Below are 144179 nucleotides of genomic sequence, written 5' to 3'. Positions count from 1 at the left end.
CCAAGTGCCTGTCACTGAATGTGCATATTCTATGTATTATGGAGGAAAGCCTGAGGGTAACCCCCCTTTGACCCCCAATAGCAGGCTTACATTCAGTGACAGATACTTTTCTCACTGCTTAGAGCCTTTTTGTTTTATGAATCATTAACCCCAAAATGGCTAGAAGGCTGAAATACAGTCAATGTGTAGGAGGGACCCTCTTGCATAATGGTTACTTTGCATTAATTGTGTAAGTAATTCTGGTCTTTTGGTGGGAAAATTGTAATAGTCAGAGACCTGCAAGTGAGTATTACAGCTAATATCTCCACCTCCACCCCAATCATAAGACATAATAATCTAAATAGCCTTAAATTTAAAAAAAAAAATCTAAATAGCCTTTGTATTGTATTGGAGATCTGCTTGGAATTAGAGAGCTATGGGCTTAGGTCATTTCCTAAAAATGTCCCACAAAATGCATAACTAGATGCTTGAATGTATTTGGTGAGCCTCATATGATAAAGGCTCACAATCCCTAGTTATAACTTTATATAAGAATGCCTGGAGTCTTTCCAAAATATCCATACCAACCAAAATAAGATATGCCTTAGATTTAGGCCAAAGTAAGCACTCACATCTAACATGATATCATCAGCTACAACCATAAAAGATTTATTTGCCCTATTTGATAATTTTCTGATTGTTGAATTTGTGATATTTGAATACATGTATTTTCGTACTTGAAGCTCCTGTTCCTTCTCAAAGAAAAGTAAAAACTAAAACTATTTCTGAACCTCCACTGCTGTTATGGTGTCTTCAGATCTGTAAATAAATCCTCATTTGTACATTCTGTTGGTGGCTTCTCTCTCTCTTTTTCTCTCTTAATTATTGGAAACTTTGAAAATGAATCAGCAACAATGACTGCTGCACTTAAGGAAATGTATGATCTGCTTCATAATTTATGAATTAGCTCCTAAAGCAACTTAAGTGCTTAACTCCCAATTTGTGATGAAAATATGAGTAATGGCATGTCTCAATTTACATCTGACTCAACTTGCTCATTTTATCCAAATCTAATGTCTAGATTTAGTTCTCATTATATTTTCATTTCACCTGCAGTTTAATCCCTAAATGTGGAATTGCAATCAAATATTTGTGTTTACTCAAAATGCCTTTTTACTAGTTTCAAGATAAACCATAGGGAACACATAACTGCTCTACCTGCTGGAAAATAGCATTAGACATAGGAATTATTTTGCAAGATATTATGAGGGAGACAAGGAAAGGGAAAAGAGGACAGTCATGTAGACAGGTATTTGTTAACCTGATGTATTAATAATCAACTAAGTATTGTCAGGAAGCAACAGTTAGAACTGGACATGGAACAACAGACTGGTTCCAAATAGGAAAAGGAGTACGTCAAGGCTGTATATTGTCACCCTGCTTATTTAACTTATATGCAGAATACATCAAGAGAAACGTTGGGCTGGAAGAAGCACAAGCTGGAATCAAGATTGCCGGGAGAAATATCAATAACCTCAGATATGCAGATGACACCACCCTTATGGCAGAAAGTGAAGAGGAACTCAAAAGCCTCTTGATGAAAGTAAAAGTGGAGAGTGAAAAAGTTGGCTTAAAGCTCAACATTCAGAAAATGAAGATCATGGCATCTGGTCCCATCACTTCATGGGAAATAGATGTGGCAACAGTGGAAACAGTGTCAGACTTTATTTTGGGGGGCTCCAAAATCATGGCAGATGGTGATTGCAGCCATGAAATTAAAAAACGCTTAATCCTTGGAAGAAAAGTTATGACCAACCTAGATAGCATATTCAAAAGCAGAGACATTACTTTGCCAACTAAGGTCCATCTAGTCAAGGCTATGGTTTTTCCAGTAGTCATGTATGGATGTGAGAGTTGGACTGTAAAGAAGACTGAGCACCGAAGAATTGATGCTTTTGAACTGTGGTGTTGGAGAAGACTCTTGAGAGTCCCTTGGACTGCAAGGAGATCCAACCAGTCCATTCTGAAGGACATCAGCCCTGGGATTTCTTTGGAAGGAATGATACTAAAGCTGAAACTCCAGTACTTTGGCCACCTCATGCGAAGACTTGACTCATTGGAAAAGACTCTGATGCTGGGAGGGATTGGGGACAGGAGGATAAGGGGATGACAGAGGATGAGATGGCTGGATGGCATCATCGCCTCGATGGACATGAATTTGAGTGAACTCCGGGAGTTGGTGATGGACAGGGAGGCCTGGTGTGCTGTGATTCATGGGGTCGCAAAGAATCAGACACAACTGAGCAACTGAACTGAACTGAAAGCAACATCTCAAAATGCAAACAGTTACAACACTTAGAATACCCCAGGCATTCTTAGAAGAGCTTTACCCTTTCGACTCATTTAATCTTCAGAAAAACTCTCAAGAGGTAGGTGTTAATATTATCCCATTGTTTAGAAGAGAAACTCAGCACAGATACAGTAAGTCATTTGCCCATTGTTACTCAGCTAGTGAGTGGCAAGGCCAGGATTATGAATTCAGCATTTCATGTTTCACCATTATGTTATACCTAACACAAGAAACGAGAAAGGAAATTATAACAACCTTTTAACCTCCATTTTCTAAGCATTTCAGGTTAAATTATTTAGGTATCTGAGATAATTATTTGGACAACTGACCCAAGAGCTAAAGACAATACCATACAAATCGTCTAATCATTTTTATCATAATTCAGCTTACATTTTCACAATTTTACAAAATATAGTCAAACGTATGAGAACATTTCTATACTACTTAACCTTGATAAATCAAATATGTCACTAGCTGCCTACTATGTGCAAGCCTTTAGTGCAATAACCATGAATTAATCACACTTCTTTTCAAGATGCTTACTATCTTCTTGGGGGAGACAGTATTTGAACATAGAAAAATGCAACAACATGGGCAATACATGGTATCTGTCAAATTGGGAGGCTGATGGCAAGTGCAAAAAAAAAAAATCCCTCTAGAAATAATTTAAACATTCAGCATTTTAAACACTAAATAATATAAAAGCCTCCTTGATTAACTCAAAGTTAGAAAATTGTGAGGACTTCTCTGGTGGTCCAGTGGTTAAGAATCCACCTGCCAGTGCAGGGGACATGGGTTTGAGCCCTAGTCTGGGAGGATTCAACATGCCACAGAGCAACTGAGCCTGCATGCCACAACTGCTGAGACCACATGTTTTAGAGCCCATGCTCCACAACAAAGGAAACCACAGCGATGAGAAGTCCAAGCACTGCAACGAGAGAGGAGCCCCTGCTTACTGCAACTAGCGAAAGCCTGCTCACAGCAACAAAGTACAGCCAATTTTTTTAATTAATTAATTTTTAAAAAAGAAAATGGTGAAAAGCTTTTTATTTTCTATTATACCTTGTGGTGCTATCGCTTTTCAAATCTTGGTATAATCAAATAAGCATTTTACTAGATATGAAGTGTGAAAGTGTTAGTCACTCAGTCATGTCCAGCTCTTTGTGACCCCATGGACTGTAGCCCACCAGCTTCCTCTGACCATGGAATTCTCCAGGCAAGAATACCGGAGTGGGTTGCCATTTCCTTCTCCAGGGGATTTTCCTGACCCAGGGATTGAACCTGGGTCTCCCGCATTGCAGGCAGATTCTTTACCAACTGAGCCACCAGGGAAGACTAGTAAATATATATTCATTAATATAATTTAATAGGATTTTAAAGGATATTGAATCGATACCAGGTGAATATTTTCTTTATTATTGAATAACATCTTCTGTTAAAGCTTCAGTATGCTTAATGTTTATAGCTTCTTTCCATGTCTGCTTTTCTTTAAAAAATAATAAAGCAACATAAGTCCCTTGCCTATAATGCAAGCAAGTTTTCAAAACAGACCATAAAAAATATCAGAAATACCAGTAAGTTAATTTCCCTTCCCTGTGGATGAACAATTTCTTAATTGCTTTTCATTCTTTAAATGTGTAGACTAACTTTGTGTACATCTCAATGTGATTTTCAGTTTTAATTGTCTTTATTTTGCACTATGGGTTAGCGATTGTCCATTGTTCTTCAAAAAACTACAATTAGTTTGAATAGTTATAGTCATTTTATTCCCAACTCATTCTCACTGAAATCTGTAAGAATAACAAAAAGCTAGGAGAATCTGTTGATTGTTATGGACTGAATTGTGTTCTCCCCACTAAATTCATATGTTGAAGCCTAAACCTCAGAATGCAACTTTTTTTTGTTTTATTTTTTTAATTTTACTTATTATTATTTTTTTTACTTTACAACCACTGTATTGGTTTTGCCATAAATCAACATGAATCCACCACGGGTGTACATAAGTTCCCACTCCTGAACCCCCCTCCCACCTCCCTCCCCATACCATCCCTCTGGGTTATCCCAGTGCACCAACCCCAAGCATCCTGTATCCTGCATTAAACCTAGACTGGCGATTCATTTCTTATATGATATTATACATGTTTCAATGCCATTTTCCCAAATCATCCCACCCTCTCCCTCTCCCACAGAGTCAAAAAGTCTGTTCTGTACATCTGCGTCTCTTTTGCTGTCTCGCATACAGGGTTATCGTTACCATCTTTCTAAATTCCATATATATGTGTTAGTATACTGTATTGGTGTTTTTCTTTTTGGCTTACTTCACTCTGTATAATCGGCTCCAGTTTCATCCACCTCATTAGAACCGATTCAAATGTATTCCTTTTGATGGCTGAGTAATACTCCATTGTGTATATGTACCACAGCTTTCTTATCCATTCATCTGCTGATGGACATCTAGGTTGTTTCCATGTCCTGGCCATTGCAAACAGTGCTGCAATGAACATTGGGGTACATGTGTCTCTTTCAATTCTGGTTTCCTCAGTGTGTATGCTCAGCAGTGGGATTGCTGGGTCATATGGCAGTTCTATTTCCAGTTTTTTAAGGAATCTCCACACTGTTCTCCATAGTGGCTGTACTAGTGTGCATTGCCACCAACAGTGTAAGAGGGTTCCCTTTTCTCCACACCCTCTCCAGCATTTATTGCTTGTAGACTTTTGGATCGCAGCCATTCTGACTGGTGTGAAATGGTACCTCATTGTGGTCTACTTTAAAGAGGTAGATAAGACTCTTTAAAGAGGTAATTAGGTTAAAGTGAGGCTATTAAGGCATGCCTTAATCCAATGTGATTGGTAGCCTTATAGGAAGAGATTAGAACACACCAGGATATGCGCCAACAGAGAAAAGACCATGGGAGGACAGTGTGAGAGAGAAGGCAGCCGTCCACAAGCCAGGAAGGGGGCCCTCACGAGGACCTGAATTGGCTGGCGCCTAGAACTGTGAGAAAATAAATTTCCCTTGTTTAAGCCACCCAGTCTGTGGTATTTCATTATGGCCACCCTAGCAAATTAATTTACTCATTTTGAGAGGTTTACTTTCCTCTCCCACAAAGTCATTTTCTTAGAATCAGTGACTCAAGAACCCTGGTTTGCACGTATTACCTCATTTTCTGCCTTCCTCCCCATGTCATATGTCTTTTCTTTTTCTCTATTCAATGAAGCCTAATCCTAAAATACACACTCTAGCCCCAGTGAAAGGGTGATTTCTGAAATACATGCAAAAACTGACAACTTCTTGATTTTTAGCAAGGACAGTATATGGGGTCAGAGTACCTCCCCAAAATTAAAAGCACTGTTAATTTTGAGAGCCACAAGTTCTTGTCCTCATTTTTATTGTGAATATAATTTGCACCAATTTGATTTTTTTAAATCAAACAATGTGAGTTCAGTTCAGTTCAGTTCAGTCGCTCAGTCATGTCCGACTCTTTGCAACCCCATGAATCGCAGCACGCCAGGCCTCCCTGACCATCACCAACTCCCGGAGTTTACTCAGACTCACGTCCATCGAGTTAGTGATGCCATCCAGCCATCTCATCGTCTGTCATCCCCTTATATAAAGGTAAAAAAGCAAGCTGTTCCTAATCACTGACCATCCACCAAATCCTTCTCCAATGAAATATTCACTATTGATAATTTGGTGTGTAAACCCCCTGCTTTGAATGGAGGATTCTCCTTTAAACACATCCGTGGTACTTGTCCAAGCTACGCTCTTATTGTGTGAGCACCACTCCAGCAAATGTCTGACTCCCTAGAAGACAAGAGACCATCTTTGTTTCTGGGATGGAGAACCAGTCAGGGCCTCACCACCTGAATATCTGCCAACAGGAGCAGACCATGAACCTTTGCAGACAGGCTTCCATAAAGTCCTAATAAAAGGAGCCCAGAATTGCTTAAACATTAGATGAGTAATTGTTCAGATTTATTTGTTCTTAACACAGTATACCAACCCTTGCAGTTGAAAATTAAATGATAATATACTTCCCCCTCGGTTCCACAAAGCAATAACCTGTTTCCCTGGTGGATAATCAGGGGCCAAAGGGTGGGTAATTTATCACAAAAGAGAAACGGGAGGATTGCCAAAAGTAACAAAGGGGCAGTGATAGCCTCTCTCCTACTATATGGCACCAGTTTAATTAAGGCAAAGCTAATAAACTTTCCCAGCCATGTAAGGTCAAGTCCAGCCTTCTCATTAAAGCCAAGGCAGCCAGCCAGATCACAGAAAATAGGAAGTAATAGATATCATGTTAACCACCTTTTTTTTTTAATAGTCAAGAGTTATATTCCTGGGAATCAAGAGACTACTGCATTATAATCTGGTTGGGTTCTCTAAAGCTCTCTAACAATATTTCACATAATTATGCAAGTTGATGTAGGGCATACTCCCAGGAACTAAAAGAAAGACAGGTTTCAGGAAAAGATACAAAGTCATTAAGAAAATTAAGTTCTCTTTTCCTTAAAGTTAATTTAAGGGTTATTTTTCCTGAGAATTGCATATATATTGTGAGTGTGTATAATTAAGTGTTTAAATTTTCTGTGCTTATTCTCATAATCATGTGATAGCTGAGCCTGTTTAACAAGTTGTTAGAGATGACCCTGAGGAAATAGAAATTATTAATAAGTAGATGAGAAGTTAATGCAAATTTTGTAACTGCTAAATTTTGTTTGCTGATTCAAACTTATGTACATGGAAAGGGTGACTGTGGCCATAGACACAAAATGAAACAGAATTCAAAGTCGACGTTTATATAATCAATGGGAAAACATGGATAATGATATATATAAGGAAGAGATCACTTACATGCCTCATGTGGGGTGCGGAGGACACACCCTTAAAGACTATAGCAATAACAGCTAATATTTATTAAGTGATCGTTATACACCAGGCATTATTAACTTTAACCCCTACATCAGCCTTGCTCAGTTCAGTTCAGTCGCTCAGTCGTGTCCGACTCTTTGTGACCCCATGAATCGCAGCACGCCAGGCCTCCCTGTCCATCATCAACTCCCGGAGTTCATTCAGACTCACGTCCATCGAGTCAGTGACGCCATCCAGCCATCTCATCCTCGGTCGTCCCCTTCTCCTCCTGCCCCCAATCCCTCCCAGCATCAGAGTCTTTTCCAATGAGTCAACTCTTCGCATGAGGTGGCCAAAGTATTGGAGTTTCAGCTTAAGCCTTGTTAGGTAGATTCTATTATGGTCCCCATTTTACTGATGAGAATATGAAGGCCAGAAAGGCTGTGACTTGTCCCAAGACACACCATTAACAAGTGTGGATTCAGTTGGTGAGCTGGCCATTTGATACCAAGTTTCAATGTATCTTCAGGTCTTGAAATCCCCAAATTGAAAAACATCTTAAAAGTATTCTCTTTCAGTCCTCCACCAAAAACTTGAACAGGAAGTCCCCCAGCCTCCTGCGAGACAGCTCTTCAGAAAGAGGAAGCTCACTGAGGAAAGCCCTGTAAAAGCAGCTCTCTTAGAAATTTCTTCCTTCTAGTTGGAGTTGTACTTGTTTCCCCCTGCAACTTTCACTTATTCCTTCAGTGTCTGGTTTGGGCCCTACCCCTAATAGAGTGAATCCCTTCATTCACAAGACAGCTTTTTTTTTTTTTTAATTTTATATTGGAGTATAGTAAATTAATAATGATGTGTTAGTTATAGGTATATAGCAAAGGGATTCAGTACCCAATTATAATGAATACACATATCCATTCTTTTTCAAATTCTTTTCCTGTTTAGGTTATTACAGAACATTGAATTGAATTCCCTGTGCTGTACAGTAGGCCCTTGTTGGTTATCTATTTTAAATATTGTACTGGGAACATGCACAAGTCAGCTTTTGAATGTTTGTGGAAGACTCTCACATTACCCCTTGAGACGTCTCTTCATTATTTACTGGGCTTTGTCCATCTTCAACAAGTGGCTTCTAAGGTGGCCATGCATACCTGCTGCAAAATGGAGATTAGCACGTAGGAGTTGTAGACCTAGAAAGGTGCAGATAACTTCCACCCACATGGCAATTGTGAGGACTCTACCACACAGCTTCATTTAAGCGCAAAGGAAATGTGTTCACTCAGGAAGAGGAAGAAACAGCCTGGTGAGCAGCCAGCCACTCTCTGGAGACCTTGCCTTCTCTTTTCTGCCTCATGCACCACCACTTTCCCTCAAGCAACTATATTTAAATCCATCTCCACTTCCTATTATTCTAAAGCGTGATAGGTCCTCTCTTTGCTTTATGTATGCTTCTTTGCTGTATCTAAGCTCCCTTCTTTGTTTTGTAAAATCCTATTTCTACTTCAAATCCTAGTTCAAATGTCTCTCCTACACTTCCTCATCTTTCATTCCCCTGACAACTAGTGTTATTTTCCGACTCTGCTGTCTTCTCACAAAACTTGAAACACGCATTGTAAAATTTTACATATCTATGTGTGTATACATCACTTCATGGGAAATAGATGGGGAAACAATGGAAACACTGTCAGACTTTATTTTGGGAGGCTCCAAAATCACTGCAGATGGTGATTGCAGCCATGAAATTAAAAGACGCTTACTCCTTGGAAGGTAAGTTATGACCAACCTAGATAGTGTATTCAAAAGCAGAGACATTACTTTGCCAACTAAGGTCCATCTAGTCAAGGCTATGGTTTTTCCAGTAGTCATGTATGGATGTGAGAGTTGGACTGCGAAGAAGGCTGAGCGCCAAAAAATTGATGCTTTTGAATTGTGGTGTTGGAGAAGACTCTTGAGAGTCCCTTGGACTGCAAGGAGATCCAACCAGTCCATTCTGAAGGAGATCAGCCCTGGGATTTCTTTGGAAGGAATGATGCTGAAACTGAAACTCCAGTACTTTGGCCACCTCATGCAAAGAGTTGACTCATTAGAAAAGACTTTGATGCTGGGAGGGATTAGAGGCAGAAGAAGGGGACGACAGAGGATGAGATGGCTGGATGGCATCGCTGACTCGAGGGACGCGAGTTTGAGTGAACTCCGGGAGTTGGTGATGGACAGGGAGGCCTGGCATGCTGCGATTCATGGGGTCACAAAGAGTCGGACATGACTGAGCAACTGAACTGAACTGAACTGAACTGATACATAAAAAATCCATTGTATTATACTCATGTTCAGTGCTCGCTTTGGCAGCACATATATTATATTCATATTCATGTTCTTGTCATTATCTTCATTATTATTTTCTTATCTTTCAGTTGCGCCATGCAGCATGTGGAATCTTAATTCACCAATCATGGATCAAACCTGTGCCCCCTGAAATGGAAGAACAGAATCTTAACCATTATACCGCCAGAGTTCCTCTTCATTATATTTAAAAATCTCAGTGTTCCTTTTTTTCATCTCTACAGGCCTTTAATATGTCTTATTGGACCATCACAAAAGCCTCCATTCTGATCTCCCTTTCTGACCATCTTCCACCCTCCACATGGGGCCTGGAGTAATTTATCGTTAATTCATTGAAATGCAAATCAACCTGTGGATGCCACCTCCTACTGAAAACCTTGTAAGACCCATGGCCTGCAGCTGCTGCTGCTGCTGCTAAGTCACTGCAGTCGTGTCCGACTCTGTGCAACCCCATAGACGGCAGCCCACCAGGCTCCCCCATCCTTGGGATTCTCCAGGCAAGAACACTGGAGTGGGTTGCCATTTCCTTCTCCAATGCATGAAAGTGAAAAAAGTCGCTCAGTCGTGTCCGACTCTTCGCGGCCCCATGGACTGCAGCCTACCAGGCTCCCCCGTCCATGGGATTTTCCAGGCAAGAGTACTGGAGTGGGTTGCCATTGCCTTCCATGGCCTGCAGAGCAGATCTTAAAACACAGGGATTCACAAGTCCCTCCTCCAGAGGTTCTCTCTACTCCAGAGGGTTTCATGCTGCAAGCATCAAAAAGCTATGGTTTTAATAAGTGCCCAAATGAATGGAGTTCTGAGTGTTATGTGGCAGCCTGTCTGGCAGGGAGTCTGGGGGAAAATGGATACATGTATATGTATGGCTGAGTCCCTCTGCTGTCTGCCTGAAACTATCACAACTATCACTGTTAATCAGCTATACCCTAACATAAAAGAAAAAAGTTTAAAGTTTGCGGGGTGGGGGGAAAGTGCCCAAATGATTTAGATGTAGGAGATTGATAGACTATATTTTGAAAAATAATGAGTTATAGGATAAATCCAAGGTCTTGCTATATCATGTGTTCTATTAACAACAAGTTATGTTCACGTCCCTGTAGATATGCATTTTGAGTCCACTGTACTTCTGCACATATTCTTCCTTATACTTAGATTGTTCCTTTCTATGTGGTCTTCCTCATGGATTTCTAAATGCTGCTTAAACCTAATCCATCCTGGAGCCTTCCCAGTCCCTCCTTGCCCAAACAGAATTTATCTCTTCCTCCAGATAATTCCTGTACCTTATAAACACTTATGTTTCTACATGTAACACATTGGCAGAGATACAACCCACCTGGACTGAGAGGGACAAAGAGAGTGAAAAATGAAAAGAGATCATTAGACTCCCCCTAACTTCTATGAGCAGGAAGCAAGCTGCAAAAAACTACTCAGCTACAGACACATACTAAACTTTAACTAAACAAACAAAACCAACAGTCACAGGTTGGAAATAAGAGTAGAGGGTGGAGCCAAGAGTCATGAAAAACTATTTCCAGGCCTTGCTTCTTAATCAAGAACTTCAACCTGTGCTCAGCTGGGTTTCAGAACTGCCATGGACCAGGGACTTCTGTGCACACTGCATGTTCCCCTTTCTTAACGGGAAGCTCTACAGTGGTTATGCCAGGCCTATCATACCATTGCATGTTGGCTGCTGGAGGTGTAGACAACATGTCTCCTCAGTTTCTAGGTCTTCTGATAAATGGTATTAAAGAGGTATACTTAAAAGAGTCTCTTCACACTTGGATCTGATTTGGAAGCCAAAGTCATGGATTTTAAACTGATAAAATAAGTGACTGAGACTATTAGAGGGACTTTTAGGGAAAGTGGAAGAGTTTAGTATATTTTGCATGTGAAGACACTATAAGTACTTTTTGGTCAGAGAAAGAACTGTGATAGTTTCTAAATATGTCCACAAGTTCGATACTCTTCCCTTCCAAAGATGGAGCTGTCTTCTCTCCCTTTAAGTGTGACCTGTGCTTGCTCAATTGCTTTTAATAATACGATGCAGTAAAAGTAACAGTATGTGATAGCCAAAACTAAGATATAGCTGGCCTTCTCCTTAATCTCCTTCTCCTTTGGATCATCTATCTGGGAGCTTCACCGGTGGCTCAGTGATAAAGAATCCATCTGCAATGCAGGAGACGCCGAAGATGCAAGCTCCATCCCTGGGTCGGGAAGATTCCCCTGGAGGAGGAAATGGCTACCCACTCCAGTATTCTTGCCTGGAGAATCCCATAGACTGAGGAACCTGGTGGGCTACAGTCCATGGGGTTGCAAAGAGTTGGATGTGACTTAGTGACTAAGTATGTACACCTCCTTAAACTCCTTCTTTGGGTCATCTCTCTGGGAGAAGCCAGCTGCCACACGAGGATAACACTCAAACAGCCCTATGAAGCAGCTCATGTGACACAGAAATATTAGTTAGTAACTACCCCTCCCCCTAAAAGATCCTCCCACCCCACCTAGGCCCTCAGAAGCATATGATCCTGGCTGACACCTTGATTACAACTCAGGAGAGTCTGAACCACAGCCACCCGACAAACCACCCCAAATTCTTGGTTCATTGAACCTATGAACTGAGACATGTGTGTTATTATAAGTTGATGTCTAAGTTTTTGCATTAATTTGTCACACCACAGTAGATAACTAATACGCTGGGTCATAACAAATCTTTTCTTTTATTCATTGGGCCAGGTGTTCTGGTTGGCACTTGGATATGGTAATGAATAACATGAGTGAGGATGAGATGGCTGGATGGCATCACCAACTTGATGCACATGAGTTTGGGTGAACTCCAGGAGTTGGCAATGAACAGGGAGGCCTGGCATGCTGCGATTCATGGGGTCGCAAAGAATCAGACATGACTGAGCAACTGAATTGAACTGAACTGAACATGAGTGTAATTTTTCTCTTAAGATAGACTAGTGGGAAAGGCAGATATTAACAAACACGTGCATCTATTAACCGATTGCAATAAGTACTGAGAGAATAGAGTATGCCATGAGGAGAAAACTGAGAGATACAATTTAGTTTTAGAGGCTCTCCCTAAGCAAGTCTCTGGAGAAAGAGGCAGCAGCCCACTCCAGTATTCTTGCCTGGGAAATCCCATGGACAGAGAAGCCTGGCAGGCTATAGTCCATGGGGTCGCAAGAGTGGAACACGACTGAGTGACTAAACCACCACCGTCTAAGCAACTGGCATTAAAGAACAGATCTGAAAGAAAGGCAGGCTTTCACCAGCTGAAACTGTGGGAAGAAACTTCCAGGCAGAGCAAACAGTTTGCACTAAAGCTTGTTAGTGCCTTAGAGTTAGGGAAGGGCATGGGTGGGTCAAAGAACCATGAGGGTGTGAGGGAAGCAGGCAATGTGACTCCAGTGTCATGAGCAAGAGGGAGTTGGGATTGAGTTGAGGTTGTAGAGGGAGGCCAGAAGTAGATCATGCAGAAACCTGTGGCCATTCTGAGGACTTTTTAGCTGAGGCAAGCCACTGAGGTGGAAGAATAACATGACTCAATGTATTTTATTAAAATGACTACTCTGAAATCCATACGCAGAATTGATTGGAAAGGGACATGAATAGAATGGAGAACTGTTAGGAGACTCTGAATGTAGATGAGGAGGGGAAGAAAGTAAGTCAGCTTAAGCAGTGGAGATGGGAAGAAATAAAGGGATTCAAGCAAAGCCAATGGGGTCAGAATCAATATGACTTTCATCCATGAAGTCTAGCAGAAATTCAAATTAATAAATTTAAAGCAAAAGTCAAATCCCACATAAATTTTTCTATGACTCATTACCTAATATTTGACTGCTTAATATGGGCTTCCCAAGCAACCCAGTGGTAAAGAATCTGCCTGCCAATGCAGGAGATGCAAGAGACACAGTTTCGATCCCTGGGTCCAGAAGATCCCCTGGAAGAAGATATGGCAACCTGCTCCAGTATTCTTGCCTGGAAAATTCCATCAGAGGAGCCTGGTGGGGTACAGTCCATGGGGTTGCAGAGTTGGATATGACTGAGCACATACACTTACTGCTTAATAACAATTTCACTTTTTCTAAAATGACTCTCACAAACATATGAACTCTAGAGTTACTCAGTGTCCAGAGAAAGAAAACAGAGGAACAATTTTCTGAACTTTTGTTTTGACTAAATGCGTGAATTATCAAGCTTTTTATAAAACAATCCCTTACATAACTATGGAGGCTTCCCCGGTAGCTCAGATGGCAAAGAATCTGCATACAGTGTGGGAAACCTGGGTTCAATTTCTGGGTCAGGAAGATCCCCTGGAGAAGGGAATGGCAACCCACTCCAGTATTCTTGCCTGAAGAATGTCATGAATAGAGGAGCCTGGCGGGCTACAGTCCATGGGGTCACAAAGAATAGGACACGACTGAGCGACTAACACTTCTTCACTTCCCTTACATAACTATAGCATCAAAGAGGTGAACTGAGGTGTAATAGAATACTATATGGAAGGGAGTCATTGTTGGTTTGTTTCCATTTTATTGTTACTTGTATAGTTATGTAAAAATCCTAAGTTATAATGTTTTTACCTGGCTACCACAATTATACTGATAATATGCCCATAAGATTGCCAAGGTAAATAAACTAAGGGTGATTCTTTCAAACGCTAGGCCTATTCTATCAGGTCAGTTTCAAAGATGTTGCAATCAAGGGCTGTGTTTTGAGTGGGATGTTTCCTGTTGTGGTTACATAAACTGCACCACCCCTATGTTAAATACCACGTGTCGACATCTACACTAGGAGAGGCTAGAATGGAAAAAAGGACGAAACACACTTGACTGCATATTTTTAAAACTGAGGTCATGCAATGTAGAAGGATTTTCTTAGACGGTAACTACTCCAGAATGCCTTTCTTCAATTAGAGATGTTTATCCTCTGCTGCAGGGCTTCCCTGATGGCCCAGTGGTAAAGAATCCACCTGCAAAGCAGGAGATGCAGGAGACGTGGGTTCCATCCCGAGGTTGGGAAGACCCCCTGGAGAAGGAAATCGCAATTCACTTCAGTATTCACGCTTGAAAAATCCCGTGAACAGAGGAGACTGGAGGACTAAAGTCCAAGCGGTCGCAAAGAGTTGGACACGACTGAGTACAGCACAATCCTCCAAAACAACATTCCTCAAAATGTGGTCCAGGGCCCCTGTGCATGCATCAGCATCACCTAAAATGCTCATGAAAATGCAAATGCTAATTTAGTGAGTCTTACCTGAGTCCTTGAGAGGCTTCCCAAGTGGCTCAGCAGTAAGGAAACTGCCTGCCTATGCAGAAGCTATGTGGGTTCCATCCCTGGGTCTAGAAAATCCCCTGGAGGAGGAAATGGCAACCCGCTCCAGTGTTCTTGCCTAGGAAATCCCATGGATGAAGGAGCCTGGTGGGCTACAGCCCATGGGGTCACAAAGAGCTGAACACAACTGAGCATGAGCTAAGCCCTTGAACCTGTGTCTTAAACAAGCATTGAGGGAAACCTGATTTATATACACTAGAATTTATGTACCTGCACTACAGGATACACTATCATGGCTTGATAAAAACTCTAAGTATATGCAAAGATATCTGGTTTAATAGCCAAATGGCGTCAAACCATTTCAACAGAAAGAGAGAAATATAAATCGGTCAGAAATATAAATCCACTTTTTACTTTGAGGACAGTAACAGTGTTAAGCACATTTAAATCTTTCAAAATCCTCCATTCTTCATAATTTGAAAACTTACTGTTGACTGTCAAAACTAAATGGGTCAAGGCAACATCAATTTTCTTTCTTTAGAGGTTTTTGCATACAAAATGGTCTTCAAATTGAAAGTGAGCACAAGGACAGTTAATGTTCTTTTTTATCTGCAGACAACGTTTTGTATTTTGATCTAGGTGTTAGTTACAAAGCTGTGTTCTCTTTATAAAAGCTCTTCAAGCTAACCACTTGATATGTGGACACTTCTCTATACAAAGTTTTCTTCAAAAAATGTAGCCAGTCTTTTAAAAAAATTCATCCAAATTATATGAAAATACTTTAACATGATATTCTTCAAGCTAATAACCCTTAGCTGTAAAACTGAAATACAAATTGATGTAAGCCTCCTGGAAAGTATTTTGACAATCAATATTTGTCTAAAACTTTGAAACAAATCCATTGACCTAGTAATTCTACTTCTAGAATATATCCCAAGGAAGCAAGTCTTCAGCATAAGAAAAGCTCTGTTCCCAAATTCCAAAATATAAACCCAACAAAATAATCACAATAGAAGAACTTTTATTCAAATCTTAATATATCTATATGGGGGTAAGTATACACTGGTGAGGAAAGTAAAAAGAAAGGCAAGTAAATAATACAAAATTCTTTCTTATTTTATTGACGGATAGTTGATTTATAATATTGTGTTAATTTCTGCTATAAAGTGACTCATTTATATATATATTTCATATTCTTTTCCATTATGGTTTATCACAGGATATTGAATATAGTTACCTGTGCTATATAGTAGGATCTTGTTGTTTATCCATCCTATATATAACAGTTTGCATCTGATACAAAATTTTTGATGCAGCTGGAAAAAGGCACAAAGGACTCCTAAGTGCCTATTAATATCCACATTTGGTACATATATAGGTAGTCCAATTATCATCATTACTTAACTTTCACATAGAATTTATACACTAATATACACAAATATATGTTATACTTTACAATATACACATTTTTATAAATTTCATTACAAATCATATTTACCTAAAGTTTATCAATATGAAACATGTTCGGGTATAATGGTAAGTTGAAATTATCTCAAAACAAAAGAAGGGAAGAATGCACCTAAATTGATATTTTTTTCATGTGATATAATGACATACCTAGAACTTTCAAAACAGACAACTGACAATGTTATAGAACCAAACTGGGGTCTGCTTGCCTGACATCCAGAAAAGCCAGGTTGTGGTGAAGGAAACTACTGCATTTACTGCAGGGCGTCAAGCGAGGGAGTGGAGAAGGAAATGGCAATCCACTCCGGTATTCTTGCCTGGAGAATCCCATGGACAGAGGAGCCTGACAAGCTACAGTCCATGGGGTCGCAAGAATCGGACATGACTTAGCCACTAAACCACCACCACCACCATCAAGCAATGGAGAGGGAGGCAGGTCTCACATTCACTCCAACTTGCTCTGTGTTAGATGTATAAAAGGGGATGAAAAGAGAGACTGGGATTGGCGTCATTTTGTGACATTTCTTCACTGTAGTTTCAAGAGTCAGTATGTCTATAGTTCTTGGTAAAGAATCTGCCTGCAATGCAGGGGACCTGGATTCAATTCCTGGGTTGGGAAGATCCCCTGGAGAAGGAAATGGCAACCCATTCCAGCATCCAGCATTCTTGCCTGAAGAATCCCAAGGATAGGGGAGCCTGGCAGGCTACTGTCCATGGGGTCGCAAGAGTTGGGCATGACTTAGCAACTAAATCATCTCATCATGGTTTGGGGATGTGTTGGTTCATCTTGCCCTGGAGCAACTACATGAATATGTTCATTAATGATGATGACTATACTACCAATTTTAGTCACCTAATTGGTTGATTAGTGTTCAGTTAGCACAGAATTAGCAAGGAGACCAAACCAGTCAATCTAAAGGAAATCAATCCTGAATACTCATTGGAAGGACCAATGCTGAAGCTGAAGCTTCAGTACTTGGCCACCTGACGTGAAGAGCCAACTCACTGGAAAAAAAACGTGTTGCTGGGAAAGATTGAAAGCAAGAGGATAAGAGGGCAGCCGAGGATGAGATGTCAGATAGCATCACGAACTCAGTGGACATGAACTTGAGCAAACTCCAAGAGATAACGGAGGACCTAGAAATCTTGCATGCTTCAGCCCATGGGGTAGCAAAAAGTCAGACACAGCTTAGCGACTGACCAATAACAGTGCAGTTCAGTTCAATTCAGTCACTCAGTCGTGTCTGACTCTTTCCGACCCCATGAAACCACAGCATGCCAGGCCTCCCTGTCCATCACCAACTACCAGAGTTTACCCAAACCCATGTCCATCGAGTCAGTGATGCCATTCAACCGTCTCGTCCTCTGTCATCCCCTTCTCCTCCTGCCTTCAATCTTTCCCAGCATCAGGGTCTTTTCAAATGAGTCAGCTCTTCGCATCAGGCGGCCAAAGGATTGGAGTTTCAGCGTCAACATCAGTCCTTCCAATGAACACCCAGGACTGATCTCCTTTAGGATAACAACAAGCACAGAATTGATGTGAGAGGGGACAAGATTGTGCTAGACACCAATGGTAGTAACAACAACTAAAAATTTTTGAGGACTATGTACTGAGCACTATACTAAATACTCTTTAGTATATTGACTCCTTTAATCCTGAGTGAGATTAGCATTATTATCCTGATTTTAAAGAATAAAAAAATCCTAAGGAAAAGATAAGTAACTATGTGAGGTCACACAGCTAATAAGTGACAGAGCCTGGCAGAGTTTGTTCATAAAACCAATATATTATATTGCACTAACAATAAGCAGTTAGAAAATGTAATAGATCACAGGATCTCATTCGTAAAACAATAAAGGATCATTAAAAACACAAATAAAAATCAAAACAAAATCCTAAAAATAAATCTAACCAAAAAGTCACCTTTCAAAAAATTTAAAACAAGACCAGACTCAATAAATTAAATGGATGTCATTTTAAAATGTGATTCCAAAATAACAAAAAACTGGGAGGCGAAGGGCATTAAAAGAAAAAAAGTGTTAAGCCTTATCTTAGTTCTCTAGCCAGTCGCTTAGGGAACTCTCTGAAGCTTGAACTCCAAAGTTCTCTATTCATACAAAGGTAGCTCAAATCCAGCAATCTGGTTTGACTACTTTGAGAAAAAAGTACAAGGAAGTCTCAACAGCATGCCATAGAATGAAGCATTTGGCTCCACTGCCATCCAGGATCCGAGGCATCAGCACGACAGCCTGGTCAACATGCATTCACCAAGGTGTGGTTAGGGCAACATTTGGCCACCGTTTTCCTGGTAAAGACAGCAATGCAGGTTGTAATTTTCCAGCTAGACAGGGATAAAAGAACCCTCCCTGAGTCCCAGAGTGCATGAAAGGGGCTAGCAGATCAGACCACCACAATCTGTCACAACAACACTGTTAAGCTGAAGTCAACCATAGATCTTCTCCAATCCAGCTCTCCCCACTTATAGATAAAGAAACTGAGGTCTAGAACGGGCTTCTCCTCCCAGGTAACAAAATTATTTTAAACTAGAACCAGAATGTTAACTCCCCTCTTCCCCCAAGTTTCCTGACGACCAGTCTGAGTCTGCACATCCAATCTGTCTATGGATGAAAGCAACATTTCCCAGACTTCAGACATTCACCTACCAGCTTCATGATTTTGCTACACTATATATTATCTTTACTATTATTTATTTTATATATTCTTTGAATATGTTCCTTTTTCATACATTAATCTAGCTTCATTCTAAGCAACGATACCCATTCAGTCATGAACGAAATGTGCATTTTCCCGAACACATTGAAATAAATATGTATCTACTGGAATTACATTTGTCTCTGAACTATTCCCCAGAAGGGTAAATTACATTTGTCTCTGAACTATTCTTTTGCTGCATCTGGAGAGATCTCCTACATGTGTTCCAAAGAATTCTAATCTGTATCAGGTTATTAGGTATGCATGATCAAATAAACTTAAGGGATGCTAACTAAAATGAAGTTAGAGAGCTTTGAGTTTTATTAATGGTTAGACACCTCAGAGCTTTTCATAAAATATAGAATGAAACTTTCCAAGGAGGGAATGTGGTGCTATATTTCCAAAATTTATCTGATCATGAAATCTTTTTTCCTAAGCAGAATCAGTATTAAAAACATATTCTAAGCTGTATTAATTTTCAAAAGGCAACAGCATTTTTGAGCTCATGTTATAAAAAATAGATACTGCACATAATAATTTACCCTGTATCCCTATTAGAACATTTAGAACATTTTTATGGTCAGAAAAAGACTTGGTAGAAAATCTTGTTTCCTCTTGTCATGTTTGAAAGTTCAGTCTCTTGGATAAAGCTAACTTACCTTGTTGATAATGAAACCATGCAATAACATTGGGCATTCTAAAAATATATTTATCACTTCTAATAAGTCATTCAAATCTCCTACATTATTGATTATAGTCGATGACACATAGGCTTTTTATGGAGGTTTGTTTTAGTTGCGTTGGGGACTTCTAGGTGGAACTTTAAGAGTGACAGGTCCATAACATCACATCTCATGGGTGTGGCCATGAGAAAGTGTGCACCTGATTTACAACACAGGCATTTTCTTTCTCTCTCTGTCTCCTGGCCCTTCTTTCCTTTCCTCCTTCCTTTTTCTCTTCCCCAGTCTCCTCCCTTTCAAATGCTTTGATAAAACACTAAAAAGGATTTTTCATCTTTAGGCATTTTTAAGTATTTTTGTTATCATTGGCGAAAACATACCATAGTTACTAAACTAATGCTATAAAGCCAAAGTTTACAAATATTTCTTTTCCTGCACTTTCAAATAAAATTAAAACTAAGATTCAAGGCAGAGAAAATGCTGTAATGCCCCTTCTTCAGTATTCCTGTCAATGAAATTAAACATTAGTAAGGAAGAATGCTGATGTGTTATGATAAGATATTCCTTCATCCAACCATGCACCAAGTCACACACTATCTTGAATATATTATTCTTAAATACTTTTTTACCCCAACAACCAAAATCTCAATATATTCTTCCTCCATTCCCCATAGAGGTAATCAAGTTATCCAGTGAATTTTTATTCTATAGAATGCTTTCTATGCTCTCATTTGAAAATATGTATTAACTAGAAAATTATGTGTTGAGATTCCTCACTGAATGCTGGAGGCCAGGAAAACATTCAGAAAAATGACTCAGCTCTTGTGAGTGCCCACATTAAATACTAGTGCACTGTAACAAAATTGGCCTGAATGAAGTCAGTTCTCTGAAATATTTAAGGCAGATACAAACAGACTAAAAACTGAGTTTCCTCCTCTCTCTGGTTCTAGAGTCAGTTCTGCACTGCACTCATAATAAAGAAATGGTGTTTCACTTTTTCAGTAAAGGAGATTAAAAAAAGAGTTCAAAGTGTATAAATACAATTTAAAATGTTTCCTTTTTTAATATGAGTCAAAATTATTAAAATACACAAGCACCAAGAACAAAAGATAAAGTAGAGAAAATAAATAAATATTTGATCCTTTAGTATTCCCCAAAGGGCTCTGTTATTATAGCCATAGGTTTCAAATAACTCAATTCAAATACTGGTTTCTGTGTATGTTTAAACATCATAAAGTTCACTAAAGTTAGGTTTTAATGATTGAAATTAATCTTTTTTCTTCAATTACTCGCCCCCTACTTGGCTTCCAAAATTCCATTTAAGGTACTAGAAGATTTAAATGGTTCATAAGAGTTGAAAACTTAAATGTCATGGTTGGACCCAAATACAATCTGTTCCTACCTTTTAATTTCTGTCCTGCTGCTCTCTGAATAGGGCTTCCCTGATAGCTCAGTTTGTAAAGAATCTGCCTGTAATGCAGGAGACCCTGGTTAGATTCCTGGGTCAGAAGATCCCCTGGAGAAGGGATAGGCTAATAACTCCAGTATTATTGGGCTTCCCTTGTGGCTCAGCTGGTAAAGAATCTGCCTGCAATGTGGGAGAACTGGGTTTGATCCCTGGGTTGGGAAGACCCCCTGGAGAAGGGAAAGGCTACCCATTCCAGTGTTTGGACCTGGAGAATTCTATGGATTCTCCCTGAATTGCAAATGCAGGTGTTTTGCAGAGAGGCATGTATGATACTGTTAGATCCATTCTAGACATTCTTGAAGTACTTTTTTTAAAGTAGGTGAATATGCTTTAAAAGCAGGACCCTCTGTCCTAGGTGAAACTTTTTTTCTAGTCACATATTTAATGATCATGATCTCTTGTCTACTGTACCCGTTTCCTACTCTCTTGGCAAAAACTTTGCCCTCCAAAGCAAAAAAACCCTGAAGAAGGATCTTCAGAGCCCCTCCATAATCACCTGGACAAGGAGGACCTTACCAACATACTTTCCAAGTTTACAAAACCTCCTTGTATTAGAATCTCTTTGAATCAATTCTATACACAGCATATGCTAAATCAAGCATAGCAAATAACTTCTATCTCTCGTGTCAGCACTAGTAGATGGTGGTGAGCCCTTGAAGAGAGAACGATGTTGTGGATTAGCAACATCTGTGATGAGAACTGAGAGACAAAAAGAGTAGCTATGTGTCTCCCACTCCCCCCATTTTTATCTCAGTTTATGCTAATCATTCTTGTAAATGCCCACTCCTACCCTATCTCCCAGAAAAGAGAGGCACCAAATGACTGCGGATCTTTTACCTGACTTTACATCCTGAAAGAGCTGCAGAAGCAATAATGCTATCTCTTCTGTAGGTTTACTATAGGCTTATCTAAGATAAATACAAAGGGTTTAGCCTAATCCCTGGCACACGGTTTATACTCAGTCGATGCTTTTTTCATGTTATTGACTTCGCTCTCCATTTTATCTGTGCATAGGATCAACTTAAGCAGGAAATTTGATTTTGGTTGGGTGCTTATGAACAGAATAAGACAAATAAGGAAGTATATGATCATTTAAATGTCAGAGAAGCTATTATATATACCCTTGGTAGTTGCAGAAATGGAAAACTACTCTGCAGAAAATAGAAAATTAAAATTAGTGGCAATAAGTTCCAATCAGAAATACTGTGAAGAATTTTCTACTTTCTGCTTTTTGTATCTGCTTCCTGAGCACCCAAGGGTGGGTGGTAAGTGGCTAATCTAAATTTACTATTATTGCTCAGAGAAGTTTTACCTTTGTCCTTTTGAAGTGTGGTGACCTCTTTTTTTGTGTTTTAAGGGGTGGAGGGAAGTGTTAAGGAGTGCTGTGCTTAGTCACTCAGTCATTTCCGACTCATGTCAGACTGTTTCCTGCCAGGCTTCTCAGTCCATGGGGATTCTCCAGGCAAGAATACTGGAGCGGGTTGCCATTTCCTTCTCCAGGGTATCTTCCCAACCCAGGGATCAAACCCAGGTCTCCCACATTGCAGGCAGATTCTTTGCAGTCTGAGTCACCAGGGAAGCCCAAGAACACTGGAGCTTATCCCTTCTCCAGAGGAATCTTCCCAACTCAGGAATCAAACTGGGGTCTCCTGCACTGCAGGTAGATTTTTTACCAACCGAGCGACCAGGGAAGGCTGGTTTGCAGAACCGAGGGAGGTGTAAAAAGGAATCTCCTGGGCTTCCCTTGAGGCTCAGTGGTAAAGAATTCGCCTGCCAGTGTAGGAGACGTGGGTTCCACCCCACATGCCACAGAGCAACTAAACCCAGCATCACAACTACTGAGCCTGTGCTCTGGAGCCCAGAAGCCACAACTACTGAAGCCTGCATGCCCCAGAACCTGTGTTCTGCAACAAGAGAAGTCGCCACAGTGAGAAGCCCTCTCACAGCAACTAGAGAGTAGCCCCCACTCTCTGCAACTAGAGAAAAGGCCACACGGCAATGAAGACCCAGCATCAGTTCAGTTCAGTTCCGTCTCTCAGTTGTAACCCACTCTCTGAGACCCCATGAATTGCAGCATAGCCAAAAGTAAATAAATAAAAAAATATTTTTAAAGGAAGCTCCCAAGAGAGTCTTAATTTGAATTATAGGAAAGCTTTTATCATTATTATGGATGTAAATGAGAAAAGAGAAGTCAGCATTTGCCCAAGCTTAAAATGCCACAATTAACACGTTAGTACAGGGATCATAAGATCGATACCGGCTTTGCAAGAGAAATGATTTCCTCAAACTCCTAAAAAACAAACAAAAAAAACCCAACAAAAGTGTGCCACTAACCTCTACAGAGCAATGTAGGGATCACCTGGACAGAACTGACCACTTTCTAATAAGTAGAGCTTTTAAAAGCAACAAATATCTCAGGTGTCTTTCTCTAAAAGTGAATGCTTATGCAGATCTGTAAAACAACACATCCAATTCTCCAATCCTCCTGCACAAATTGAATCTCAGAAAAATACAGGAAAAAAGTCAAATGCAAGAGCACATTCTGTCAAAATCCAAAGAGAATAAACTAACCTTTTAAAAACAGGAAAGGGAAGTCTTCAAAAAAAAAAAAAAATAGAGGGTACTGAATTGCTTAAAAATGTATTTTTAAATCTTTCCTAAGACCAGTCCTTGGCAAAGGCTAAAAGATTCGATTTGGTGTTCAAAGCTGACTGGTCTGTCATTTGGGCCAAAAGGAGAGAACTTTGGACTTCCTTTAACAGTCTGAGACTTATGGACACTTCATAAAATGGGCATTTCTAGTGCCACACCTTCAAGCCCAGGTGACTGTGTGGTGTGTAAGAACCCAAAGAAGTCTGTAAACAGGATCTCCAAAATCTATATAAGTCCAGGCAAAACCTCATCTGGAGGATGGCCTCTTCCTCAAGAGGGAAATATATTTTATATTTGGTAGTATTTTTGTTAATCAATTTGGAAAACAAAATTTTAATGAGATGCAAGTCAGGAAAAGGAAAACAAAACTAAATAATACTTTTTCTTTTATGGTTTGTTTGGCTATTAAAAAGTGTTTTGGAACTTCCCTGGTGGTCCAGTGGTTAAGATTCTGCGCTTCCACTGCAGGGGGCTCAGCTTTCAGTCCTGGTCAGGGAACTAAAATCCTGCATACCTTACGATGCATCCAAAAAAAAAAGTTGTAATCCATAGGTAGAGTAGTAAAGTAAGAACTGACTGCTATCAAAGCTTAAATTGAACATACATAGTTTAGAATGAATTACCCTAAACTTTAGACTGTCAGCAGATCTTTTAAAGTCCCTTCAGCACTAATGGAGTAGGATCAGAGATGAACTCAAATCATTAACACAGCAAGACACTTTTGAGAAGTATATATTGTTTTTTCAGTCACAAAAAATTCACAATATTTTACTTCTCAGCAACTGACACTTTTATACTAATTCACAATTTGAGAGAAAAAGAATTTGTATTCAATTCACAGTCCTCGCATTCAATCTCTTAAAAATGTACTTGCTTCTTCAACTGTCCATTGATACATGAATAGATTTAAAAAAAAAAGGTGTGATATATATATATTCAACATTGTTTTGGAAGTCCTAGCCATAGCAATCAGAGAAGAAAAAGAAAAGGAATCCACATTGGCAAAAAAGAAGTAAAACTCTCACTGTTTGCAGACAACATGATACTATACATAGAAAACTCTAAAGATACTCTCAGAAAATTACTAAAGCTAATCAGTGAATTTAGTAAAGTCACAGAATATAAAGTCAACACACAGAAATCTTTTGCATTTCTTTACACACAATGAAAAATCAGAAAGTTAAGGAATTAATCTCATTCAGAATTACAACAAAAAGAATAAAATACCCAGAAATAAAACTACCTACAGAGACAAAAGAGTTGTATACATAAAACTATAAGACACTGATGATGTAAATCAAGGATGATATAAACAGATGGAGAGATATATTATGTTCCTGGATTGGAAGAATCAATTTTGTGAAAATGACTAGAGTACCCAAAGCAATCTACTGATTCAATGCAATCTCTGTCAAATTACCAATCGCATTTTCCTTAGAACAAAAACTTTTTCCAATTGTGTGGAAACACAAAAGACCCCAAATGGCCAAAGCAATCTTGAGAAAGAAGAATGGAGCCAGAGGAATAAACCTTTCTGACTTCAGACTATACTACAAAGCTACAGTCATCAAGACAGTATGGTAGTGGGACAAAAACAGAATATAGACCAGTGGAACAAGATAGAAAGCCCAGAGATAAACCGAAGCACCTATGGGCACCTTATCTTTGACAAAGGAGTCAAGAATATATAGTGGAGAAAAGACAGTCTCTTCAATAAGTGATGCTGGGAAACTAGACAGCTGTGTGTAAAAGAATGAAATCAGAATACTTCCTAACACCATACATAAAGATATATTCAAAATGGATTAAAGACCTAAATATAACGCCAGAAACTATAAAACTCTTAGAAGAACACATAGGAAGAACACTCTGACAGAAATGACAGCAAGATCCTCTATGACCCACCTCCTAAAGTAATGAAAATAAGAAAGAAAAAAAAAAAGAAAGAAATGGGATCTGATTAAACTTAAAAGCTTTTGCAAAGCAAAAGAAGCCATAAATAAGATGAAAAGACAACCCTCAAAAAGGAAGAAAATAACACCAAATGAAGCAACTGATAAAGGATTCATCTTCAAAATACACAAGCAGCTTAATACCAAAAACAAACAACCCAATCAAAAAGTTGGCAGAAGACCTAAACAGACATTTCTCCACCTCCATACAGGTGGGCTAATAAACACATGAAAAAATACTCAACATCGCTTATTATTAGAGAAACGCAAATCAAAACTACAATGAGGTATCACCTTACACCATTCAGAATGGCCATCATCAAAAAATCTACAAACAATAAATGCTGGCGAGGATGTGGAGAAATGGGAACCCTCTTGCACTGCTGGTGGAAATGTAAATTAGTAACAGCCACTATGGAGAACAATATGGAGACTCCTAAAAAGTTAGGAATAAAACTACCATATTACCCAGCAATCCCACTACTAAGCATATACCCTAAAGAAACCATAATTGAAAAATACACATGTTCCCCAATATTCATTGCAGTACTATTTAAAATAGCCAGGACATGGAAGCAATCTGGATGTCCATCAACAGATGAATGGATAAAGGAGCTGTGGTACATATATACAATGGGTTATTACTCAGCCACAAAAAAGAATGCATTTGAGTCAGTTCTAGTGCGTTGGATGAACCTAGAGCCTGTTATACAGAGTGAAGTAAGTCACAAAGAGAAAAACAAATATCATATATTAATGCATATATATGGAATTTAGAAAAATGGTACTGATACTGATGAACCTATTTGCAGAGCAGGAATAGAGACATAGACATACAGAACAGACTTGTGGTCATAGCAGGGGGAAGGAGAGATTGGGATGAATTGAGAGGTAGCACTGAAGCATATATATTACCACACAGCCAGTGGGAATTTGCTCTGTGATACAGACAACTCAACCCAGTACTTTCTGACAACCTAGAGGGGCGGGATGGGGTAGGAGGTGGGAAGGAGGTTCAAGAGAGAGGGAACATACATATACATGTATGTATGTATGTGTGTGTGTGTGTATGTATGTATACATTCATGTTGATGTATGTTGATATATGACAGAAACTGGTACAACATTGTAAAGTTCCAATTAAAAATAAATAAATTAAGACATGCTAAAAAAAAAACAAATCAGCCACAGGATATAATATACAGTAAAAGAAATATGGTCAGTAATATTGTAATAACTCTGATGGAGACAGATGGTTACTAGATCTGTCATCATTTTATAATGTACGCAAGTGTCAAATCATTGTTTTACACATGATGCTAACATAAAATTGTATGTCAACTACGTTTCAATTTAAAAAGATGTACTTGCTTTCCTTCTGCTAGATTAAATGAATGAATCTTGCTGCAGAAACACCTTAGGCAAATTATATAGCTCTTGTAATATATAATCTATTATTTTTTAGGTTATAAAAAATACAGTTTATAGAAAATACAAAACAATTTAGCATCAGAAAGTCATATTTTTAAAACTGCTATTTATACAATCAAATCTCATTTCTTGTTAAATTAAGTACTACAGCTTTTTTTTTTGAGAAATATCAGTAACCCCAGATATGCAGATGACACTACCCTTATGGCAGAAAGTGAAGAGGAACTGAAAAGCCTCTTGATGAAAGTGAAAGTGGAAAGTGAAAAAGTTGGCTTAAAGCTCAACATTCAGAAAACTAAGATCATGGCATCCGGTCCCATCACTTCATGGCAAATAGATGGAGAAACAGTGGAAACAGTGGCTGACTTTATCTTGGGGGGCTCCAAAATCACTGCCAATGGTGACTGCAGCCATGAAATAAAAAGACACTTACTCCTTGGAAGAAAAGTTATGACCAACCTAGATAGCATATTCAAAAGCAGAGACATTACTTTGCCGACTAAGGTCTGTCTAGTCAAGGCTATGGTTTTTCCTGTGGTCATGTATGGATGTGAGAGTTGGACTGTGAAGAACGCTGAGGGCCAAAGAATTGATGCTTTTGAACTGTGGTGTCGGAGAAGACTCTTGAGAGTCCCTTGGACTGCAAGGAGATCCAACCAGTCCATTCTGAAGGAGATCAGCCCTGGGATTTCTTTGGAAGGACTGATGCTAAAGCTGAAACTCCAGTACTTTGGCCACCTCGTGCGAAGAGTTGACTCATTGGAAAAGACTCTGATGCTGGGAGGGATTGGGGGCAGGAGAAGAAGGGGACGACAGAGGATGAGATGGCTGGATGGCATCACTGACTCGATGGACGTGAGTCTGAGTGAACTCCAGGGGTTGGTGATGGACAGGGAGGCCTGGTGCGCTGCGATTCAGGGGGTCACAAAGAGTCGGACACGACTGAGCGACTGAATTGAACTGAACTGATAAAACAAACAGCCTTATTCATTGACTTTATCTTTCATACACTTAGACCTTCTTAAACTACAGCAAAGTTTTGGTTATACTTTTAGTTTCCTTTGTGACCAATACTTTTTAACATGAAATGCAAGGAGTTGGCCAGGCCTGATACTAATTTTGACTTGAATTTTAATAGTCAGAGAAGTTGATATTATCCTCAGAAAGCAATCCCACTTCACTTCTCCTCTACCTCACCCTCCACAATGGAGAGCTTTGAACTTCTGTTGCAGAAGTTCATAGTAAAGGGGCAGATTTTCTCAGGTCATGAGTTCCTCTTTTCAAATCTCAATGCTTTCCTTTACTTCAATGCACCTCAGTCGGGTTTATTCAGCTCCTAGTTTCCTCAGTCCTAAAGTAAATTAAGCCTGAATATTCACTGGAAGGACTGATGTTGGATCTCCAACACTTTGGCCACCTGATGCAAAGAGCCAACTCATTGGAAAAGATGCTGATGATGCAAAAAGATTCAGGGCAGGAGGAGAAAGGGGCGACAGAGGATGAGCTGGTTGGATGGCATAATCGACACAATGGACATGAGTTTGAGCAAACTCTGGGACTTAGTGAAAGACAGTGAAGCCTGGTGTGTTGTAGTGCATGGGGTTGCAAAGAGTCAGACATGATTTAGCAACTGAACCACAACAGTTTCCTCAAGATCCATTCTCTGAATTCTCAGAAACCTTCTCTGCTCTAGCCATTGGCCTATAGAATGTGCAGCTATCTTTTCTGAAGCATCAAACAGAGTGCTTGAGAAGCTCTGAGCCAGAATATGCTTAAAGCTTCCTGTACTGTGAGTGGAAGATAACCTGTTTTTAACTAAAAAGCCATCTTGAAGGGAAACAAACTATACTCTGGTTAGAAGATACCACCTCTTCAGATGGCCATTCCCGGTCTCAAATCTAAATGAGGCATTGATGCCAGGTTGTAAATATCTATGTGTATGTGCTTACATGAATGTTTCCCTTTCTGGACAGTAAGCTTTTCCCCATTACACAAAGTTACATAAGGGCAAGAACTGTTTATTTTGTTCAAAGGATGCTTGCAGAGGTTATCCTAGTCCTTTACACAAATACTTTTGAATGGATGAATGAATGGCAGGCTGAAAGGAGGAAGAAATGTTTGTGACTGGGCAATTCAAGTGCAATGAATACACCAGGTAAAGCACCTCACTCACAGAAGAATGAAAGCATCATGTTTGTCCATGTCCTGGGTCAACTGAGAGATCTATGTCTGAGGATGCATGCAGGGATGTGTTATTGGCAGGTTGGGGACAGCGAATTATGTGTATGTCTCTTTAGGTTGGCTGTGTTTGCATATAAATATCAGAAATGAAGAGACAACTGCGAGACTAGATGTAAAGTGGAATTTGTATGGATGACAAAGGTCAAGAGGGTAAGTTCTGAACACTCATGTTACTCTGGATTTGCCATGCATTGTGCTAGCAGACTAGCAGTTTTTGCAGGACAGGGTTCCAGTGGTGCCCTGGATAAGCTGATGCAAATCAAGGGACCTCATAGCTATAGACAGCACCTGGCAGAACAGGCTGAGCCCTGTCCAAGAACAGCTACTTTCCCCATCATATCTTTGCTCACAAAGATGCTTGTTTTTCTTTCTATCCATTTTTGATTGAAAATGTTCCCTCCCAGTCTTCGTCCCATCTGCAAGTTCCACACATTGGCTCCCTGCTTCCAGGGAGAGTTGCATTCATTTCTTCCAAATAAAAGTGCTTTGGTTCTTCTTATAAATATCTCAAAATTGGGAAAAAAAAAAAAAGGAAACTTATTTTGGAAAAAAACCAGGTAAATTCTGTGTCTGGGTAAAATTAACTAATATCAGCTCAATAGCTAGACTGTGATTACAGTCAATATTAGGTGTTCTCTTGAGAAATTATCTAATAAAGTTAACATAAGTAGGCAATAGGAATCATCTCTTTGAAAGTAATTCTTTCATTCTCACGAAGGAAAGGAAAGGGGATTGACTAAACTATCTTATTTGTTATTGTTATTGTTTAGTTGCTAAGTCATGTCCAACTCTTTTGTGACCCCATGGACTATAGCCCTGCCAGGCTCCTCTGTCCATGGGATTTCCCAGGCAAGAATACTGGAGTGGGTTGCCATTTCCTCCTCCAGGGGAGCTTACTGACCCAGAGATCGAACTCGAATCTCCTCCATTGATTGACAGGTGGATTCTTTACCACTGAGCCACCAGGAAAGTCCAAAATTATCTGATAAATACCTTAATTCTCTTTCTGTGATTATATACAACCAGTCTTTGGATATTTTGGGCAAGGCAGAGGCAAAAATAAGTTCTATCAAAGTAATATATACTCAACTTATTATGATGCCCTCTAAAACATCAGGGAGGATAAACGCTATATGCATAAATTTGGGGAACATAACTGTATGTAGAAATAATAACTATTTTTAATAATGTGCCAGATATTTTCTTCATTTGGATTACTATATTACTTAAACTTCGAAAGAATCAACTTAGTAAAAACTCCTTTTCAGTAAGGTTTAGGCTACGTAACTTACTATGACCTTGAATCCAGACTTTCTTTATCCCAAAGCCAATGATACTGAGGAAGAAAAAAGACTAACAGTTATGTGGCTGTAGTTCCTGGGCTAAGAAATACAGAGGTTAGAGATAGAGGTTTGGGGATTGGACAGACCTAGATTTAAATCTTTGTTCTGCCATTTATCAATACTGTGATCTGTAATTTACTCAACCTCTCTGTACTAGGTGGGGTGATTATTTGCAAGCAATAGACACTGAGTATGATCAATTTAAGTAGGAAAATAATTTATTGGAAAGACAATCAGCACACAAGGGATCAACAGGAAGACAGGCAGAGCAAACTCAGCCAAGGTCACACCTAATCAAGATGGTCAGGAACCCTCAACCAGCAGCCAGTGGGACCCTTCACATTGCCATCCCCAAATGCTGTGTAGTCTTTTAAGAAATGACAATGTCCTCCTCCACATTCCTCAACCAAATATGTTAGCTCACCTGTAAACTGGGCCTACAACTAGGTAGTATCTTCTTCATAGGTTTCTTGTGTGGTCAGATGACATAGGCATAAATCACTCAGCACACTGTCTCACACAACCTAAGCACTGGCTAAATTTCAGCTGGTCTGACTAATTTTTGTGCCTTTGAGCAAGTCACATATCCTTTCTGGGCCCACAGTCTCATTACTGAAGACCGATGATTCCAATCATACTGTTTTGTCAGCATAGGGTAACTGCCCAAACAAGCAGCCCCTCAAATCTCAGGGGACTATTCCTCTTCATTTCATTGTCCAGTGAAGGTCACTGGGATTAGAATGAGGTCCTCCCTCCATGCAGGTATACAAGGAGCCAGTTACCTTCTACCTAGTTGTTCTGCCATACACCAGGGCCTTGTATCCTGTTGGCAGAAAAGGGAAGCTAGAGAGCACAGAGGATCAGGGTCCTTTAGGGACCAGGTCTGAAATTGATACACATCACTTCCTCCTATTTCCACTGGCCAGAGTACAGCCACATGAGCCTCAGCTAGCCACAAGAAGTCTGGGAAATGCCATCCAGCTACGTGTTCAGGAAAAAAAATGGAAACAGGATTTGGTAAAGCATGGGTCTCCATCACACCTACCTGACATCTTCAGGGGGTTACTAAGAAGACCACAGTTCAGTTCAGTTCAGTTGCTCATTCGTGTCTGACTCTTTGTGACCCCATAGACTGCAGCACGCCAGGCCTCCCTGTCCATCACCAACTCCTGGAGTTTACTCAAACTCATGTCCATTGAGCTGGTGATGCCATCCAACCATCTCATCCTCTGTCATCCCCTTCTCCTCCTGCCTTCAATCTTAACCAGCATCAGGGTCTTTTCCATTGAGTCAGCTCTTTGCATCAGGTGGCCAAAGTACTGGAGTTTCAGCTTCAGCATCAGTCCTTCCAATGAATATTCAGGACTGATTTTATGTTGGATCTCCTTGCAGTCCAAGAGAGTCTCAAGAGACTTCTCCAACACCTCAAAGCATCTCTACGGCGCTCAGCTTTCTTTATACTCCAACTCTCACATCCATACATGACTACTGGAAAAACCATAGCCTTGACTAGACGGATCTTTATTGGAAAGATAATGTCTCTGCTTTTTAATATGCTGTCTAGGTTGGTCAAAACTTTTCTTCCAAGGAGAAACCGTCTTTTTATTTAATGGCTGCAGTCACCATCTGCAGTGATTTTGGAGCTCCCCAAAATAAAGTCAGCCACTGTTTCCACTGTTTCTCCATCTATTTGCCATGAAGTGATGGGACCGGATGCCATGATCTTAGTTTTCTGAGTGTTGAGCTTTAAGCCAACTTTTTCACTTTCTTCTTTAACTTTGTGAATGCAATTGTGAAAGTTCCATGGAAAGCAGTCAACAAGCTATAGAAAATGAGGGTGTTGATGACTAAACCAGAGAGTCTCTGTGTATTTTCTGAAGTGCTAAAATATACAGCAATTTAGGGGATGTGAGGAGAAACTAAATTATAATCAGCATGTCCATCTTCCTGTAGAAGAGACACCTGCACTTATAAAACTTTATCTCTCCACCTGTACCTTCCAAAATGAGCAAGACAGTTAGGGAATTTGGGATTGACATGTACACACTGCTATATTTAAAATGGATAACCAACAAGGACCTACTGAATAGTACCTGGAACTCTGCTCAATGTTGTATGGCAGCCTGGATGGGACGGGAGTTTGGGGGGGAGAATGGACACTTATATATGTATGGCTGAGTCCCTTCACTGTTCATCTGAAACAATGACAACATTGTTTGTTAATTGGCTGTACTCCAATACAAAATAAAAAGTTTCTTCTTAAAAATGATCAACATTAATTAAATAATCTTCTTTCTTTGTCCATTAGCCCAGTTTACAATGGGAGTGCAGTGGAAATATCTGTCTGGAGAAAGAAGAGGGGAAGAATAAAAAGGTAGAACGCTGTCACTTTGATGAGTGAAACTGTCAGAGAAGAAGCAAGCCTGAAGCAATCACTTGGTGGTGACCAGCCTCCACAGTGGTAATTCAAGCCCACATGAAGACGCTGAGGAGTCAATCACAGTACTAACATGTATAACAGCCCTAAGCAGCAGAATTAGCACAAAACTTATGCTTGGAAAATGAAAATAATTAGGTGCACATTTAAAATGCACTGCTAAAAAGGGAGGGACCAAAGCCACAATCATGGACCTCTTTTCATGCCCAACATCAGGTTAATGTCATGCTTGTAATTTACTAAGCCAGTCGGATGAGCAGGTGGAAGGCAGATGTGGCCATGGGCACTGGGTTGCACCAGATAGACACCTTTTTCACCTTTTTGAGTATCTATATGGCCAGCCCTGAATGACAGAAAGCAGGTTTTGTGTGGGCTTTGCTACGTGAATGTTAGCTCTTTAGGAATGCTCTAAGATCTGGCCAGCTTTGCCTCAGTATGGGGTCCAGGCCAGATCTGATTCATCCTGCTACCTTCCTTCCAAGAACTAGCCCCTTGGTCACCCATTCTTTTGATCCAAGGAAGATTCAACCTAGTCAAAGGGAATGTAGTTGGTAGCCTCCAAGTGGACTCTGCTTTTAAGAGTTCCCGCTTTATGATGTTGACCTAAAAGAATAGTCCAGTAATTAGCTAGCAGAGAGCAATCAAAAGGATCAGTCAGGCCATTCTTGGACTAGTGCAAACCTTCAGGGAGGATTTGATGACAGAACTGAAACACGGACTTACAGTGTAGAGTAGGAATTGAGGCAGAAATGGCAAGATAGGATACAAATCAATGCTTAGAATAAAATCTTTTCTTAAAATACACAAGCAATGATAAGAATTGTCCGCCTAATCGTGGTGATTCTTTGTTTTCTTTTGCAACGTACATTCCCAGGAGACTGTGAGGGACACTGAACAACAGTGTCCCAGTTTTTCAAATAAAGAAAATAAAATATTTGTTTCCAAATTTTCAACTTCTACTTTTGAAAGCTAAACTTAAGTTTTAAGAATCATGTACCAAGAGAGGGTAGAGGTAAACCTCATAACATTTTTTCAGTCTTATGTTCTGGATTCTTATTTATTTTCATTTTCGTAAAGCTACTTTGGAAAGTAAATGTAAATGAGTAGTAAGAAAAACAGCTCTATTGGTAACAAGTCCAGTTTATCAGCAATGTGCTAAAATCTCTAATCCTAATTCTCTCAACAGAGTGCCTCAACTTTTATATTTAAAATACTCTTCATCATGAAAAGTTAATAAGGACCAATTCAAATTGTTCTCCATTTTAGGAACTTCAAATGCAAAGAGAATTGGAAAAAAATTTTTATTAGCAGAGGGTGATTATAAGTGGAACTTCCCACTTCGCCTTCAAACTCTTACTAACAACCACCTGACAGGGTGACAGTGATGCAATGTGGTCACAAAAGATTGGGGGTAGAACGTGCAGTTTCCTTTTTCAAAGCTGACACAATCCTAGAGCTTACTACTTAACAGGAAGCACAGACAACAGGAGTGGTTATAGTGGATTAGGGCTCCGAGAAACTGACAGATCTCCATCAGTTCTTTTTACATCTGCTACCAAATGTGTGTTTCTTTCCGAACCCCTGATATTCATGTGGAAACAATACAAACAACAGATTGATGTTATATCAATATATCCACATGGTGCCTTATACAATTATGTCCTGTAATTAGCTGAAAACTGGAGTGCTTTGTTTCTCCTATTACTCGTTTGTTACTGTGTCACTTGAGAATAACTAGAGCACCAGATAAATTCTTAGGTTTGTACATTCACGAAATAATAAAGGCATGAGTGCCTGCTTTAGCATATAAAAGGATCAAGTTATTTATCTATCCTGTGAGGAGATGCATTATGTTAAAATGCATGTATCCGACCTCTGGAAAGAGATCCTAGGAACTGAAATTATGAAGGCTCACACAATCTCACTTTACGGTTTAAAAAAAAAATGGTGAAGCAGTTATAATTATGCCATAAAGTTTTACAATCATTTTTTTTCATTTTTCAGTTCTGACTCTAGCAAGTAAAATATTAATAGAACAGTTCTGACTGTAGCAAGTAAAAGAGAAAGGAATAACGAGAAGAAGCCACATTGTAATTCAAAGATTAAAAGGTAGAGCAAATAGGCTTTTCCAAGAGTTGACTAGTGAGGTAGTGACTGGACAATTCCTTTACTTAACAATCCCAGTCTCTCTGTATCAGCCTTTCCAAGAATTCATGGTGAAGGTGTCTAAATCTGACTGTTAACCGAGCCCAGACACGAAACTCAGTCTAGCCGTTCTCACGGGCCGAAGAAGTTCCCCGAAGGAGGACAAAGGTCTCCGCGGTTCGACAGGCAGCCCTCCGCAGTCACTGTCGGTCCCCTGGAGGGCCGCGCGCCGGCTCTCCGCAGCCGCAGGTCTCTGCCACTTGCGACAGGAGAGGTTGCTGTCCCGGCTTCTCCCCTTTTTGTTGCCTCGGCACTGCCAACGAACTCCTTTCGTGGTGAGAGGATGGATTCCTCGTCGTTTCCCCGCCCAACCCTGGTGCCCACTCTCCCACCCAGCCACCACCACAGTCACGCGCATCCTTACTTCTGATCCGGGGCCACTCGCGCACGCACCCTATTTCTCCTCCCCGAGCCATGCGCGCGCGCACACACACACACCTCGACAGCTCCCAGGTAGAATCCTAAGCCGCTGACCTCCCTTCCCAGCACCCAGATGTTGCAACTCGGCTGAAGAAGGTGCGAGAAATAGCCCACTTGGAGAAGGAGGCAGCGAGGAAGATGCCGGTTTCAGAGCTGTCTGCCCTGGATACCGAGTTCAAAGTAGCTAAGAGGGTGCACAGGAGAATACCGGGACTCCCCGAGTCCCCGCGGACCGCGGCCTTTCCGCACCACCTGCCTGGAGCAGGGAGGCCAAGCCTCCACCATCCCAGCCCCGCGGTGGGCTGGAAAGCCGCAGGCAAGCAGCGGGCAGAGGCGCGGTGGGACCCGCGCCGCCCGGGGCCCCGCCCTCCGGCCCGCAGCGCTTCCTCTCTGCGCACAGGAGCGAGCGAGCGCCCCGCCCACTTCACATCTGGCCAATGGGCGCCCAGGCCGCGCGCTGTGTGGCCCCGCCCCCGCCAGGGAAACTTGAAGCTGCAGAAAAGTTTGTACAGAGGCTGGACTGGCAAGAGCGGAGCTGGAAACCCGGCAGCCTGAGAGGAAGATGAACCGCCCCAGGTCAGAGCCTCGGGCCGAGAGGACCTCAAGCCGCCCCCAGGGCGTCAGAAGCGCCCTCAGCTCTAGCCGCCAGCCCCGGTAGCCGCCCGCGCTGCCCTGGGCTGGGGAGGAGGGCGGCCCGAGCCGGGTATCCAGGCTCGGTGCCACCAGCGCGGTGCCGCCGCACACCTGAGAGCTGTCCGCCCACGGACGATTCCCGCGGGCTCCCCAAAACTTCGATCGTCTTTGAAGAAACGAAGAAAAAGACGAAGGAATAAAGCAATCCATGATCGGGCTTCACTGACCCATTTCGCTGCCCTTCTGTTTCTCCAAGTTTTTGAAAGCTGACCACTGACCCCAGTTCCGGAAAACTGGCAGCCACCGAGAGCAGGCTCTGAGAAGGCAGAGGCTTGGCAAGCTCCACACTGAGCAGGGCACGGCTGAGGGCAGGTTGAAGGCTTGTCCAGGACATCTGAGGCTTGACCCTGGGGGCTTACGTAACTGCAACCTCCGCGGCTGCCACAGGTGAGACAGGGTTGGGGGCACTGGGCAGAGAGCGGTGCGGGCGCCCCTTGAGCGTAGCCAGGAAATGAAGAATGCTCTCTTCAAATTATCTGCCATAACTTGTTTTCAGCGAGACTTTTATTGACTCAGAATCTGTCGGGAAAACGAGCAAGCCAGTTTTCCCTTGAGATAGGTCTTGTTCATCTTGGCAGTGGAGTGAGTTGGGTTGGGGAGAGGAGAGAAAGACAGTATCAACGTATAAATATTAATGCCCGTAGAGTGGTGCTGCCGGCAGGACTTATCCGGAGCGTGGAGATTTAGGTTGCTGCAGTTGGTAAGTGACTGCAGTCCACAATGTTGGATCGAGTTGCTCCCCCGATCTCTCATCTGCATATTGTTTCTCGGGAGCGGGTCTGACACCTTTTTGCAGGTGGTAATTTCTGCTCATCGCTACTTCGTCTCTCTCCTATTCTCCACAGACCCAGCCTCGCACTCCAAGGCAGTGTACCGTCAGCCACCACCATGACCGCCCCTGGGACCAATGCATCATCCTCCCAGGGCTCCAACCCACTGAACAGCCCAGTGACCATCCCGGCGGTGATGTTCATCTTCGGGGTGGTGGGCAACCTGGTGGCCATCGTGGTGCTCTGTAAGTCGCGCAAAGAGCAGAAGGAGACCACTTTCTACACACTGGTATGCGGGCTGGCGGTCACCGACCTGCTGGGCACGTTGTTGGTGAGCCCGGTGACCATCGCCACCTACTTGAAGGGCCAGTGGCCCGGGGGCCACGCGCTGTGCGAGTACAGCACCTTCATCCTGCTCTTCTTTGGCCTGTCGGGGCTCAGCATCATCTGTGCGATGAGTATCGAGCGCTACCTGGCCATCAACCACGCCTACTTCTACAGCCACTACGTGGACAAGCGGCTGGCGGGGCTCACGCTCTTCGCGGTCTACGCGTCCAACGTGCTCTTCTGCGCGCTGCCCAGCATGGGCCTGGGCAGTTCGCGGCTGCAGTACCCGGCCACCTGGTGCTTCATCGACTGGACCACCAACGTGACAGCGCACGCCGCCTTCTCCTACATGTATGCGGGCTTCAGTTCCTTCCTCATCCTCGCCACCGTGCTCTGCAACGTGCTCGTGTGCGGCGCGCTGCTCCGCATGCACCGACAGTTCATGCGCCGCACCTCGCTGGGCACCGAGCAGCAGCACCACGCGGCCGCCGCCGCCGTTGCCTTGGCCCCGACCGCCTGCCGGGCTCCCCCGGCCGCCTCCTCCCCCGCCCTGCCGCGCCTCAGCGACTTTCGCCGCCGCCGGAGCTTCCGCCGCATCGCGGGCGCGGAGATCCAGATGGTCATCTTACTCATCGCCACCTCCCTGGTGGTGCTCATCTGCTCCATTCCACTTGTGGTGAGTGGCAGGGGTCAGGGCCCTACTCGGCCCTTTTCCTGCGTTCACCTCCCTCCTCCATCTCCCGCTCCCTGCTCTCCGTCTCCTCGGCCACCGGCCACCGACGTGTCTCCTCCAGGTCGGGACTGGGGTCTCACGCCCAGGCTCTTTTTAGGCCCCATCGCTAGCGAGGTGCAGCAGGTGCTTTTCCCCTACATCGCCGAGTTTCTTTCCCCGAAAGCCTGGTTTCCTCTCCCTCCCGGGACAGCCCCTACCTCTGGCTGCCTGACAGTGGCCTTGAGCCTTCCGAGAACGCGCGCCGCTCTCGGTCAGATGTAGAGAGGAAACCGCTGTAGTAGTGTGACTGAGCCCCATCCTCAGGCGGAATCCGAACCGTCGGGGCCGGTGATTTCTTTGGTGTCCACTCCTTACAGTAGTAGCGTTTTTAGTGTTCTGATTTATGTCCTTTTAAAAAAAAATTCTTTTGGTATCTTATGTCGAATTTTAGAGCTTGAAGGAATATTGGATGCATTTTGGTCTAACTCCTTCACTTTACACTGGGAATTACTTGCTTAAAATAATCCCGCAGAACTAAACTGTCAAGCTAAATTCCTTGCTCTTTGCCATGCAGTGAGTCCCCCGGGAAAACATCTCGGTGCACAGGTGGTCCTCCACGGGCAAGGCCCAGAGCTTCAGTCTTTCTAGGGGCCAGGAAAGCAAGGTGTTTCAGGGGACCTGTTGAGGGTAGGCTGATGCATCTGGGGTATTGAATTCACATTCTCAACTGTGAGAGGTAGAGTGCCTTTCTAGAGAGATGGGGCTTTAGAGATGGTCACCTTATTTATTGCCAAGCCAAAGCTTTGCAACTTGAGATGAATCTCAGACCAATCTAACCCCAACGCTGCTTCTGTAATATGACGTCATGTCTCCCTCCTAGAACACTTCTAATTTTGGCCTTCGAAACAGTGTGTCTGAGTCTGGGTTTTGGTACCTTTAAGGACACCATCTTCTTTAAAATTGCCTGTGCATTAACTTTTAAAATGTTTTAAAATGTTACAAGCAGGAAGTTTGAAAGTCTGCCTAGCTCTCCTCTCTTTGCACTAGAAACCCATGGGGCAGATGCACATAATAAATACTTGAGTTTCTCATGAAAGCAACTAGTCCTGAGTTTTTCTATATCTCAAAACACCGCATTCCTGGAAATTCTAAACTATCAACTTGAAAAAGTTGGGGTTTTTTTTGAACGCTGATTGGGAGCGTGAGAAAATAAATGTTATAGGGTATTATTCCATCTTTTCCCTTACCTAATACTGTTCAGAGATTTTAAGATAAAAATATATCATAAAATTGATGTTATATCTAATAAAATATTTTAATATAAAATATTATATAAAATTACAGATGGATAAAATTCCTTCCATCTGTAAATGGAACTGCAAGGTGGCCAGTGATTGGCCAAAAGGGCCTTTACACCGTCCCAGGGCCCAGGATAATTTACAGAGTTATTGAGGCGCATAAACATATTTTACTGTCTGTAATGGCACCTTTAGAATAGAGGGAGATTTTAGAAGAAACAACTCTCTCGCTGGGGCCTCTTTCTGTGGCCTCTGCCTTATGTTTTACAGAACAGTAAATGCCAGAGTGAGTGGTTGTTATTTACAGAACATCCACTTTAAGGAACTGAGGAATCAGAGCTAGAGGCTTAGCAACACGCACAGAACTTTTAAACTGTGTTTTGGTTGGAGGCAAGCATGCGAAGCTGTTGATGACCACACAGTCAAAGATGAACTGTTCTCTTCAAAGCCTCTTATGGGCTGAAATGGTAGATCTGATGGCAAAGCCACTTATCACAAAGACTTTGACATTATTTGAGGAATAAGAGGCAAGAAATTATAGGAGTTATATTTGTGGTTTGCAGACTGACTACATTTAAACTAACAAGGACTGTCTACTCTTTGTAAAGTCAGTGTTGTGTAGTGATATTAAGTCTTTTTACCCTGCAAATTGAAAATGGCTCAGCTGAGAAATAATCGCATAGACATACCTTTGGAAGTAATAAGAAATCATACAAGTAATGGTAGCTTCAGAATAGATTTAATTGTAAATTAATGATAAGAATGATGTCATTATATTACTCACCCACACACAGTTTAGCAATGACTGAAAGAATTAAAAGGGAAGCATCCACAACTGTAGCCTTCCTTGGATCACTTTTACAACTTTCTTGGCTTTTTTTTTTCACATTTCTCACATTCATGTTGTAATTTGAGTTGAAAAATTCTGAACTCTGACTTTTAAAACAGTCAGATCTATCTTCAGTTTCAAGGAAACTAATGAAGAATCTCTTTTAACTTTATCAAATCAAGTTGGTTGGTAATCCTATTTGAGGCAAATCAAACCCTTCCAAACATTTAAAATGCTTTGGAAATAATAGAGCAAATACAGTTTATGTGCAGTTTCACAAATCTTGACTTACAGTACATAAGGAAAACAAGCATCACTGCAAAGCGGCCACATTTGTGTCTTTCGGATACCAGAGAAAGAAAAACGACAGTGGCTCTTAGAAGGCAGTTGATATTGAATTTAGTATAAAAGTCAATTTTAATTTGTTCTCCAAAATATAAATATCTCATAAAATAGATTTTGGAATGGAAATTTGAGAAAGGTTAGAAAAATTAATTGCAATTATATAAGGAACTGTGCTGAAGTTGCAAAATTTTCTAAAGTGAGTCACAAGCAATGAAGAGAAAAGATGTAAATACAGTCAACAGGGAACATTGCATGACAAGGTTTAGTGGGACAAGGTTAATGTCATTTTGTCTGTTCTGTTTATAAGCAGTCTCTGGTTTTTGAAATACAAGAGAAGCTAAAGAAGTGAAAGCGTTTATGCTCAAAATAAATAAAAGGGAATGAATTCTTTAGAAATATGCAAGTGAGACAGCCTAAGGTCCTGGTGTTAAATGCTGCAGCTGGATCAATGTCTGGTACCTAATTTTGTTACTAATGTTAGACATTATTGTAATCCAGTCTTTGGCCTAGGGCTAAATGGTTACACTACAGGATTTGAAAGGCATTTTCCCCCACGCACAGGCATGCTATGGCAGTATTTATTGCTTACTTGTTTTTTTTATTTTCTTTCTTCTTACTCTGAATTAGGAAGCCTTCACCTCTATTAAGAGTAGAATGGCCAGTTTGATTCATCTTCTGCCTGGGAGGAGTGAAACTTAGAAAATAGCTTCCTTTAAGTGTTTATTTGGTTCCTTAGTATAGTTGTCTATATAAGCCTTCATCAGCATTTGATCGCCAAAGGTTTATTAGAGCAGAGGAAAACTGTGTAAATAGATACACTTTTGTTCACTGCAGGCAGACTGGAAGTGGAAACTAAAAGAAACTGATGGGGTCCCAGATGAGTTAAAAAATCACATCTAGAGGTACATGAAGAATGCCATAAATCCAGGCACTGTTACAGCAGAACCTGAAGGATTTGATTATTTTTCAAATAAATTTGGCTAAATTTTTTTTAAAAAGTACCAATTCCCAAAAGCAGAATTTTAACCAGAACATAAAATTGCAGACCCAGGAGTAGTACCTTGAAGACTGTGGAGTAGCACATAAAAGTAAGGTTGTTTTCCCTGCTTTTCCTCTGGGTCTTTAAAAAAGCTCTTGGAAGACGAGGGCTGACCAACATTTTCACTGTCTCTGCACCTCAGATTCCTCAACTGCAGATAATGACTTTATTTCATGCTATTTCCTGGGTGAGTGAGTCCTAGTCTAAGGCTCTTTTCACCATGCTTTGCTGACCTGTCAAGGCTTGATTTTATGGAACATCTGCTAACAAGATCTCTTCCCCCCAGAGCTGAAGTAATTCTTGAAGGTTCTTGTTAGAATGTTGAAAATTAAGGGTTCAAAGAAACTAAACACTTCAGAAGTAAATTTTCAGTGTACACACTGACCTGTAGAGGTGAAGCAGTTGGTCTGCAGTTAAATGGCCGGTCAGTGATGCAGAGGGAAGGAGAACTGAGCTCTCATTCCACCACCCACCCAAGAACTCTCTCCACTCTCCTTTACTTAGAGATTTTTGTCACTAAATTAAAAAAAAAAAAAGGAGGTGGGAAGAATTTCTAGTAACAGCTGTGTCAATTTTAGACCCTTCACAGGGCACTTAGATAACTGATCACACATAGATCATTCCTTGCATGTTTTCGGAACAGAACAAGGAGCACATACAAATCCAATCACTGGTTATCGTCATTTATTGGAAAGCATTTCTGTTTCGACCGTCAACTACCAAATCAGTCTAATCAAAATTTCAACATTCCTCTTCAATTACACATTCCCTGCCAACAGGTTAATTCATTAAACAGGAAGCATGTGTTTTAGATACCATGCGCGTCATTAACTATACCCCAAAGCGACTCTAAGCTGTGGTTTTCATATTATTGATGTACTCCACAGTAGCCAAGCTTCCACATATTTGTACTAAGCCCTTTCATGTTTTTGCTCATAAATTATATGGAGCAGAGAGCCAGGATTTGAACAGAACTGGGCATTTATCTTTACAACATGCAGCCTTCCTTATAACTTTCCCATCATCACATTTAATTTTGGGTTTATCATGTTTTTTCCAAGTTGTGTGCCTGAATCCTAATCTCTAGCCGTCCTCAACAAGTTTGGAATATTGTCATGTATGCCAGTTCTAACAATAAGCCACATGTGCAAATCTGCAGCTAATATACTGCAGACTATAGCTGAAATGGACTAATTGCAAGAGACTACATACATTGTTTGTATTCAGTGAATTCTTTTAAGGTGTTCCCCCACCCGCCTCCCACTCAGAGGTTCGGTTTTCTCAGCAGCACACTCTTCCAACACTGAAAACTGCCTGAACACGTTTATTTGTGTAACATACAGAGCCTGTTGGACAAGAATTGCAGAAAAGTGCTCTCTCCTCCCTTCGTGACGCTGGAGTCCTGCTGTGGATGGTCCCATCTTAATCTGGGGTCTACCCCTTTGGGGAAGCAAATCAAGTAAAGCCTTTAAAGTGAGGCAGAGATGGCTGTGGTTTTTTTTGAAATCTAAGTGAAGTGCGTGGAGCTTTTGCTCACTTTTGTCTTCTTTCTCTCTATTCAAGTCAGTCTCCATTGAGATCACGCTGCAAAGGAAAGCTCCGTCTTCATTTTTTTCAAATCATTTTACCAGCTTTTGAGAGTGTTTGCATATAAATTTGGAATGTTGCTTTTCATACTCATCTTTGTTGCTACCCCATGTGCTCTGCTTTCCTGAGAAGACATGAAATGACCAGGTTCACTAGCTTATATTAATTGTAAGTCCCCTGCCCACCGCCCCCCCCCCCCCGACACACACCATGGAACACTGAAATAAGGCTCCTTTTCATGCCCTTATAGTTTCAATTAATTACTACTGAGCATGAAGTGAGCCACAAAATAATTCTTTGCTTGCCTCTTGTCACCTTGATTATGAAAGTTCACTATGATTTTTTTTTACAACACTGACTTTTCTGAAGAGTCATAGGAGTTTAAAAAAATACATAGTAACTCCTAGTTTATTCCCTTAAATAGCTACAAATTTCATTCCTTCTATAGCCATTTCAGGTGTTAAAAAAATTTCCTCCTTTCAGTAGTAAATGTATTTCCCTCAAGGAACTGGTGGGAGAAACAACTACCAATGAAGTATTTCAATGTTAAAATTTTAAGAATGCAAACTTTAGACCTAAAATTCTGTTCTGAAAGAGGGTCTTGAAGCAGCTGGGCAAACCTCTTAGGGAGGGCTGTGGGACCAACTCCCAAATAGAGCAACACTGCCACCTACTGGCTAAAAGTCTCAAATTCACCCAAATCCCGCCTTGGGTTTTTTCTGGAGGCTTCACTCAGAGGGGAGAAGGAAATGGCAACCCACTCCAGTATTCTTGCCTGGAGAGTCCCAGGGACGGAGGAGCCTGGTGGGCTGCCGTCTATGGGGTCGCACAGAGTCGGACACGACTGAAGCAAGTTAGCAGCAGCAGCAGCACACTCAGAGGAGGGCCTGATACTAAATCCAGATTTAAATCCATCATTTCTTTTACCCTTAACAACCTACTGTGTGATGTGAGTAAAATATATGCTTTGTATTTTACCAATAATTCCATTGTCAGGAGATAATTCTTAAGCAGAAAGCTAGCTAGCCTGGTAAAACAGAAAAAGCAACATCAAAGTAATTTGGAGACCTGAGGCCCAGGCCAGAATCAGCCACCAACAGAGTGGAGGATCTAAGTAAGGTTCTCAAAACTCCCTGGTTTCAGTAACACTTCATCTGAGAAAAGGCCCATAGACCTGAGGGAATCTCTGTGCCCAGGCAGAGCTGAGAACCTCAATGAAGAGTATGGTAAGAAGAAACCAAGATGCTTTGTTCCGTTGGTTTTTGAAAGGACAGAAAGTCAGTCATCCTTTGTCTTGGTTGAATCATTTATACAAACAGTTTCTAAAAATATTTTAAGAGTTGTCATCATAGGAACTTCATTGCAGGGGAGTATGAGTTCTTTCCCTAGTCAGGGAACTTAAGATCTCACATGCTGTGTGGTTTGGCCAAAAAAAAAAAGCGTAGTCATCATATACTGTTGTTCATTCTAGTACACTTTTTATTTGGCTGTCTTCCAGAGATCAAGGGAATAATTTCATCTTAGAGCCATTTTACCATTTTATTCTATGAGAATTACAGGGCTGTATGTAATTGCTTATCCAAAATATTTAGGACCAAGTGTGTTTTAAATTCAGAATTTCTTGGCTTTTAGAAAAGTAATTTAGTAATCTACATATATGTAATATCCCCATCAGAAACTGGAATGGGACCTCTGGAGCAAAACATGGGAATATTCACATCAAGTGGAATAAATAAAATTGTAAATAGCATCATGGTCTAGGCAGTTCAGGTTTTGCAACTGAAAACAAAACAAAACAATTGAATATCAAAACAACAGCAACTTCTTGATAAAGGATTATAGACCTGTAGTTGATTGAGGTCTAAATTCCAATATAGGAAGAAGTAGAAATATAGTTACACCCCACTGATCTAGTATCATTTAGAAATGTTTCATTTAAGTTGACTTTTGCAGATTAATGAGAATTATTTACATGTTTTAGGCTTCTTTTTATCCCGTTTGTTATAATTCTAAAATATCCCTATTCTTTCTTAGTGATTCATACACCATAAATATTATCATACTGTATGACAAAGTGGCAGTGTCATCAACTCTTCTTAATGGTAGACATATTTGCCCTTGGTTAAATGGCTCCAGCTATGCTTTTATAGTTCTTTCTTCTTTTTATGGTTTTTAATGCATCTTTCTTGGCTGTGAGACTCACCTCTTACTTCTCCCTGACCTAAAATAGTTACTAATGGCAAGTAATAATTATCAAATAATTATATTACCTTAAAAACCACTAATTTTATATGAATTAGTGTGAGATTTTTATATAATGATCCTGGTGGAATTAGAAGTAAGACTCAGATAGCATCATCATCCTTTAACAGTAAAATTTTGGGTTTTTTGGTGTGTGTCTTGTGTGTGTGTGTATTTATATACACATATTTAGATATAATTGACATAACATTATATTCATTTCAAGTGTATAGCATAATGATTCGATATTTGTATATATTGCAAAATAATCACTATGATAAGTCTAATTAACATCCATCCCCACACTTAGTTACAAGATGTTTTTCTCATGATGAGAGCTTTTAAGATCTACTCTTTAGGAGTAAACATGGAAGTGTATATAGACAACAAACTAGTGGTTCCCAGTGGGGAGAAAGAGGGGGATACAATATAGAGGTAGGGAATTAAGAGGTAAAATTATTAGGTATTAAATAAGATACAAGGATATATTGTACAACACAGAGAATATAGCCAGTACTGACTATATTTATATAATACCCAGTACTCCATTTATATAATAACTATAAATGGAGTATTACCTTTAATAATTGTGAATCACTATACTGTACACCTGTCATTTATATAATATTGTACTTTAATTTTTTAAAAGAGAGAGAAAATAAGAAGTGCCTTTTCCACTAAGGAATAAAATGATAGTTTTCCTCAAATTTACAAATTTATACTCTCTTCATTGAGTCTGGTCTCTCCAGAGTGCTCCCAGCTATTTATTCTAAAATGCTCCAGAGATACAAAGGAGGGGTGGATTCCAGTGGAGGCTTCAGGATGGATTCAAGAGTGACAGATGTTGAACAGAACTATAGTTCCCAAGCAGCAGGGAGCCTGTGAAGGTTTAGCAGCCGAGTAGCATAATCAAATCGGTATTTGAGAAATAATCTTCTGGTGGCAGTTTGGAGGATGGTTTGGAGAGAACAGGAAGTGGAGATGGGAAAGCCAGTTTGGTGGTTGATGCAATAATCTAGGTGAGGAATGCAGTTAGAGGAAGAAAAAGAAACCTAACTGGGAAAGATTTTCTTTTTTTCTTTTTTTATTATTTATTTATTGACACATAATTGGTTTATGGAAAAGGTTTTTGAAGTAAGAGTTGATAACACGAGATTATTATTATAACTAGGGAAAAGCTTCATATAGAGAAAATAAAAACTATTCTCTGGCCATTCTAGATGATAACAGATTCAAATATTGGTTTAAAATTTCCGAGTTTAAAAGTTTTTCACTATTCTGTGAGAAAGCACAGAAATGAAGTTAATAAAATTCTTCTCCAGGAACCTTTATGCCTATGTTACCTGTACACACATTGCATTATTTTATCCATCTTTGACCTAGAGAAGCTATTCATAAGGTAGTTACTGATATATTAAAGTTATACTAACTTGATAAATGGTAATCGGTGGTCTTCCTGGTTCTATATATGCTGCTCTTTTCTCGGCAATTTTTTTAAGTTTCAAAATTCTTTTTGACCATGCTCCAAGGCATGTGGGATCTTAGTTCCCCTATCCAAGGACTGAACCCAGGCCCACTCCATTGTAAGTACCAGTCTTAACCACTGAACCACCAGGGAAGTCCCTCTTGGCATTTATTAACAGAAAAGAGGGCAGCTAGTGTTACTAATGGTTCAGTCGCACCCGCAATGCAGGAGACCTGGGTTAGATCCCTGCGGCGGGAAGACCCCCTGGAGGAGGTCGTGCCAACCCCACTCCAGTATTCTTGTCGGGAAAATCCCATGGACAGAGGAGCCTGGTGGGCTACCGTCCATGGGGTCGCAAAGAGTCGGACAGACTGAGCGACTAAGCACTCTCAAGGCTACTAAGTTAGACGTTGCATGCAAATATTTTCCCAGTTGCTGAATGAATGCTAAACACTAAACGTGGGCATCTCCTTTCCGCAGGTGCGGGTGTTCGTCAACCAGTTATATCGGCCACACCTGGAGCCAGTCATCAGCAAAAACCCAGATTTGCAGGCCATCCGAATTGCTTCTGTGAACCCCATCCTGGACCCCTGGATATACATCCTCCTGCGGAAGACAGTGCTCAGTAAAGCCATAGAGAAGATCAAATGCCTCTTCTGCCGCATCGGCGGGTCGCGCAGGGAGCGTTCGGGGCCGCACTGCTCAGACAGCAGAAGGACGTCCTCCGCCGTGTCCGGCCACTCCCGCTCCTTCCTCTCCCGGGAGCTGAAGGAGATCAGCAGCACGTCGCAGACCCTCCTGTACACTCCAGAACTCAGTGAAAACGGCTTCGGGGGAGGCAGGAATCTGTTGCCAGGTGTGCCCGGCGTGGGCCTGACCCAAATAGACAGCACGTCGCTTAGGACTCTGCGGATATCGGAGACCTCGGACTCCTCACAGGGGCAGGACTCGGAGAGCTTCTTACTGGTGGACGAGGTTGGCGGGAGCTGCAGGGCTGGGCCTGCCCCCAAGGGGAGCTCCCTGCAAGTCACGTTTCCCAGTGAAACGCTGAACTTATCAGAAAAATGTATATAGTAGTGAAGGGAAGACATACAGCACTATTTCTGGAAGCTTCGAAGATCCCGTGCAATAGACACATCAGTGAGCTGTTTGGCCAGTGCTGAGAGGGCTCTTTTCATCCTATCACGCACATTAGAGAACACCCGGGCTTCTGAGCACTTTGCAGACAGACGAGTTGCTCCTTCTGGGTCCTGAGGTCCGAAGCTTTGGCTGCCACCTCGCTGTGATAATAGCGTTTCGGTGACAACTTGATGGCTGGGAAGATGTACCCTCGGTTTTTCTACTTGACAGGAGGACAGTATAAGTTTTGCTATTTTCATAAAATCAAGAGCTTTATATGTGGCACACAGCAGAAGTCCATGTACAGAAGGGCTCTATTCCAATAAACCATAAAGGACTGCTTGTGGATGATTTAAGAGTCTCACTAAAGCATGAAATGTGAATTTTATTGTTGTAAATATGATTTAAGGTATTTAAACTATTTTCTTCTCTGTGAGAAGGTTTATTGTTAATACGAGGTATAATAAAGTTGTGGTAATCCCTCTCCCCATAGTATAACCAGCTGAAGTTGCAGATGTTAAGATATTTTTCATAACCAAGGTGAGGCCATGGTGTTGAAATTTCAGTGAGTCAGATCTATAAAATAAGTACAATTTTTTTAAAGAGTTTAGCACTATTAAAGAAATAAAGCAAAATGCTATTTAAGACATGGACATTACAGGCCAAAATATTAAAATTCTTTCCAAGCTATGTGTAATACATAGTGAAAAACGTTTAGTGATGCTGCATGTATCCAGAAAACTGTGATTTCAGGAGAACCTAACATGCTGATAAATATTTTGTACTTTTGTCTTCATTAGCTGGTACTTTTTAAAATGTAACAAAGCTTTTAAAAAGTGTTAGTAACCCATAATTGAAGTGTATAATATAAAAAGTAAGCAGCTTGTTTTCCCCCTTGGAAATGTGTATAGTTTTACTTTCCTAAGGAATGACTTAGAATATTCTTTAAAATTTAAGAGAAAGGCAGATTGCACCATGAAGGGTTTTACGGGAGGTGTGGAAGGATTAGCCTTTCACAGATGTCACAACAGAAGAGGTACCAAACTTGGGCATGTAAGAATCATCTTCTAAAAGTTTTGTGTAATGCCCAATCATGCTGTGCACATATCTGAAGCACCTTTCTCAAAGAAATATTGAGCATGTTTTGTTGCTTACAATGTCTTTGTGAATTGCTTGGTTGTAATTAAATTGAGCCTGATAGTAATGTGGTTTTAAGAAGCAATTGTGCCAACTGAAATTATTTTGGAGATTATAATAAATAAATACACTCAATTGGAGTTCCATATCATCAGTTTTGGAAACTTGTGTGATTTTTGTGTGTTTGTTTCAGGTCATCTTCCATCTTTTTAAATTGAAATATTTTAACTTCTTTATTTTACAAATAATGTCCAGTGTAAAGTTGCAAGAATAGCACAAAGCTTGGAGCCACTTAATACAGAATGGAATTTAGAAACCAAGATCTGGGTGCAAAGTGTACTCAAAATTACCAGTTTGTATGGATGGTGGCGGAGACAGTATTATTCTTAACCTGCTACATGTAAAGAATCTAAATATTTATTATTAAAACATTAGCATAGACTTGTGGCCTTTCCTACTTGTAAATTCTCTAGATCTCTGCTTTTCAAACTTTAGCATGCATACATCAGTCATGCTAAACAAAGTCTTATTCAGAAGTTAGCAATACTAGTCAGGGTATACTCTCGTCCCTTACTTCAGGTTCACCACTCAGAACGCTGATTCTAGCTGATTCTTTTTTTTTCTAATTCAAATAAATCTCAAATATAATAAAATTTTCCTTGTATTGTAGCATTTGCACAGAGTGCAACCATCATTCCTAATTCCAGAATAAAAGAAACCACATACCCATTTGCAGTCACTCCCAATGCATCTTTCCCCCTAGACCAGGGCAACCTGGTCTACATCTCTATGGATTTGCCTATTCTGAACATACATGAAATCATACAATATGTGGCCTTTACTGTCTGCATAATATTTTCAAGTTTCACTCACATAGCATGAATCAGTACTTTCTGATTTATAGCTGTAAACTCTGGGAGTTGGTGACGGACCGGGAGGCCTGGCATGCTGTGGTTCATGGGGTCGCAAAGAGTCAGACATGACTGAGTGAGTGAACTGAATATTTCATTTGTGTGAATATACCACATTTTGTTTATCCATGCATCAGCTGATGGGCATTTGAATTAATTCCCTAATTTGGCTATTATTAATAATGCTAATAGCCACAGTTGCGTACAACTTTTTTTTTGCGGGGGGGAGATACTGCTTTATATCTGGGAGAGATGTTTCTCTATATATCTGGGAGTGAAAGTGCTGAGTCATAAACTAACTACACATTCAATTTTTTGAGGAACTGCCACATGTTTTCCCAACTGCAACATTTTATATTCCCACCAGCAATGTCAAGTTCTCCACATCCTCAATACTTGTTATTGCCTTCTAAATTATAGTCATCCTAATGGGTATGAGGAGCACAGAGGGTCCATCCTGATCAGGTCAGTACCCCAGAAGGGTTTCCTTTCCCCATGATCCTGATCCATTCACTTCCTCACTCTCTTGGATTAATGAAGTATGGCTCAGCTGGGCCCTCAAGAGTCACCCCGTGCTCACGCTCAGAGTTTGTGATCCGTATACTTCTGTCAGATGCATTTGATGCAAGCAAATCCACCCACCTGAATGTCACTGTCCTAGGTGGCGCAATGGTAAACAACCTGCTTGCCGAGATAGGAGACCGGCCTCTATCCCTGCATCAGGGAGAATCCCCTGGAGGAGGAAATGGCAACCCACTCCAGTATTCTTGCCTGGAAAATCCCACGGAGAGAGGAGCCTAACGAGCTACAGTCTATGGGATCGCAAGAGTCAAACATGACGATGACTGAGCACACAGTGGGTATGAAGTGGTGTCTCCCTGAGGTTTTGATTTGCGTTTACCTAGTGACAAATAATGTTGAGAATCTTTTCATACGCATACTGGCCATTTGTAGATTTTCTCTGGAGAAATGGCCATTCAAATCATCTATGCATTTTTAAATTGGTTTATACGTCTGTATTCGTTCGCTAGGGCTGCCATAACAAAATACCATGAACTGGCTGACTTCAACGACAGAAATTTATTTTCTCACAGTTGTGGAAGTTGAAGGTCCAAGATCAAGGCACTGGCAGATGTGGTTTCTCCCAGGCCTCTCCCCTTGGCTTGCCATGGCTGCCTTTCTCCTATCTTACCACATTGGGCTTCTCTGTACACACGCATCCCCGGTGTCTCTTAAGAGGACACTGGTCACACTGGATTAAGACCCACTCTTAGGACCTCATTCAACCTTAATTACCTCCTTAGAGGCCCACCTCTAAATACAGTCACATTGGGAGTTAGGGCTTTACCATGTGAATTTCAGAGGATACAATTCATTCCAAAACAATGTCTTTTTATTGTTGAGGCTGGCTTATTCTAAAAAGAACATTCAGCATTGTTCACCATCTAGTCCATTTTTATTTATAAGCTTTACCAACTATGCTATGCAAAGACAGTTGTTTGTGGTAGACTTGTTTCTGACCATTCAGAGCCCGTAACTTTCTCTGCAGGTCAGTTCTCATCTAAACGGTTAGTATTAAATCCTATCTGGTTCCAATAGGATATAACAGACAGGAAGATAACTGCAACACCACTGGCTTCCCTGGTGGCTCAAACAGTAAAGAATCCACCTGAAGTGCAGGAGACCCAGGTTCATTACCTGGGTCAGGAAGATCCCCTAGAGAAGGGAATGGCTACCTACTCTAGTATTCTTGCCTAGAGAATTCCATGAACTGAGAAACCTGGTAAGAGGTTTCTCAGAAGCCTGGAGAATTCCATGGATTGTATAGTCCATGGGGTCACAAAGAGTTGGACATGACTGAGCGACAACTAACACTCTCCCTTTTTTTTTTTAATTTCATAATCTTTAAGACAATCTCATAATCTAACCAACCAGGTCAAGTCAGAAAAAACTGTGCTACTGATACAGCAGTTCAAATGGTACTCTGACCAGAAAACCATGGAATGCAAGAATCATTTCCCAAATTACAGCCACTTCTCTCCACAAGTTCCTTATTGGAGCCACAGCCACAGAGGGCCATGGAAAACTCAAGGCACAGCAGTATTCCCTGTGAGCTATGCCTTTGGCCTTAGACTGAGTGCAGAATATCTGCACTACACAAAACAGTGATTTTTCCCTAAAGTGCTTGTCAGCTTCAAAATAAAACAAGCCATGAACTTTGATGCTTTCATAGTCCCCCCCTTCCCACCACCCTCATAACTTCCCCCACAGCTCAGTTGGTAAAGAATCTGCCTGCAATGCAGGAGACGAGGGTTTGATCCACTGGTTGGAAGATCTCCTGGAGAAGGAAAAGGTTATCCACTCCAGTATTCTGGCCTGGAGAATTCCATGGATTTTAGTCCATGGGATCACAAAGAGTCTAACATGACTGAGTGACTTGCACTTTCACTTTCCCACTACCACTGAACCTGAATCTAGGATGCAGCAAGTATTATCTCAAGATTGCTCTCCAGGTACACCAAAAATGAAATCAGGAAAAAAAGACTCAGAGCAAGAGAGAACATTTGACCCTACTGTCTAACCTGGAGCTGCCCTGGGTCACACATGAGGCTTTAACTCTAAGCTGGAAGGACTTTGGAAGAAAAGAGAGAAAGATAGTTGGGCTTCTTGTCCTTCTATCCATATCAGTATCTCTAACATTCATTCATAACCTTGTATTTACCCTTTTAGGTCATCTACCCCATTTCACCACAGAAGAGGACAGGGCACAGCAAACATACCTGCGTCATACCAATTGCATCCCAGCAAGTCCCTACACTGAAATCTGAACAACTGGGTAAATATTTCTCTTTCTTGAGTTCAATACAAGGAGGAAGCAAAGAGAATTCCAAGAACAATGATGAAAGAGAACTCAAGGCAACAGATCCACAGGGGTACAAGTAAAGCTGTGTAAAAGGCACTAGGGGGGCTCCAGATGGCTCTAGATTAAAACCACGAAAGAAAGAAAAGAAAATTAATGGATTGTTTTGTATTTGGAATATTGAGGCGAGTATTCTATTTCTATTCGTCAGAGTGGATGTTTGTAATATATACTACATAGAAAACTAAGAAACATAACAACAAGGCAATTATTGACTCCATGAAAGACAAAGAGAAGTATTTGAAAAGTAAAATGAAAATAATAGACCTGGTGAGATCAACTATGTGTAATAATTACATAGTCATATTAATAATGAATATAGATTGAGGCCAAAATTACAATCAACTGTATTGGAAATGGGTGCAGGAGTTGTAAGTAAATATATCAAGGAAATGAAAGACAGCCAAATCATATTCCTCCATAATAAAAAATCAATACTTACTGTTGCAAATTTTAAAAATGAATTAAGCACTGAAATCACAATTATTGTAATTTCACTGAATGTATATATATATATTATATCCTTATATACAAATCATATTCATAAAAATTTTACAGCCTGAAAATACCAAGTATGCTTTAGAAACTCTGATACAAAATTAGAACCATTGAAAAAAATGAACTTGGCACGATCTTCTGCAGTTCAGGATTATATTCATCAATATAAACAATAACTGCAACAACTGAAACACAGTATATATATACCTCAACGCATGACTTCATAATGATACAAAAATAAAACAGAATACTTACTAGTCACTTTTGGAGGATACTGGACACCCAACCTATTATTCTGAAAAGTGCTAAATAAAGGGGGAGAACAAAGCCTCCAATACATAAACTGCCTGTACTACATAAATCATTTCTATGGTATAAAATAATTGATGAGAAGTTTTCCTTTAAAGATGTTTTCTAGCACCAAAATTCTAACAATTATCACCATTTTGTGGCCTCTAATGAAACAATAAATCTAGGCAATGATAATCTGATATTACAAAGAGATAGCCAGAAGTATTTAACTTTCGGTCTAAGTATCCAAAACCACCTGTAATATATTCTTACCAGAAAACTGATGTTAAAGCTGAAGCTCCAATAGCTTGGCAACCTGATGCAAATAGCTAACTCACTGGAAAAGACCCTAATGCTGGGAAAGATTGAAGGCGGGAGGAAAAAGGGACTACAGTGGGCAAGATGGTTGGATGGCATCACCGACTCAATGGACATGCGTTAGAGCAAGCTCTGGGGGAGATGATGAAGGACAGGGAAGCCTGGTGTGCTGTAGTCCATGGGGTTGTTGGACATGACTGAGTGACTGAACAACAACAAATCATTTTATAAGAAATGTAGGTCAAACTACCGCACAACTGCACTCATCTCACGTTAGTAAAGCAATGCTCAAGATTCTCCAAGCCAGGCATCAGCAATACTTAAACCGTGAACTTCCAGATGTTCAAGCTGGTTTTAGAAAAGGCAGAGGAACCACAGATCAAATTGCCAACATCCACTGGATCATCGAAAAAGCAAGAGAGTTCCAGAAAAAAACATCTATTTCTGCTTTATTGACTATGCCAAAGCCTTTGACTGTGTGGATCATAATAAACTGTGGAAAATTCTGAAAGAGATGGGAATACCAGACCACCTGACCTGCCTCTTGAGAAACCTGTATGAAGGTCAGGAAGCAACAGTTAGAACTGGACACGGAACAACAGACTGGTTCCAAATAGGAAAAGGAGTACGTCAAGGCTGTATATTGTCACCCTGCTTATTTAACTTATATGCAGAGTACATCATGAGAAACGTTGGGCTGGAAGCACAAGCTGGAATCAAGATTGTGGGAAGAAATATCAATAACCTCAGATATGCAGATGACACCACCCTTATGGCAGAAAGTGAAGAGGAACTAAAAAGCCTCTTGATGAAATTGAAAGAGGAGAGTGAAAAAGCTGGCTTAAAACTCAGCATCCAGAAAACGAAGATCATGGCATCTGGTCCCATCACTTCATGGGAAATAGATGGGGAAACAGTGGAAACAGTGTCAGACTTTATTTTTGGGGCTCCAAAATCACTGCAGATGGTGACTGCAGCCATGAAATTAAAAGATGCTTACTCCTTGGAAGGAAAGTTATGACCAACCTAGATAGCATACTGAAAAGCAGAGATATTACTTTGCCAACAAAGGTCCATCTAGTCAAGGCTATGGTTTTTCCAGTGGTCATGTATGGATGTGAGAGTTGGACTGTGAAGAAAGCTGAGCGTTGAAGAATTGATGCTTTTGAAATGTGTTGGAGAAGACTCTTGAGAGTCCCTTGGACTGCAAGGACATCCAACCAGTCCATCCTAAAGGAGATCAGTCCTGGTTGTTCATTGGAAGGACTGATGCTAACCTGAAACTCCAACACTTTGGCCACCTCATGCGAAAAGCTGACTCACTGGAAAAGACCCTGATGCTGGGAGGGATTGGGGGCAGGAGGAGAAGGGGACGACAGAGGATGAAATGGCTGGATGGCATCACCAACTCGATGGACATGAGTTTGAGTGAACTCCAAGAGTTGGTGATGGACAGGGAGGCCTGGCATGCTGTGATTCATGGGGTCGCAAAAAGTCAGACACGACTGAGCAACGGAACTGAACTGAACTGTAGATCAAGAGGAACATTAATGACATTAGGTGGGATGCAAGAGACAGAACACAAAAAGTAGAAAATTCTAAAGGACAGGCAACTCAGTTAAAAAATAAATAAATTGCAAAGAAAAAAATGAAAGGGAACCTATAGATTATAAAAGTCTAAGACATATCAACAATGCAACAAATGGACTTTTTTTGGGGATTCTAATTTAATCAAATGATACTATCACTCAATGTGACACAATGGACAAAAGTCTATGTTCTACCTACTTTTGAAACTTAATTTGTCATTTTAAACCTTCCCAAAAAGGATACTGTTAGGTCTAAGTGACAACATTTGTTAGTTCTAATAAACACTATTGAACAAGATACCAGATCTATAAGAATTCTTTGAGAAAAGAATAGGTGGAACACACAAAAATAAACTCAAAATGGATTAAAGATCTAAACGTAAGATCAGAAAGTATAAAATCCCTAGAGGAGAACATAGGCAAAACCCTCTCCGACATAAATCACAGCAGGATCCTCTATGATCCACCTCCCAGAATACTGGAAATAAAAGCAAAAATGAACAAATGGGATCTAATTAAAATTCTGCACAACATAGGAAACTATAAGTAAGGTGAAAAGACTGCCTTCTGAATGGAAGAAAATAATAGCAAATGAAGCAACTGACAAACAACTAATCTCAAAAATATACAAGCAACTCCTGCAGCTCAACTCCAGAAAAATAAACGACCCAATCAAAAAATGGGCCAAAGAACTAAATAGACATTTCTCCAAAGAAGACATACGGATGGCTAACAAACACATGAAAAGATGCTCAACATCACTCATTATCAGAGAAATGCAAATCAAGACCACAATGAGGTACCATTTCACACCAGTCAGAATGGCTGTGATCCAAAAGTCTACAAGCAATAAATGCTGGAGAGGATGTGGAGAAAAGGGAACCCTCTTACACTATTGGTGGGAATGCAAACTAGTACAGCCACTATGGAGAACAGTGTGGAGATTCCTTAAAAAACTGGAAATAGAACTGCCTTATGACCCAGCAATCCCACTACTGGGCATACACACCGAGGAAACCAGAATTGAAAGAGACACATGTACCCCAATGTTCACTGCAGCACTGTTTATAATAGCCAGGACATGGAAACAACCTAGATGTCCATCAGCAGATGAATGGATAAGAAAGCTGTGGTACATATACACAAAGGAATATTACTCAGCTATTAAAAAGAACACATTTGAGTCAGTTATAATGAGGTGGATGAAACTGGAGCCGATTATACAGAGTGAAGCAAGCCAGAAAGAAAAACACCAATACAGTATACTGACACATATATATGGAATTTAGAAAGATGGTAATGATGACCCTGTATGGGAGACACCAAAAGAGACATGATGTATAGAACGGAGTTTTGGACTGTGAGGGAGAGGGAGAGGGTGGGATGATTTGGGAGAATGGCATTGAAACATGTATACTATCATGTAAGAAACGAATCACCAGTCTATGTTCGACACAAGATACAGGATGCTTGGGGCTGGTGCACGGGGATGATCCAGAAAGATAATATGGGGTGGGAGGTGGGAGGGGGATTCAGGATTGGGAGCTTGTATACACCCATGGCGGATTCATGTCAATGTATGACAAAACCAATACAGTACTCTAAAGTAAAATAAAGTAAAAATAAAATTAAAAAAAGAAAAAGAAAAAGAATAGGTGGAAATACTTTTCAGCCTCTATTTTTAAAGAGGTCAGCATTACTCTGACTCAAGAACTAAAAAAAATATATATTACAAGAAAACTACAGACCAATATTTTTCATGCACAGTCATAAAAATCCTTATTCCAAATTGAATAAAAAAAGATTGAAAAAGGATATTCCATCATAACCAAATAGGGTTTATCCCCAAAATGCAATGATTTGACATTTGAAAAATACCATGTAATTCATCATATTAAGAGAATAAAAAATAAAAATCATGTGATCTTCAGATAGATGCAGGAAACACATTTATCAAATAGTTAGTAGACTAGGGAGAGAACTTTCTCAATTTAATAAAAGATGTATACAAAAACTACAGATACCACCATACTTAACAGTGAAAGACCAAAAGATTATAAATAAGGCAAGAATGCCTTATTTTCCATTCTCACAGCTTCTATTTAACACTGTATTAGAGGTTCTAGCCAGTACCTAAGGTGAGAAATGGAAATAAAAAGCATTTAGTTTGAAAAGAAGGAAAACTGTCTTCATTCACAACTTGATAAGATATAAGAACAGCCTAAAGAATCTATAAAAAAGCTAATGCAACTAATAAATGAGTTATCAAGGTTGTAGGCTATGAGGTCAGTATACAAAAATACACATTTCTATGTATAGTATCAAACTGGAATATGAAACTTTAAACATACTTACAGCATTAGAAAAATATGAAATATCTAGGGATAAACAACAAAAATATAGGCAAGACTCATTCACAGAAAACTAAAAAACATACAAAGAAATTAAAGTTCTAAAACAATGACAATTATGCCGTGACCATGGATTCAAAGATGTGACATGGTTAAGATGGCTGCTGCTGCAGCTGCTAAGTCACTTCAGTTGTGTCCGACTCTGTGCGACCCCATAGACGGCAGCCCACCAGGCTTCCCCGTCCCTGCGATTCTCAAGGGAAGAACACTGGAGTGGGTGGTATGGCAGTTCTTCCCCAACTGATTTACAGACTCAATACAATTCCAATCAAAATTCCAGCAGATTTCCATGTAGATGAAGACAAATGATTCTAAAATGTATATGGAAGAAATCAGAACAGCTCAAGAATTCTTTGGGAAATAAAGAACAGAGTTGGAAAAATCATGTTGATTTTTAAGAACAGGGAAATTTCCTGGCAGTCCAGTGATTAGGACTTGAAACTTTTTCATTACTGAGGGCCCAGGATCAATCCTTGATTGGGGAACTTTTGTACTAGAGGTTCTAGCCAGTGTAATAAGGTGAGAAATGGAAATAAAGAGCATTCAGTTTGAAAAGAAGGAAAACTGTCTTAATTCACAACTTGATAGTATATGTAGAACAGCATAACACAAGCTACAAGACACAGCCAAAAAAAAAAAAGAATAGTAATAGACATATAGATCGGTGTAACAGAATACAGAACTCAGACCCTCATATACATGGTGAAGGTATTTTAATTGGAAAAGGCAGTTGTCTTTTTTAAATGAATAGTACCTGAATAACTGAAAATGAAAAAAGGAACCTAGCCCTTTACCACATACCTTTCATAAAAATTAACTTGAATCAGACCTAAGTATAAAAGCTAAAACTATAAAACTTCTATGAGAAAAGAGAAATTCTTTCTGATCTTGTAAGTACACAAAAAATACAACCGTAAGGGAAATATAATGGACTTCATCAAAATTAGAAACTTCCACTCTTCAAAAGATGTCACTGAGAAGACAAAAAAGCAGAGACTTCCTTGGTCCAGTGGTTAAGAATCCACCTTCCAATGTAGGGCACACAGGTTCGATCCCTGTTCAGGGAACTAAGATCCCACGTGTGGAGGGGCAACTAAGCCTATGCACCACAGCTACCCAGCACATGCTCTCTGTAGCCCACATGCCACAGCTAGAGAAAGCCCTGGCACTGCAACAGAGAGCCTGCATGCTGCAACTAAAACTCAACACAGTTAAAATAGATAATTTTTTTTAAAATGTAAAACAAAAAAGGAAGCCACACCATGGGAACAAAGTATTCACAACACATATATCTTAAGATTTTTATCCAGAATATAGAAAAACTTTCATTACTCAAAAATAAGATAACCCAAATAAAACACAAAATATTTTGAAAGGTATTTCCTGATATACAAATGTCAAATATGCATATAAAAGATGCTCAACATCATCAAGAAAATACATATTAAAACCGCAGTGAGATACCATTATACATCCACTAAAGTCACTAAAGTGAAAGTGGCTCAGTCATGTCCGACTCTTTGTGACTCCATGGACTATACAGTCCATGGAATTTTTCAGGCCAAGAAATTGGAGTGGGTAGCAGATCCCTTCTCCAGCGGATCTGGCTGACTCAGGAATCAAATGGGGTCTCCTGTATTGCAGGTGGAATCTTTACCAGCTGAGCTCCCAGAGAAGCCCTAAAGTCACTAAAATGAAAACCAACAGCAATGCCAAGCATTGACATGGATATGGGAAAACAGAAAATTAATACATTGCCGGTCAGAATGCAAAACAGTACAAATACTTTAGAAGATTCAGTTTCCTCTAAAGCTACACATATACTTACCATAAAACACAGCAATTCAATCCCCAGGTAAACATATATTCACACACAGACTTGTGACATATGCATACAGCAACTTTATTCACAGCAGATCAAAACTTAGATGTTCATCCACAACCTAGATGTCTGTCAACAGATATGAAGAGCAAATTGTGATATATCCATACAGCATAGTAGTGCTCAGCAACAAAAGGCAATACATTACACAATAGCATGGATGAATCTCAACATGGATGGATTTCAAAAGTATTATGCTAAGTGAAGAAGATCAGAAAGAGTATATATTGTATGCTCTATTTATTTGAAATTCTAGAAAAGTCAAATCAGTGTGTAGTCACAGAAAGCAAATCACTAGTTGAACAGTGTTTGTGGCGTGGAAGGGAACTGATTATAAATAAACTTTAGAGAACTTTCTGGGTGATAGAAATACTCTCCATCTTGATGGTAGTGTCAAAACTCTTCAAACTTAAACTTACCATAAGTGCATTTTATCATATGCAAAATTACACTCAAGAAAGTCGACAGGATGGGCAGAGATACTGTTTCATATCCTCTCCCTCAAATTAAATATAGAATCAATATTGTGGTCTAGCACAATGCTAAGACAGTAGACCTTTTAAATATGCCAAACAAATGTTTACATATTGCCTTGTAATTAAACATTGCCCATTTTCAATAGAATTTCCATGATTTAAATAAAATCTAAAATTAGAAAGAAATTTGGTTTCTGTCTCATGCTTATGTTGAAATAATCTACAGTAATCTCTGTTATGAAGGACTCATAAAGTAACATTCATTTTCCCTTCCTGACACTTGAGAGACAAAATGTCATGCAGAGATTTAAAAGTCAGATTTATTGCTGAAAAAGTATAGGTTAAAGGATATGATTGAGGTTTGTGCCAACAATGGCCACCTAGTGTCAAACCCAGAATCAGACAGACCTGCTCCAAGGCATGTGCAGTCCTGAACAACTACAGGTTTCCTCTCGCAGGACAGTCTTTGCTGCACAACATACATTTCCAGCAAGAGACCACAACATAGGCTGTCTGCAGGCACGACACATTCCAAAAAACAAAGGCAGAAAGAGGCTTGCATGCCCAGTTTTCTATCTTAAACTCCCTTTACTGGGGAGATGGCAGGGAGGAACAAAGGGAGAGACTGGAATTCCTTGGTTAATGGAGGTCAAAGCACTGTGGAAAAAAAGCCATCCCCCTTCCCCATCCTTCTGCCTTCTCAATCAAGTACAGGCTATCATTTCTCACCCTTTCTTCCACTCTGGCACACACAGCAAGTAAGGTTCACACATAACACTCATTAAGGCACAGTTCATGGTACACTGGCCACAGGGCCATCCCCTCTTCCACTCAGGTAGGCATATTTAATTACACGTAGGTAAAGTGACATATTTCATTTTACTTTAGTAATGAGTGAATCATTTACAAACTTGTGTATTTTTATTATTGGCTTAAAAAGCACATTATTTTCTCAATCCTAAAATGTCATCAATTACAAAACACAACATCAGTTTCATAATAATCTCTAAGGAAAAACACACTTAATATACCTATTGATTTGAAGATAATTATAGAACTATGGTTCTTGTGTCAATGTACAACTCATTAAGATATACGTATGTCATGAAATCAAAGTCCAAATCAATTTTAAAAGGCTTCTGACTCATGAAGTCTGAAATTAAAGACATTATTAACAATTTCCTGCTGCTGAGAAGCTGCTGAGAAAGGCAGGGTAACGAGCTTTTGACGTCATTACACAAAGCACAATTTTCAAACTGAAAAGGCTATATTGGTCAGTTATAATCATGAAAACAACAGCTTTCTGAGCCAAAGCTTTTTTAATTTAAACTCTTCTTTATAGTTTTGACATATAACATCAATTAAAAGCTAATTTCATACTGAAGTGTACCATAAAACATAGGCTCCAATTAAAGTAGATCTTGGTTCAAGAGAGAGGAAACGTGTATACCTGTGGCTGATTCATGTTGATGCATAGCAGAAACCATCACAATATTTGAAGCAATTATTATCCAATTTAAAAAATGTAAAAAAAAAAATTTTTTTAAGAAAAAAAGAATTACAGATTCAGGTTTTGTGGTCTAAACCTTGCATGTGTTTATGTAGTATTTGTTAGCACATTTAAGATAAATACTTTATAATCTAAGAACCTGTTGTCTAGAGAATAATGATTCTCAAATTATCAGACATGGTCTGGATTGTATAGTGTTCTGACTAATGAGTATCTATGCCACACACATTTTCAGATAAGAATACTACAAATTACGTTGAATATAGTATTAGTGTTTAATGTTGTTTCAGAAAGTATATTAAATATCTTTAATTATATCATTATCATGAACATCAATTATTTCCCTCAGATTGAAAGAATTTGCTATTACAGTTACCAAGCTTAGTATAAATCTATCAGTATTCATATCCTTATAAAATAATGTATGCATTTTTCCCTTCATACACAAAAGAGTGCTAACTAAGCATTTTTGGGGGCCTGAAGAAATGAGATCCCTTTCTCCTCCATAATCCACTATTTCGTTTATCTCCTCCACCTTGCATCTAAACCATCTTATGTCTTATCTCTGTGTAAGAAAGAGACTAACCTGGTACTGATATCAGTACAGAGGCAACAGCAGGTTCATAAACAGAATCTAGTAGCTACATGCACTCCCATCCTGGATCTTGTTTCTTTTGGGTTGAGGTATAAACCTATACCAAGAACATTCCCCAACTGAAAGCCAGCTGTCTGTAGTATCAGAAGGAGTGACTTCTCACTTCCAAGTATGGAAAAAATTACAAAGAAGTTTTCCTCTTTTCTTAAAATCAGAAGAAAGTGAGGTTAAATAAAACCAATTAAAGTGCTTCATAGAAACAGCTAGCATTTACTGAGTACTTCATACACAAGACACCATACAAGGTGCCTTACATATTTTATTTTCACATAAGAAATAAATTAATCAATCTAATTTTTTCAAAAGCTAACAACACAAAGTAATAGGCAAACCTTTAAAAGCAAAAAAACCTATTTATTCACAAACTATACAATCAACATCCATTACTCAAAACAACATATGAAACAGTAAGTGCACATTTCTCTACACACCCATCTACCTGCCCTTGAAGAATATGCATTATTAAACAAAATAAAATATAACTGATTTTTTTTTGATCTTTCTAAAACAAAATTCTCTAACCAGAGCTAACTATCTGATATAACTTTGGGGGGGAAAAATAATACTTTTCAAGGCAAATGCTGGCTTCTCCAACTCTGAAAAAAAGAAGCAAGCATTCTACTAAAAAAGAAGTTTTTCAGCCATCTCAGACTGTTACATGTACATGCTCCCAGTGGGCAAGATAAAATTCCTTAAAATAAAAAGTAACTTACTTCCTCTCTAACAAGGATAAAATACCAATACTAGCTTCCTGAGTTTCAGAAGTAACAGTACCCAGCAGTTTTATATAACTGTACTAAAATAATAATTAACATTAGCAATGTCAGTATTGATTTGTGGATGTGATGGTGACCTTTCAATGAAATATATCCTTTAATATATCCTTTCTACTCATGGGATTAAACTGTAAATCACACTTCAGTTTCTGTGTATGTTGCACCAAAAGTTATTTACTCCTTTACTTCAATAACATATCTATTTTTCCTCCTCAATTTTTAGAAAAGTATAATCGAGTCATTTAAAAGTGTGATTGTTTCTCATTTCACTGAGCAGTTCCATAAAAGTTAACTAGAAAAGGAGTTCTAAACCATCAGCTAGGAAATTACAGCAAGAAATAAGTTGTTTTTAATCATTTAAAAATAAGGAAAAGAAAATACTACTTTTGACGGGGAAAACAGTAGTGCAATTTGGTATGATGTATCTATAAGAGCCACTGATTTTTTTAAAATGCACATCTTTAAAATGACTCATTTGGTCCTAAGGACTACTCTATCTGCCTTAATAATTTAAAAAATAAACCATGATTCTGACATTTGTCAGCATCTCACACAGCTAAAAAATACTGAAAGTGGCAACTATCATTGTTATATTAATTATAAAGTTAAAAGCACAAATCAAAATTAAGAGAAACTTCAGAAAATGTTCAGCGTACACATTTGCATGCATTTTCAAACTTTCAAGATCCTACATAGGACCAAATGACAACTCTGAATCAAAATGAGTATCAAAAAGATTCAAGCTTTGTGACAGACTTACTCTAATGAAACAAGAGAAAAAGAAGAGTGAATAGGAAGAGCAGTGTATTTCCAGCAGGGAAAGAAGCCTACTTCCTTTAAACAAAAATCAACAAGTCAATATTTTAATAACACCGGCCATCAAGTTATTCACTATTTGAGAACTTACTTTTCAAGTTCTATCTTGAAAATGCATTCACTTATATATTTGGATTAAATTAAGCTTCTTAATCAAAAAACCATGTACTCAGAATTTTAATCTTGAGCTGAAAGCACGCATCAAAGCACAGTCCAAAAACTATACAATAATTCTTTCACTTAAGTTTTATATGCCTCATCTGAAAAACTATTTAACAAGCAGGAATTTTACCCTGTTTCTCCAGACTAAATGCCCCCACGCCTAAAAGTTAAGTGGTAATCAAAGATGGGTTCAAATGACTCTTACTAAGCTTCATCGGGCTTTGATAAAAACAGAGCCATCCGGTGGTACAGCACCATCTTCCTTCTCGGTCACAGTCTCTACAGTCCCAGAAGCTGACACAATAACCATTGTTTTATTTGCTGCAACTGTCTTCTGTTTTTCAGCAATAGCTGCACAAACAGCAACAATCTCATCACTTTCAAAGTCATAGTCAGGAATTGACTTCGGTGAGAAATGTGTTACTTCTGCTGGTACTTCACTCTTTTTAATCCTCTCTGCTACTTTCTGCTGTTCCTGGAGTGTTCTTGCCCAAGAAAGGTCTTCTTTCCATATCTCAGGGTTCATTGGATAGATGTGAAGGGCTACTTGAAAACTTCGAATTGCCTACAGGGGAGAAAAGGTCAGACTTCTTTGCTTAGTTTTAACAAGGAATGTATTTAATATAATCCACATTATGTCTCTCTCTCCCTTTTTCTCACTGTATTACAATGTAAAGATGGAAGTTAGAGCTGTGCTGGATATCATGGTTATGGTTTTAAAAAACAGTAAATGTACTGGAATGATGGTTATGGTTAAAAAAAAAAAGAGTCAAAAAGTATAAAAGAAAGTAGCTGACAAAACTGTTGATAACGACCAAAAAGTCCACTAAAATAGAGGTATTGATATGATGGGTCAAAACAAGTCAAATGCATTGTTCAGCTTCTGGAAATCAGCAAACATGTAAATCTGGGGATTTCTTGGGCCAGCTCATGATCAGAAAGGCATTAGGAATGCCTGTCTTTGAAGCCAAAAGTTTAGATCATAATAATGATAACATATCTTAAGTGTCCCAAGAGGGTAAAGAAGAACATTATATATAATGATAAAAGAATCAATTCACCAGAAAAATATAATAATTATAAATATATACATACCCAACATCAGAACATTTAAGAATATAAAGTAAACACTGACAGAACTGAAGGGAGAAACATATAGCAATAAAGTATTAGCAGGAGACTTCAATGTCCTACTTTCAATAATGGATAGAACATTCCAACATAAGATCAATAAGGAAACAGAAGACCTGAACAACACTACAGACCAAAGGGACGTAACAGGCAAATATAAAAAGACTCGTCCAACAGCAGCAGAATACACATTATTCTCAAGAACACACAGAACGTTTTCCAGGGAGATCACATCTCAGGTCACAAAACAAGTCTTAAATTTAAGAAGACATACCAAGTGTCTTTTCTGAACTACAAGAGAATGAAATAAAGCTAGAAATCAATAGAACTGGAAAAACTCACAAATACATGGAAATTAAGTAGCACACTCTTGAACAACCAGTGAGTCAAAGAAGAACTCAAAAGAGAAATTAAAATGTATCTTGAAATGAAAATGAAACTATAACATCCTGACACTATAGGATGGTATATCTGCAAAAGCAAAACTAAACTTTAAGTTTATAGTGATAAATGTTATGCTTAAAACAGAAAAGATCTCAAGCAACAACCTAACTTTACACCTCAAAGAATTAGAAAATGAAAAACAAAGTAAGCCTGTGACCATTTTCTAACATACACACTCAGCTCCACATAAAAATCTAAATATTACTCACAGATATATATCCAACTGTTGACTTTTAACTTACTGTCTGTTTAATTTACTTACGTATTTTCTTACGTTTTTGTCCATATGGATATATTAAGAACTGTTAGATGTTAAAATTTTTAGCTTGTTTTCAATATATTTTTTACAGTATTCCCTTCATTATGACAATGAATAAAGTTATTTTTTCTATTCCAGTGTTTCAATATAACAGCTTAAGTTTACCTAAAAATCAAAAATTTAGATTTTTTTCAAATAGAGACCTAAAATCATCCTAAATGGGGGGAAAAAAACAGTTTTGATTCCTCCAATAATTTCACAATATAAATAAGAAAGAAATTTACCAAGGGGAAAAAAGTAACAGTTAAACCACTGGTACTCTCATTTTGAAAACTTAAAATACTGAATAATTTTACTTTCATTAGCTGATTCAAAATGGCTCTGTTGTTTCATTTGCACTTTATTTTCTTTCTTTATAGGACAATCTTTGCTATACGTCCTAGAGATTTTCTCCACTACTCTAAACACTTATATGTAAAACAGATAATGATTTCTAAGATTTTATTAAAAGAGAAATGGGTAAAATGTATTATAAGCTAGACTTGTTTGTTTTGCAATTAACCTGTTAGAAAACTAAATTCCTTGAATTTCTTTTTCCAACTGTGATATGATTTACGTCTTCAGACAAGAGAGAGAAAAGATGACTATGTCAAATGGCAAGGAAAAAAACAATCTCTGGTTAAACTTGTTTCCATCGCTATGAATCTTCCTTCAGACTATAATTCTGAAATTATTTCAATCCTTTTCTCATCAAGAGTCTATATGATCTTTGAGAATTTGATAAATACCCTATTTGGTAATTAGAAATAATCATATATTTACAAGAGTACCAGAAAAATTTAAGTTATCCACAACTTACTAAAACCATTACTAGTAATGTTAAACTCAAGATTTACCAAGAATTTTAGAAGTAACTTCTCTGGGATTTTTTGCTTGTTTTGTTTTCAACTATAAAAGTCTAAAAAAAGTATGAAAAATTTTAATTTACTTGATGACACAGAGGAAATCTGGCACCACTATATTAGATTTGCAAACACCTGTTAGGGAATTAGCTGTTAGGTATATATAGTTCAGTCGAAACAAAAATGAAAAGAAGACAATGCTCACAGCCAACTCTGACCTACTGAGCCTTTGCTACATACAAGGTATAGTCCAGATAAGGTGAGAACATTAAGTACCAGTTTCTAGTAAACTTTACACAATGAATACTTCAATTTCAACCCTTTTCCATTTCTCTGCTCACCAAGCTGAGCAACTTTTCAGTGTGAAGTATTTATCATTATCACCATTATTCTTCTGTATTCTACCTTCTTCCTTCTTCAACACAATCTCTTAGTGGTTTTGTCTCCAAAGTGCTACTGATATCACTTTATAATGGGGGTAAACTGAGTGATGCAATGAACTAATCTAAAAGTTATTTTATATTTAAATAAGGTTTACCAAATGCCAACATTTATTATTTTTTTTAATTCCCATGATGCCAAATACCTGAAAAACATTCTGATCCTGATATATTGTAATTGACGTTTCTAATGGAAAAAAGATGTTCAGTAATAAGTGAGCAGTGTTTATGGGTTAATACCTTTAAAAGGTTATTTGCTATTTACCTTTTGTGTAGATTTGATAAATGACTATTTACTTTTTGGTTCAACTGATCAAAAGCATGTCAAAATAAAATGTCATCACTGTAATAATCTGACTTCCTTACCAAGACTATCTCTCCTAATCCAAGCTGAGCACGCCCCAAAGTCTGCCAAGATTCCCATGAATGTGGATTTCTCTGGACAGCCATTTCTGCGGCATGAACTGCTGGGAACATTTCATGAAGAGACATTAGGACCTATGGCCCAAAAAGAAGAAACCCATCAGTAACATTCATAAATCAGCAAACTAAAAACTAGCCAGAAAAAAAAAATGTAAACAATCATATGTAAACAACTCTCCATTTTTGAAAATATATTTTTAGTCTGGAAAATATAACATTTAAGTGGTTTTAACCCCCTCCTCTGCTACTCAGGGTTAAAAGTTATATTCTTCCTATTCCTGAAATAATTATGAAAAATATATTCTCTTTGCAACTGTTGAACCCTACTGCATGCATACATGTTAAACTGCTTCAGTTATGTCCAACTCTTTGCAACCCTATGGACTACAGCCCACCAGGCTTCTCTGTCCATGAAATTCTCCAGGCAAGAATACTGGAGAGGGTTGCCACTTCCTCCTTTCGGGGTTCTTTCCAACCCAGGGATCAAACCCATGTCTCTTATGTCTCCTGCATTCGCAGGCATGTTCTTTAACAATAGTGCCACCTGGAAAGCCCCAACTAAACCAGAGAGCCATATTCTGGCCATGATGGCTCACAGCTATTTGAACTCCAACTCCCCATCTATTTACTCAACCTACAATGTGTTTTTTAGGGAACCCCAGGTCCTTCTGTCAAACTAGGTAAATATAAATTTTGGTTCAACCACCCATCTTGTCCCACATGTACATCTTCCTGCTATAAAAATCATTTAAACACACCACCAGCCTGACCATAATTAGGTTCTCCAAATCATACACACCAGAAAAATCAAGGCGTTCCATAACCTCTACTTCAATTTATGGGGAAGTGCTCGCTTCTATCTATAAAATTTTGACCATTTGCATTTCACAAGATTTACGACACTACCATTATCAGGTTCCAAATAAAATGACTCATTTCATACAGCTTGCCACAAATCCTACCTTTAATATATACATATTTAAGATTAAAAACTAAAGGCTTATCCAAATGAAGGTCAGTAGAAAATAACTTATTTGGGTTTTTCCTGGATAAATTAAAATCAGATCTGGAAAAGGATGTGCCCTATGTTTTGGATCATCATCTGAAAGATATGCTAGGTGGGCAGATCAGGCTGAAGTGCAGCTATTCCGTGCCAGAAGTATGTTAGTGCTCGGTCTGAGATTTTAAAAGTCTCCTGAATAATCCAATAGAAGTACTCCAGAGGTTTTCTTTATGAACTTTCCCACAAAACATTAAAAATGTATTTATAAGTACAAATGTTATTTTTACACTATTAATAAACTGAGTCTCTTCTGACCTTTTGCTATGGACCAGGCTGTTCTAAGAGAAATAACTTCATCCAGAATCCAATTCATCCTCATTCTGAAGAGACTGAGTTACTGTCAAGTCCACTACAATTAATTTCCAAGGAAAGCTAACACATTTCATCTATTTAAGAGACCACCATAACTTTTTAAAAGATACCCATCACTCATATCTTAAGCATAGTTATGTTGAAATAAAAATTAGTTTCACTATTAAGGTAAACAAATTTCTACTTTGATGCATGAGGAAAGAGCCATAAATAATAAGGTGACATATGTTTTTCCCAAATAAACAAATTATATTTAACAAAAGCAAATGGGAGGAAATCTTCTTTTGGCTCATCACTGCTCACATCACAAACAGTGCAATTTCACAATGAAAGGGAAATTCTTCATAACCATTACCTGTGATTTCATCTCATACAGGGTAGCATCATTTGGGGTTAACTGTAGTGCTTCATCCCACTTCTGAATGGCCTCTCGGTATCTATAGTTGTCAAAGTTACATTAGTATTCTATTTTCAGTAAGTCTTTGAGAATACAAGACCAAATTTAAAAGTCAGAAAATAAGAAATAACTGTTTACCAAGAAATCTCTCCATTCAATAACTGATAATGATGATGTTACAAAAGCAGAAAAATTTAAGAGATGAAGGGAAAGGACAGCAAATGACAAAATATTTTTTTAAAAAAAAAGGGCAGCAAAAGCAAAATATAAATTAAAAAAGACTGGAAATTTTCCCTGAAAATATATTTTCTGGGCTAAGAAAGCACCACAGAATTTCTTTTTTTCTCCAATCTCAGTGTCTGCATATGCTGTCACTCATTTCAAATGGATTACAAAGGACTTCTCCCAATAATTTATAATCCAGTTGCAACCCCTGACCCTACTGCAGCAATCTAGCTGACAGAGATGACAATTTAAGATGCTGCCAGGTCATTTTGTAAACATTCTTCAGTATTTAGTTTCTCTGTCTATAAGCTCCATGAGTCCAGGGATCGTGTTTTATTTATCACTATCAGTATACAGTAAGTTTATAAGATACGGGTCATATGAATGAAAACCAGTACGGAGACAGTGATTTCCACCATCGTCTTTTCACTGATGTTCTCCCAGTCATGACTCTCTTCTGAGTCAACATCTCCACCTAGATTTCCTACAGACACCTCAGACTCAATATGCCCCAAACTGATCTTAGCATACTCCATACTAAATCTGCAGAAGCATATGTATATACATATATCCTTATGGCTGATTTACACTGTTGTACAGCAGAAACCAATACAATACTGTAAAACAATTATCTTCGAATTTTATAAATCTGCAGAAATACAGCAGCACTTTCTTTTTTAAATAAAATTAAGGAAAGATAAGCCCTACACATTATCCAAAGCAGTCATCCTCACATCATTGTTCCCAAGCAGTTAACTCATGTATACTTTAGTATTTCTAGGAGGACAAAGTTCAAATTACCAGAATATTCTTCATTATAACAAGCTGAAACTTTCTGTACCTTTCCATCAATGCTACTCATCCTTTCTTCTAGAGCTAAAGAGAAAATATATAATCCACCAGTTTTGGTGGTGGATGGTGGGTAATCTAGGGAGGTTGTGGAGGAGAAAAAAATGCACGCACGCGCACACACACACAAAAAAAAATGCACACACACACACAAAATGCGTGCGCACGCACACACACACACACACACACACACACATGTCCCTGCCTCAGATCAATGAGAAGTTTCTGGAGTAGGGCCCAGGCATTTGTATTTTTAAAAAGTTCCTTAGGTTATACTAATAAAAACGACGATTGTGAACCACTGATAATCTCTCTCTTGGTATATTAAGCCCTATCCCGTGCTGTCTTCTCCTGAATCACTTCCAGCTACCCTTCATTTCCTCTACGTATGCTTGCACATAATTTCCTACCTACTATGTGAAGATCCAGGCCAACCATAACAACCAAAAATGTGGGCTGACTTGCACTGATTTAAGCAGGGAGAAGAAAACTAAAGGCAGAATTAGGTAGAAAATACAAAGTTAAATAACATTAAAAAAGTACATTCTCTGTTTTCACCATGCTATAGCATCCCTTTACTAGTAAATAATACAAATGGCAATACCATTTCCAAGGTCTCATGCCAGTGTGGCAAATCCTAGACTATATCTGCCACATAGCCAGCTCCATGCTCAGCAGCAGGGGTGAGGGTGGACAGTGTGGCAGGGAACTTTAGAAAGTCTGCCTTAACTGCCATGTGGGTTGTTATCAATGGCTACTATTACTTTGTAGCAGCAGTCTACATACAAGCATAAGCTGAAGATTCACCCCACAATGGCTGGCAGTCTTTGTTTCCAGGCAAACCATATTTCTGAATATGCAGAAATGATGATCAGAACTACTATTAATATCTCCTATACTTATAGGGTCCCCTGCTGAGCTCTGAGAAGCTATCTGTTTGAAGACTGTGTTTAACTCTGGGAGAAAGACCACTCGATTTTAGGAACTACTACTGATCTGAGGACAGACCACTGTTCACGTCATTTTTTTGATGAGCCTCCACAATGCTCTGTGCCCCCTGCCTCCGCCTGCATATTTTCTCTGTAAGGCACATCACAGCCTTCTTGCACTTAACAACGAACACTACAAAGCACCTCTGCACTACACTTGGGGGCCTTTTAAAACAGCAAAATCACCAAGAAAAAAGCAAAAAATGTGGAAAACATAACACGAAAGAGACCACAGAGAGGATGCATATTTTCACTGTGAGAGCTAAAACACAAAGGCAGAAGGAGTCTTTTGACTCAGCTGAGAACTCAGCTGGGAAAGTACCTGGAAACTGATTTCGGGCTTACAAATATATTTAAAATGATTAAGTGAGCTCACAAATACCGAATCTATGAATGAAGACTGTATTTAAGAAGCAATGTTACAGCATTTTGTCAATGTCAAATAAAATGTCACTAAAAACAAATGGTAATTACTTTTCACTAAAATTATGGTAGATTTCTATCATACAATTTTATGTGCTCATGTGGAAATACCAAAACAAATATAAAAGCTATTCCTATACAGCTCTGTGCTTCATGTGTTTAGTCATGTCTGACTCTTTGCAGCCCCATGGACCTCGCCCTCCAAGCTCCTCTGCCCACAGAATTTTCCAGGCAAGAATACTGGAGTGGGGTGCCATTTCCTTCTCCAGGGGATCTTCCCAACCAGGGGTCAAACCCGCACCTTTTGTGACTCTTGCATTGGCAGGCGGATTCTTTACCACTAGCGCCACCTGGGAAGTCCCTCCTATACAGACACATTTTAGTAAATCAGTAGCTAATGCAGGATTCATCACTTTATTTCCTTATAAAAACTATATTATCGAGAACATTAAAGTTTTCACCTTATTTTATATTGTGTTCCTAATATTTATAATCATTGTTTTCCCCAAATGCTTAATGATAGAAGTAACTTTTCCAGCTTAGTTTATCAGAAGTGGCTTACCACTGTTAAGTATATAATTTTTGAAATTAGAGTTTGCTTCCTTGATTTGGGGAGAGCTTTTACAGAGAAATTATAAAGATGTTAAAAGCAGCTTTAGACAGATTTGACTGAAACTTGTGTGATTTCCAATGCAGGTAGATCAGGTTTCAAGTTTTAGGTAATGCTCAATACACTAAACCAAAACAAAAAAATTCCATAAATTATTTTGAGTTTTTCTGTTTAGAATTTAGAATAACATTCTGAAGACACCAAGGAAAAAATAATGTATAGTTCCATATAATGAGCACTCATAGTAAGGGAACCTAACTTCCCGAAACTTCAGAAAGGCTCAGAGAGAAAGAAAAAAAAAGGAGTAAAAACAATGGAAGAGAAAAAGTATACTTCCTAACTGCATATTCTCTCAAGACAGTCATACTGAAGGAGAGGGGATTTGGAACAGGAAGCAGTACTGAGATGATGCTCAGACTATAGTATATTTATACTGTATAGAGATACAATATAAATGTACTTTAAAAAGAAATACTGAGGGACTTTCCTGGTGGTCCAGTGGTTGAGAATCCACCTGCCAATGCAGGCGACACAGATTTGAGCCCTGGTCCAGGAAGAGCCACAGCCTCAGAGAACTAAGCCCTCGCACCACAGCTACTGGGCCTGCGCTCTAAGGCCTCATGCTCTGAACGAGCTGCAGCTCCTGAGCCCACACACCCTGAAGTCTACGCTCTGCAGGGAGAGAAGCCCCCCGCAATGCAAGGCACACCACTCAAGAACCGCCTCTACTCACTGCAACTAGAGAAGGCCCGCTTGCAGCAACAAAGACCTAGCGCGGCCAAAAATAAATAAACTAAAGTAAAATTAAATTAAGTTAAAAACAAATTTCAAAAATTAAAAAAATATTAGAAACGCTGGGTTGGCCAAAAAGTTCCTTCCTTTTTTTCCCATAAAATCTCATGGGAAAACCCAAATGGGTTGGCCAATCCAATACTAAACTGCTCTGAATTTTAGTCACCATTCTTTATTGAACCTATGTGGACAAGAATTAAGTCATAAAGTCTACTTTCAGTAATAATTTAAACTATCTACTTACACAAAAAAAGAAAAAGGTCTTTAAAAGTTTCTAATCTATTATAGACAAGAACTAACAATTTATAAAGGATCAATTCACTCTGGAAACAGGAAAGAGCTCTGAAATTACTTGGAGGTGCAAACACACTGAATAAAGATCATTTTCAAAAGCATGTAACTTCTAATTAGTAAAGGACATTTCTTAGTTATTGTATTGAACACAGTTGCTCTATTCTACCCCTTGTGACATTAGACAATGATAATTTTCTGAAAAACTTCTAAAAAGTCATAATTTTAATATAAGACTATTTCTTTAATATCAATTTTTTACTTCAGATACAAAAATCACTTAAAATATTTTACTATCTCTATTATTCCATTCATTTAGCTTATACATACATGTCACAAAGTAAGATTCACTGGCAATTAACTCCAGTATAATTTGGATCCAACAAAAACATTCACAAATAAATGGGCTGGACTATAGCAAGTTTCTATACTTAAATGATGGAGAAGGCAATGACAACCCACTCCAGTAATCTTGCCTGGAAAATTCCATGGGCAAAGGAGCCTGGTAGGCTGCAGTCTATGGGGTCGCTAAGAGTCAGACATGACTGAGCGACTTCTCTTTCACTTTTCACTTTCATGCATTGGAGAAGGAAATGGCAACCCACTCCAATGTTCTTGCCTGGAGAATCCCAGGGACGGGGTGTCTGGTGGGCTGCCATCTCTGGGGTCGCACAGAGTTGGTCATGACTGAAGCGACTTAGCAGCAGTAGCATACTTAAATGATAAATATGATAGAATCATAATAAAGGCAAAACAATAAACAGTAACTCTTCACCTGGATGAACTCAATCATTTGTCTTCTTGCTTTCTTAGAGAAGCCTTATGCTGAATACTGGCTCACCGTGTCTTTGTAAAACTATTTGAGGGGTGCTTCCCGGATGCCTCATTAGTAAAGAATCCGCCTACCAAAGCAGGAGACAAGAATTCGATCCCTGATCTGGAAGATCTCACATGCCTTGGAGCATTTAAGTCTGCGTGCCACAACTATCAAGGCTGTTCTCTAGAACCTGCCTGTGATCCGCAGTAACAGAAGCCACCTCAATGAGAAGTCCATGCACAGCAACTAGAGTAGCCTCTGCTTGATGCAACTAGAGAAAAGCTCATCCAGCCAAAAATAAATAAATAACTTTTTAAAAAACCTATTTGAAACTTTACATTTATTTCCGTATTTAAACTAAAAGCTTTATGTAGACAGTGTAATAGGTATTTTGCTCACCAAAGTATATGCAGCTGTAGCAGCTAACACAGGATGAACTGGAACTCTATGGAAGGGGCCTGACCAGAAAATATCAGCCACTGCCTAATTCAAAACTGTAAATGGCATAATTAGAAATGTAGTCTTAAGAATCCTAATGACCAAAAACAAAAAAACAGTGCTACTGAATTTCAGTGCCACGTCTGACTCTTTGCAACCTCGTGGACTGTGGCCTGCCAGGCTCCTCTTTCCATGGAATTCTTCAGGCAAGAATACTGGAGTGGGTAGACATTCCCTTCTCCAGGGGATGGATATTCCTGATCCAAGGACTGAATCCAGGTCTCCTGCATTGCAGGCAGATTCTTTATCATCTAAGCCCCCAGGGAAGCCTGTATTTGGAAAACCTAGCAATGAAAATAAACCAAACTTCTGGGCTAAGGAAAATACATTATTTGAAAAATTAATCCCAGTGATCAGTGAAGAATTTTCAGTTCATAAGATAAATGTAAAAATCCTAAATAAAGGATTAGCAATTAAATCTAGCAACTTAGTAGGGTATAAAATCCACATGACCATGTAGGATACACCTCAGAAAACCATTGCAAAAGGTTTCATGAGATGATGGAAGAAAAGATTGCATGACACTCAACAATGCTTACTATAATTTAACATCCATTTTTTATTATTTATAGCTATTATCTATATGATTTTTAGCAAAAAATATATACATCATTGAAGAAATTTAGTTCCTTGGTGCTGCTGCTGCTGCTGCTAAGTCGCTTCAGTCGTGTCCGACTCTGTGCAACCCCATAGACGGCAGCCCACCAGGCTCCTCTGTCCACGGGATTCTCTAGCCAAGAATACTGGAGTGGGTTGCCATTTCTTTCTCCTCCTTGGTGCTATTATACACTAACTATTAATCATATTAACATTATCTCTAAAAGCATTAACTACATCACCCGAAAACAGTGGCATATTATGAGTGATTATAAGCTTTTCTCTTAGATTTCCAAATGTTATTATAGACACAATATGAAAAACTTTGAAAGTAGGTTATGTTCTATCATTTTTCTCTTCAAAGTTAAATTATTCCTTCTTAATAATTCTTATACTCATAATTTTCTAATTTATAGTATAGTAGTAAATTCCATAGGATTTAACAGTAGCAAGTTGATCTCTCCCAGTCTTAGCCTATCTGTCCAATCTTTTTTCTCCTACTGGCCACCACACCTCTGCTTCCCTCAGTTGTGTCTTTTTTTTTTTTTTTTAACTTTGGCCATGCCATGTGGCATCTTCCCAGACCAGGGATCAAACCCACACCCCCTGCAGTGGAAGTGCAAAGTCTTAACCACTGGACCACCAGAGAGGTCCCTCAGCTACATCTCTGCCTCGTCTCTACCCACCCATCTACCCTTAGTGTACAAATGTGCGCGCTGAGGTTCCCGCTCCTCCCCCTCCTCACCTAGTCAAAGGCTCTCTGTCCTCAGAGACCAAGTAAAAATCCTCTTTTCTCATGAAGACCATGAGTACCATTTAATTGACCACAAAGTCACACTTCTAAGTACTTTATGTTTTACCAAACACTTTCCATACAATTACTTAACACAGAATTATTTTCTTAGAAAGTTAATTCACTTAGTGCTCAGCAAGTCCTATAAGACTGGCATTATTTGTTCTCATTTTACTGAGGCCACTGACCAGAGAGTAGTTACAGAAGCAGTCCAAAGACACATGAGAAAGCAGGACTTGAGGTGAGCTCTTAGAACTACATGACCAATGCTTTCTCCGATGACCCCAATGTTGCTTTCATTTAATTTTTCTCTAATTCTTCCATGTATTTTTATCTTCTCTTTACTAATAAATTCAAGGACCAAAGGGTGCATTTGCTTATATTCTCTACAACACCCAGAACATGGCTGGGCACAGAAAAGGTGCTAATATCACTGATTCTGCCTAATTTGTCCTTTCCTTCTCCAAGAGAAGTCTTGGAAAGCAGCAGAGAGAAGCATGGAAGATATCAAGAAGGAACAGGAGCTAGCATGTTTCCAAAACATTAAAAAAAAAAGGAAAGAAGTAAAAAAAAAAAATTCTACCCTAAGACAAAAGTAGCGAACACCTTAATTCTTATTTTGTTTCATCTCACCATTCCAGGTAAAGAAATTACAAGAAATTCCCAAGACCAGGTGAATGGAAATATGGGTAGAAAGAATCAAGAGATTAGAAGTAGGGTATCTTAAGACTCTGGGATATCTGAGGTTTCAAGAGCCACTGTAGCTTTGGGGCAGGGTCTGGAGGCCAAGATCAGCGTAGTAACGGTCCATACAGTGAATATTCCAGGCTCTGTGAGCCACAGTCTCTGACAACTACTCAGGCTGCTGCAGCACAAAATCAGTCACAGGCAATACACAAAGAAAAGTACCTGCTTGTGTCCCAATAAAACCTTATTTATAAAAGCAGATTTGGTGTGCCAACCCCTACTCTAGTTGGCCTGTGCGTGCCAAGTCACTTCAGTCTTGTCCAACTCTTTGCACCCCTATGGACTGCAGCCTGACAGGCTCCTCTGTCCATTGGATTCTCTCGGCAAGAATACTGGAGAGGGTTGCCATGTCTTCCCTCCAGGGGATCTTCCCACCAGGGGAAAAACCTGTGTCTCTATGTCTCCTGCACTGGCAGGTGGGTCTTTACCACAAGCGCCACCTGGAAAGCCCCAACTTGATCCAACCACTGTTAAACTCTGTCACATGTCCGTTTTACTTTCAGTCCTATTTTCTTGCTAACTCAAGCAAGGGCATTATCACCCCATGGAGGGCATTTATGGAGGACTTTTTGGTTGTCACTAAGACTTGGAGACACTAGTGGCAAGAGGATCAAGGATTAGCAGCCTGCAAAGCAAAGGGCAATCATGCACAAGAGACTGTCCTGCCCAAAATGCCAACAGCATTATTCCTAAAAAGTCAGGATGGCTCTTCCCACCCACCCCCGAAAAGATGCTTATGCACTAAAGTTTAAGTCGTCCCAAAGTACAAAATAAACCAAGACGTTTAAGATGACACTGATCATCACTAGTTCTGTTTTCTCCTTTCATTAAGGCAGGCACACAAACATGCCCACGCATACAAAAACACACACATGCAAACACAGCCACACAGATTTGAGGCAGAAAGAAAAATGTCCTCTTCCCCAGCTGCACTGCTTTGATTTGGAAAACAGCCACTACTGTTAGCTTCCCTGGTGGCTCAGATGGTAAAGCGGCTGCCTGTAATGCGGGAGACTGGGTTCGATCCCTGGGTTGGGAAGATCTCCTGGAGAAGGAAATGGCAACCCACTCCAGTATTCTTGCCTGGAGAGTACCACAGATGGAGGAGCATGGTAGGCTACAGTCCATGGGGTCGCAAAGAGTCAGACACGACTGAGTGACTTCACTTTTTCACTTCACTACTGTTAGCAGAGGCACTGCCAAATGAAATGTGCACTGTTGCTAAAGGCACACATAGGTTTAAAGGAACAACTGAGCTGCTTTCCACTGGCTAAAGAGGGCCAGGAACCGGTGGGCATTTACTTCACTACCATCAGCTTGTCAAATTCCCTCCCCTCCCTCATTTCTCATTTCTCCCTTTGCTTTTTCTCATTTCTCCCCTTCCTCTTTCCTGGCCTATGAATAAAAGGTGGTACCATCAAGCTTCTCCATTTTTGGATCACAGGAAACTTGGCACCTAATAAATCAATGGTCACTCATAAGCTCTACAGCATATCTCTTAATTCAACTTTGGTTTGGAACAGATTGAACAGACATGGCCCTACTGCAGCTGCTGGATAGGAAGCATTAAAAGATAAAAACTTGGTTTAAAGTCACTATGGTTAATAAGTGCCCAAAGGCTGATTCAGCCAGTTTAAAGACAACCTTAACAGTATGCCACTGAGCTAGCACAAAGAAGGAAGCAGAGTGAATAGTTCCAGGGACTGCCCAAGGGCTGGGTAAGATAATACCTGACAATGAGGTATAAGAACAGCTGGTGACCAAGCCAAGTCAATCAGCACACTTATTACCAGATAGAAATGTCACAGGGTTTAGCTACTTTGCTCCCAATTAGATTCGTAATTTGCTATAGCATCAAGTTTAATGAGCTATATAGTTACCAGCTTATTCATTTAATAAGCATTTATCGAGCACCAGAGCAGAAAACTACTGGGCCAGGTAGTATTCTAGGTACTGAAGGTGCAGCATTCCACAAAATATAAAAAGACCATTCTTCTTGCGTTTACATTCTAGAATGTACGTGTGTGGGAAGACGGCACAAAAAGACAACAAATATAAATTAAAACATGGCTAAGTACCATGATAACACACGGAGGGCTATGACAGGGGTGAGGAAAAGTCTCTCTGGGAAGGCATCTGAGCTGAGAGCTGAGTGACAGAAAGCGGCCAGCCAATGGAAAATCTGGAGGAGTTCATTCCAGACAAAGGAAAAGGCCAAGCGAGGCTTAAACACTCTTTTTTTTTTTTTTTGAGGCAAGAAAAGAAAACCAGCATGGCTATAGGAGGAGGAAGAAAGGGAACTGACAGGTAAGAGAGGTTCTCTGAAACCATGATTATGAAACTAGTAAGCCAGTTATGAGTGTCGATTTTCTTGTATGAGTGATGGGGAATCCACACAGTTTCCAAGCAATACAGTCATGAATTGCTTTGCATTTTGAAAACATCAGTTGGGCCCAGCGGAGGAAAATGAACTATAAGGGGGCAAGAATGAGCACAGGGAGCCCTGTTAGGAGACTACCAGAGTAATCTAGGTAAGAGGACAATAAATTAGACTAGGATGACAGCAATGAAGACAGAAGTGGGGAGAAAAGTGATCCAGATACGTGAAAAAGTGAAATCATCTCAACGTGGACTGGCTAAGAGGAGTGAAAAAAGAGAAAGGGGTCCAGGATGATATGACAGCCTGATGATATGAAGCCTAAGCTTACAGGCTAACTCTTTGTGGCAGATAGGATCCAAGGAAAGAGTGAGGAAAAAAGAGAAAAGTGAGGCAGTTTGGGAGAATAAACACAAGGCATATGTTATGCTGACAACAGCTTCAAAAACAAACACAGATGATTGTTAACTTTGGAGAACTTCTTCAGACACAGTGTGAAACCACTTTGTACTGGAAACAGTCCAGTGGGGAATGGAGAAAAAAGAATTTATTTGCAGTCTCCCTTCCATATCCTGCCTCCCATTGATCAAAGTCAGTCCCACAAGGCTTTAACCCTTTCACACTTCTGGGTATGTGACCCTGTCCCTCTAAAGCACCCATAAGGCCCAACCTAAGCCAGCATCAAGGTGTGATGGTCTTTTCATTATCAGCACCACACATGGCGGCTCTCTAGTCTGTGCTGACAGCAGCATCTGCTGGGGCCTTATGGTAATAAGAAGAGTTGTAATAACCTATTATGAAAAATAATCTGAAATATATATATATATATAACTGAATCACTTTGCTGTACACCTAAAACTGACACAAAACTGTAAATCAACTACACATCAATTAAAAAAAAACTATCAAAAAAAAAAAAGAATATCGTGAGCTTTCTCAAGGGCAGGGATCTGAGGGTGAGTGGGGCTGATTAGTTCTGGAATGGCACATCAACCAGCAGAGACAACACGCTTCCAGTTTGTTTGTTGTAGTTGCTAAGTCGTGTCCAACTCTGTGACCCCATGGATGATAGCCCTTCAGGCTCCTCTGTCCATAGAATTTTTCAGGCCAAGAATACTGGCATGGGTTTTCATTTCCTTCTCCACGGGACCTTCCCCACCCAGGGATCGAACCCACATCTCCCACATTGCAAGTGAATTCTTTACTGTCAAAAACTGTGAATCACTATATTGTATACCTATAACTCATATAATATTATACCTCAACTGTAGTTCAATTTTTAAAAGGGTAAAAAAGAGAGAGAGAAGAACAGATGCTATCAAAACAAAAGGAGGGGAGACTACCCTAGTAGTCTAGTGGCTAAGACTCCATGCTCCCAATGCAGGGCGCCTGGGTTCAAACTCTAGTCAGGGAACTAAGATCCCATATGCCATAACTAAGACCTGGTGAAGACAAAAATTCATTAAATAGATTAAAAAAAATAATAATAACCTTTTTAAAAAATGAGGGTGGTTTTAGGAACAAGATTCCTGATAAGGCAAAAAGGGATTAGATAGGCCTTTGATAAAAGCAGGAGCACTTCATTACAACACAGTAAAAGCAAGTGGCTTGGATGTAGACACACTCAGACTGGAAGAAGTGGGGTGAGAAAATAAAAGGCATTCTACACTGACTGCATCTATTTTCTTCCACAGAATAAGAGGCAAGATCACTGTCATTAAATACAGCCAGACTGGCACTCAACTGAATGCGTTTCACACAGCCAGGTCACCCTCAAGTTCACTTTGGTAGTACGCTTTTCTAGACAAGGGACAAAATTCATGGCAAATTACAAAATATTCTAGCTTTCCAAACATACACACTAATACAAGGAAAAATGAGACCACTTACCTACACAATTCAATATCACCATCTAGTGGCTGAAACCTTAAAAGCCAGCATATAAAAGTTTGAACCCATACTGTGATTCTTAAAAAGGCATGCACATCCCGTGCACTCGTGTGTCCTGTGCAAGTGTGTGGGTGCTAAGTCATTTCCGACTTTTGTAGCCCACCAGGCTCCTCTGTCCATGGAATTTTCCAGGCAAGAATACTGGAGTGGGTCACCATGCTCTCCTCCAGGGGACGTTCCTGACCCAAGGACTGAACCCACATCTCCTGCATTGCAGGCAGATTCTTTACTGCTGAACCACCCTGGAAGTCTACAGTATGTCTTGGTTAATATTAATCCCAGAAAAAGATGCTTGAACAAAGTAATTGTCAAAAAAAAATTTAATACTTCATGAAATATATCAATCACATATAAAATCTTACACTATCTAAAGTATATTCACTAGTGAGTACTAGGTGCTATGTGGCATGCTAAGTGTTTATACATGGACTTGCTCTTTAATCCCCCAATAGTTTAGGAGATAAATGTCACCTTCATTTTACATATAAGGAAACTATAAATTGACACTTAAAAGATTAATAATCTGCCCAAAATTTTTACAGTAAAAATGATAAAGCTAGAATCTGAATGGAATTAAAATGACTTCAAAATCCACGCTCATAACCACTAGACTTACTAAACTGTCTCTATAAGGCACCGGGGGCTTCCCAGGTGGCACAGTGGTAAAGAATCTGCCTGCCAGTGCAAGAGACGCAAGAGACGCAGGTTCAATTCCCGAGTTGGAAAGATCCCCTGGAGTAGGAAATGGCAGCCCACTCTAGTATTCTTGTCTGGAAAACTCCATAGACAGAGGGGTCACAAAGAGTCGGGCCCGACTGAGGGACTGAGCACACACAAGCATAAGGCACTAACATTATTTAAGGCTTCAGCAGAAAAGTAAACCAGTTTTCTGTCAGAAGGAATCCTGAACTACAAGGTAGAACTTCAACATTTAAAAGCTATGCTGTTGCAAACCACATTTTCCTAAGAGCAGCTAATCGTTTGTTACTAATGAAGTAAACTAGACAGGGTAGAGTCTGTGATGCTCAAGAGTTTTGCCTCCTTTGGAGGAAGAAAGACATTAACACACTTGATCATACATATTCAATGTACTCAGACAACTGTCTAAGTGCTAAATAAAACTAAATGAGAAAACCTGCAGGGTAAAAAAAATCTCAAGGAGGCAAAACAATGTATCCCAGGAAACTGAAGGAGCTCCCTCCTTTCCATCAACCTTCCCTCCCTCCTTTCTCTAGCAATGGCCTCCAGAGGCACCCCTACTTCTCTACACTCTTAGGATTATTACTCATTCCAAGTTCAAAGCTGTTCCATATTTTGTTACTTAATCCTTACCATCACAGCTTTTGAGGAAAGGAACTGGACTCAAAAAAGAACAATAATTCTCAAGTGTCATATTCTCAGGCAGGAGGAAGACAGGAAAATTCTATTCCCAAAGGACCTCTGTGGTTGGAATGTGCAATGAAACATGTTCTCAGAATGGTGTTCCAATCTGGAGTTTAAAAATATATATTTCTATAGGTACAATGTAACATATGGTAATTAATCCACAAAAACCGATTTAGCCACAATAAAACATAACACAGCAGCCTTACAAATATTCAGTAAATATCTACTGACTGGCCTTGTAAATGACACAAATTATTCCAAGAGTTAAGAGTACAAAAGTCTGTTTAGACAAAGTTCCTACATTCCTGGAGCTGACATTTCTATAGAAGGCAAAGAAATATAAAGCACTAAATAAGTGAAAAATGTAACTTCAAAAAGAGAAAAATACTAAAAGAAAATTTAAAAAGCTGATGTGATTGTGGTTTCTCTTACTTTAAGTCATAAAATTAATTCTCACCATTGTTAACAAAATACAATGAAAAGGGTCTTACTGTTGCATAGAAAGAGATCACAACCTAGTTTTTTCTCTTCAGGAGTGTTTACTGCAAACTTTTTTGTATTTCTCTGCTCCAGCAATACCAACTTGGTAGAATTTTCCTAAACAGGTAAAACAATTTCATGACTCTTTCTACTTCCATGTTCTGTTCCCACTTTCTTGAAATACTTCCCACCACTATTGGTTTGGCAAATACTACTCCTCCTTTGAAACCCAACTGAAGATTGAATTTATCTGTCAGAACTTCCTTGATATACACAGGTGGAACTGGTGGCTCTGATTTCCTGTGATTCTAAAATATTTTGTATGGACCTGTCTTACTGCACACACTACTCTAATTATTTGTATTCTTGTGCAGAAGGCAATGGCACCCCACTCCAGTACTCTTGCCTAGAAAATCCCATGGATGGAGGAGCCTGGTAGGCTGCAGTCCATGGGGTCGCTAAGAGTCGGACATGACTGAGCGACTTCACTTACACTTTTCACTTTCATCCACCGGAGAAGGAAATAGCAACCTACTCCAGTGTTCTTGCCTGGAGAATCCCAGGGATGGGGGAGCGTGGTGGGCTGTGTTCTACGGGGTCGCACAGGTTGGACACGACTCAAGCGACTCAGCAGCAGCAGCAGCAGCATCTTATCAAAAGCTGAGCTCCTTAAAGTTTATTAATATATATTACCTATCTTTGAATGTTTTTTTAAAAGAAGGATGAATGGATGAATGGCTATTTGATGTTAGATTTTAATGATGACGTTACACATTTCTTAAAACATTTTAAAGAAATTGGTACGTCGATAAATGTCTAACACTGTTCCTACACCTTGGTACATCAATAAGTCTTACAGCCCTTGAAATAACTGCCACCCTAACAACTAATTCACTTTGTGATCTCTCACCATTGTAGAGGTCAATTTAATGATTTTCTCTGAAACACAGATTTAGAAATATAAGTCATGAGTAAAGAAGTTTTTCAATCTTTTGTAAGGTTTATTTGATTAGCATTCCTTTCACCTAATCACAAAATAGACATTTAAAATTCTTTAAAAAAAAAAAAGCTGATGTGATGGAAAACAAGGAAGTACAGGGTGCTGAGAAGAGGACTTATGAGTAGAGATCTGAAGGACAAGACGATAAACATCAGAACACAGGAACTAACAGGTTTTCAGATAAGTCATAAGACAAAGCTGCATCAAGAACTGTCTTCAAAAACACAAGGAAGGACATTGTGGCTTAAAATGTACCGAAAATGATAGTGAAGTTGATAGGAAAACAAGGATTGAGTTCTATTCTTTTAACTTAACTTTACTATTCTTCCTTATATTTACTACTCCTCATATTACTTTCAATCATGTTGAATATTCTCTTAGATATTTTTAAACCATTATTTCTATTTATTTTTGGCTTAGAGTAGCCAGATGACTCATAGAGCTACAGATATCTTTAATTCTGTTTAGTGATCCTTCAAAGCTGTGTATACAGTAATCCAAAAACAAATGCTAAAGAGCTAAAATACTTAATTATCTCACAGTGTCCTCCATTCAAAATAAAGCATCCTATCCAGCTGATTTCAGTGAAATGACTCAATGTTTTGAAAGAAAAAAAAAAAAGCTATTTGTTTATCCACAAAGTTGATATCTCTCATCTACCACAGGAAATTCGGAGGGGATCCCATGGCAATAACTGAATAGCTCTTCCCTTCTACACACTAGTGTGGTCTAGAGAAAAAGATAAAAACAACAAAATTAATGAACTTTTAACAGGCATTTACAGGAATTTCTAAAGATGTTTTATGGATGTTTTCAAAATGATTTCATAAATGTGGAAAATTTATAGTTGATTTTCTTCTAAGATAGAATAGCCAATCTTGTGAAGTCCTACCAGAGAAAAATCTTTGTGCCTAAACACTACAAATGAAAATTCACAATCTAACATTAGGACATGAAGCTGGTAGTTGTCGTTGACTGACTGTCTTCCCTTCACTTCCAATTTGAGGTGCTAATATTTTATAGTTTAAGCATTACTTCATGTTTTACATTAAAATTCAATAAGATTACTCCCAGAATCAAAATAACATTCCTAGAAACAAAAAGGCTGGTTCCTCAACTTTGACTCAATTAAGACAAAAATGATAAACAAGCAATCTTTTATAATCATCCTTACCAATAGTCAAAAAAAAAAGAAAAAGAAGAAACAAAAGAATTTTTTAAAAGTGCTTCTTGTTAGCACTACTACTTTTAATGTCTCAAACGCTTCAGCACCACAAAGGATATACCAGTCAATGCCACACAGGCCTGACTGTAGATCTCCGGATGATCTGAAGAGCATTCCATCCTACCAAAGACCAAAGCCATCCTCTGAAAGAAAACTCTAAAAACATACCTTTTATTTTCAGCCAGAGTGGCTCCTTCATCCTTCAGCTGTTTGCTTTTCTCGGCACAGCCTTCAAGGAGACTCTCTTTCCTCCGTTTAACAGCGTGGAGCCAGCTGCCTTCATCTTTCCCGGCTGCATCTTTCTCATCAGCAGCTTCAGCTTCAAACTGCTGGGATGTGACCTTTGAGACCTTCTCACCGATCTTCCTTTTCCATCCAAAGGAAGCCATTCTGGAAAAACTACAAAGAGAGAGCTTTAAATTTCATACTTGGCCCTTTATAGAAGTATTCCAACAAACAGGTAAAGAAAGGATAAAAGGATAAGGCTGTCACCATTTTCTGGCCCCTAATTAAAATAGTGGATCTAGGCAATAATCATTTATGGCTGCTAACATCCTAAAGTGAAAGTGAAAGTGTTCGTCACTCATCATGTCTGACTCTGTGACCCCATGGACTACAGCCTGCCAGTTTCCTCTGTCCATGGGATTCTCCAGGCAAGAATACTGGGGTGGATAGCCATTTCCTTCTCCAGGGGATCTTCCTAACTCAGGGATTGAACCCAGGTCTCCTGCATTGCAGGCAGATGCTTTACTGCCTGAGCCACCAGGGAAGCCCAACACGGTAAAGAAAGACAAGTTCACAATACGTATCTCCTGATGGAAGTGACACAGCAGCCATGAAGTATTCCTGCCAAAATTAACACTACATCACCTTATATCTCTACCGGTTTATAAGAAATAAGGGATACAGAGGAGAATGCTAAATAACATGTCTGAGACAAGACAGCAAGGAACAGAAACTAAGGAAAAATAAAACTGGTTTCTTCAAGAAAAAAGGAAAAGTTAGGAGGTACCCCCTAGATTAAGAGACAAAACCAAACACAACGTGTGGATCTTGTTTAGTTACAGAATCAAACAAGCCAATGGGGAGGAAAAATTTATGAAATAATAGGGGGGATCAGAACAATGCCTTCATATTTGATGATATTAAGAAATTCCTGCTTTTTCAGGTATAAGAGTATTATGTTGACAAAAAGTATGCTCATCTTTTGGGAATACATATTAATATATTTTACATGAAATTACACAGTATCTAGGAATTGTTTCAAAGTAATGATGAATGTGATATAAGATACACAGATTAAAAGATTGCTATGAGTTGGTAAGTGATCAAGTTAGGTGACGAGTATATGGAATCTTTGTACTTCTCTCTTAGCATATATGTTTGAAATTTTCCATCATAAAAAGTTTCTGAAAGATTCAAAATTGGTAAATGATTTAATTCACAGAACTATATGGTTAATCAGAATGATAACAAATGTTAAACTGCTTTGTAAAACTGCAATAATAATACAAAATATAAGCGCTGAGTAAGCAAGCATAATTGATGGAACAAAGTTAAAGAAAACCCTAGAAGAATTCAACAAGTATTTATTTCGAGAAGGGATTTACTGAGGGATCAAGAACTCTTGCTAGTTACATGGATAGGTTTATAGATACTGAGAAATCTTTGGAATTGTAAATGAATTTTTATGTTTGTACCCTGCACAAGAGTCTCTATGCTTTCATTCCATTCTTAAAGAAGCCTACAACCCCAAAGAGAGTATCAACTGACTGATCAACTATTGGGACAAGGAAAAGCAATGGACCAGAGGTCTACACACAACTATCAAAGAATGGGCATCGTGGGAGTAATAATGGAAAGTAATGAAATAGTAAGTTCCAGCAGATACCAAGCTCTTCATCACCAATGCACACTGAAATAAAGTAGAAGTAACCGCTAGGATGAAAGAGATCAAAAGAAAGTGTGGGTGGCTATGAGGTCACTAACATGGAAAGGCCCAAGGCAATGGCAGATTTTGGAGAGGTAAGGAAATTGTGGGTCATGTGCCTAAGTTCTTAATGAAGTGTCAATAAACTACAGCAATCAAGAAATGTACTGTGTGGGACTTCCCTGGGGGTCCAGTGGTTGGGACTGCATGCTTCCACTGCAGGGGGCATGGGATCTATCCCTAGTTGGGGAACTAGGACCTCACCTGCTGAGAAGGGAGGCCAAAAAAACACAACCCCAAAGCAAACCATAAAAGAATGGATAGGCTGATAGGAGTAAACCACACGCTTTCCACATGAGCAGAGATTTTTAGAAAAGCCTGCAGGAGTAATGGATTATAAACTATACTAGGGAATGAGGACAAAGCCAAATCCTCTTCCCAGACCCATGGTAATAGGGGAGAATGAGTTTCCTATGTTTGAAGATTACTGCAAGTAACATAGGGAAAGAACAACAACAAAAAGCCTAAAATATAAGTGTGTTTACTATGGAACCTAAGTCCAGAAGTACAGAAAGAGAATATAAGAATGGATCGTTAGAAAGCTCTCACAAGATATTAGAATAAGTCATGTTAAGAAGCCTTGCATTTACCACTGTCCCTAAAGGTGACAAGAATGAGGATGATTAAGTTTTCTGGCTTCAAGTTTCCAAATAGGCAATGTGAGAGATGAAACAGTGTGTGTTAGCCATTCAGTCGTGTCCGACTCTTTGCGACCCCATAGACTGCAGCCCGCCAGGCTCCTCTGTCCATGGGGATTCTCTAGGCAAAATACTGGAGTGGGTTGCCATTCCCTTCTCCAGGGGATCTTCCTGACCCTGGGATCGAACCCTGGTCTCCTGCATTGCAGACGGATTCTTCACCACTGAGCCACCAGGGAAACCAACATAGTGTGGGAACCAGAATAACACAGACAATTTACCCTGCCACAAGCTAGAGAATGCTTCTCTTCACTGCGTCGGAAAGTGAAGCAACGAAGGCGAGGAAACTGAAGAACACAAACAAGGAAGCAAAACAGCATCCTTCTGCGTATATGGATGTATTCGGAGGTGAGGGATTCCGCAAGAAACGATTTACCCGAAACACGTTACCGCAAGAAAAAAACCAGTACTAGCGACTTCCCCTCATTTTGAACACACAAACACATACACAAAAAAACTGCGAAGTTCACAAGAGCTGCCCAGGACGTCACCCGCGAGCTCAGAGTCCCGCCCCAGACACGGGCCCCATCCCCGGGGTGCAAAGTCAGCTACCTTCCGCTCCTCCCGCCAGGGGCGCGAGCACCAGGAAGGGCCTGAACCCCAAAACTGCTGGTCCCTAGAGACCAACCTTAGCGTCCTAGCTCTGCCACACCCGAGGTGGGCCTCAACTCCGACTTCTGAAGCTTCTTACTCCCGTCACCCCAAGACCCACCAGCCTCGTTTTCCCCCAACTTCCGCCGACTTGCACCACTGACCCGTAGCCTGTGTTACCCGAAGGCCACTCCCCGGGTCCCCTGTTTACATTCCGCTTGCCCTTTACCCACCGGAAACGGAAACTATCCTGCCCACCTCCTTCCCGCTTGCCGTAGATGCCGGGTCTTCCAAGATAGGGGGTTGGTCGACTAGGGCGTCCGAACCTTCCGGAGCAGCGAGCTGGGAAGAGGCGACTCAGTGCCTTTCATCCGCAATCCTTTCCCTGGGACTACAAGTCCCAGAAGTCACGGCGGCCACCCTCACCCCATTATTACCCTCCGAGGCTGGTAGTCCGGGCCGCTCGGACCGGGCGCGCCCTCTAGCGGCAGACGAGAGCATCGGCGCGCTGGTGCCCACAGCTCAGGAGCGAGGGAAACTGCGTCTGCGCAGGCTGAGTGCGCGTGGAGAGGACTTCGCTGGTGGTATCGCGAGGCCAATCCAGTCAGCAGGTAGAGGGCGGGAAACGACTTTGGGGGAAATCGAGAGCATTGATATGCGGCCCTCCCTGAAGGAATTTACAACCTAGTTGAGATCAGCCAAGTGCTGAGGACAGAGGCAAACCCAACTATAAAAGTATATGAGGGTGGGGAGAGGACCAGGGAGGGCCGTAGCTCAACTGGGGGGGAGGGGTCGGCGGGGGAGGGCGGCCGAGGGGGCCAAAAAGTTGGATGCAGCGTCTCTAAAGAAGAAAGAACTATGACCCGAAAGTAGCTGTTTTGAAAAATAAAGTGGGAACGTGTAACACAGGGAAGTGTGTAGGAAACTGAAAAATTGAGATTGTTCTCCGTGTTGTGGTTTCAGTTTTGTAAACCAAGTTTTCTCAACCTCAAGGGTGTAACGTTTCCAACTGGATCATTCTTTGAGACGGCGGGAGCGTGGGGGTGGGGGGTGACTCTCCTGGGCGCAGCAGGGTGTTCAGCAGTATCCCTGGGCACTAGATGCCATTCGGAGAAGGCAATGGCACCCCACTCCAGTACTCTTGCCTGGAAAATCTCATGGACGGAGGAGCCTGGGAGGCTGCAGTCCATGGGGTCGCTAAGAGTCAGACACGACTGAGCGACTTCACTTTCACTTTTCACTTTCATGCATTGAAGGAAATGGCAACCCACTCCAGTGTTCTTGCCTGGAGAATCCCAGGGAAGGCGGAGCCTGGTGAGCTGCCGTCTCTGGGGTCGCACAGAGTCGGACACGATTGAAGCGACTTAGCAGCAGCAGCAGCAGATGCCATTAGCATCCACTACCACCCCACCAGTGGTGACAACCAAAAATGTCTCCAGAAGTTGCCCAAAGTCCCTGGAAGAAAGATGGGTCCCCCTCTCCCCTCCTCTGCCTCATTGAGAACCACTGATGGGAAACAATGATTCTCCAAAGATGAGCCTCAGACCCCTGAGGGTCCTCAAGATCCTTTCAGAGTCAGAAGTATTTGGGGGACTTCTCTATGGGTTAGAATACGCCTTGAAATGCAGGGGACACAGGTTCCATACCTGATTGGGAAGCTAAAAATCTGTCATGGCACAGAGCAACTAAACCCGCACACCACAGAGTCTGTGCACTGCAACCACTGAAGGCTGCCTACTCTGGAGTGCGAGCGTGACAATGACAGATACCGCATGAGGAAATGAAGATCTTCCCTGCTGCAACAGAGACCCAGTGCAGCCAAATAAGTAAATTTAAAAACAAAACTATATTTTCATACTATCATGACATCATTTACCTTTTTCATAATGTTGACATTTGCAGTAAGAATGGAAAAACAGTGGTGGCTAAAACCACTGGGACCTCAGTACAAATCAAGGTGGTGATACCAAGCTGTACTAGTAGTCATTGTATTCTCTCCTTAGTACACATTCATTGTAAGAAAAAGATTCCAGTCACTGAGTGCCTTAAAGAAGCAGTAAAAATCAATTTATTAACCCTGAGTATAGACATTTCTTTTTAATATTCTGTGTGACAAAAATGGGAGGTACAAAGTGCTTTTACTCTATATTGAAGTATGATGTCTCAAGATAAAAGCACTTGTGAGATTACATTATAAACAAATACTCTTTTTGTGGAAGACAACTTTTACTTAGAAGAACTGACACACCTGCTGATTATTCAGGCTTGGGACTGACAAACATTTTGAAAATGAAGGAAAGTCGCCTGCTACATCAAGGAAAACAATTGACAGTGTTGCCAAAAATAAAATTCAAGAATTTAAGCAAGAGATAGCTGGAGTAACAGCCAAGTTTGGCCTTGGAGTACAAAATGAAGCAGGGCAAAGGCTAACCGTTTTTTCAAGAGAGCATACTGGTCATAACACACACCCTTTTCCAGAAGCACAAGAGATAACTCTGTGTGGACAACACCAAATGGTCAATACCGAAATCAGATTGGTTATATTCTTTGCAGTGGACAATGGAGAAGCTCTATACAGTCGGCAAAAAGACCTGGAGCGGACTGTGGCTCAGACTGTGAGCTCATTATTGCAAAATTTTATCATATCCATGGAATCACAGTCGGACAGAACTTAGCGACTAAACAACAACAAACCATTTTGGAATACTTGTATTTGCCATAATTATCTTGCCAGCTTCCTGGTACTTCCAGACTTTTTTTTTTTTTTGGCCACACTGCAGGGCATGTGGGATCTTAGTTCCCAACCAAGAAATGCACCCACCATCCCTGCAGTGGAAGCAGTTTTTCCACTAGACTGTCAGGGAAGTCCCCAGACTTTTCTGATGAGATCAGTGGTGGTATCAAATGTGATTTTCTTTTTTATTGTTGGATTAGATGTTTCCAACATTTATAAGAACTATGGAAGTGAACCAGTTTTTCAAAATAATCAGTACGCAGTTGTGGTAGCCAACTTCCAAGATAGCCACCTGAACCGTCCCCTTGCATTCACACTCTTGTGTAGTTATTTCCCACATCATACCAGGATTGTTCTCTGTTGCCTCAAGGATATAGCAGAAGTGATAGTATATCACTTGATTTGAGATACTTGATTTGAGCACTTTTCTGCATATGTTAGACCTCTATTAAAATCTTTAAAATGTATGTATCTAGGGACTCAGAGCAGGATTTATGCCTTATGGTCACATTCATAGTGCTTAGTTCATAGTAGCTATACAAGAAGATATAGTTTGCAGAGTGAATAAGTCAGTGGTGCTTGAAGCGGTACACCTTTCTAGGAGTCTGTACCAAACCTCTCAAATAACTATCTTGATCCACTCTACCCTGGTAAAGGCTACCCCCACCACTTCCCTACTTACTTTGCTTTATGATAATGCACCTATTGATATATTTAATAATTTCCCATGCTGCCTATATAGACAACATGATCATCTTCCAAGTTGTTAGAAATCCTCTAAATTTGTCAAAGTTAACATTTATTGTCATTCACAATAAATAGAACAATCTTTTTACAATAGAACAGTTCAATAAATATTGATTTTTCAGGCAAGAGAATTTCTTGTACAATTTTGTTCAGTCAGGGTAAACATCTAGAGTAATTTATAAGTCCCCTAAAAGAACAACCCATGTGTTGTTCATAACACTCTTTAGTACTGTTTTCTGTTGTTCAATTATCAAGTTATTTTAAAGATTTGGAATAGCGACAATCTAACACAAGCCAACAATGCCATATGGGATATGATTTTTTACTGATTGAATTCTAACAGTAGTGGAATTCTAACCAAATCCAATGTTGGCAGCCAAAGGTAGCTGCTCTTCTGTTATCATATATAACTTAATATTTTGTTCAGGTGTTTAATTTTTAGATGAAACAAAAGCTCACTAATTTAGATGAAACAAAAATCATAACATTCAAGTGCCAAAATCTGCTCAAGCACTATACTTTATATTTAGGCACACTGTTTAAAAGGTATACAGATGGTTGGCCGTTAACAAGTAACATTTTTTTTCCACATAGTTTTCTCAGAAGTTAAAGTTAACTACATTGTAAACCAATGAAAAATCATATTTTTTATTATCCATTTTCCAAGTTAAAGTATTTGAAATTGTATCCTTAAGTATACCCTGGTCAAGACAAACGTGAACAAGACTCAAAAATCTTGTACCACAAAGATTGATTTCTACCATATTACCAATTTATGTTGCATGTAGGCTTTGATTCATCTAGTGAAGAAAACTCACAATAAAAATAGGATTTCTGTTATGGATGGGGGACTTGGAAGGAGTTAAAGGGAAAAGATTTAAAGCACATTTTTTTTCTTTCATTCCAAAGGTGCATGGAGTTCTACATCCACCCATAGTCCACCAATCATTCAGTGTGAATGGTATGTATCACTGAAAAACCAAGAGGGGCGGGGGGTGGTGGCAGGGTGAGAGGTCAGGATTTTCTGTATAAAATGATTTAAAACTCTGAAAAACTACAAAGCCATCCAAAGAAAAAGTAAAAGCAATGGAGTTTATTTCAGTGAAATTACCTTAAATTAGATATATTAAGCTCCCCAGTCCCCCAACCTGATAGAAAAGTTCCTCTCAGTGAGAAATCGTTTATTTTAATGGCAAAAATTTTACATATCAGTAAAATCTGTTATTTAAAACTGTGTACAGTACATTTCTGGCAAAAGCCTTATACATCTTTCAGTTGTCAAGACAAAGTAAAAATATGGTTGCATAAAATCACAAAAAATATAAATTGCTGAAAAGATAATAAAAAAAGATTAAAAATCATTTGCATTGACTCCCTTACATCTTCAATTAGTAAGAATTTGCAAACAACAGTAAATTTGTGGAAACTGTGATGAAACCTTGACATTCTCAACCAAAAGTTGTCATTTCAGATATCCCCTCTTAAAATGAACCTACTTGCAATAGTCTGTGTATTTATCATATTATTTGTACAAGTGCAATATTTAAGTATCCAAAATAAAACTCAGTAACTTAAAGGAATCACAATAACTTAAAAAGAAGCCGTTTACAAAATTAACAATTTTTAGAAGGTCCTATTTAATTGGTTCCTCTTTTTGTTCCCCACTCCCCACAACAGATCAGAGACATTACAACAACGTCTTAGCTCTATATACAAATCTGTAGCTTTAAAAATACAGTCTTCTGTTCTTAACACTAGGAACATAATGCTGCACTTAGAGAGCCTACATGAAGTCAGTATCTCCAAAACAGAGGGCCACATACAAGTTATAAGTACAGCTTGAACTTATATTTAAATGGAACTCCTATAATTTTATACAGCTTTCTGATTCTAAGTTGAATAGAATAAGCCCTGGACAGAGGAAGCAAGGTTTTCTCTTGAATTCAGTGCATGTTGCTAGGGATGCTGGAGCTACATCTACAACTATACAAGCTATCATGACACTGGAGAGCATTATCACCCGGTTACATAGGTGCCAAAAACGATACTACAATACCAAGAGTCTTAAAAAGGGGGGGTGGGGGGAAGAGTTCTGTTGCAATGGGAAGAGAATACCAAAAAAATTTTCTTGAAGTTAAAATGTAAGGCAATTATGAATGACACAGTATTTTATTATTAGCATACACATACACAAATTTTATCTGAAGTGGCTAAATTTTTTCTTACACCTAGTATGTAATGCATTACACTAAGAGCAAGAAAAAGAAATTATAAATCTGAGTTCTTAGGAGGATTAAGCAACTTTGGGCAGTTCCCATAATGCTACTTTAAGTAATGAAAATCCAAAGCAAATGTGACTAGTTAGAAGAACTGATTTGTTCCATATTTTATCAAAACAATAAGGTAATAGCTAAGAGATAACCAAATGCAATGTGTAAACTTTAGTTGGAGACTGGTTTGAAATAAATTTGTATGACAATGAGGGAAATCTAAATATGCATGATTAGATGGCATTAGAGAATGGTATTATGGCTTTTTAGGAGAATGTCATTATTTTTTAGGAGATGCTTTAAGTTTTGAAGAGTGATGAGTCTATCTGCAATGTCCAAATTGTCCAGGGGAAAAAAGCATATATACACACAAACATATACACATAGATATATATAACTGTATCTACATACAGATATATAGATAAATATGGCAAAATGTTAACAAGTATTGAATCTAAGTGGTAGATAACACATGTGATCACCTTACAGCCTTTCAGTTTTTCTTCTAAAACATGGCCATAATGAAATTTAGGAGAAAAAGTCCTGTTTAAGCAGTTAACAGTTTGTAAGACATGTCCTATGCACTGAATCAATTTAAAAGGTACATGATTGAATGACCAGATATTCCTGCATACAGTTAATACTGACTGACATGATTAGGAGAGAGGACTCTGTGATATTGGCAAATGTCAAACCAACCAATGATTTATTTACAGTATATGCAACGCAGCTCTTGTGACAAAAAGAGCAATTTATATACAGAAATATAGTGGGGCAAATTGTAGAACTAAAATTAGTGCCTGGAGTATCTGAATATATAAGTTCTGTATGTTTTTGCACTTACCAAACTAAAAGAAAAAAATTTAACTTGTGTCAGGTATCTTTAATGTGACTTACCATATACTATAGAATATTAAGGAGAGGATATGGAAGAATCATCCAGGCTGTCCCTAATGTTGAAAATACTTGCTAAATTAAGGAGCCCAGAAAACAAAATCACCTCTAAAAGTCTCTGGGGATTCTAGTCAAATATTTATTTCTTTATTCCTTTTTTGGCCATACCACGCGGCATGAGGGATCTGAGTTCCCCCACCAGGGATCGAACCTGCACCCCCGCTACATTGGAAGCACAGAGTCTTAACCACTGGACTGCCAGGGAAGTCTCTAGGCAAATATTTATTGAATAAATCTTTGAAGCAAATATATAACACATCAACATGTAATTAACATATGAAGGCCTTTATGGTAAATTAATATTCTACAAAGCCCTGTATACACTAAATATAAAATAGCCAAAAAATCAAGTGAGCCTGAGAGACCTATAATTCATTGCGCATAGTATATTATTCTATATGCCTATTGAACAATGAACAAAATTGTCTTAATTCATTTTTGCACATTATGCTTTTAACTACTAATCATGTTTCAACCTCTGTGCAAACTGCATTCCAAAAGGCCAACCCTCAGTTATAATTACATATAACTTGATTATACATGGAAGCATTTGGCTATGATTTATTATGCATGCTTATTGCTATCAAAGAAATAAGCAAAGTTTTAGGTTTACTGTGCAAGAATTTTAATTAGATTTGCGCACATCTCAAAAAATTCTATTGTGTGACTTCCAGGTCTTGGAGTTAATTCAACAGGAGAAGAGTCAAGTGAGGTTACAGATGAGGTAAGAGAAGCTTCTGAGGATTTTCCTTGAGCCTCAGCATCTGAATCATTCCTTTGGCAAGCTCGATAGTTGCTAACTGAGCCCGATCTCTGTGGCGTAGCAGTCCCTGATTTGGCTTCAGTAATTTCATCTGGGTAAAAAAAAAATTCAATTTATTCTAATCCATGACACCCTTCCCAAAATTTTAACAGTATTTAATTTGCTTCTTTAAGTGAGACCAGCTATCAAGAGCATGTTTATTTTGAATACTCCCTATAACAGAGGCAATGAATTATGCCACTTGCCTCTTTTACACACAGTAATGTAGTCAGTCCTCTGATGACTTATTAAGATTGCATACATATTTGGCTACTCATCAGTCTTGCAATCCAGCATTAAGAGCTCAAAGAACTAATAATGAGGCTTAATAAACATCATTCACTAGCAACAGAAGTCAACCTTTCTATATTACAATAAAATAAATGCACTGAAAATTTGAATCTTGGAAATCATCTCATCTAACTCCTTGCTTTATTGATAAGAAAACATAAACCCCTAGCAGTTAAGTGACTTGCTTAACAAGTGACTTAAGGTAACAAGTGAACAGAGAGGTAAATCTTGAAACTAAGTCTACTAACGCTCATCTCAGTGCTCTTACTTTGTCTTCATATTTAAGATCTTATAAAAGAGCAGCAATTCCAATGAACAAAAACAAGGAAAAACTAAAATTAAGAACACAGCATAAAAACAGTAAATGGTCATTCAGTTGGTAAACCCAGGTACTAATAAACCTAAGGTTACAAATTTAATCCAAATACAATGGAAAAAAAGTTAAACCCATTCTGTATCTCAAACTGCATTGTTAATACCATCTGGACATAAACAAAACAGGTTTGGCCAACATATCATAGCTTAAAGCTGTGTCTTTTGATACTGTGTAGGTACTATCTTTGAGTTTATAAAGAAGACAAAGCCATGGGTAAATCTCATAAGTGAACAAAAGTAGCAACATATCTTAATTGACTTGGCCAATGAAGAATAGCCATTAACGCGTCTACTTAAAGATTCTGTTTGTGAGAGAACATTTATATATACACAGCTGTGTGCATCCATGCTTAGTCACATCCAACTCTTTGCGACCCCACGGACTGTACCCCGGCAGGCTTCTCTGTCCATGGGATTTCCCAGGCAAGAATGCTGGAGTGGGTCGCCATTTCCTTCTCCAGGGGATCTTCCTGACCCAGGGAAATAACCCTGCATTGGCAGGTGGATTCTTTACCTCTGAGCCACCAGGGAAGCACTGTACTCTACTTAATTTTATTAAATATCAGATATTTTTTAAGTTTAATGCTATTGACTTTAACAGCAAAGTCAACATTTAGTCTAAATAAACCATTTCATCTTACCAAAATGAACTACAAGAAACAAAAATGTAACAAACTATCAGTTTAGGATAAAGCTGTATAACGCTTTAAGGATTTTAGAAGATAGTCTTAAAAGGACAATAAACTATTTCCTAGATTCTCAAATATTCAAGTCTAAAAGGTGCCTTTATGTTCTTTTGCTGTTGAATTACGAGGTACAATTCAAGAAGCTTCAAAAGACTCAAAGATTTACTAAAATCCCAAACTAAGTAACGAGGTCTAATATGTCGTCTACATTGTTCTGTGTGATGTACATACCATCAATACTTCGGAAATCCAATAAATATGTTCTACTATCCACTTGGTATAACTGCAGACTCATTTTGGAGTATGTACTTGTCACAGGATTCTTCCTCCGAACACGCAAATAATACGGGTTTACAACCTAGCGCATGGTATGGACAAAAACAAAGTGAAAAGGAATTCTTCTAAAAAACATGATAGACTACAGGTTTGTCAAATGTGCTAATATTCAGAATGCTCTTTCTTTCTTACCTTCCATTCATAATCCAGTTGTTTAATTGCTCTACAAACTTCTGCCATGATATCATTTGGCCGACTTTGACTTCTAATTCCCAAATGCCATTTTGCTTTCCTTACACCTTGGTGTTTGGATTTCTGTGGATTTAATTCATCGAGGGTATGGCGCGCCCTGGGAGTTTCAGCAACCAAGAATGGTACTCTTTCAGGATGGGGCCGGGTCAAGTGGTGATCATCAAGAAACGAATCTGGTGGGCTTGTTGCCAAGTAAAAATCTTTGGCCTCGTTCATTATCCTCCTGTTATCTATTATGAGGTGGTAGGCAACTGCCAAAGGGTCCTGGTGATTTCTGTTATAAAGGCAGCTGAGAACCTCCTCCTCTGAGCATTCAAATTTTTCACATACTTCTTTTAAGGCTTCATCATCAATCATGGTTGAGCTATATGATGGATCCTCAGGAAAGAGATATTTTGGAAGGTCCTGTTTAAACCATTCATGTTCCCTGAGAGAAAATGGTATGTGTCAGAAGGGTTTGGAGGAGAGAGGAGACTGAAAGTAACTGTTTGGGGGAATTTATACTCGTACAGTATTATCATTCATACTGTGTTATCATTTTTTTAAAACAGATTTTTCTCTCTTGGCTCACATTTCATTGTATAACAGAAATGCTCAGCCTTCCTCTGATAGTAAGAGGGAGACAACACTGCTGGAGCAACCAGGAAGAAGTGTCTATACTTTAAATTTTTGGAACAAATGGCAATGGCATGCTAATGGTAAAGACCATCTTATTTCCAGCTCAGAAAAGAACAAAATTAGTCTGTGGCTTCCTCTTGGTGATATGATGTTAAGTGAAAAAAATATATAAACAAAAATAGACAGCTTTCACTCATTGAATGCTTACTATGTGGTAGATTTTAAGCTGAAACTTCATATCTGTTATCTCACCTCATTTTCAAACAACTCCAGTAAGATAATAATAATGTCCCCTTATTTTAATGAAGGAACTGAGATTTCCTAATTTTATATATAAAGGGATATTTTTGGACTTGAATTATATAAAAATATGCTAAAATTTACAATAGAGGAAACACCCCAAAGAACAAAGATTATCTTCTGGATAATGGAATTAAAGATCATTTAAATTCTCTAATGTTTTTGGTGTTTTCTAAGTCTTTTCCAATTGTCACATATTTCATTTAAATTGGAAAAAAATATGTAAAACACAAGAAAAACCACCTCTAAGATATTCTGAAATATACATTTTAGAGATGAATCAGTCCTTCTCTTCTAGTAGTAAAGTCATGACCTACCATTCCTTCTCTTTTTTAGTCTGCAGAATATGGAGTAAATGGAAAGGAATTAAGCTTTTTTTTTTTTTTACTGGAGTATAGTTGGTTTACAATGTTGTGTTACTTTCTGCTGTACAACACAGTGAATCAGTTACACATATATCCACTCTTTCTTAGAGTCTTTCCCCATACAAGTCATTATATAGTATTGAATAGGGTCCCCTGTGCTTATAAAGTAGGTCCTTATTATTTATTTATTTTAGGAATCAAACTTTAAGTTCTACATATGCTCTTTCTTTTTCATTGCCCTAATACTTTCGTCTTTACTGGTCCCAGATACACATCTGATTTCTTTCATCCTTCTCCCTCCATCTCAGAGAAATGTTCTATATAGCCATTAGAAGACCAAAAGAGAAATTTCCATTAACGAAAAAAGGAAAGAAAAACAATGGTAGAAGAAACAAAGTTTGCAGTATTATCTTCATCAGAAATGACCTCCTCAAATTTGAGATTTGTCATCATCACTTTTGCCTTATTTAAACTGTTAGGGTGAACCACATGAAACTGGCAATACTGGTGGACTTTTTTTACTTACAAAACAATAATTTCATATGTAACTCAATGTATACTACTACAAAAACAACGTGTCATTGACTGAATTAAAATGTTCTCATTCCTTGAGATGAACAAAAGGGAAAAATACAGTAACTTGTAAGATGAGAACTCAAAAAGCAATATACAAATTTACTATGAAAAAGTATGAGAATGTGTAAAAGTCAAACATGAAGCATATTACAGAAAATCTTAAAGAATCGCTACCAAATCTAATACCCGACTAGGGTCTTTTTTATTTTTCATTACATCTTTTTCTTTAATTTAAAAAGTAATGTTCACAGTTACAATTTCAAAACAAATAAAGAAGCATAAGCAAAAAGTGAAAGCCTTTCCTCCTCCTAATCTTACTTCCTAAGGTAGCCAGTTTAGTATTTTTAAATATCAAGATAAAATAAGTTTGAGTCTATACATTATTTTTAATATAAAAATGGGATTACATTGTACAAACTATTCTGCAAATTTCTCTTTCACTTGACTTATATCACGGATACTGTTAGATCTGACAATCAGATTGCTTTATCACCTGATATCTTTGATTGTGGCTCTCTTCATGGGATCCACCTGCAGCATATGTTTCAAAAGGCTAATCACAGAAGGATTTAAATATTGAGGGGTATAAAAGATCCCATCACATATCTTCTTAAAAAGAGTTGGCACGTGATCATCATCAAATGGAAGGGTTCCACATAATAAAGCGTACAGAATAACCCCACTGCTCCATATATCTACCTCTGGGCCAGCATACAATCTGCAACAGGAAATACCAACTGGGTTAAACAATCATTAGTAACTTAAGAGTCAATTAATGAATCATACATTTTAAATACGGATATTTTATAAAGAATTATTAGTCAGAATATGGTTTCTATAAGTCACTGCTATGTACTACACATAGAGATTCTACACTAATTCTATCAATATTATCTTAGGAAACAAAATTTAAGAATTTTTTTAAAGTTACAGACTATAGCTAAAATTATCTCCTCAGTACCTCACAATTGTCCTATCTTGAGACATCATACTTCAATATAGAGTAAAAGCACTTTGTACCTCCAACTAATAGGGCCAAACTTTGAACAAACATATCATTACTGTATTTAAAACCACTGTTTTTTGGTTACAGATTAAGCAATCTTTCCTCAACTGGGAATGTTCTGTAGTGATGGACTATAAACCCACTCTCCCCAATTACCCAAGACCTTATACCAAGGTAAAAGGGGCCTGAAGCTGTGGAATGAAGCCCAGCTAACTGATTTGCAGAGGACTTTAAACTCTTATTTGCATTGTACTGTAGCCTGCTGACTTAACTGTTGTTGTTATTTAGTTGCTAAGTCGTGTCCAACTCTTTTGCGACCCAATGGACTGTAGCCCGTCAGGCTCCTCTGTCCATGGAATTCCCCAGGCAAGAATACTGGACTGGGTTACCATTTCCTACTCCAAGGGATCTTCCTGACCCAAAGATCGAACTCAGGTCTCCTGCATAGCAGGTGGATTCGTTACTGCTGAGCCACTAGAGAAGCCCTACTGAGATAACTAGCTGCAGACTAATTAGATAACCCATTCAAAGTCTGGCTTCAGGGAAAGGGTTTCTTTAAATTGGTCAAATAAATTACTGAACTGACTAATAAATAGTGTTTTGAAAGTAAAGGTTTCCATACATCTAGACCACACAGAAAGACCTTATCCAAACTGGGAAAACAGACTTCGGTAACGGCCCATTATATATATACACAATCACATATCTTTTTGTTTAGTTAATTAACAACGCCCCCAGTAGCCAGGTCCTGAACTGTCTTCTTCCCCAAATAATCTACACAGCCCACATGAAATAATTTTAACATTTACCTGCTAATATAAAAAGATAATGATGAACCTTGATAAATCTAAAATTAGATATTTTTGCCTTACTCATATCCATGCCTTAACACAAACATAATTTCTCTGAGTAGGCTAGGCTAGCTAGCTTATGAAAATAGAAAGAAAATACTACTACATTTCTGCATTCTAAATCAGGATGTAAGTCATTCAAACAAAGAAATAAGGTTTGAATGAAAAGTTATTAAAAGTTAATTATAAAAACTAGTAAACGAACTTTAGCTTCTCTGTTTTCTATTTCAGTAGTATAACAAAGAACAATTCCTCTTCAAAAAAGTAAATTTTACTGTCATCTAAACTATTCAAAAAGCTGCCTTATACTAAGATCTCATGTTCTCATTGCTGGTAGTTAGTATAAATTAACTGAGAGACTAGAATTCTTATTTCAGTCTCTAGAAGATTTAAAGAATGAAAATTAAAAATTTTTATCAATACTTTAGTCCAATTCCCCAAAGTACCTTATCATAAAATCTAAAGGTAATTTGAAAAATTAAAGCTACACATTACACTTTTAATTCTTCATCTAAGTGAATAGTAAACCATTTATTACTAGATATTTCTGCATTAGTCAAGTTTTTAATGTCTCACTTTTAAACTTGCTAGTTTTTAAGCCTTCAATTTCTTCCACCAGGGGAAAAAATGAAAGTACTCTCATGTAACTAATATTATATTAACTTGCAAACCAATATCCTCCTCTATAAATGGAGTTCTTAATCCTGATTCGCTTATAATATTTTATTCTTATAATAGAACACTTTTTGGATGAGAAAAGAATAAGCTTTAAGTTTCTTTCACTAGAATTGAGTATTATACCATAGACTAACGAAGTCTAGGAGAAAAATATGATTACAAATATACTGGGCTGGGAGGAGGTGTCAAACACTACCTTCCTGAAATTACTTCTGGTGCAGCATAGTTGGGTGAGCCACAACTTGTTCTTAAAAATTCACCATCTGACATCATGTTTGAAAGACCTGAAAATGCACAAAATTCACCGCTCAAGATTTCCCAAGGACAAAAGTAAAAACAGTTCCATTAAACAATAAAACTGAGTTTGCATTAAAGTGATAAATCATCATTTTGTTCGTTCTTTCAACAGAATCCTACATCCTTTATTGTTTCCAAATATTTTGCCTTTATGCCATAAAACTTGTAATCTGTTTCAACAGTTAAAGTTAGTGCAAGGTCAGGAGTTCACTGAATACATATTAAGCTATTAGTTATTTTGCTTATTAGAATAAACTGGGCAAGTTTAAGATTCACAGACTTAGAGAACAAACTTATGGCTGCCAGATGGGGAAGAACAGGGGGTAGAGATAGGGAGTTTGAGATCGACATGCATGCTCTTGATGTATTTACAATGGATAACCGACAGATCCTACTGTAGCACAGGGAACTCTGCTCAGTGTCATGTGGTAGCTGGATGAGAAGGGAGTTTGGGGTAGAATGGATACATGCATATGTATGGCTGAGTCCCTTTGCTGTCCACTTGAAACCATCACAACATTGTCAACTGGCTATACTCTAATATAAAATAAAAAACTTCTTAAAAAATGGGTATGTTTTTATTAATAAAGAAATTACTAGGGAAAAAATGTAGACTGGAATTAAAATTCAAAGTTTCTATTAATCCCTGATCTGATTCTTCAAAAAAAAAATATATAGTAATTTTTAATATCCAAGTTCCTTCATAGTTCTACTACAAAAATAAAAAACTCAGGAATTCCCTAGCAGTCCAGTGGTTAGGACTCAGTGCTTTCACTGCTATGGCTCAGGATCAATTCCTGGTCAGGGAACTAAGATCCCACAAATCATAGTTCAGTTCAGTTCAGTCCAGTCGCTCAGTCATGTCCGACTATTTGCAACCCCGTGAACCGCAGAACACCAGGCCTTTCTGTCCCCTCACCAACTCCCGGAGTTTACCCAAACTCAAGTCCATTGAGTTGGTGATGCCATCTAACCATCTCATCCTCTATCATCCCCTTCTCCTCCCTTCAATCTTTCCCAACATCAGGGTCTTTTCAAATGAGTCAGCTCTTCACATCAGGTGGCCAAAATATTAAGAGTTTCAGCTTCAACATCAGTCCTTCCAATGAATACCCAGGACGTATTTCCTTTAGGATGGACTGGTTTGATCTCCTTGCAATCCAAGGGACTCTCAGGAGTCTTCTCCAACACCACAGTTCAAAAGCATCAACTCTTCGGCGCTCAGCTTTCTCTATAGTCCAACTCTCACATCCATACATGACCACTGGAAAAACCATAGCCTTGACTAGACGGACCTTTGCTGACAAAGTAATGTCTCTGCTTTTTAATATGCTGTCTAGGTTGGTCATAACTTTCCTTCCAAGGAGTAAGTGTCTTTTAATTTCATGGCTGCAGTCACCATCTGCAGTGATTTTGGAAATCACAGGTGCAGCCAAAAGAAGAAAACTCTGCTTCCTCAAAAATACAATGAATAAAAATAATGACAACTAAAGAATAAGGAAGTCAAATAATTTAGTCAGTTATTAAAAAAAATCTCAGTAGCTCATAGCTGTTGGGAACTATTTAGTGAATCTCTAAAATAGATCATACATACAAAACTGAAGAAAATAAAATTTATAAGCATCTCCTCTGATCTGAACTGAAACTAAGCAAGAGAGAGTTGCAGAGATTCATTTTTATCTTAGGTTTAATAATGTCAATGGCAATTTATATACGAAAACAAACTCATTACATTTTCCTCAAGCTGAAATTATGCTTTTCTATCATTTAAATACTTTACTTTCATTTCTTAAAAATAATTTTATTCACATGGTTTGCCTTCTGACTTTCAAAGTCTGAGTAACTTCATCCCAGTCTCTTTCCTCTTGCTCCATAGTTGATCAAAAGAACACATGGAAACAGGTTGCTAACTTCTTCACAAATAATGGTCTCTTTTCAGATGATGTCGCTAATGCTGCCAATTTAAATTGTCTGCCTAATGTAATAAAAGTCAATTTTAAAGACATAAAGCTATGAAAAGAGAATTCCTTATTTTTACTCCTTTTCGTATACTCCTAGACTAATAGGATATACTACTTTGGGATATTCAGTTGATTATATGCAAGTTACCTGAAGAAACGTACTGATGTTTGTTAAACATAATGAATATATGAAACTATAAAAATCTCCTTACCAAAATCAGCTATCTTTGCATTCATGTGTGCATCAAGCAGGACGTTTTCAGGTTTCAAATCTCTGTGGACCACCATATGCCTGTGACAGTAATCCACACCAGAAAGGATTTGTTGGAACAGTCGTCGACTTTCTTTTTCATCCAGCTAAGAAAAAGCAGAGAGGCAACTTAAAGGTGTATCTTTCAAAAGAAAGTAGTCTGTCTATAATTCTGTAGCCTATAAAACTGTGAAAATGCAAGAACCTTCCAAATGAACCTCACTCATGAGATGCTTTTCAAATGGGGAGGTGGTATAGGCCGCACAAAACAGAAATGCTAGGAGGATCTTAGAACTCAAAATCAGTAACTCAGTTTTCTCATATTATCACTCTCATGACTATACTCTAATAGCTTGTTCTCATCTAAATATCCTGTGCTATTTCGGATAATTTCAGTTTTCACTTGAAACTAGGTGTGTTTTCTCCTATAAATTACAAATACTTACTCTTTGATTCCTTTAACAAATATTTATTGAATACCTTCAATGTGCCATGCACTGTTCTAGACACTCATGATATAGCAATGATAAAAAGAGGCCCTAATCTAGTTAATAGACACATAAATAAAAAGAATAAGAGTGTTCTGAAGAAAAACAAAGCAGGACAAGGGCACAGAGAATTATGTTGGGGTGGGGAATACTGGTTTGAACCATTTGAGAAAGCAACATTTAAGCATTGTTAATGAATTAGCAAGCAACCATGTTATCCTAGCTTCTAAAAGGTGTTTTAATTTAAATAAAAAAAGAAAAACCTAATTCATTTGTTTTATAAAATAGAGTGAAAGTGAAGGTTGCTCAGTGTCTGACTCTTTGCAACCCCATGGACTATGTACAGTCCCTGGAATTCTCCAGGCCAGAATAGTAGAGCGGGTAGCTGTTCCCTCTCTAGGACATCCTCCCAACCCAGGGATCAAACCCAGGTATCCTGTATCACAGGCACATTCTTTACCAGCTGAGCCACCAGGGAAGCCTTTATAAAATAAAACAGCATTTATCTTTACTCCGCTTACTGAAAAAATTATCTTATGCTGTACTACATTTTTAAAAATATAGTTTTTAAAAACTTCTCTTTCCATTTATCCACATTTTCTTATTTTATGATTTTTTTCCATAAGTGAAAACCATTACTTGGATACGCCTGCTCCTAAGAAGTCATATTTAATAAATAAGCTATTAATATTCTAGGCAAAGGATGCTAACATGCAGTTCTTTAACACAGGTCACAAATTAGCATTCTAAAACCAGGTTCCTATACCTTAAATGGTAATAGATAATCTGGAAGATGAACCAGTAAATTCTTTTGAAAGCAAAACCAAAACTATCAAAGAGATAAGAGATACCCTTGCTCAAGAGCAGGTAATAATGATTAGCAATCTAATTTACTTCTAGAAGAAATATAGGTTCATTTTGTAATACAATTTCATATATAAATATACTAAATGAAAAGAACAATGTGTTCTAAATGTGAAAGAGAAGAAAATCAACTGAGCAAACAAAATACAAGAGGTAAAATACTAGTTAGGCTACAAAAATGAAAATTATATTCAATACTAGACAAGGAGGCGAAGCCTATAAAGAAAGACTAGAAAAGTCAAAGCATATTTCCATTTAAACATGGAAGATGGAACATCCGTAAGATGACAGCATATAAAGACACAAGAGCAAGAGAAGAGACGGCAGTAACTGAGGGGAGTCACTAAGCGAGAGGGCAGATGAACAGTGATAAAGACTTGGCTAACCACAGAAAGCTGAAACCTAAGCCTTTAGGGGTGGAACGCAATGATAAACTCATCTGCACACAGACTTCTTAAAGGGCTTAGATATTGGAAGTGTTGGGAATTTCTGATGGTAGAAGTGAGAAATGGACTGAAAACAGGACAGCTGATTGAAGAAAGAAGTTTTAAGCTCACCACCCTTACTAGGGAATAAGAGCCATGATTTACTCTTTAGTAAGGAGAGCTGAGTGCTGAAGAACTGATGCTTTTAAACTGTGGTGTTGGAGAAGACTCTTGAGAGTCCCTTGGACTACAAGGAGATCCAACCAGTCCATTCTAAAGGAGATCAGTCCTGGGTATTCTTTGGAAGGAATGATGCTAAAGCTGAAACTCCAATACTTTAGCTACCTCATGCGAAGAGCTGACTCATTGGAAAAGACTCTGATGCTTGGAGGGATTGGGGGCAGGAGGAGGAGACGACAGAGGATGAGATGGCTGGATGGCATCACCGCCTCGATGGACATGAGTTTTAGTGAACTTCGGGAGATGGTGATGGACAGGGAGGCCTGGTGTGCTGCGATTCATGGGGTCGCAAAGAGTCGGACACGACTGAGCAACTGAACTGAACTGAACTGAACTGAACTGAAGGCTAAACACAGCCCTGTTCCCCAAGGACACTAGAGAAGGAATGAGGCACCACATGGAGAACATGGGGCTTAAATGAAAGTCAGCATAGTAATCAGTGAGCCTCTTGGACCCTTCCCCATTTAGCTCACAGAGCACTGGCAGCTAAGCTCACACCCTCAAGGAAACTGGAAGGTTTCTTCTGGAGCAACTATCTCAGCAAGGAAAAAATATTATTAACATTTGGTGTTCCCTAGTAAAACAGACAGGTCCCTACTCATTCAACCGATGGGAAGGTCCATCAATTAATAAATTACACCCTCCTGACCTTGGCATTTAGAATTTCACTCTCAAATATGAGTGGACAACCTACAATCACCAGATATCTAAGCAAGGGTCATGCACAAAAGACAAAGACCAATAAAATGAACAGAAAAAAGCAGGGAGCACAGAAGGTACAGAAGCAATGAAGGAAAGAAAACAAAAAAAATTTTAAATTGGCATCCTCGAACAGATGTTTATTATCTCTGTGGAACAAAAAAATAGGCTATCTAAAGAAAGACGACTTCAGAAAATAAGAAAGAAATAAAAAATGACAGCTGGAATTTTAATATGCAATGGGTAAAATTGAGCACAATTCCCATAATGTAAAGCAAAATGATCAGGACATGAAAAATGGAAAAGATAAGAAGCATGACACCAATTCAACTTGTGTCTTTTCCCATTTTTTAGGCAGAATATTGGTGCCAGGGTTGGGGGCAGGGAGGTCAGTGGAGGAAGCAGGAGGTGAAAAGACAAGTGGAATACCCAAGATTGAAATGAATCATGTTAAGAAATGGTAAAATCAAAATTAACTTGGTTAATGATTTTGATTTTGATGAAAGTGAACAAATATGCTATGCAGAACCAATGAATGAATGATGTAAAGAACTTCAGATTGGGAGGGAAAACAGTTGGCTTCTCAGTGCTCGATGAGGCTCCTCCAGAAGAGGTTTTTGCATACCACATACTCTGGGTATGAGAAAAAGTATGGCAGGGGCAATGTTCTGTTTTTGTATCTGTAACTTAAGATACTGTTCAAAACGCCTTTTATTAAAGTTCCTTCCAACTCTAAATTCTTTAAGTCTAATTCCTACCTCCTTCATGGAGCCTGTTCTTACTACTCCAGGTACATCAGATTTCTGAAACCAAAAAATGAATGCAATTTAAATGTGGCTAGGGTTCACCTGCAAGGCCCAGATTTCTAAGTATTAAATAATATGTTTTTTAAGGATTAAATACATACTTTAAGATATATATTACAAGTATTCATATGCCCCAGAAGCTAAGTCTGAAGATCCTGAGTTCCAGGGTCTCAATCTAATCCTATCACTGATAAATCAAGTGACCTTGAGCAAAAAAAAAATCTGTAAGTCTCAGTTTCCATATCTGTGTAAGTAGCCTACGGATATAGTCTTTAAGATCCTTCCTAGCTCTAACAAGTCTATGATTCTAGGCAAATATGTGACTAAGGGGACTGGTTATTAAATAGAACTCTTAACAGAACTGCTTTCTAATATTCTGATGCTCATAAAGGATAAGGGAGTTACAAAATATATACAGGATTAAATCAGAACTGCTTACCCTTCCATTTTTACAGATATAATCAAATAGCTCTCCTCCTGAGACATATTCCATCACCATGAAAATATCAGATGGTGTACTGATGACCTGGTACCTGGTGAGAGAAAACATTATCTACCAGTATTAAAACATGTATATTCATTCATTCAATAAATATCTACTAAGCGCCTATAATACACCAGGCACTGTGCTAGAAGCTGGGAAAACTGCAGTGAACAAAACAGATTCTCTGCTCTCACAGAGTTTATTTTCCAGGAGCCAGGAAACAGACACTAAATAAAAAAGCAATATCTCAGGTGGTGGAACATGCTATGAAGAGAAATAAAGCAAACTAAGGGAAGGAAATCTTTCATACAGGGTGTTCAAGGAAGGCCTCTCTGATAAAGTAACATGTAGCAGACCCTAATGCAATCAGGGAACAAACTATGCCATTACCAAGAAGGTGAGCCAGGCAGAGGGAAGAGCAAGTGCAAAGGCCCGCAGGGGGAAGTCTGCCTGGCATCTCTGAGCAACAGTAGGAAGGCTAGAGCTGAGTAAGCTGGGAGAGAGAAACCAGGATGTGGGGTCAAAGAGGCAACTGGTACCAGAGGGCACAGAACCTTACAAAGCCATGATGAGGCTGTGGCTTTCATTCTCTGGCAGAGAGACAGCTAATGAAGGTTTTAAGCAAAACAGTCATGTGGCCTGGCCGATTAGAAGGGTAATAATTTTGACTGATGGCAGCAATGTGAAGAACTGACTGCGTACTAGGGTAGGAGCAGGTGGCTACTGCAGTAGTCCATGACAGAAATGAAGGGGGCCCACACCGGGGTGAGGACAATGACGGAACTGGAATCATATCCTAGATATACTTTTGCAGGAAGAGATGGAGTAGAGGTTGGGAAGTGAGAGAAACAGTAAAGTTAAGGATAGTTCCTAAGTTTCTGCCCTGAGGAACCAGATTATCACCTGAGATGGTAAAAACTGTGGAAGACCAGGTGTGGGAGGGGGATAAAGAGTTCAGGTTTACCCATACCGAGTTTCACGTGCCTCGTGGACACCCAAATGGAGAAGTAAAATAGGTAGCGGGCATAGGAGTCTGAAATCCAGGGAACGGGTTTCAAAGCAGGAGATGTATACTTAAGGGCTGTCGGCACAAAGATGGTATTTAAAACCATGGCACTTCAACAGATTAGAAGAGGTGAGAGTGAAACAAATTCTGAGTCAGCCAGTTCAATACAAAAGCCTAAACGGTTTTAATTTATAGTCTGCATAATAAAGCCGCGCAGTAAATAAGTTCTCTGTAGACCCTACAACCGGCAACTGTAAAACAACAGCAGTACTACTGCCTTTTGAAATCTGGATTTCTAAAATTCTATTTATTATTTGTTTTATCAGATAGAACCAGTGTAGGGGAGTGAGGGACACTTTCTACTGCGTTGTCTCTAGTGAGGCTAAGTGATATCACGTGGAAATTTGGAGGTCAGGAGTTTTTGTTTTGTGAATCATTGTTGGTTCTATAGCAGTAGGGGGGCACTGAACGTTATCTATCAAAAGGGCATCAGCTCAGAAAATAAGAAATATAACAGCTGATAAACACAAGGGCAAAATGTGGACTCAGGCTTAAGTGACCATGAATGGGGTTAGATAAATACATGAACAGGAAGAACTTCTAAAACTCTCAGGAATAAACTGAAGAAATGTCACTCAGCTTTCTCACTTGTCGGATTAAGTGGTTAACAAAAATGATGAAAAAATGATATGACTATATTTAATATAATCAGATCTTACAGTTTAATTATATGAGGATGCCTGAAAAGCTTGAGGTTCTGAATTTCTCTTCGGATTTTTCCTACTACATCAAGGCTTCGAATCTTCTGCCGATTCAGTATCTTCACAGCAACTTTATGCCCAGTCAATTCATGTTTGCCAACTGCAGGAGAAATAATTTTAATAAATTAGTGCCAGGTTTGGTTAATAACATATTTAGAACTATTCTAAGAGTAGAAATCTTAGCCTTCTCCAAAAATACTTAAGCAAGTCCAAGTTCCTTCCAATTCTGCCTGATTTACCCCTGAGTGTTTAAGAGTGATTAAGTATGAGCTTCCCCTGTGGCTCAGATAGTAAAGAACCGGCCCACAATGTAGGAGACTCAGGCTCAATCCCTGGTTTGGGACGATCCCCTGGAGAAGGGAATGGCTACCCACTCCAGTATTCTTGCCTGGAGAATCCCATGGACAGAGGAGCTTGGCAGATTAGAGTCCATGGGGCTGCAAAGAGTCAGACATGACTGAGTGACTAACACTTTCACTTTCAAGTGGGAAGACACATGAGAAACTACTGGCTGTCGTTTTTTCCGGAAAGGAAAGTTGGACAGCTAAGGCAGAGACAGAAAGCAACTTCTTTACTGTTCTCTACCTTTTTATACTTTTAAATTCTCTTAATTTACTTTTCACTTTTTAATCTGTCATACATACAAATTGAGCTTTTCTCTCTCGGTGTGCAGTTCTATGCATTTTAACACGTGGAAATTGGTGTCATCACTGTTATAATCAGATACAGAACAGTTTCCTCCTTCCAAAAACCTCCCTCATGTTAGACACACTTTCTCTATAAGCCCTTGAACCTTTTAAATTTTGGTTCATGAGCATGTAGTTTCTATTTTTAAAAATAAGAAAAAAATTTAAGTGATTACCTTTCCATTTTGAATGTTATACCCACATAATCAATGGTTATAACAGAATTTAGACATTTTTTAATAGTGGCAAAGTCTTTTCTAAGGGTCTAGTGGAGAATTTATATTCCAACAAAATCAAGAAGTAAGCCAAGACGGTATTCAGTAAAGAAGGGGTCCAATATACGAGAAAAAGATGACTCCCAGTAAGTTAATGAAGCAAAGTCCGAAGCAACAGCTTTGTGGAAAGCTCTCCAGTTACTAAACTTTGACTTGAACAAGTTAAATTATTTCAACTTTGTATTCAAAGTAACAATACTATATACTCCATAGGGTGACATGAAGTAAGGCTTGTAAAGCACTTTCCGTCATGCCCAGCACAGTAACTTCTTTATGAACAAACGATGACTATTACTATTTAAGGTTATTTATTTTCCATTGCTCCCAAATGTCTCCCCTGTTCCTAGCTAATCAGTCCTAAAGTTTCTGATTAACCCTGTATAGCCAATTTTATCTCAGCTTTTTCATTTGTCCCTTTTATAGTTAGATTCAGTACAATGCCTTTGTCCAGGTCCACAATAAGTACTAAACAATAGCTTCCCTGGCGGCTCAGACATCTGCCTGCAATGCAGGAGACTGGGGTTCAATCCCTAAGTGGGATCAGGAAGATCCCCTGGAGAAGGGAATCGCTACCCACTCTAGTATTGTTGCCTGGAGAATTCCATGGACAGAGGAACCTGGCAGGCTACAGTCCATGGGGTCACAGAGTCAGACACAATTGAGCAACTAACACTTTCATTTATTTTTCAAATAGCTGTAATTTCTATGCACCTGGCTTCTATCCCCATAAGCTTCAATCTCACTAACTTGCTCCATCCCCCCTTCCCATCAACACCAGAGATTCCTAGCTTCCAAAGTTCAACCCATTTCCTGACTTTGGTTAATTTTCAACATGATATTGCTAGATGTATATACACATAGTAAGATTTCACTTACTACCCAAAAACTATAGGAACACTTATTGAGTCACAGAAGAGCACAGAGGTAAAAATAGGTTTATCTGACTTAATTTGAAATCAGATTTTTTAAATGATTACTATTTTAAAAAAATATAAATCTAATTGATTTATAATACATAACATAATTAAGGTATACAACTCATTAGTTAATATTCATGACATACCCACTTTATACCCAAACATACTGCCTCTAACTCTCCCAAGCCTGGAAGACTAACAATACTAGCAACAGTTTACAAGTAACTGAGGTACAGGAAGATGAAATAACTTAACCAAGATGAAATAACTTGCCCAAAGTTACATAGCTAGTGACTGACAAAACAAAATAGGAATCCATGTCTGTCTCAAAAACTTGTCCTTTTTCCAAAAACAGTAAATGAAATGTGAATATTTTTTTAAAAGATAATCTTCAAAAGAATAGCCACCAGGGAAGCTATTGTTTAGTACTTATATATAATAATACTAAATAAATATCCTTTTAATAAAAGATAAATAGAAGTTGAACATGTAAGTAAAAACCCTTGGTTCACAGTCTTATAATTTTGAAAAGAATAACAGATTGAATTCTCCAAACTAATAAGACTTACTCTAAAACTTCATTTATTTAAGAAATAGTTATTGAGTACCTGCACCCACTATGTGCCAGGCAGTTGCTACTATGACCTTTCTCCTGTATGAGAAAATAAATCCACTCTAATAGGCTTCCCAGGTGGCCAGAGGTTAAAAAAAAAAAATCTGTCTGTTAATGCAGGAGACGCAAGTTCAATCCCTGGGTCGGGAAGATCCCCTGAAGTAGAAAACCGGCAACCCACTCCAGTATTCTTGCCTGGAAAATCCCTTGGACAGAGGAGCCTGACAGGATACAGTCCATGGGGTCACAAAGAATTGGACACCACTGAGCAACTAGGAGTACATGCAGTAAAAACCTGCTTCTTAGCAATTTCAATGTTTTATAACAAGATGCCAAAAAAGACATTTTATTCATTCTATTAAATCTGTTTAAAAGTTACTCAAAAATCTACAACTGATCCTTGAACAACTCAGGTTTGAACCGCAAGAGTCCACTAATACTAGAATTTTTTTCAGCATATAAACATTTAACCCCCTTATCCCCAGATGTAGAACCCGAGGGTATGGAGGGCCCATTGTACTATGTCACTTAATAAAAGGGACTTGAGCATCTAGGCCTTTTGGTATCCTCTGGGGCTCCTAGAAACAACCCCTTAAGTATTCTGAGGGGTGACTGCATCATCAAACAGAAATGAAGAGCATAAAACTAAGCACATAGGGAATTCCCCAGCGATCCAGTTGTTAGGACTCAGGGCTTTCACTGCGGGGCCCAGGTCTGATCCCTGGTCGGGGAATTAAGATCCTGCAAGCAATGCACTGCAGCCAAATAAATAAATAAAAGCACATAAAACATAATGCAAGTGTACTGGGTTGAAGAGTGTCCCTTCTTCCCCACAAATTCACATCCACCATCACCACAGAATGGGATCTTATTTGAAACCAGGGTTTTGGGGGGTATAGTTAGTTAAGGATCTCAGGATAAAATCATCCTAGATTTAAGGTGGGCTCTATATCTAATGACTGGTGTCCTTATAGGAAAAGGAGAGAACACAGGCACGCACGCACAGAGGTGACCGTGTGAAGACAGCCAGAGACTGCAGTTTGCTTCTACAAGCCAAGGAACACCAGGAGTCCCCAGAGGCTGGAAGAGGAAGAAACAGATTCTCCCCTAAAGCCTCCAGAGGGACTCTACTAAACCCTTGCTTTCGGGACTTCTGGCCTCCAGAACTCTGAAATGACTTGTTGTTTTTAAGTCACCCAGCTTTGTGGTACTGTTACTGCAGCCCTAAGAAACTGACAGGTTTATGACGTGTGCTCTGCTGTATTTAGTCGCTCAGTCATGCCCGACTCTTTGCAACCCCAGGGACTGTAGCTCACCAGGCTCCTCTGTCCATGGGGATTCTCTAGGCAAGAACACTGGAGTGGGTTGCCATTTCCTCCTCTAAGGGATCTTCTCAACCCAGGGATCAAACCTGCATTCCCTCAGTCTCCTGCATTTCAGGCAGATTCTCTACCACTGAGCCACGTGGGAAGCCCTAGGTTTATGACAGTCACATCAAAATCAACAAGTTAACAAAAGTAATTTTTTGAAAACAGGTTTTTCTGAACTGCACTACATGTGTCCAAGCATTCTTAAATGGAACACATGATGACAGGGAACCACAGGGACATCATGGAGTTACTTCTCTAGATAGCACTTCTTGCTTCCAGGCTATTACGTGCCAGATCCTAGGGTTTTCTGCTTTTTGAAGTTGTGTTTCATCCTTCACGGTCTATCAGCAGTCAATTCACAGCCTCTTCTCCAATGTTCTAATTTCAGGAATTCTAATTTTCTTTTTTTTTTTTTTTTTAATGTTTAAGGTGGAATTTTTATTAGAGATTTGCCATAGTTTTTGTTTTATTATCTTTTTTATTATTTATATTTTATTTATTTTTACTTTATTTTACTTTACAATTCTGTATTGGTTTTGCCATACATTGACATGAATCCACCACAGGTATACATGAGTTTCCAAACATGAACCCCCCTCCCACCTCCCACCCTATATCATCTCTCTAGATCATCCCCATGCACCAGCCCCAAGCATCCTGTATCCTGCATCAAACATAGACTGGCAATTCATTTCTTACATGATAGTATACATGTTTCAAGAGAATTCTAATTTTCAATGGGCTAGAAAAATCATGAAACTAAAATTATTAGAATAAATTTTCTAAAGTATGCTTTACAAAACACTAGGACTGGAGACTCTTCATGGGAAAAGATTTCACAATCAAGTGGTCTTGGAAAGGATGTCTCCTCTCCTTTTTAGAAATTTATTATGCATATTAACACAGTAACACTGATAGAGCCCTACTGGAAAGAAACCCATCAAGTGTTTAATCTGGTATTTCCCAGTCTTAACTGGATACAGGTTTTTTCCTCCAAGGTTTGAAAACAATGTCCCAACACTGAGAAAGAGAAGAGTGAAAAAGTTGGCTTAAAGTTCAACATTCAGAAAAGTAAGATCATGGCATCTGGTCCCATCACTACATGGCAAATAAATGGGGAAATAGTGGAAACAGTGTCAGATTTTATTTTGGGGGGGCTCCAAAATCACTGCAGATGGTGATTGCAGCCATGAAATTAAAAGATGCTTACTCCCTAGAAGGAAAGTTATGACCAACCTAGACAGCATATTAAAAAGCAGAGACATTACTTTGTCAACAAAGGTCCATCTAGTCAAGGCTATGGTTTTTCCTGTGGTCATGTATGGATGTGAGAGTTGGACTGTAAAGAAAGCTGAGCACCGAAGAACTGATGCTTTCAAACTGTTGTGTTGGAGAAGATCTTCAGAGTCCCTTGGACTGCAAGGAGATCCAACCAGTCCATTCTAAAGGAGATCAGTCCTGGGTGTTCATTGGAAGGACTGGTGCTGAAGCTGAAACTCCAATACTTTGGCCATCTGATGCGAAGAGCTCACACATTGGAAAAGACCCTGATGCTGAAAAAGACTGAGGGCAGGAGAAGGGGACAACAGAGGATAAGATGCTTGGATGGCATCACCGACTCAATGGACATGAGTTTGGGTAAACTCTGGGAGTTGGTGATGGACAGGGAGGCCTGGCATGCTACAGTCCATGGGGTCACAAAGAGTCAGACACGACTAAGCAACTGAACTGAACTGAACATTGAGGACTCCAAATATTTTCTTTTTAAGAGAAGGCAGTATCTCCTATTTTTTTTTCCCCTTTTCTTCCCAGCAAAATCTCACTAATTTTCCAGCCGTCATATGATTAATATGTTGTTTTCCTTACTTATAGGAACAACAATATTTGCCTTGACCCCACTGCCAACATAGTTCAGTATTAGAATTTCAATAGCATAATACTTTTGAAAATATAGTTATTTTTTTATAGCTTAGGAAACCCAAGATCACATTTGAGCCTCACAATAAACCTATGATGCAGGTAGTATGAGGCTCTGAGAGATTAACTCACTGAAGTAAAGTTATTAAGTGATCAAGACAGAACAGGTCTTCTAGTTAGAAGAATTCCAAGTCTGGGACCTATCCACTATACACCACCATCAGTGTGCACTGTGAAGGGAAAGAAGCCTTGACAACAATATCAAAATCTGAACTGTTTCCTCAAAACTAGGCTAAAGATTCTCCAGTGACTAAACTCAGTTGCAGCCAAATTAACTGCTGCTCCATAAGTCAATCAGTGCAGTACATGGACTTTGTCAAGGATATGCACTACTGAAATATTTCTCCCTTGGTCCAAAGCTCAAAACTTTACTCTTCAGACGTCACTGTTTTACAGTAATACCAAGCTGTGGCTTTTGGGTGAAATGGAAGACAGGTATTTCTGCCATGGAAGACCTGAGTCACTCATAGCAAAGGTTACCACAATTCACAATATCTCCCTCACAACAACAGCAACAGATGAGTCAACTAAACATTAGCTAACAACCTGTTACTGCTTTCTAAAAGGAACTCTGTCTAACTGTAGAACTCTGTAACACATGCTCTTCTAATCAGATATATAATCCTGAAGTAAAGTAAGATCATACTTTGAAAGAGAGAATTTTAAACACTGATAAAGAGTTGCCACAAAGATAGAAATGTTTACTAAAGATATTCTAATCACCCAACCATTTCATTTTCACTCTAAAATTGAAAAAACAAAAACAAAACAAAAACCTCACTGCTAAAAGTATCAGGGAAATAACTGAATTCTGGTTGGAGAGGGATGAATTTTAAAAGCTATAGGTGGAAATTTGAGAAAGGTACCTTTTCTTAACAAAACATTTCAGGCATCCCAAAAGGCAAAGCAAATACCCATGTTCCACCCAATAGCCACTTAAGCAGTAAAACCTTACAGATGCAACTGAAGCCCAGTCTGACTCCTCCCAGATTCCTTCCTCCTTTCCTTCTCCCTAGAGGTTACCACTATCTTGAATGTGGTTTGTCTTTCCCACATATATGTTGAATCCATAAATGATATAGTAACAATTTTCCATATGTTTATTTTCACAAACTTAATTTTATATATTCTTTTGAATTCATAATTCATGCAGATTCAAAAATATAAAAAGATATACCGTGGCATGTCCTCCTACAGCCTAGTTCCCCTCCTCTGAACATGTGTAATGTTCAGTGTCTACTGTAACACAGTTTCATGTGTATCTTTAAAGAAACACTGTATACAGATGCACAGTTACACTTAGATACTTTAATCTGCCCCTGCTTTTTATACACAAGTGGTAGGTATGCTATATACTTTGTTGATTATCTTTATTTTTTTCCTCTCTTAAAAATACACCTTGGAAATTGTTCCCTATATTATAGAAAGTCTTGCTTTTTTTTTTTTCTCAATGTTTGCAAGGTATATACCACTGTATGGGTAAACCATAATTTAACTATTGTCCTACTAGCAAGGTTACTACTTCCAATCTTTTATATTAACAAACAATATGGCAATGAATAACTCATTATTCCATATACCTATAGGATAAATTCCTAGAAGCTGAATTGCCGGTTTAGTTTTATAAATAATGTCATATAGAGGTGGTACCAATTTGTACTCCAGTCAGCAATGTATGAGTCTTTTTTCATGTTTTAAAATTTCATATGAATAACAACTTCTTCTGTTTTTGTGGCCTAAACTTATATACTTGAGATTCACCCATGCTGGTATATATAGCTCTAATTCATATCTAGACTTTTTTACTTAAAAGTTTTTAAATAACTTATGTGATTCTGTCAAAGAGAAGTCACCTATTTACCTAAACTTTCAGTTTCATGTATAAAATACTCATCAACTTAATAAACAGATTATATGTATAAAAACTCATTTGGCAAAGATTACCCACCCTACTGAAGAAGTATCTTCTCTTAGAAAATGAGCAAAAACTTCCATTTATATTTACTGCAATAATAACTCTATTCATCCATGCTTTTATAAATGTTCTTGCTGAGAGGAGAGGGGAGTAGACCCACAAGAGAGTGGAGACCAACCCCTTGACAATCAAGGGGGTGGAAAAAGGTATCTTGGAAACAATAATTCAAGCACAATTCCAAACTAACCCTAGTTGTCTAAAGTTTCCCCTCAAAATGTTCCCATTAAATTACCAAAGGATTTTTTAAACCTTAACAAGAAACAAAATAATGCCTATGAATCTGCAGTCCTCCCCATCCCCTCAATAAGTTTCCTATAAGATAGAAATATCATATTGGGAATGATATCACATCTTCTATTAGACTTTCTTTCTATGTTAAATTTACCAGTGTGTATGACTAAAAAGCTTTATCTCCTCCAGACTGCCTCCTTTGAAATATGTGGCTAATCATATAATTTGTAAGAATTCCGGTCAAATTCTTGGCTTCCGTAAGTTAACATGTCACCACTATAGTGGCTATTTCTGCATGCCCACCAAGCGTCTAGGTCCCCCTTTCTCTCTTCCAAAAAACCCGTTTCTGTGCAGGTGTCTACCCTATCTCCCCATACTATTCAAGTACTTCAGAAGATGCCCTCCCACCCATACATCCGAGAGGGGGCGCTCTTCCTTCAAGGGTAATGCCATCTGCCCTATAGGAACACAAGCCTAAGCCAATTAGCACATAATAAACCTGGCCAGACTGACGGACTGAGCCAGTAAGACTCTTGCAGGCGCTGCTGGGGCTTCCTCGCCCTGGACACAGAACCAGAAAAGACGTTCTTGGCTGGGCTGTGTTGAATTTTCTGTTACTTGGGGGCAGGAAGCATTTCAACTGTTTAACAGCTTTAAAAAGGCTATGATTGAAGACTTTGACCACCATCAGTTAATGTATTTATGAACAAAGGAACCCGATCCATGAAACCTATGATCCTCTGACTAACACTGGCCTTTCTATATTTGGAGAGATGGTTGACTCTGACAGCCTGTGTTATTTCAAGAGAGGCAGGTGTGGAGGAGCGAAGGTTAAGGAATAGCAGTCACTGGAGGGATTCATGTCACTGCCACATCACAGATCAAACCCAGGAAATGAGGAATATCCTCTGGCTTTCCTATCTACCATCTACCTTGCCAGAAGCCACCTAGCACATAAGAACGTGAGACCTGACTCTACTCAGGTCTGAATTAGGAGAACAAGGAGAACAAGCAGAACTCTGGGTGGAGTGAAGGCAACAAAGCTGTCATTTCTATTTGGGGGGCAATAGTGAATATTTCAGTATTTATAAACTGAAAGCAGTCTGTAATGGCTAACAAGTAAAGAAACAACATCGTCAAAAATAAGTAACTTCAAAAGCACAGAAACATCTTACTGGCCCCCAAAACAAACCCACCCTAATAGCTGTAATTACCCTATTCTGGCATTTGCTTCTTACTTTCTTACATTGTTGGCCTTGCTGATTTTCTTAAGAAGGTTTAGGCAGTTGCTTCCCTGTGGGCTATACAGCAATTTTCCAGTTCTATGACTCAGAAAGAGCAAGAAAAGGAAGGGCTCTCCTCTTCCATCCCTAGATAAAATCAGAAAATGTTTATTTAGCTCTGATAGAGCAAGGCTTGGTTAGTTAATTCACTGTACAGACTTTCACAAACTATTTTCTCTTTCAAATATTTACCAAGAGCTTATTATATGCAAGTCACAGGCTATTCTTTATTCAAAGCCAATGCATAATAATTTTTATCAGTTCCATACTTCCTTCCTCTACATTCCTAATAGCAGAATCAACTATTTCAAAGAAAAAATTATTTATGCCTCACAAAATTTGCAATTAAACACTTTGTGCCAGAACTGGTGACTTGAAGGGCAAGTTTGTTATTTCCAGAATACTGTACTGAAACACAAGAAAAAGCGATTCCACTTTTCTTCAAAAAGGAAAAAAAAAATTCAAATGATGAACATTAAACTATTCATTAAAATATAAATATCTTGTGAAAATAAACGGAAGCAAATTGCATCAATGAATAAACACTATCCGGAGGAAAAATCTGCCTACTGGGTTTGGTAATTAAGAAACACTGAGGACACCGGGTGTGCATTCAGACCATAAACCATAGATCGCAAATACATATAGGACCAATTTATAATCATTAACCGCTCCGAAAAAAAAAAAAATCAGTGATCCTTTCCGACGAGACGGCCTTTTTTTTTTTTTTTCAACTCTGTATACTACCTCCAAAGCAACCTTACTTCGGGGGGTACACATTTCACACCTGTCAGCCAGCTAAGGCAGCCAACAGTCTCCTAAAGAGGACGGAAATACGGACAGTGCCGAGGACGGCCAGGGAAGCGATGGGCTGGCCCTGATCCGAGGGACCACAGCCGGGTCGAATAGGAGGCCGCCTCTCCTGGTTTCCCGGCCGAGACCCCAGCGCCCGCACCCAGCAAAGGGAGCACTCAGCGCTGCCCGCCGACGGTCGGGCCTGGGAAAGTTAGCACCTCCGCATCCCCGCCCCTCTCACGTACAAGCCCCTCCAGCCGCCGCACCGTCGCCATGGCGACCAGTCCCCACCTCACCCCCCCACCCGCCGTGGGCAGGGGGCGGGGGGCTGCGCCGCAGTCCCGCGGCGGCCTCGGGTTCTGCTCGCGCCAGAGCAGGACAGGGGCTGCGGAGCCCGGGAGACCAGGAACGCAAGGGGCGGGGGAGGATGAAGAGGTGCGAAAGGCGGAAATCTCCTGGATCCTGGGCGGGGGGCCGAGCCTTGCCCCGGGGGTCCTCACCCTTCACTTTGCCGAAGGTCCCGACCCCCAGCGTATCCCCTAGGATGTAGTGACCGATCTTCACCCGCCCGTCGTGTTTCTGCTTCTCGGCTGTCGCCATCTTTCTCCAGGAACTGAGTCTGCGCATGGCGCCGCGGGAGGGGGCGGAGGGGGCGGGCAGGGCCGCGCCGGGGGCGGGCGGGGAGGGGGTGGGGACGCGGGAGGGGAGCCGCGCCGCCGAGCCGCCGCCCTGCACCGCCCGCCGGGTCCCAGCCGCCGGCCGTCGGGCGCAGACGCTCCCCCTGGCGGGACTGGCGGGGGTCGCTGGGAGGGCCACCGGTACCCCTCTCCTCGCTCTGCCTCCGCGTGGCCAGGGGCGCCCGCCCACCTGCGCGCGGGGAGGGGGTTTCCTGGATTGCTGAGGAGGGCCGGAGCCCCTCGGCTCCTTTCCTCTGGCGAAGTCTACGCACACAGTAGGCTCCCCTAGTTATTACTCCGGACTCGTGGGGACCGCTCTCCCGACTCTAAGAGGGAAGATGGGCTTGCTTGGGTAAGGCAGATAATGTGGCTTGTTACTAGTACAGCGTGAATTTAAATATGGCTAGAGACACCACCTTGCCAGTATTTTCTCACCTTATCATTTTTCCGCTTCGGATCGGAATCTAGCTAGACGCCATTGGGAGTTGTCACTTGTATCTTTGACGAAGTTTCCTTTTTCTCCACCCCCCCCCCCCCCCAACACACACGCACTGCTCTTTTCTGAGCCAGAAAGCTGCTATAGAGCACCTCGACAGCTCCTATAGCGCTGTCGGTCTTTCCTCCTGCTGAATACCCTCCTGAAACATCCCCACAAGCTCCGTTGCGAGGAGCGGGTTGAGGTAGAGGGTGAATGGGTGTTTGTTCGGGAAGCAGGACATTATCCAGACATTGGATGTACAGGAGTTAGTATTTTTAGATAGTCAGTAAAATGTAGACTTTGAACTGAAAACAAGGCTTACAGTTGCATCAACCAAATCAATCGACAAATATTTATTGTACTTTCAGTGAGTAAAAGTCTATACAAATGGGTTCATGGCATATCACAGGGGGAGTAGAGAAAGTATGCTTATTTGCAGTAGGATTTTAAGGGTGTTACCCAATTATATTCCTGCATCATGGGCAAAATTAAATGGGCAAACAAACCAATTTATGTGATCTCAGTTTTGCAGTGTCATAGCATTTGGACAGGTATCAATGGGCAAAGAGTTGGCCTCTTCATGAAAATCATGTAAAAAAAAATAAAAATGTTATTTTTCCTTCCCAATAAAAGTTACTCAACTGTTCTGGTTTTTATATATTTGATGAAATCAAGGTAATGTGCATTAAGCAAAGCTTTGTTCCAAGCAAGGTACTGCAGAGGAGGCAAAAAAGCCTTTGAGCTTAGAATTACATCACATAATCAGAAGACATTAACAACTAATTTGGATAAATCAGTTCCTACTGTAGTACTGACTGCAGTATAGTTTGAAGAGCCAAAAAGTTAAATCTTTCATTACTGACATACTGGGAGGGAAGCATAGGTTATTGTTGTAATGTTTCCTCTCTCCTTTCTTCACCTTTATCTGTTTGAATTTTGAGTTTCTGCAGCTCTGGCTTTTGTGGTCTCTACAAAACAGAAATAGCACTCTGGATTCTCTTAGAAAAAAACTAAAACAAACAAAAAAAGCCCCTTTAACCCACCCCCAATAAATTACTTTAAATTTGAGTCTTGTCTAGAAGTTAGCCCAGCAAGGTTCTGTGATTTCTTTTAATCTGAAAGGAAAAAAAATTGCAAGGTACCTCAGCCCTGTACCAGGCCAGTTAAGCCACAGAGCATCATCCAGCAAGGGAGCAGTCTGAAGCTGCATTTTGCAAACCTGTTACTACTGTCTTCATAGAACTATCAGTTCAATTTTTAGCAGAAACAGTTCATTTCTGCTAAATGAACTGTTATTTTAGATTATGATTCTATTTAATACATATTCATTAAATGCCATTAATCACTTAAAGGTATTGTTAGGTAAATAAAACTTATAATCATAGATCAAAGAATTGAATAGGAACTTAGAACTCATCCACTCTCCCACAGTCTTTTTAAGCAGCTTTTCTTGATGGCTTTTTCCCCCTTTATCTGAGTTAAAAACCAAATTAAGTCAGCAGTTTCTAAGAAAGCAAATAATAAACTCCCTTTATTCCCTTGGTTTTTCTGCTTCCTTCAGTCCTTTTTAAAAGTTTTTGTCACATTTCCTTCCACCTAGACACTGGGTAGACACAAAATGAAAAGTCATGGTCCCTACTCTGGACTCTATCCTCCCAACCTCACAATAAATAATATTCACAAGCTCATCTTTCTTCCAGGGTGGAAGTAAAGATAAGGTAAACTGGGACTTATGCCCAGCTTCCAGACCCATCAATTGTACCCCTATCTCAACAAAGTATATTTTAATATAAGTGGGCAGGAGTGACTTTGTAGAAGAAACCTAGAATCCAGCCTAGTTTAAGAGGAGGGGGAAGTAAATTGTTTTCAAACTTCAGTTCATCCACTTCTATTAATGCAAATAAGTTACAGTAGATTTCAGCAATGATGAAGACAATCTGTGGTGAACAACTGTGGTGGAGAATCTTGGGTCTCATGGGAAAACTCACTAGTTGTCAGATGTTTTCTCTTTAGTCCTTCAGATTCTAAGGGAGCTGTGTATCCTCCTAGTCTTTTCTTCTTAAGGCCATTACAGTGTTCAGTTCAGTTCAGTCATTCAGTTGTATCTGACCCTTTGCCACCCCACTGACTGCAGCATGCCAGGCTTCCCTGTCCATCACCAAGTCCTGGAGCCTGCTCAAACTCATGTCTATCACGTTGGTGATGCCATCCAACCATCTCATCCTCTGTCATTCCCTTCTCCTCCCACCTTCAATCTTTACCAGCATCAGGGTCTTTTCAAATGAGTTGGTTCTTAACATAAGGTGGCCAAAGTATTGGAGTTTCAGCTTCAGCGTCAGTCCTTCCAATGAATATTCAGGACTCATTTCCTTTAGGATGGATCTCCTTGCAGTCCAGGGGACTCTCAAGAGTCTTCTCCAACACCACAGTTCAAAAGCATTAATTCTTCGGCGCTCAGCTTTATAGTCCAACTCACATCCATACATGACCACTGGAAAAACCATAGCTTTGACTAGACAGACCTTTGTTGGCAAACTGATGTCTCTGCTTTTTAATATGCTATCTAGGTTTGTCATAGCTTTTCTTCCAAGGAGCAAGCATCTTTTAATTTCATGACTACAGTCACCATCTGCAGTGATTTTGGAGCCCCCAAAATAAAGTCTGTCACTGTTTCCATTGTTTACCCATCTATTTGCCATGAAGTGATAGGACCAAATGCTATGATCTTAGTTTTCTGAATGTTGAGTTTTAAGCCAACTTTTCCATTCTCCTCTTTCACTTTCATCAAGAGGCTCTTTACTTCTTCGCTTTCTGCCATAAGGGTGGTGTCATCTGCATATCTGAGGTTATTGATATTTCTCCCGGCAATCTTGATTCCAGCTTGTGCTTCATTCAGCCTGGCATTTAGCATGATGTAATCTGCATATAAGTTAAATAAACAGGGTGACAATCTACAGCCTTGATGTACTCCTTTCCTGATTTGGAACCAGTCTGTTGTTCCATGTCCAGTTCTAACTGTTGCTTCTTGACCTACATACAGATTACTCAGGAGGCAGGTATAATGGTCTGATATTCCCATCTCTAAGAATTTTCCACAATTTGTTGTGATCCATGCAAAATCTTTGGCATAGTCAGTAATGCAAAAGTAGATGATTTTCTGGAACTCTTTTGCTTTTTCGATGATCCAGCAGATGATGGCAGTCTGATCTCTGGTTCTTTTGCCTTTTCTAAAACCAGCTTGAACATCTGGAAGTTCATGGTTCACATACTGTTGAAGCCTGACTTGGAGAATTTTTAGCATTACTTTGCTAGCATGTGAGATGAGTGCAATTGTTTGGTAGTTTGAACATTCCTTGGCATTGCCTTTCTTTGGAATTGGAATGAAAACTGACCTTTTCCAGTCCTGTGGCCACTGCTGAGTTTTCCAAATTTGCTGGCATACTGAGTGCAGCACTTTCACAGCATCATCTTTTAGGATTTGAAATAGCTCAACTGGAATTCATCACCTCCACTAGCTTTGTTCATAGTGATGCTTCCTAAGGCCCACTTGACTTCTCATTCCAGGATGTCTGGCTCTAGGTGAGTGATCACACCATCATCGTTATCTGGGTCATGAAGATCTTTTTTGGATAGTTCTGTGTATTCTTTCCACCTCTTCTTAATACATTTTACACTATACTGTCAGAGAGATAGTACTCTTCCTTAGTGTCTATCTGTATACATGGTGGCCAGAACTAAAAATTTTAAGTACTGTGCTAGTAATGCAGCCTAATATTTCCTTAGTTGCAGTTACATTGTAACTAATATTCACTATTTGTTAAACAACATGTATTAGGCAAATTGACTCTGAGGACTCAGAAAACAAAGGAACCTACAGTACTGCTTTTAACATGGCCAAGCAGTGTGATAGGTGCTATAATTATATACGTATATATATATATATATATACACACACACACACACACACATACACACACATATATATACACACATATATATGGTCCTAAAATGGCTTCGTGAGAGGACAGTATAACCTTTATCTGTGGAGGTTCAGTCTTTTGAACTTGAATATATTTAGAGAAGTATTAAGAGGTGGTACTCTGTACTCAAAAAAAAAGGATGGCATGGGGATGAAGGAACTTGGAGAAGGCAACCCTGGTGGGAGAAAGGATATGCAAAATCACAGAGGGAAGGAAACCTTAGACTTTTTAGAGAAGAAAAATGTTTACAGGGGACAAAATCTGGATTGATAGAGGGAATGGCTAAAAGGAATGAGAAACAGGACAGAATCCTGAGGGACTGTGCTTCTCAGTGTCACCATTTTCTTACAGACAGTGGTGAGCCAAGGGCAGATGTGACGCAGATGCATCTTATTTATTTTTGGCTGCACAGCGTGACATTCAGGGTCTTAGTTCTCCTGCCACCTGCAACGGAAGCAGAGTCCCAACCACTGGACCACCAGGAGTCTCAATGTAGGTGCATTTGAGAAATAAATACATTCTTTACCAAAGGAATTGATAGCTTTGGGTGTCTTTGGGAAGGCAAACTGGGTGACTTTGAGTCAGGTGCAAACTTTGCCCTGTGTACTCTTGTATAATGTTTTGGCTTTAAACTTCAAGCATGTATTAGAGTCAGAAAAAAAATCAACTGTTAGAAAAAAAAAACATTTTTGACTCTGACATTAGTACGGAGGATAGATTGCAGAAGAGCAAGACGGAAGTGTGGTAAAACAAGAGACTTGCAATCATCTAGTGAAAAAATGATGACACAGGCACCACATATGTAAAGGAAAAACTCAAGACCTATTTAGATATGAAATTAGCAAGATACAGAGAGCCCACACTAACCTCCCAGGTTTCTGGAGAGGTTTGCAGGAGGGTGGGGACTGGAGGTTCAACAGAAATAATAAATCCTGTCTATAACATCATGGCATTTGAGCGACAGTCACAAAAGGTATCCAGAAATACACTGGTAATACAGGTCCACTAGCCCAAAGAAAGGTCAGTCTAGAGATACAGATTGGATGTCCTCATCAAACAAATGGCATAGTAGGGCAGAGAATTTGGGTGCGATCTCTCCAAGTTGTGGAGTTAAGGGACCCAAGGACAGGACATTTACTTAGAAAACATGAATACTTAAGAAGATCCAGAAGCAATATGAGCCTATGAAAGAAATAGGGAAAAAATAGTCATAAAGTTAGACTTCTCCAGGAAATTACAGTGATTAAAATTTGTTTGTGGATAATTGTCCCCCTGTTTATCTAGGGTAGATAATTCCCAATTCCTGGTTTGAAATATTTTTAGGTTAAAATGTTTGCAACCCCCTCATGATGATGAATTTTAACCTTTAATCACCTGTGTTGAAATAGGCCCAGAGCTGTTTTCTAGAGAAAATTTTAGCACTGTTCACAAGGACCCCCTCGGTCTATCTCTAGGTAACTGTGCTTGCTTAGTCCTGGATGGGTTCCTTACTTTTAATAAGAAGCTGTCAACCCTGCCCAGCGCTCAGTTGATTTACTGAGTATCAGGCATGTGGATCTGTCCATGATCAGTAGCACAAAGAATAGTCATTCACCAAAACAATGTAACTCCAAACTCTTTGCTGCCCTGTTCTTATCAGTTAAGGGAAATAATGGCCTTGGATCATTGCACGAAGAGTAGGCTGATCATCTACACTGTCCCCTTGCATCAGCCGAGACTATCAGAGAGAGAAATCACGGACTATTTCTGGTCACTGTTAAGATTTGTTTTTACTAAGTTTGGTAATAAAAGGGGTTGATGACATGTGGATGCCTTGAATAGGCTAATAATTGGGCTATTTGTACTAGTAATTTGGTCTCCTTCAAAACAGTATTCTTGAAAATTTGATTCAGAATTTAAGTGGAAAGGCAGAGAAAGAGGACAGCTGGATATCCCAGGAAACAAGGACCCTGTGGTTACCAGACCCTAACTTTTTAGGCAGCAGTTCACAGGCCAGCTAAGCATGCATTTAGTGGGGTGGGGAGGATGTGTCATTTGCTTATAGCAGTATGGACTCATGAATATTTATTTTTTATACACCAAGTTATAATCTGATACACCTTCATTTCATTGTTCAGATTGTTCCAGCTTTGGTCATTGGGTGCCCTTTCAGTTGGCTCCTGTATCCCTTTGATATGCCTCCATCAATGTAGTTTTTATTCTTTTTTTGTCACTTTCTGACACTACAAGCTGCTCAACTTGTCCTGTCCTGGTCCTAGGATCAGTCATTTCTCAAAGGTGTCCTTGTTACTTTTATTGGAGAGTGATATTAGAAACCAAAATTTGCTGTTTGGAATATAATTGTTTCTAGAGTTTGGGTAAATTCCGGGAGTAGGTGATGGACAGGAAGGCCTGGCGTGCTACAGTCCATGGGGTAGCAGAGTCGGACACGACTGAGTGACTGAACAGAACTGAGACTCTCTCAGCTGACAGAGCAAAGAAATATGTGTGTATTTTAACTAATAAATATACCGATATCTCTATTTCTCTGGGTAGAATCATCCCTATCTATATTAAGCTAAACATGACTTCATACTGATCCATACAAACAACTCTTAATTGGTTGCTGCCTAGATTATTCTAGCCTTTCCCTTTGCTTATCTGTAAACTCCTGCTCCAACACTAAGAAACTTAGCTTTCATTTTCTAATATCCATTTACCTAATTGCTCAGTTTGAGTTTACATTTATGGAAGTATCAGAATTATTAACCTTACCCCTGTGGATAACAATTTTATCAATTTGAATCCAGTGCTTATATGCAGTTCCTTTTGTCTTTAGTTTTATAGGCTTCACTCATTTTCAAGTCTTAGCCCCTGGAGCACCAGGGAAGTCCCTTCCAGATGGTAATTTTGACCTTTACCATTTCCTTAGATAATCACCTATTTCTCCACCCTCTTCAGTGAGGTGATTTCATCTGTGTATAATACACATAGATTATGTTGTCACAATCTGCAGTCCATCCTCAGGTCCCCCTATTAATTGCCTCCTATTCACCCTGTTGGTGAGAAAGGAGTTCCCTCCCTAGGCTATAGGAGTAGGCAAGCAGCTCCTGACACAGGACAGATGATATCAACATCAGTCTGTGGTCACATATACTTGTAGCCATGGACACCACAATACCACTCAGGGCCACAGGGAAGTCACACTCAAGAAGAGGAGAAACAACCAGAGGCCATGGAAGGCAGATTTGTAGTACCAAGAGGGCATGGTGCCCCCAGTTCCTGTGAAGAATATGATTATTTGATTTGGATATTAAGAATATGGTTGAATAGTTCCACAAGTTGGCAGGGAACTGAAACCTACTTCTCAGGGACTAGCACTGACTGTGCCTGGTCCCTTCAATAAGGATAGCTAGAGATTTAGCTAGAGGAACTGATTTATGGGAAGACTGAGGAGAAGGACATACAGTTAAGCCATTCTAGGCCCTCCAAGTTTTACCACGTAATGAACATGACTATTAAGGCAACACATAATATTAAGCCTTAATATTAGGCCATATACTACAACTTCCCAAATAAATTTGCATACATTAAGATTCACTCTGGGACTTTCCGGGTGGTCCAGTGGTTAAGAAAATCTGCCTGCCAAGGCAGGAGACCCAGGTTCCATCCTTGAACTGGGAAGAGCTCACATGCTGCAGGGCAACTAAGCCCATGTGCCACAACTATTGAGCCCGTGCTCCAGAGCCCAGGAGCTGCAGCTACTGAAGCCCGTGTGCCCTATAGCCTGTGTTCTGCAACAGAAGCCACCATAAGCAGCAGCTCACGCACTGCAGAGTGGCCCCTGCTGTCCGCAACTAGAGAAAGCCTGTGCAGCAGCGAAGACCTTGCACAGCCGAAAAAGTAAGTGTCTGCCTGCCAATGCAGGGGACACGGGTTTGATCCCTGCTCCGGGAAGAACCCACATGCAGCAGGACAGCTAAGCCTGCGCACCCTAGAGCCCATGCACTGCAGAGTGGCCCCTGCTGTCCGCAACTAGAGAAAGCCTGTGCAGCAGCGAAGACCTTGCACAGCCGAAAAAGTAAGTGTCTGCCTGCCAATGCAGGGGACACGGGTTTGATCCCTGCTCCGGGAAGAACCCACATGCAGCAGGACAGCTAAGCCTGCGCACCCTAGAGCCCATGCTCTGCAACGAGAGAAGCACCAGAATGAGAAGCCTGTGCATCTCAGTGAAGAGTAGCCCTGCTTTCTGCAGCTGGAGAAAGTCGTGAGCAAGGAAGACCAGTGAAGTCCATAAATTTTTTTTTAAAAAAGGTTCACTCTGTGCTATAAATTTTTGGGGGTTTTAACAGTGTCATGTGTCCACTTTTGTGTGTGTGTCCACTATTACCGTATCATACAGATAGTTTCAGTACCCTAAAAATTGTCCTGTTGCTTCACATATTCAACCATCCTTTTTCCTGTCTCTATAATTTCATCTGTTTCAGAATATCATATAATTAGACTCATAGAGCATGTAGTATTTTCAAACTGGCTCTTTCCCTTAGCAATTTCCACTAAAGTTCATCTGTATCTTTTCTGTCACCCTTAAATGCTTTTGAAACAGGGAAATATAAACTATTTTTAAAATGTAAAGTATATTGGTCTCCATCTTAAAATATTTTTCTTCGAATATTTTGAGATACTTTAAAAATACTTAATTTGGCTGCATCAAGGTCTTAGTTGTGACACACGTGATCTTTCTTTGCAGCCCTTGGATTTCTCTCTAGTTGTGTCCCGGGGGCCTAGTTGCTCCAAGGCATGTGGGATCTTAGTTCCCAGACCAGGAATCAGTCCTTCGTCCCCTGCATTGGAAGGCAGATTCTTAACCACTGGACCACCAGGGAGGCCCCCAAATATTTTGAGATAGTTTACACTTTCTAAAAGAATCTTAATATGGTAGAGATTTACTAAGTTACATTAAATGTATTGAGGATATAAAGAACTGAGCTGTTATATGCTTTGGTGGATTCTTTAATAACTAATGAATTACATAAGAGTTAAAGACCTGATTACCTTTTAGTTAAGGAATATTATTTCTTACATGATTATGTGAAATTACTAATTCTCATATTATTTATATTATTTCTCATATAAAATGAAATACAATTAAATTCAAGTACATCATGAACTGTATAGTGTTTAAAAAATTGATTTTATTTGGGATTGGGAGTTTTTTATATTAGGAATTTGTTCTAACTCTGTAACCCCATGGACTGTAGTCTGCCAGGCTCCGCTGTCCATGCAGTTCTCCAGACAAGAATACTGAGTGGGTAGCCATTCCTTTCTCAGGGAATCTTCGTGAACCAGGGATGGAACCCAGGTCTCCTGCATTGCAGATTCTTTACCGTCTGAGCCATCAGAGAAGCCCTAACTCTAGTATATTTTGTTTTTATTGAAATGCTTCTAGATTACTTGACTCTGAAGTTTTAATATGGAGAATGCTCTAAGTGACTTATTGGATTATGTACATTATAGTTGACTTTTACAAAAGGCCTTCCAGAAGCTTTCCTTCAGGCAGCTTCAAAACATTGTTAGGCAAGGCACATCCTCAGAAATGATTTCCCGAGTCATGCCTCTGGTGGCTTCCCATCAAGTCCCAGAAACAAGACATTTCAATATCCAGTGAACTATGCTGCACCTTCTCCAACATCTGGCTCTCAACTCCGGGGGTTGAGGAGGCCTCTTCCTTGGGTGCTTTATCTCAGCTCTAGGGGAAGTGACTGCTGCTGCTTTCTGCTCTTCCTATAGAGTTCACTTTAGTTTCTCCTTACCAGTCCCTTATTACCTTAATCCCTTAATCTTTTCCTGTTCAAGTCTACTATGTGACTTCTGTCTCCTCATTGACCCATCACTGATATACCAGCTATTTTAATTGGATGCTTGTATTTAATTCACTATGGGTTATTTCTGGTATTTATACATAATTATGTTTTGAGCAGTAGCTGGTTTTTATTTTGCAAATACTAAATTCCTGTCTATGCTTGCATCTACAACTAAATTTTATAATTGATATAAATGCCAAGTAATTGAAAAATACCAGAAGGCACAGTGTGATAAAATCTGCCTAGAGTTCACCTATGCAGGTTTGAAGAGCTGTCTCTGAAGAATATGAAATTTACTCAAAATTTAATACTGTTCAAAATTTTAAACTATTGAGGATTTTACTCCATAGTATATTCTCATAGGACTTCCTTGAGAGGAGAGGAGGAATCAGATAAGGGCAGATTTGCTCTAAGATGACCAGAAAATGGCTTGCTATTATCTTTAAAGAGAATCCAGAGCTAGTCATTTATGAGTGTTATCTTAGATCTCTGTACTATATGAGGTATGATTAGCACTGTTTCCACATCTAGGCTATAGATGAATTAGGGTTCTATTTAATAAAGACAAGTTTCCACAAAAGGAACCTTACATTGTAGCACATTCCAACACTCGCTGTTGTCAGAATCCTTATTAGCAAAGAAATATATATATATCTACAATAAATCTCTGTGCCTTAGTTTGTTCCTCTCTAAAATAAGGAAATTTAATTACACTATCTCAAGCCTCCTGCAACTCTAAACGCAGAGCACCATGCTGTGCTCCCTCAGAGGCATATTTTCCCAGAGGCTTCTCTCCAGAGTCATCCCTAATTGGACAGTACTTCCTTCTGAGGCTTCCTGCTTCCTGTCTCTCCTGCCCTGGGGAGCTACTTCTCTGAGGGCTGCTCCCCTGCAACACAGGGACCATGAACAGTTTCTGCTCTCTGCCCTTTCCACTCTAAGCTGGATGAACCATTTACTGACAAGCCTTCCCTCCTCCCATTTGCCCAAGACGGTGATGTTTCTGAAACAGTACCATTTGTCACCTGGTATCCATTTGCTTCCTCCTTGGTCACCTCTTCCACCTGCTCTAACTTACAGGAGCTAGACCTTTCTCCAACACCTTATCGGTTAAAAAAATTTTTTTTTGGTCACACTGGGTGTCTTTGTTTCAGTGCACAGGCTTATTGCAGTAGCTTCTCTCGTAGAGCAGAGGCTCTAGGGCTCACAGGCTTTCGTTGCCTGCAACATGTGTAATCTCCCCAAACTAGGGATCAAACCCATGTCCTCTGCATCGACAAGGGAATGCCTATTCACTGAATCACCAGGAGAGTCCTCAGGTTGTTTTTTTTTTTTAAAAGATCTTTCCCCTAAAGGACTTAATTATCTCCACATAATAACTATATATAATAGAGTTCAGATCATTTTAAACATTTTCTGAGAGCAAATCACACACCTTGTACATGTGCTAGATAGATGTCTTTTCCAGAACTATACAAATTTAGCATTTAAGATTAGGGCTGTGAATACCCTGGCAGTCCAATGGTTAGGGCTCTCAGTGGGCTGGAAAGTGTCAAATCAGACACAGAAGATGCTTGCTCCTTGGAAGGAAAGCTACAACAAACCTAGACAGCACATTAAAAAGCAAACACATCAGTTTGCTAACAAAGGTCTGCACAGTCAAAAGCTATGGTTCTTCCAGTAGTATCATATGGATGCCTCTTCCCTCATAGCTTAGTCAGTAGAGAATCTGCCTGCAATGCAAGAGACTCAGGTCCAGACCCTTGGTTGGGAAGATCCCCTGGAGAAGGAACTGGCAACCCACTCTAGTATTCTTGCCTGGAGAATCCCATGGACAAGAGGAGCCTCACAGGTTGTAGTCTACAGGGTTGTAAGAGTTGGACGTGACTTAGCAACTGCACCACCACCATGTACGGATGTGAGCTAGACCATAAAGAAGGCTGAGCACTTAAGAACTGATGCTTTTGAATTGTGGTGCTGGAAAAGACTCCTGGACTTTAGACTGCAAGATCAAATCCTAAAGGAAATCAACCCTGTATATTCATTGGCAGGGCTGATGCTGAAGCTCAAAATACTCTGGCCACCTGATGCTAAGAGCCAACTCACTGGTAAAGACCCTGATGATGGGCAAGATTGAGGGCAGAAGGGGATGACAGAGGATGAGACGATTGGATGACATCATCCACTCAATGGGCATGAATTTGAGCAAACTGGGAGATGGTTAAGGACAGGGAAGCCTGGTGTGCTGCAATCCATGGGGCAAAGTTGTATAGGACTTAGTAACTCAACAACAGACACACTCAGTGGGTAAAGAATCCGCCTACAATGCAGGAGTCACAGGTAACCTAGGTTCGATCCCTGGGTTGGGAAGATGCCCTAGAGTAGGAAACCCACTTCAGTATTCTAGCCTGGAGAATCCCATGGACAGAGGAACCTGGAGGGTTACAGTCCAATATGTTGCAAAGAGTCAGACACAATGGAGTAACTAAGCGTGGAGGCACACACACACACACACACACACACACACAGTATTTATCCAAGAACCAGGTCACAGCTTTTTAAAATTGTAGTTGGAGGAGGAAATGGCAATCCACTCTGGTATTCTTGCCTGGTGGGCTACAGTCCTTGGGATCTCAGAGTCAAACACGACTGAGCGACCAACACTATAGCTGTCCTACAATGTTAATTTCTGCTGTACAGCAAAGTGGTTCAATTATACATATGTACCTTTTATATTCTTTTCCATTACAGTTTACTAGAGGATATTGAATACAGGTCCCCATCCTATACAGTAGGACCTTATTGTTTATCCATTCTCCCTCTCTCCTGAGTGGCTCACATCTGGTCACAGCTTTTAGAATCCTCAGCCAAATCAAAGATATAAAGAAGTCTAAGGAAAAAATTTTGTAAAGAAATTTGAGTCGTAAGTATTCAATACAACCTTCTTAAAATAGTTTTACTACTTTCTAGTTCTAAACCTCAGAGAAGGCAATGGCACCCCCCTCCAGTACTCTTGCCTGGAAAATCCCATGGACGGAGGAGCCTGGTGGGCTGCAGTCCATGGGATTGCTAAGAGTTGGTCACGACTGGGCGACTTCACTTTCACTTTCATGCACTGGAGAAGGAAATGGCAACCCATTCCAGTATTCTTGCCTGGTGAATCCCAGGGACAGGGGAGCCTGGAGGGGCTGCCATCTGTGGGGTCGCACAGAGTCGGACACAACTGAAGTGACTTAGCAGCAGTTCTAAACCTAGGAAACTTCAGGTTGTTCAGGCCAGGAATATGGGAATTTTTCCTGTGGACCAGATGTGAGCCACTCAGGAGTGAGGGAAAGCAAGGGATCCTGTCTGTAGGGCCCTCAGAAGTAGAGGAAGCCTCAGGAGAAAGAGGAAACACCACTACCCGCTCTTGTCTACTCTTTAAACCCCACTGAGTGAAACTGCAGCTCACAAGCCGCTGATCTCAAGGAGAAAGCTGAGATCAGAGGGAGCATGCCCCCTTCTCCAATGGCTTCAGCCCAAAAGAGGCCCAAGCTAAAAGATAAGCTTAAGTCAACTTTGAATTCTGACTATAACAAAGAACCAAAAATTTCGGGAGAAATAAAAACCATTTTTACAAGTAATCATGTCTGGAGGATATTTTTTATCTTTGAGTAATCTTAAAAAAGAGCAAAGTCTTCATCCTGGGGCATATCTCCATTGCAGAGACGAGCACACAAAAATAAAAACTCAAGCCACATACCATGCCTGTGGTAATCTACAGGCCACTCACGTACGTGAGAACCATTTTTTCTCTGGTTATTTGACAAGACATCCTTACCATAGACAGAAGTTTTTGCTCCAGATTTCATTCTTAGTTTCTCAGTTTGATAAACTATGCTTCTCTTAGATTATGAACTACCTTTCGCTTTGAGAACAACATTTAACTTGACAAAGATTAGGGTTGGGATCTTAGTCCCCTGACCAGCAACTGAACTGGGGCCCTTCGCCGTCCTAACCACTGGACCACCAGGCAATTTCCATATTTATCTTAACCACCTTTCTAAGGGGTCCTCTACCCCCATCCTGTCATACTTTCTATATTTTTGTCTTCATAGGTCTTAACACTACCTGAAGTTACTTATCTGTTCTAGGTATGTCAACCCCAACACACCACACACATATACACACAAGTGCAGGCTGTCACATGCTCTAATGAAATCTCTGCCAAAGGAGTCTGTCTTATTCTCCACTTGTATCTCCTGGGTCCAGAACTGCTTCTGGCACAGAGGTCACTAGACAGATCTGGTTCATAAGGGGCACTGTATCATCAATAGAAATGAAAGGTAACTGCAGAATAACTAGGTAACCTTCCGAAAGTGCTTTTTAAACTAAATTCTTTATTGCCCAGTCACCCCTGAACCTCTGGCTTTATTCCTGATGCTCTACAGAAACAAGGTTGGTGAAAAATAAACACTAACCTAAATTTTCCAAACCCGTAAGTCATTAAATTTTTTTAACTTAAAAATCTTTTCCTCCTTGGCCTTAGTCCCACAGGACACTTAGTTTGTGGGACTCATTTCTGCCAATGACTCAACTTCAACCATGTTGGTTTTTGTTCCCACTCATCACATGTATGCTGAACAAATTAATGAACCACTCTCATTCCTCTTGTCTCCTAAGGACATCTCCCCAAACCTTTCCTTGAGCCTCTCTACACTTTTTCAAATAGTTTCAACCATTACTGTGGCAAGAATCTGAATTTTTAAAGCGAGAAAAATAAACAATCCTTTCCTTCCATCTCCCATCACTTTTAAATGCCTACCAGGTTTCACCATCACCTTATACGTATACCTCCATTTAAATTATCTTTACCATTCTAATCCCTAAATCAGTTCCCATTCTCAACTCTATGTTCATTATTTCCAAAAGCAAATCTCCAGCCAGGGCTTTTGGCTTTCCACTTCAGCTGCCCCTAGCTCTACTGAGTTCTTCCAAGATACTTCTAGTATCCCACAGGCATCAACATCACCTAACAATTTCTTCCTGTTCCATCCTATATTCCTCAGTGAATGCACCAACTCCTTGCCCCCTAGTCCAGAAAATCCAAGACCCCTACCTCTGATATTTTCTCCAACTGACAAAACCACAGTAGCTGTGACTGAAAGGTCAAATACATACACAAAACATGATACATTCCTGGGTGTTACCTCAGATACCCAACGGTGACACCTAACTGCTCCTGAGTTTCCCCTGCCCAAGAAACATAAATCCCTTAGTTGTGGCCTCAGGCATCTTCTGTTAGATGGAGATCCACTGTCCAAACCAACTTTGATCCTCAGGTCATCATGAGATACGTCAGGTATGAACTGTCTGCAAACTAGTATTGAATGAACTGAACCCACCTGTCTGTACTGAATGTGTTAACCAGCTCCATCTCTAGCTCACTGCTTCTCCCTGGGTGTTACGACTTCCATTTTATCAGAGAAATTTCCCACTGAAACTCAAACAGTCAAGGCCACAGGCACTGGCAAACAAGGACTAAGTCACCTTACACTCAATAAACACACAAGCCTTTTTTAAGGCATCACTGTCTACCTCTCATGCAACCCCCATTGTGCCAATTGTTTCCTGACCCAGGATTTAGAAATTTTTTGTCTTCAGGTCAGCACCTACTTACCTCAAGGCCTAATATTTATTCCACCCCAGGTATTACCTATCTTAATGGGCCTCTCCCAACACCCAGGAATCAACCTTTAGTAACACTGCTCAAGATTTCAGAAAGATCTTAATACCACGTCAGATTATTCAGTACTCAAGCCAAAATAAAATTATATAGGTCAAAGCAATTTCAAATACTTGAACCCACTACAGTAACTAGGCTACAGCCACTGTAGAAGCACCTTCACTTACTTGTTGAAAGCCCATAGTTAGTTAGACTTCCAGCTTAAATAAGCACAGGTACACCAGTAAAAATCACATGGTCAAATGTCAACTGGATACAGGAACTTTATTATGCATCCCTGGAGTATCACTGGATAGCATCACCCACTCAATTAACATAAGAGTGCAAATTCCATTGAGATAATGAAGGACAGAGAAGCCTAGGGTGCTGCAGTCCTTGGGGTCACAGAGAATAGGACTAGACTTAGTAGACCAAACAACAACGAAGTAAACAGGGCCCCCAGGTGGCCCAGTGGTAAAGAATCTGCCTGCCAAAGGAGACACCGGAAATGGCAACCCACTCCAGTATTCTTGCCTGGGAAATCCCATGGACTGAGGAGCCTGGTGGGATACAGTCCATGGCACTGCAGAGTCAGACACACTTAGCAACTCAACAGCAGCAAAAGTAGAACAGTCCTTATCTTACATCACACATTATTGGGAGGAAACCCAATATAAATTCAGATCAGCTGGGGTTCCTGCAAAAGCAAGCTGAGACCTGAAAGAGGAGCTAAGGAAAAAAGCAAGGGAGCAATTGACTAATCTTGGAATGCATTCTAAGGCACCTTTTAAAGGTAAGGTTGCGGAGGCAGTGATGATCATGAAAACTCCTTCAAGGTCAGATTAAAGTTGTTAAATTCTTAAAAACATGGGAAGCTACAGGTTGGGACAGCACAGCTTGGCCACACTGCTATTTTATGATAATTACTCCAACACTTGTGATGTTTAATTAATGTTCGATTCTCTCATCAGTCCAACAAAGTTGGTTTTGTCTTCACTTCAAAAAAACTAGCAGAAACACCAGAAAGCAAGGCAGAAAAATTCAGAGCCCTGAAAAGCCAAAGATCACCTAGGTGAGGATTAAAAAAATTCTGCCAGCCTACAAGTGAGTTTACACTTGGCCTTCCTGTACATTCTGCTCAATCCACTGCACTTGCACATGGTTCTACAGACGTTATTGTTGACTCATACCTAGTTGTTCACTTAGCTGACCACCTTAAAAGGCAAACACAGCCTAGGAGCTGGGCACCAAGAGTTAATATCACCTGAGAATCTGAAAAAGAAAAATGTATAGCTGAATCACTTTGCTGTAAAAAACTAACGCAACACTGTAAATCAAAAAAAAAAATCCAACAAAACCACCTTTCCAAACTGGAATTCCTTGAACTCCTGTCCGTGTTCTCACCAGAAATCCAAAGCCTATCATACAGGACGACAACCACTCCACAAAGACCACAGAGGTAACACAGTTCTTATAGTAGCACAGATGTTACTTCTTAATGTCGTCTGCTCGAAGGAATCTTAGAATTCTGCTCGTAAAGGCCCGATCCTATTAAGCAGTATCACAACCCAGTTTAAAAGTTAGTGTTCCAGAATAGCCACTTAACAAATAAACCTGATTTTTAGTTATCACATTTGCAAACCTATGTAAATCACTGATACAAGCCTATTAAAAATACCTTAGCACACCAGATAATTTTAAAAGCCAGAACATTTATTGTGCGACTAATCGTTGAAATCCTTAAGATGAACTGGATGCTGCAACAGCCGCTCGCTTGGGTTTAGGTGTTGTTCCTTCACGGAATCCATGCCTGCATTGTGTTAAAAACAAGAATGGTTACTTCAGCAATGTCAATGTATACATTTCAATCTTTGTTAAAATATATTTTTATGAGCTTATCTCAGTTAAATGATGAAATCAATATTGAATTCATAAGTTCAGACATTTATTTTTAGAACATCACTGATAAGCTGTGGTATTTTATTTATTTCCCTCTGCTTCAAAATAGCCAAGGCAACATATTTGGTTGCAGTGATCAGTATTTCCCCACCACTTATGATTCCTAAGGTTTTGGGAAAACGGATTCTTAAATTATGGGTCAAAGACCCTACCTTCCTTTAGCTAAGGAAAAATGTGATTAATGATAGACATTTTCTCAACTGCTTAACTATAGTTTATGTCTTAACTCACTTAACATCTACTTGAAATGTCTTCTGAGGAACACACAGGTTAAAACTGGCTTCAACTCAAACTAGCAAACCACTGAACCCTATCCCATACTACTATATATTGGCCTTAAGTACAAAGGTCACTCCAACACACAAACACATCTAAGTGTGTTGTGTTTACACCCCCCAAACTGTCTTGTGGTCTTGTAGATCTTTAATTGAGTCAGAGGTCACAAATTCTGCTAAATATCCTACAATGCACAGGACAACCCCAGTCCCCAACAAAGAAATCACCTCAGTTGAGGCCTTACACCCCTCAACCACTACCGTTAAAAATGCACTTTCTCTGTAAGACTATGTTGGGGCTGAAATTAAAACTCTAAGGCCTCTCTTTAAGTACAACAGTGTCCTACAGCAAGCAGACTTGCCCAAAGCCACAAAACTGAAGGCCTCAATTACATACTATCATCTTGACAAATTTTGGCAGGAAAATGAAATGTAGGTATGCAAATAAATACCATTATTTTCTGGAGTCTACCTCAAACTACACTCCAGCCTATTCAGTGCGTATTACTGTTCACTGATTCCTAAGTTTGAGACTGATCTGAAGGTTATGATGCCAGAAGAAAAATGATCCTAGCAACACCTCATCCCACGAACCAGGGTAGTTGAGACGACTGTTATGTAAGCTCATACACCCACCTATAACTGAAACATAAAAACTGTACCTGAATCTGCGGTATACAATTTTTAGGTGCCTCATTCGACCAGTCCCGGTGGTATTTCGTCTTTTAGCTTTAGCACTCCAATTATCTAAAAAAAAAAAAAAAAATTATTCAGGTTAAGATCCAAATTGTTGTCCCTGAGCGACTTCACTTTCACACACCCAGTACACACTCTCAATATAATTAAAAATGCCTGCCTTGGCTTTAAACTCACTTTATCGGCATACTTAAACAGTCCATGGAATTCTCCAGGCCAGAAGACTGGAATGGGTAGCCTTTCTCTTCTCCAGGGAATCTTCCCAACCCAAGGATCGAACCCAGGTCTGCACTGCAAACTCAGCATACCAGCTGAGCCAGAATAGAAGACCATACGTGGAAGAGGAAATGGCAGCCCACTACAGTATTCTTGCCTGGGACAGCCACTGGACAGAGATGCCTACTAAGCTAAAGATTATGGGGTTGCAAGAGTTGGACACAACTTAGCAACTAATCAACATAATGGTATATAGATGTACAATTTTGCTAGGAAACAACATTCAAAGTCATGCCCCACTGAGGTACATATGAAACAAGAGACTATTCTCAAAGTACATTTATAAATATTAACTTACACTTTCTCTTTCGCTTGGCAGGGTAGCCACACTTGCCACAGGTCGACTTCTGAAGGTGGTAGGCCTTAGAGCCACAGCGGCGGCACAGCGTGTGCGTCTTATTCCGACGCTTTCCAAACGATGACGTTCCCTTCGTCTGCAAGGGGATAAATGTTAGGGGGATAAATGTTTAAGTCTAGTCATTTCTATACACATGCTCAACATTTTCAGTTAAAGTAACTACTGATATAAATTAATGACAATCACAAGGGCTGACACTGTGCTAAATCAGTGACCACTATTAGAATTTCACGTTATCTAAAGCCCCTCCAAGAGCTGCCATGTTTTGAAACCTGATACATTATTAAAAAGGAAAATGGAAAACATAAAAGGCAAAAGAGGAGGTAACGTGGTTTTCCTACCTACTCTTTACTCCAAAATCTAAGAGCTCCTGCCCAGGGACCGTCGCCAACTATTCTTTTGTTTCCAGAGCCAAATACCCCCAATCCATGCTTCTTTCATCAGTTCCCACTGGCGGGCAGGGCTGTGAGGGCTTCCCAAAAGTCAGAAGAAAGGGGCCTGGAGCAGCTGCAGCTCCACGACGGCAGGCTCAGCATCGCCACATCAGATTATGAGCCATTCTCGTGCCTCTCGAAAGCTGCCTTCCCTACCCACCGGCTCTTCTTATCCGAAAGCTTCCACGGCCCCCACGGATTGCATGGGGCGCAGTTCAGGGGGTGAGGATGAAAGCCGATGACGAGAGCCCCTGAAAACCACTCACCATCTTGCTTCTGCCGCCGAGACCAAAGAGGCCGGAAGAGAAAGCACTTCCGCTATATTGCGCTCTGAGCTTCCGCCCAGGGAAGCACTTCCGGCGGGGCGCAGTGCACCGCTCTCAAGCGTCCGTCACCGCAGTGTGGGTGGGTTCGAGAGGAGGATCGAGGAGCTAGTTAGGGCCAATAGAGAGTTCAGCGGAGCGGAACTCACAACTTTCTGGGGAAGGGATTGGGCGTATACCCTCCGGACCCGCCTTTCCCTGCGGCAAACTTTTAGACCGGAACTCGACTACCTAGCCTCCTGTTGTTTCCCTCCGGTCTTTACGAATGTTCTGTCCCCGCTAAGGCCATATTGCGGATTCTGGTTTCCTAGGAGATGGGAAATGTGGGTAGAGAGGCTCCCCTGCTTGGGGTGCAGGCGCTAGCTCAGCCCTCCCGGCGTCTGTGTAGGGTTGGGGGTTGGGCTGGAGTACTTCTCCAGGTTCCTCTGTACTCCGGCTTGAAGCTTTTGACTGACTGCTCCTCACAGGCTCTGCGGAAAAGAATCTGCTTACCAGTGCAGGAGACGCGGGTTCCGTCCCTGGGTGGTGAAGCTCTCCTGGAGAATGAAGTGACAACCCGCTCCCAGAAAATCCGAAGGACAGAGGAGACTGGTGGGCTAGTCCATTGGATCGCAAAGAGTCGGTTGAGACTAAGCTACTGACCACAATCCTCACTTGCTAGGAGGACATAGCTGGGCTCAGAATTTGAAGAGAAAGGCAGAAAATGCTTTTTTAAACTGTAATAATAGGCATATGGTTTGATCTCCCATTTTACTATGCCAAGGAATCAGACGTGGAACTTGTTAAGAAGTTTCCTAAACTCTAACGTGAGGAAATATGCTTTGACAGCTTTGGGTAGGGCCTGGACATGTGTAGTCCAAAACACTTTAAAGTGTTAATATTGGCGGTTCCCAGACCTTGTTGATACAAACACTTAATTCAGTTGCAACCTTCTTCCGAGGAAAGCCCCCACCCTTGCAAAAGGGTAAAATACACAAACATTTAAGAGTTAGTAGGGAAAAACAATCCTAAACGCATGCTGTCTAAAGGAAGCAATTAGTGATCTAACACTTGTGAAATATTGGCAAAAGTGATTAACTTCTAGGCTTCCCTGATAGCCCAACTGGTAAACAATCCTCCTGCAATGGCAGGAGACCCTGGTTGGATTCCTGGGTTGGGAGGATCCGCTGGAGAAGGGATAGGCTACCCATTCAAGTATTCTAGGGCTTCCCTGGTGGCTCCGAGGGCAAAGAATCTGCCCCCCATTGCGGGAGACTGGGTTCCTTCCCTGGGTTAGAAAGATCCCTGGAGGAGGGACTCCAGTATTCTTGCCTGGAGAATTCCCACCGACCGAAGAAGAAGCCTAGCGGGCTACAGTCTATGGAGTCGCAAAGAGTGGGACACTACTGAGCGTCTTTCACACAGTTAAAAGAACAAGATGAGGTCTAGGGCTTAGGAGGTTATATTTTTGACAGGATGAGTTGATAAGTTCGTAGTAACCACTAAGCTCTTCTAGGAACTGGGAAGAGGACAGAGTCATTGTTCTTATGGAAACGGTAGGTGGGGAATGGGGCGTTCAGGGGGAGATCCCTCCAGCAGGGAGAGAGTGAAAAGATCAACATTTGAGTTTTTGAAACAAACTGCAGTTCAGGTTAGACTTAACTGGATTAGGTACTGTATTAGTTCCCTGTTGCCATTCTAACAATTTAGCACAAACTTAATGGTTTAAGA

The 144179-nt window shown here is 39.8% G+C and overlaps 4 protein-coding genes and 1 non-coding gene across 6 annotated transcripts; 1 reads left to right on the top strand and 4 right to left on the bottom strand.

Moving 5' to 3' along the window:
* The first annotated feature begins 36504 nt into the window (after positions 1-36504).
* PTGER4 (prostaglandin E receptor 4) lies at positions 36505-49410 on the top strand. Its single transcript, XM_068990621.1, has 3 exons — positions 36505-36886; positions 37345-38272; positions 47593-49410. The coding sequence occupies exons 2-3, from the start codon at positions 37388-37390 to the stop codon at positions 48184-48186; spliced, it is 1479 nt and encodes a 492-aa protein (XP_068846722.1). The 5' UTR covers positions 36505-36886; positions 37345-37387; the 3' UTR covers positions 48187-49410.
* A 15283-nt stretch (positions 49411-64693) lies between these two features.
* On the bottom strand, positions 64694-89438 carry TTC33 (tetratricopeptide repeat domain 33). Its single transcript, XM_068990622.1, has 5 exons — positions 89320-89438; positions 86172-86402; positions 69913-69994; positions 68126-68257; positions 64694-65148 (listed from the first exon to the last, which is right to left on the bottom strand). Exons 2-5 carry the CDS (start codon positions 86390-86392, stop codon positions 64795-64797), a joined length of 789 nt encoding a protein of 262 aa, XP_068846723.1. The 5' UTR covers positions 86393-86402; positions 89320-89438; the 3' UTR covers positions 64694-64794.
* A 4408-nt stretch (positions 89439-93846) lies between these two features.
* Positions 93847-122093, bottom strand: PRKAA1 (protein kinase AMP-activated catalytic subunit alpha 1). 2 transcript variants are annotated; one of them, XM_068990782.1, is made up of 10 exons: positions 121967-122093; positions 111303-111444; positions 109533-109626; positions 109046-109090; positions 105534-105678; positions 103260-103347; positions 101022-101246; positions 98610-99096; positions 98373-98499; positions 93847-96841 (listed from the first exon to the last, which is right to left on the bottom strand). In XM_068990782.1, the coding sequence occupies exons 1-10, from the start codon at positions 122091-122093 to the stop codon at positions 96597-96599; spliced, it is 1725 nt and encodes a 574-aa protein (XP_068846883.1). In that variant the 3' UTR covers positions 93847-96596. The 2 variants fall into 2 exon arrangements, with proteins under 2 accessions (XP_068846883.1, XP_068846884.1); XM_068990783.1 differs by lacking the exon at positions 109046-109090.
* A 16539-nt stretch (positions 122094-138632) lies between these two features.
* Positions 138633-142453, bottom strand: RPL37 (ribosomal protein L37). Its single transcript, XM_068990580.1, has 4 exons — positions 142413-142453; positions 141653-141788; positions 141045-141129; positions 138633-139958 (listed from the first exon to the last, which is right to left on the bottom strand). The coding sequence occupies exons 1-4, from the start codon at positions 142413-142415 to the stop codon at positions 139889-139891; spliced, it is 294 nt and encodes a 97-aa protein (XP_068846681.1). The 5' UTR covers positions 142416-142453; the 3' UTR covers positions 138633-139888.
* LOC138094776 (small nucleolar RNA SNORD72) lies at positions 140041-140120 on the bottom strand. The gene has a single exon (XR_011146285.1). It is a non-coding gene; the product is annotated as a small nucleolar RNA SNORD72 (small nucleolar RNA).
* Positions 142454-144179: the final 1726 nt, after the last annotated feature.

Source organism: Capricornis sumatraensis, chromosome 18 (assembly GCF_032405125.1).
Source record: "Capricornis sumatraensis isolate serow.1 chromosome 18, serow.2, whole genome shotgun sequence".
Classification (NCBI taxonomy): Eukaryota; Metazoa; Chordata; class Mammalia; order Artiodactyla; family Bovidae; genus Capricornis; species Capricornis sumatraensis.
This window is presented reverse-complemented; position numbering and strand designations above follow the sequence as displayed.

Bases quoted from the DNA above. Each gene is read 5' to 3' on its own strand.
- PTGER4 (XM_068990621.1), top strand. From the start codon at position 37,388: ATGACCGCCCCTGGGACCAATGCATCATCCTCCCAGGGCTCCAACCCA. The intron at 38,273-47,592 runs GTGAGTGGCAGG...TCCTTTCCGCAG, and splicing joins TCTGCTCCATTCCACTTGTG to GTGCGGGTGTTCGTCAACCA.
- TTC33 (XM_068990622.1), bottom strand. From the start codon at position 86,392: ATGGCTTCCTTTGGATGGAAAAGGAAGATCGGTGAGAAGGTCTCAAAG. The intron at 69,995-86,171 runs GTATGTTTTTAG...TGACAACTATAG, and splicing joins ACTCTGGCTGAAAATAAAAG to ATACCGAGAGGCCATTCAGA. The intron at 68,258-69,912 runs GTAATGGTTATG...TTTGGGCCATAG, and splicing joins TGTATGAGATGAAATCACAG to GTCCTAATGTCTCTTCATGA.
- PRKAA1 (XM_068990782.1), bottom strand. From the start codon at position 122,093: ATGCGCAGACTCAGTTCCTGGAGAAAGATGGCGACAGCCGAGAAGCAG. The intron at 109,627-111,302 runs GTAAGATCTGAT...TTCTCTCACCAG, and splicing joins CATCCTCATATAATTAAACT to GTACCAGGTCATCAGTACAC. The intron at 96,842-98,372 runs GTATGTACATCA...TTTTTTACCCAG, and splicing joins GGATTTCCGAAGTATTGATG to ATGAAATTACTGAAGCCAAA.
- RPL37 (XM_068990580.1), bottom strand. The intron at 141,130-141,652 runs GTAAGTTAATAT...TTTTTTTTTTAG, and splicing joins TGCCAAGCGAAAGAGAAAGT to ATAATTGGAGTGCTAAAGCT. The intron at 139,959-141,044 runs GTACAGTTTTTA...AACACAATGCAG, and splicing joins ATTGTATACCGCAGATTCAG to GCATGGATTCCGTGAAGGAA.